Source organism: Trifolium pratense, linkage group LG5 (assembly GCF_020283565.1).
Source record: "Trifolium pratense cultivar HEN17-A07 linkage group LG5, ARS_RC_1.1, whole genome shotgun sequence".
Classification (NCBI taxonomy): Eukaryota; Viridiplantae; Streptophyta; class Magnoliopsida; order Fabales; family Fabaceae; genus Trifolium; species Trifolium pratense.
Genome location: NC_060063.1, coordinates 42,351,670 through 42,481,382, shown reverse-complemented (window position 1 = coordinate 42,481,382; position 129,713 = coordinate 42,351,670). Strand labels below are relative to the sequence as shown.

Genomic DNA, 129,713 nt, shown 5'->3' with positions numbered 1-129,713 from the left:
ACCTATGCTTGGTTAAGGGGGAGCATAATGTTGTACTCTTTTTCCCTTATTGAGGTTTTTATCCCAATTGGTTTTTAGACGGATGAGTGTTGCATCATAATGTTGTATGAAGGCCTTAGACGGATGAGTGCTGCAGCATGTAAAATTGCATGACCCCAAACAGTAATTGGTGGCTTAGTTCTCATTATTAATGGTCTAGCTATATATTGAAGACGTTTTATTAACGACACAGCTAAGTCATTTTGTGTATGCACATGAGGAACAGAGTGTTCAACAGTGATTCCAATTGACATGCAATAATTATTGAATGATTCTGATGTAAATTCACCAGCATTTTCAAGTCTAATTTTCTTTATAGTATAATCAGGAAATTGTGCCCTTAATTTAATTATTTGTGCAAGAAATTTTGCAAATGTCATATCACAACTTGACAATAAACAAACATACGACCATCTACTAGATGCATCAATTAATACCATAAAATATCTGAATGGTCCAGACGGTGGATGGATAGGTCCACATATATCACCTTGAATTCCTTTCAAGAACTGCAGGTTCCAAGAGAAGAGACTTCACATGGTCAATCCTCTTTTGTAAACTTTAAACCTTTCAAAGGATGACCATGAGTACTTTCAATTATTTTTTGCATAATTGTTGAACCAGGGTGACCTAAACGGTCATGCCATAAAATCATAGTTTTTGGGTCTTCTTTTACTACCAAATTACATTCAATTTTATGTATATATATGTATAATGTAACCCCGAAGGCAATTTTGGTAGCTTTTCTAAGGTTTTCTTCTTTCCAGACACCTTAGTAGTAATATTAATATATTTCATATTGCCTTCAGTTACATTTTCAGTGTCATACCCTTGACGATATATGTCATTAAAACTCAACAAATTTCTCTTTGATTTAGGAGAATATAAAACATCATTAATGACAAATTTTGTTCCATTTGGTAACATGAACATAGCATTACCTGTCCCTTCTATTAAATCAGCAAGTCATGAGATAGTATTTATCACACCTTTAGTAGAATTTAAGTCAGTGAAATATTTCTTACTTTTGAGGATCGTGTTGGTAGTTCCACTATCCGGGATGCAAATGTCTTTGACATGTTCCTTGTCTGACCTTCTTAAAATAAAATCAAGATTAAAGATAGGAAAACAATAAATCAATATAATACATCCAACATTATTATTCAATAATCAAATATTACACAATGCACACCACACAAGTCATACATATTATTAAGTAATTCAAGCACACCACACAAGTCACACATATTATTAAGTAATTCGAGCATACCACACATTATTCAAATACTTATTTAATTAGTTACTTAATTCATATTCATTTCATTTTCTTCTTCAATAAAATCAGCAGTCTCAAGGTAGATAGTATCATTATTGGGTTCAACTTCATTAATATTTAGGAGGCCTATAATTATTCACATATCCTCGTCCACGACCTCGACCACGAAAGTGGTTTCGACCGTGATTTCTGCCTCGACCATCAAAATGAGCTTTACCCCCTCGTCCTTTATGACGATTATGGCCACCACGCCCATGATTAAAATGTTGTTGCATTTATTTCGGGGTATGCTATTGTTCCTGTGGGACGTGTCTGGTGGTTTTTTATCATGAGCTCATTGTTTTGTTCTGCCACCAAAAGAGTTGGGACCAAATCAGAGTACTCAGTAAATCCCCTCATTCTATATTGTTGTTGCAACAATACTTAGGATGGATGGAAAGTTGAAAATGTTTTTTCCAATTTCTGTTCTTCAGTTATAACCACGCCGCAAAATTCTAATTGTGCAATAATTTGGAGCATGGCAGAGTTATATGCAACAACACTTTTATAATCTTGGAACCTTAATTTGTTCCACTGATCCATTAATGAGGGTAACATGACTTTCCTTTGATGTCCAAATCTTGCCTTAAGTTTGTCCCATAGTATTTTGGGATCCTTGGCATTTGAATATTCTGTTTGTAATCCATCATCAAGGTGGTGTTTAATTATCCGATTTACTTTCGATTTTTCCATTGCTAATTCCTGTGAGTCAGCTGTTTGCATCCCTGCATTATCTCCTTCTAGAATTTTATCGAGCCCCTCACATGCAAGGTACTCAGTTAAGTTGTTGTTCCATGTTATGTAATTTTCTCCGGTTATGTTTAGAATTTTGAAATGATGCTTAACGTTTGACATGTTTATATCTAAAATACAAAAGAACACAATCAATATTTAATGTATAAACTATGACAAAAAGAAAAAATTATTTTATTCAATAGCTATGATTACAAAAACCATGATTCTATCAGCTAATAAATCAGGCTAATACCAGTAATGGTAAAACAACAAATATTGTTACTACTATAAAAGGTTCTCCTAATTCTTCAGATTTGGTGATCCAGAAAATGAAAAACATAAAGACAAGTAGAGTAATAAGCATAAGAAAAAATTTAAACATTTTGGAAATGTGAATAAAAGTTTGAGAATGGTATAAAGACTTATGAGTGAAGGTGAAGTATTTATAGTGTGAATTTTATGAAGTGTCCGTTACGTTACCGTTTGTTGCCGTTGGGAGATAGTGGAAAAATGTAAGCTTTTACTGTTCATGGCCGTTATGTGACCGTTATGTGGCCGTTAGGAGATATGAGAAAAGTGTTAAATTTTATTGTTTGTTACCGTTGGGAATGAGTAAAAATATTCTAAGTGTGTTAAAAATCATCTAGCTCTTAAGATGCACAAATGGAGTGAACAATATATAAAGTTAATGAACATATATGATAATAACATATTAATATTTAAATAATATCAAATTTCAAAATCTTAATTATAAATCTTTCGTGAAATAATATTATTGACTGAGATTTTAATCTTCCATTAAGAATTAAAGTTAACAATATTATAGATGGGGATTTTATTCTTCCATTTAATATGAAGATTAGCATTATAGATGGGGTTTTTGGATACCTCCATTAAGTATAAAAGTTAGTCATACATATGGAGTTTTAATCCTCCATTAAGTATGAAAGTTAGTAATATAGACGGGGTTTTGAATACCTCCATTAAGTATAAAAGTTAGTCATGCATATGGGGTTTTTAATCCTCCATTAAGTATGTAAGTTAGTAATATAGATGAGGTTTTGAACACGTCCATTAAGTATAAAAGTTAGTCATACATATGGGGTTTTTAATCCTCCATTAAGTATGTAAGTTAGTAATATAGATGGGGTTTTGAATACCTCCGTTAAGTATAAAAGTTAGTCATACATATGAGGTTTTTAATCCTCCATTAAGTATGAAAATTAGTAATATATAGATGGGGTTTTGAACACCTCCATGAAAATTAGTATTATTAATCAAAAATTATCTTTTGTGATATTATGGGGATTTTAGACCTCCACACAAAATTTAAATACGTTTTCTATAATAAGTGAGTAAAGTAGTGATAATAATGATAATAGCCACTCTAGTTATAAATCACTTGACAAATTGCCAGTTTTCTATAACCGGGGCAAATAATAATTATAATTATCATAAGATTAAAGTAATAAGGATAGATGATATATACCTAGTGGTGGTAAATCACTTCTGATAGAAACGATCATGCTGATAACGTGTTGAGAAAATCAAATATTTAAGTATTCTTTAAGGACTAATATAATGATATAAATTACTAATGTAGTTATAATACTATAAATATATATTATACTAATTATGAGAATGAAGAGAATGAAGAAGTTTGTATGAGATTACTTATTGCTCTCAAAGTGTGTCTTTTACATGATCCAAAGGGTGGTATTTATACTATTAAAGCCATGAATAAAATAACTTAGATTTACTATTGTAAGTTGACATTTACATTGATAATTTTACATTACTATTTTAAGTTGACATTTTAGATAGATATTTCAACATTAATAGTAACCAATGTCTTTCATGATAATTTTGTTGATTTTCCAATTTATTATAACATATAATATGTTGTGGTTGTGGAATTCTGAGTATGAAAAATCACAAGATGCTTGTCACAAAATGCAAAACAGCTTTCTCCACCCCACATTTTTAAAAAACCTCAGAGTGTATTATCAGAGAGGACAAAAATATGTTCAGAAAATATACACATCCACCACACAAAAATTGTGTTTTTTCTTTGACATATGCATCCGAAGTGGCTTTTTATGGCGATGTTTCATATTTTAAAGTGAATTGCTCATTTTAGAAAATCATGTCGCGGATAGCATGATCACAGCTGTAGGAAATTAGCTAGCTTCCATAAGTTGAAAATGATATTTGCCTTGTTACAAGTTGGTGGTAATGTACCTTTCCACCAAATTTACACTACAACACTTAATTAATGACCTCATTATGTAATTATGCATAACATAATAATTGCAAAGTGACCATCAATCTTGAATTCATCACCTATGAATATAATGAATTCTGTTTTCTGCAAAGTATTTTCATGTGAATATGAAAACCCTTGTTAGATGTGCATTGGAAATGGAATAACTTCAAATATATTTTTCATTTATGAATCTTAAATAGATACATTATTATTACAAAACATGGTAAAAATTAATTGCCCTAAAAGAAGAGGAAAATTCTTGAATTTTATCTGCAACAACCTATACTACTTCATTGTGTTCTTATTGCTTTGATCCAATCAAGTTCAAGTCTGAAATCACCTGGTCCGGATTTAGCACCTGGAACACCACCCTCCGCATTGACAGAAAGAGACATGCCAAGAACACGGGATGGATTCATTTCAATTTCTTCATCTATAACATTCCCTCTCCAAGTAGGTAGATATCGAGCTAGAGGAATCTGGTCAATCGATGAAATTACTAAGCACACGTCCCTTATGCCAAAGATTAAAATTTACAATAGAATAGCATGCAACTAAATGTTCAAGTATCACTACTAGAGTGTTTAATATGGGCCAATGATACCCCAATGCTTCACCTTTGTGTTCATAGAAAACCAACAAGGCACAAAACCAAGCTACAATTATTCTATCATATCTTTATGTTCTCTACTAAGTTTCAAATAGTAAAGATGGGTGCCCAGCAAGACACGGTTTACTTGCTAACAAATTGTCAAGTTGATTCTTTAATGAGTAGAAACAATGGCAGATGATGATAAACTGACTGACATAAGCAGTTCCATATATAAGCAATACAGAAATTCCCATCGGACATCGGTTCATATCCATTCTTGACCATTAGTTTACTAAATGGAAAAGTGAAGTTTAAAAAAATGTAGCATAACATGCAAAAACGACGATTTGGTACTATGTTTGCATAGCAAATTTTCAGCATTCTAGTTTAATACCATACCACACCACCAGCAAACCACCAGAGGGCATTCACAAAACTCAAGTTAAGTTCACAATTCATCACACGATTCACAATTCATCACACGAAAAAGTATAACAAGTTCAAAATCAATGGGCAAATTGACAAATCACAATGTTCAATATTACTAACGAGTGAAGCATGACTGGACTAGGTTCCTCTCATTGGGGCTGAATTTAGCTTAGTAGAGCTAGGTTCCAACTCATCGGAGTTGGGTTCATTTGCATTGTTGTCCTTTTGTTTTAATTGCAAACTTGCAACGATGTTGTTCTTCATGTTTTCTGGTTCATGTGACTTTGTTTAATTTGGGACTATGATGTTGAGAGTTGAGACACAATAGAACATCGTTGTTAGGATATAGAACAAAGGTAGATTAGAGTAGTTAAAGTAGTTATGAGATATTAGAGAAGTGGATTGGTTATTGGTTTAGTTAGAGTCTTGTTCATGGAAGGTGACATCTCGAGAGATAGAATTTATGAGATAGTGGATGATAACATTTGTAACCCTTTTGGGTGGAAGAATACCCTAGAAAGACACATTTTAAGGCTCTAGGAAGCATTTGTATAAATAGGGGAATACAATGTTAGAAAGGGGTATCTTATGAATAAAGTATTCTCTATTGTGAAGAGGGAAACCCTTGGAGGAGAGATTCTCTCCTATTCTATCATATTTCTTAAATAAAGTGTTCTTTCTATTGGAATGTTAAATGCGTCTATGTAGTCGAGTGTTATAACTATAAGATTAATGTTTTGTGCACTATGAAGCCGTATCATTCAATTGTTGCATTTGTGCATTTTAAAAATCACTATCATTTTAGGCATGTAAAGTACCCACTAAATTGTAGACCTGTTCAATCGCCCTCAAACTCCTGATTCTATGTGAGTCTATCTAGGTTTACATGCAAACAATTTGTAAGTGAGTTAACCTGATTTAGGACCCATTTGGATTTAGCTTATTTTTGAGCTTATGAAAATAGCTTATGCAAACAAATAAACTTTTATGTTAATTTATAAGTTTTCACTAACAAAAATTGTATCTTTATAAGTTGTTTTCTCATAAACTACCTTGAAAAACTTATTTATTTGTATAAGCTGTTTCACATAAGGTCAAAAATAAGTCAATCCAAACGGGCCCTTAACCAAATACGTTAAACTTTTGAGAGAGTTGGTTCATAACAAGCGTGTATTAATGCTAAACAAGACACTATTTCTAGTCACTAGAGCATTTGTAAAACATTGCAGTGGTAGGGAAAGTCTTCGAAAGAAAAGTGGATTGAAAGTTACAAGAGCAACGTGCATGGGCTTTCAATGCACCTTATTGAGTCCTTATTCCCAAAGTAAAACCACGTCAAGTAAGATAGCCTATATCTATGGCAGGAAAAAACACTCACAGGTAGCAGATAATTATACTTCCTACAAAATAGCAGGTTATCACAACTCAAACAGAATGCCTAGTCGGACATATCAATCATTAGATTGTAAGCAGTGAGACAGAAATGGGACTTACCTTTGCAATGTACCAGTTATCTTTGGGGACATAAATAAAGGATTGCCATGAGTTATCCTCCATTTGTCCAGGTGAATTAACCCAATTCTCGGTATAGATCTGCACCATTATCAAATTACTACCAAAGTACCAATAAATGAAACTTATGACCATCTAATTGCCTGTGATAACATTTTGGCATTGGAGAAGGAAAGCACACTCACAGTAGATATATAACTTCTGCCATCTCCTTTAAGTTTCATAGCAATAGTATCATATGAATCCAAGTCAATGAAGCCATCAAACTACAAAAACACAGAATTGCGGAAAGGCAACTTAACTTAGGCCTTGTTTGGATATATCATATATAGACTCTGTTTGAATAAACAACTTAATTAAGCACTTATCATATAAATGTTTAGGCATAAGTTATTTCTACAACAAAAGATAAGATAAAGTCAAACTATAACCAAAAGTTATTTTCATAAGTTCCCCCAAACGTTCTTATAAGTGCTTATGCCACTGAATAAACTCAAATAAGTCAATCCATACAGGCTCATACTGCTTAACTAAATAAGCGCTTATGTATAAACTATTCTATGATAAAAGATAATATGGAAATAAGCTGAAAATAGTTATTTTCATAAACTATCAGAGTTTATGGAAATAAGCTGAAAATAGTTTACGAATATGTCATAAGTTATTTCCATTAACTCTTTGAAATAGTCTCAAAGTGTTAATGTCAAAAGATAAGCTCAAATAAGTCAATCCAAACAGACCCAACATAAAAACGAGAATCACGCATCGATCACACAATTCAATCCAATCTGGACTACCAATCAATGTTACCATTGAACAAAACACCAACCTTTTTAGAGCGCATTCCACAAAAACCACCTCTACTAATATTCCATTTAGCACCTTGAGTAACCTCAAGAGAAAGATTCCCAGAGAAAATTCCAGTACTTGCACCATTTTCAGATTCAGGTATCTGCAGAGATGCAGATGATAAACCTGAATAACAAAAAAAAAATAAAAAAATTGATTAAAAACCCTAAAATTAAATTAACCAAAGTTACAAACTTTATTAACACAAAATAATTTGGTAGTAATTAGGAAGAAATAATAATGTACCTCCAAATTCAGAATCAGAATATAAATGCCATTTCTTTATTTCTTGCTTGGAATTGAAGTTGAATATATATTTTTCAGGTGGTGGCATCAAATCATCAAAACTACCAGATAAAGCTTTTGAAACCAATGCATAAAGTTAGAGAAAGATCAAATAATGAATCAAATTGTTCAAAGCATGAATATTGGAAAATGAATACCTTTCTTAGTAGCATCCATTGATGATTGGAACAGTCTCCTTAATCTCGACATATTTCTCTTTCTCTCTCTACACACTCCTCTCTCTCTCTCTCTCTCTCTCTCTCTAAACCGAGCTTCCTCTCACCGCCACCAGAGCAGGCGGTGACAGCTTCAGCCATCAACCATGTCTGTAAATGGGCTTTCTTCTTATGGGCTTCATATTTGCTTGGCCCAAATTTATAATTATCCATTGAATTTTGATAATTATACCCCCATTTTAACAAAAAGAAGAAAAGAGAAGAAAAAAAAGGTAGAAGAAGACATTTAAGGGTCCGTTTGGTTCGGGGGTTTTGGAGGGGAGGGGAGGGGAGGTGAAGTGATATTTTTAATTTTTTATGTTTGGTTCAATTTTTTAGGAGGGGAGGTGAGGGGAGGGGAGGGATTCAAAACACATTTTAGACCACTTTTTGCTTCCCCCAAATTGGGGGGATTTGGAGGGGAGGGGAGGGGAGGCATTAAATGTTATTACAATTTTAATTATGTTGACATAATTATCCTTATATTTATTTTTAAATACCAAAATCATCCTTACTTGCATTTTTAATGTTGCTAACTTGCTATTTTTTTGTGTAAAAAAAAAAACTTGCTACTTTTTTATTATAAAAAGAGAACTTGCTATTTGTTTAGGTTATATACAATTTTATCATATAATTGTTTTGCCTACGTTTATATTTTGTTGCATGTGATTAATTTGTTTTATATAACTTTTTGCCTTTGCCTATTACGTTAAAGGTATATATATAATTTTTTTTATAAGATTAAATTTTAAATTTTTGTGTGCAGTTTAATTTTTATAAATTATTTATTAGATTCAATCAACCATCAAGATAAAAAAAATTAACATCAACAAATAATTACATTTGTGGAGTTTCGAGTCTATTGAGTTCTTATATTTAAATATTTATAAAGTGAATAATTTTAAAATTATGAGACTCTTATAAATTATAAGGATAAAAAAGTAATTTAATTATATCATCCCTCCCATCCCCTCGTGAAGCAAACATATTTTCAATTAAAATCTCTCTCCTCCCCCTCCCCTTCCCTCTTTTGAACGAAACACATCTGCAATTAAATTTTTTTCCCTCCCCTCCCCTCCCCTCTATAAAAATCCCTCCCTCCTCTTCTACTCTTTTGAACCAAACAGACCCTAAGAGAATCTGACACCTTAAGCTCTGTTTGATGAAATTAAGATGTAAGCTTAGCTAAAAAGTTAGCTTATAGTTAATAGCTAATGTAAAAAGTTGGAGGTGTAATATAGTGGTGCACACATTTTGACTCTATTTAGTAAAAAATAGCACATAACGGATAAATTAGTTTATAGCAGATGAACTTATAGTGAATAGTTTATAAGTTATCTTTTAACTTATGGCGAATAAACTAGCTGATTGAATTTATAGTGTTTGGTAAAATTAGAGGTTGAACTACTTTATAAATATGAAATGACAAAAAATATATGTTTAATTAATATTTAATTTTTTTTAAGTAAGATGACAAAGTAAAATTGGAAGGAAAAAAAAAACTATAAGCTACTTGAAATAGCGTTTGAAAAATAAGCTATAAACTAGTAAAATAAGCTATAAATTCTTTTTTAAAAACGTTTATCAAACATATCTTTTTTGGTCATATCAACTTATAAGTTATAAACTATAAACTTAAAATCTGACCTTACCAACTAAGCTTAAAAATATATTGTATTACGAAGAAAAATGAATTTACCAAAACTTTCCTCTCAAATTCTTCTATTTTTTTCCTTTGGAATTCACCCGTCCTTCAAACTCGCAAACAAAGCCTAAGGAGAAATATATCCATTTGTGCTCCTAAATTAATTTTTTTTATTTCCAATTATACATCTCCATTAAAAAAAAATTACAGACCAAGACTAATCTTTTCTTTCATGTGAATCAGATATCTTCTGTACACAACTTGAGCGACTAATCTTTTATTAATTAGAATATAATTTTTAGAAATCTTAATAAAGTAATAGTTAGGCATTTGTTCTTGTTGTTCTCTTCACTGCTTATACACATGTAGCCGTAGGAGATTCCAGAATTAAATATTCCTATATTTATTTTCTAATGATGACAAAATTCCAGTCTTTTGCCAACTAGATAAGATTATATGCTCAATTAGCATATGAACAAATAGTAATAATAGGATAAACAACATAAGTAATTTTGTGTGTGAATATGAATATAATAGAAAACAGAAGCATTTGATTATACTACGGTATGTAAAATAAGTAATATTAGATCGAAAAAGTTCTAAAGTTAATTCAATGAGTTTGCCAAGTAAAATATTAATCTAATATAATTTTCTTAAATAAACTTCTATATTTTTTTTTTTGGTGAGTAATAAACTTCTATATTTTAAATAAGTAAAAAATATATATACTTATTATCATTTGTTCACTTTGACTTGACTTAATTATATAATATCATACTAATCGTTAGTTGGTTCAGTCGTGATTGACGCTGAATTTAGTAGGGAGGATCATAATTCAATACAGTGTAACTACGATCGATGGAAGACTAAAATCACTTTATGCTAGAACATTCCCCAAAACCAAATGGTAGTGTAAACAAAAAAAATGGGAACTCATTCAATTTTGTTGTTATATTTGTGATTTTTTTTTCTTCTAATTTTCCCACATAAAAATATATATACAAGATTTTATTTTTGTTGGCATGAGTAAATTTTTTTCTCGTTGAACAAAAAAATTTAAGTGAGTTGAGTTTCGAAGACTCAATAAATTAGGACAGACCTTAGCTAGTACTGCTAACAAAATATTTACAGATCATTCACTTAAAAGTACTGCTCACAAAGTATTTACAGATCATTCACTTAAAGTTTCACACCGACAACAACAATTTTTTTTTTTTTTTTTTTTTTTATAATTACAACAACGAAATTTTAACACAAACACTGTTGCAAATAAAAATTAATTGGAAAGTCTTCATAAAATCCTAAATTAATTGATTTTTTGTTTACAAAGATCATTTACAAATTTAACCAAGCTGTAAATGGATAATTTAATATAAAATAAATCGTGCATGGCTAAGCCAACATTGTTGTTACGGCATCCAACTTTGTCTAGGGCAATTGTACAAGGAACAAACACATCATTATCAATTTCATCGTCGCAGTGAAAACAAATTTTCTTTCACAAATCAACATTAATTTAAGGGACATGAACATGGAATATTTCAAGTACATCATCAAGTACCTCAAGGACTACTATTTAAGAAACAATTGTCTCAAAGAATCTATATAAATCATTCAATAGAAAATAAACTAAGGGTATATCTTTTGCAATGGGAGCTAGAGAAAGCAAATTAAGGAAATGGATTAGTGGTGGAAATGGTCACTACAAACGTATACAAGGTCCTATGTTGTTGGCACCAAAAGGTTATGTTCCAATATGTGTTGGAACAAATGAAGACACTTGTAGGAGATTTATGGTTCACACAAGAGCACTTGGTGATGCATTTTTTTGTGAATTGTTGGGTAAGTCTGAGGAGGTATATGGGTTTAGTAATGAAGGGGTTTTGAGGATTCCATTTGAACCACGAGATTTTGAGGAGTGGTTTATTGGAAGGTCCAACACAAAGATTAAAATTAAGAAGAGAATGGTAATACCAACTTGATTATTAGAGATAGCATATAATTTTTATATGCCTACAACTTTTGTTATAAATCGAAGTTAACCACTCTTTTTTCATTTTGCATTGTTCTGAATCTTTTCAGTTCATCGAAAAATATTTTTTAGTAGTGTAAATTTTATCGGAAGATATTTCTAAGTAGTATATTTTTTTCCTATGTGAACAATACAACGGGAGAAGGGCATCCACCTTAATTGAACATGTTTCTAGGTTGATGGGCTTGCAGCTTGTGGATATAAATTTTTTGGTGTATATATGATATAATATAATTTTTTTTTTTTCAATAGTACTTTGATGGAGGTTTGCACATTACTGAAGTTGCATTCTATTTAATAGCAAAAACACTATTACTAATGAAAAATTAGAGACCCATATGGGTCTGGTATCAAATACAAAAGGTGAAAAAAAGAAAAGAGGGTATTTCTCCTATCCACACCCTCTTTCCATGATTTATGGCATACAATGGGCTAAATGATTAACAACGGCCCAACATTCTTCCAACATAGAAGTTAGATAAACAGTCATTTTGGTCCCTGAAAGTGGCACTCGCTGTCATAATAGTCCACGAATCATCAAAAAACAATTTAAGATCCCTGAAAGTGACTTCCGTTAGTCAGAATAGTCTCTGACGTTAGTTTATGTCAAAGAACCGTTCGGTAGTACTGATGTGGCCGTTTGGTTGACTTTGTTGACCAATGCGTGTCATTTATTTTTAAAAATTGATGCCACGTAGGCAGGGACCAAATTGAAGGTAAAAAAAAAATTCAAAAAAGAAAATGACACGTATTATGGCATTTCTTTAAAAAAAAAATCAAAAAAGAAATGCCACTTCTTTTGTTTTTTTTTTACCTTCAATTTGGTCTCTGCCTACGTGGCATCAATTTTTAAAAAGAAATGACACGTATTAGTCAACAAAGTCAACCAAACGGCCACATCAACACTATCAAAGGTTCTTTGACAGAAACTAACGTCAGGGACTATTCTGACTAACAGAAGTTACTTTCAGGGATCTTAAATTGTTTTTTGATGATTCGGAGACTATTATGACAGCGAGTGCCACTTTCAGGGACCAAAGTGATTGTTTACTCAAGTTAGATAGTTGCTTCTCGTTCCCTTAAAATGATCAATTTTTTTCATGTCCCTTTGTTTATCGGGAGATATTTTTTAGTAGTGGAAATTTTATCGATATATTTTTCGATAGTATTTTTTCTAGTTAAACAACACAATGGAGGTGAAGAGCAACCATCAAGAAGTGATTGAAAAGGGCCCAACATTCTTCCAACATAGAAATAACTGATTTTCATGCATCATTTATTTAAATATATATATATATATATATATATATATATATATATATATATAGAGTCAGGATCCGTTGACACCAACTAGTTTGACACCAAATGTTACACCTCTCAATAACGTTTTAACCGATATAAATTTTATAAAATCCACCGTTGGATTGAAAGTTTACATCATATAGATCATTTGTGTAAAATTTCAGACAAATCCAAAATCATTTGATATGCTATTGAGACACATAAAGATTAACGGCATTTAAAAAAATACAAAAACCGTTAATTTTGATGTATCTCAATAACATATCAAATGATTTTTGATTTATTTGAAATTTTACACAAATGATCTATATGATGTAAACTTTCAATCCAACGGTGGATTTTATAAAATTTATATCGGTTAAAACGTTATTGAGAGGTGTAACATTTGGTGTCAAACTAGTTGGTGTCAACGGATCCTGACTCATATATATATATATATATATATATATATATATATATATATATATATATATATATATATAAGATAATTAATACACATGAATAAAAGACGAAGTACGTTGCGCCGCTAACCCTTTTCGAATTACAAAACAAAACCATTCATTTTAAATATAACATTGTTATGCATGACTACTTAAGATGTGAAAAGTGTCAAACATAATTTTTAAAAAATAACATAGACAATTTTTCAATATGCTCATTAATTTAAATTTGTCTAATTTGTTTTAGTATTGTTCTAAGGTATTGTCTGATTTAATGCATGCTCTTCCAATAATTTGTCTTTAGTTAAAAAGTATCATAAATGAGTCAAGTAGTTTAAGTATTTATAAATTGCTCTTAATTCAATTTTTAAACAATATTGGAAGACTTTTCTAGTATACCATTACAACAAAGATTAAGTTAAAGAATTATACCATTAAATAAAATAAAGTAAAAGCAATGAAATTAAAATAACTAGAGATGTATAATTAAGATTCTTTCTTGGGTCCTACGGCCATATGAAATTGATGTTCATGCACTAGAATATACAAATATTGTTAGCTAGTAGACAATAAGCATTTCTTATAGATAGCTAATGAAGAGATAAGGCCTCACATATTGTTAGTAATAATGGAAAAAAGTGGAAGAAAAATAAGAAAGCGATAGACACTGTATATTCTCCAATGTTTTTTTTGTTTCTATCTATGTAGAAAGAAACAGCTGGCTAACAACTAGTTGAACCCTTCCAACATCTTCTTCTATGTTATGTAGTGATATAAATTATCGAAAATGTTTGATACACATATAAGTTGCGCACCTATGTCCTGAGAGTTTAATTCTGTTGATAGAAATATCACATTATAGTGCAGTAGCTGGAGTTCGAACCTCAGACACTTCACTTATTCAAGTTTAAGAAATTAAGTTGGATTTTCTAACCACTAGGCTACTGACAATAAAAAAAAGGGCACGCCTATATCTTTAGAGATCTAAAATAATTTTTATTGAGATGTTTTAAATTTTTTCCTCAAATATTAATAAAACAAAAGTTTCTAAAAGATGAAATAAATAATTAAATTGTTGAATCCAAGATTTGAACTCCTGTCCCAGAAAATATGAAGCATAATGAGGTTAGTAAAGTTTGACAAGTATTATAAAGTGATTTTTTTTTTTATTTTAAAAATATTAACTATGGAAGTTTCAAAATAACTTTTCTATATTGATTTCTTTAACTAATACTTCGATGATTCTATTTAACATTTTTCATATTATTTTGTATATTATATTATATACAAACAAAAGATTACGTATGGTCTTCTGATCCCACTTCCTATCAACTCATACACAACTAGCTAGTAAGCTCAAATCTGACTCGTTAAATTTATCAACTCAACCTTTCCTGTCGATGATGTGGGCTCAAAATTCTTAGATCATGCTAACCATAGAGAGAGAGATGTAATTGAAGTTATGTATGTAAAAATTCTTAGATCATGCACAAATTTCCTAGGTTTTAGCTAAATTTATTTCTACAACTATCTCCATAGAGAGAGATGTAATTGAATTTATGTATGTAAAAAATAAAAATGATATATAAACTTTTTTCCAAAACCTCATTTTTATTTATATATTTTACTATATCATCCCTACAAAATTTTCACAGTTTGAGTCTACCAAACATTTTATACACACAAAAGAGTTATATTTCAAATGTCTGTTGAGTTCCACATTGAATAAAACAGTGAGTGTTAAACAATTTATAAGTGAGAGGATCCATAAACATAATGTATTAAGGTTTCGGGTTAAGATGTGATGTCCAACTCACTTGTGTACTTGTTCAAGATTCAATGTGATGATCCCTAACAAGAAGTCAGAATCAAACACTTGACTATCCGTTAAGGGTTCAAACTTTTTATACTTAAACTCATTTTAAAACATTTTGGTATTATGGTTTGGATTCTGGTCCATGCATATTACAATGTAGGGCCGATCTCCTGTTTTTAGAGATAACATGCAAATGTTTAAAATAGCCTCTTAGTGAAAAAAAAAAAAGAATTTTCTAGAAATTTTTTCATCTTAGTAATAATAAAAAAACAGAATGGGATTGTGTGGTATCGTCTCTATCATGTTTGATGTTTCCTTATTTTTTTAGTCACTTTTCCTTCTTTTTTTACAGTAAGTTTTGTTTCCTAAATCCTTTCCATCTTTTCTTTACCTTCTTTTTTAATTCAGAGATTGGACCTTTGCATTTTGCCGTAACATATTATGTTTTGTACCCTTCCCAATTTATTGATACTACTATATTCTTCTGTAAAAAAAAATTGAGGCCCTCATTTTTTGGAAATCTATTATCATAACTTATGTTGCACATGTATCTGAGTCAGATCTTAATATATAATGTTTCTATCGACTAAATTATTCTTACGCGGATGGAGGAAGATGTATAAAACAGTGGGTGATGCCCCTGGTATATATATGGAAATAAGAGATACTGTGTACTAGGTTGGTTTACAGTTGTGAAGTGATTTAAGTTCAATGAATTCGTGAATATTGCATTTACAGGCTATATATATTGAATATCATCATCGATTGCAAAGTACTAGTGGGGTTCCATACTTAATTTGGTCTCCATTGAAAAGTACTAGGTGATTAAGGGACAAATTTATTGACTCGTGCAGTGGAATCAGTCCTGGTCTAGCTGATCCGTTTAATCCGATGACTCAACCCAATCCGTATATTAATTAATTATTAGAATCTGTTTAAGTGAAGATTCAAAAATGTTTAACGGTGTAACTTGTTGCCTGTCTTTCTTTCATTCATGTATAATTATCTTGGAAATAACTTAAAAAAAAATTAAAAAAAAATAAAAATTAAGGCTGGCAAAGCGTGATCGGATAAAAATTAAAACTGTAAATAAGAAAATTTAAAAGATAGAATTAAAAAAACATTTACGCTAAAACTTGGTGCGACATATCATTAGACTAAGAACAATCACACAAGTGATTTTTAATACCACATCTTCACTAAGATTTTAAACATTAGATTTATGAGTCCTCTCATTTGTTCAGCATCAACTCTTATAATCAATGTGAAACATAATTCACACTTAATTATCTTGATTAACTCAACAATATTAATTATGGACAAAAACTTCGAAGTTTTAACAAATGCTAAACAATGACCCCGTTGCTCTAGTTAGCATACTAATAAAGAAATTTTATCGTAAAACTTGAGCATTCAATAACTTATGTTGGGTCATCACGAGGGTGCAGCCAGTAGGATCATCCACATTGGGCTTAAAAAACAATTTCACGGGTGAGTTGGACACCACACATTAACCCAAAACATTAAGATATTAGGTTTATGAGTCATCTCACTTATAAAGTATTCAACCTCCACTTTTCTAAGCAATGTGAGACTTAACTACATATACTCACACTTACCAAAACACCTTAAACATTTAAAAAGTTGTCTTTTTAACACGAACTTTATCTTTAAATTCATTTTTTTGGTATACTTAACTAGTGTCCGAGGACATTGTTTAGTGTCACCTTAGCTATCATATTTTTACTTTTGCTTGCGTGCATTCTCCTCGTTTGTTGCTAATCCCATGTTCATATTCATAAGAATATATAGAAGAATATAGTATTGAATTTTGAAGTACAATTGAACAACACAATTCCAGACTCCAAGCAATTATATAATATCAATTAATGGTTGAGCTAAGCAATAATTATCGGCAATGTATATGCAATGGAAACCTTGGGAGGATGGCATATGTGAACAGAAAAATAAAATACAGTTATTTGATTCATTCTCCATCTTGCTCTTCTTAGCGGAATTAAAATACATTTTTACTAATTCTTCGGGACACTGTTTAACATTTTCTTTAATATAAATATTTTTTAAGTTACTATACAGCAGCAACAATATTCCCTCAAGTGGCAGAAACCATGTAATGGTTGATTCAAGTGTAACGTCGATGTCGGGTTTCATAAAGAGATGAATAAATCAAGCACAGGTTGGTGTTTCCGCAATGCTAGGGGTCATTTTGTGATGGTGGAGACTACATTGTTATATGGGAATTGCTCTATTGTGGAAGGTGAATCCTTAGCCTTATTTCAAGCTATGAAAGCATTGACACAAAGTGGTATATCCAATGTTATCTTTGAGACGGATTTTAAAAGTGTGGTGGATGCAATTACTCATTTTCGTGGTGGTAGTTCCGAGTTTAGTTCTCTTATTAGCCATATTACTAATATCTTGTCTTGTAATCCAAACTTTACGGTTAAGTTTATTAAGCGACAAGCGAATATGATAGCCCATATACTTGCTAGGACGGCCGTTTCTTGGCCTCGTCGCTATACCTTTGAGTCATTACTGCTTTGTATTACTACATTATTGAATAATGAAATGATATAAACTTTTGGTTGTCAAAAAAAAAAAGTTAGATTAGACTTAGGCTCCAATTAAAAAAGATCTTAGACTTATAAAATTGTTTTATAAATTGAGAATTTTTTCCAGTTATTAAGATAGTTTTAGGTTATAGGACTCTTAAAACTCCCTTTACGTCCATCGCTATTGAACTTGTTACATAGATAGATATAAATGGTGATTGAGTGACCCAAATGAGAAATTTTGATACTATTTCATAATTTTGAATTGGATTATATTGTAATTTACTACCATGGTCCCAATATTGGTCTACCATGGTCCACATGTTATCAAACCTTGCCATTGTGTCATTGTGTGTACATAAAGCTAACACTGGTTTTGTGCTTGTAGAAATTAATAATCCAAAGAGTAAACATTACAATAATTTGTCAAAAATAAATGCAATTTGTTTTAAGTGCCATAATTACATTATTGACATGAATTATCCTATAATTAAGTGCCATAATTACAATATTGACATAAATTAATTAACATAAACATCAATCAGACTCACCATTACGCAATTAACAACCATAGAAGCAACTAACTAATTATCCTCTCTTTGCCCACAAGCAACCAACACTTAATCATAAGATCTTCACTATAATTCCCTCAACAATCTCGAGCATTGCATGTTTAAATTTTTCATCTCAAATTATACGCTAATCAGATTCAACTATAATTCTCGTGAATACTGTATTGTTTCATATCGCGAATATTTTTTCTCGATAACAACATGACACTTCATATTTGTAATGTAGCGGACTCTATTCTTTATATCCATCCACACATGTAATGACTTTCGTGATGAATCCATGATACTTCAAATCGCGACAAATAACAACACTCTTTATCATATGAAATAAAAAATGGGTGCATCTAAAGTTGCGGTTAGTGTAGGTTATGGTGGTCTAATAAAAAATGCTTTTAGGTAATTTTTTGATATGTGGTTTATCTAATTTTTTTAGAAGTTTTAGTGTTTATGTTGCGGAAATTATGAGGAGTTTTGGAAGGTTTAAAATTGGCTTGTGTCCGTGGATTTGTGAAAGTGGAGCTTTGTGGATTCAAAAAGTGGTCAAGACACTTGAAGACAAGTTTTTGATCAAGAATTTTTTACGTATATTGGAGCTAGATTGTAAGATTCAAATATGTCAAAACGGACCCTAAATATTGTTCGAATCTAATTTTTTTCGCTAGATTATAAATAAACTACATCTTATACTTTTTTTTAAATTTTTTTAAATAAAGAGTTTATTGACGAAACTAACACATACTAATTATAAGAGTGATATTACATATTCGAATATGCAATTCAGTATATCAAATATCCCACAATCTTTATAAATTTTTTCAAAAGAAATTAACCATTGTTTTTAAAGGAAAATGATCTTTGGACACTCATACACCTAATTTACATCTTGAGAGAAAAATTGGTAATGTGATAGGAAGAATAAAAAAAGAAAGAAAACGAGATGATAAAAATGTGTTGAGGGGTTAAAGAGGTTAAAATATATGTCAAATGCATTCATGAGATCGTTAAGTTTAACGTTTATAATAGATTAATTCTTTTAATTTTTAATTACCAAATTACGCAGTTATCTTTTTAATATTCTTTTATTACAAAAATAATTATGTTGTCGTTATTTTATCGTGCTACGCTGATGATTATTTAGATCATAGATGCATTTAGCCTAAAATATAAGAACTATAAAAAAAAAAAAACATAGAACATTTAGTCAAAAAATTAAAACTCATAGCACATAATTCATGTTTAACACAAACAATGTTGACTACAATAATATAATATAATATCATATATAGCAATCCTCTTAAATACATTTAATCAATCTCAAATGACCAATTCACCCTTAATTTTTTCTTTTCTTTTCTTTTCTTAATCACCATAAGAAAACAAAACAATTGAAGTCAGTTACTTACTACTACAGCTAACTAATTTTGTCAGCAAAACATCATAATGAATTCCATAACTTGAATGATCAATCAATGAAATCAACATGCACAATTGTAGAACTCAACCAACTCATCCATTGACCCCAATTGTGCAGTTTCACTTTCAGCACTTTCAAGCATCCACAACAAATGTTCAAACAAAACAACCTCACAAGTAACAACAACAACACCATCATCACAACCACCACTACCACCACTACCACTACAACAAGACTTGTCCACTAGCTCCTGAAAAACAGGATGTTGAATAACTTCAGAGTTTACAAGGTAACGCCGACGCGATTTTCCAACATAAACAGCATGAAGGTCATGTTCTTGTTCCTGGTTCTTGCAGGTGGCAGAGACAGAGCTGTTGTTGCGACTGAGTTTGGTTAATGATGGCCATCTTTTAATAGCTGATTTTAGTTTTGTTAATTTTCCAAGTTTGGCCATTTTGGAAAAGTGTTTGATGAAATGTCTGAATGAAAATATGAAAGTGTTTGATGAAATGTCTGAATGAAAAAAAAAGGAAGAGAAAGTGAATGGTGAGAGGAGTGATGAGGAGATGGGGTGAGAAGGTTTGGTTATAAAGAGAGGGATTGTTGAAGGGAGTGATGAAGATGTGAAGGGTAGGGACTAAACATGTGCATGGCCCACTGTTTAGGACACAGCTAAGAATGTGATATTTGATAGAGAAATGGAAAACCAGTTGCTATTTTGTTGGCGTCTTGTGGGGGGTTTTTGGGATTGAGAAGGGTTTTCTTGTGTTTTTACATGTCTGCCCTCTTGTTTTATGGATCATGTTTGGTTTGATGAATTTAGGGATTGTCTACATTCACGTAATCAATATATTGACGCAATCGGCCCAAATACGTAGCTTGATTGACGACTTAAGAGACATTGAAGAAGTTTTAGATAGAGATTCTAGATTCGAATTACTAACATTTTCTTATAATAAAAACAGACACGTACGATCAATTTTAATAAGGTGATTCGAATTTTGAATTCGTTCATCGAATAATATTTAAAAATACATGTGCGTAATTTTTAAAGATTTTATTCGTCTAGATGACCAAATCGACTACACGAATATATCGTTGACTACCAGAACTTCGATTTTTTTTTTATCGATCTTGTGTTTTCTAGTCATCAACCCACTCTAGAGTGTAAAGTAAACGAAAATAATTACTATTAAATAAATTCATACCCACTTTTCAAATTTTTTTATATATGTATGTACAATAATAACTGGTCATAAATGTGTCGAAATATATCATTATATTTTATCACCCAACAGCTTGATTGTCTTAGAAGAGCCATATTCTTTCTATCTATTGAGAAAATCATGAGACATATGCCTTCTAGATATGCATGTTTTTAATTTAATGTAAAAATTGCAAAAAAATTATAATAATTTTATAGTTGAATATAAAAGGATGAGGATATAGTTTATATATAAAATTATAGGTTGGGTGGACCTGATTTTTACTTTGATTCCTGCTCTTTAAAGTCTTAGGACAATAATTAAGATTAACAACATACATAAGGTTCTTTATATATTATTATTATATAAATAATTAAATAATTAAACATAAAAGATAAAATTAAAATGGGTCCGATTAGGTACTGGATTAGAAATGATTTAGGTATATATGTTGGTTTTGTTGTATTTATTTGTTAAAAGCATGACAATATGGCATCATGAAACATCAAAAGATTAAGGTGTTGGTTGGTAAGAAATCCAGCAAGGTTTGATGATTTATGTGGGCTCTTTGTGAGCCTTTGGCAAATTAATTTACGTTACAAACTACAAAGCAATTGGTGCCCACACTTTGTTCTCTTCTTGTATATGCTTTTTTTCTGGTACCGAGTGTGGGACTAAGATTAAGGAGACCCATCTCTTGCAATACAACCAACTCCAATTATGCTCTTTGTCAATTTGTCCTAAATTCATTTTGAAGGAGAATTTAATAATTTCTTTTTGGATGCTACGAGTATTAATTTATGGGGTTTGTAGGTTGAAGAAAGTGAGAAAAGTTCTTTAATTGTGGTGTTGGCATGGTAGAAGATCAATAATTGGAGAATAGGTTTTCACATTTCTGAATTTTAATTTTGGTCCCTAGGCAAATTTTTTTTTGTCCCTGTAATTTGAGCAAATTTTTGATTTCGTCCTCGATATATGCCAAATCAGCACCCCTGAACAAGTGACAGTGATCCAGTCAGCAGATTCTGATCATGTCATCATTTTTGTGTGACATGACCAGATTCTGGTCATGCTATGTTAGCGGCGCTGTTTGTTGCTCGTCTACCTTTTGTTCATGTGTAATTATTATATATATATATATATATATATATATATATATATATATATATATATATATATATATATATATATATATATATATAAAGGAAAGGAATTTGAAATTATAGGGGGAAAAAAGCAGAAGGATTTTTTTTAGGATTAAAACTCAAATTCCTAGAGTCACCCATTTGAGAGATATACCAAACACTGTAAAAATAGAATGACCTGTATTGCTAACTCGATGTGATCTAACCTGTTGATCAGAAAGGTTGAGGCCGGTCCGTTGAGCAAGCTTTCACACCGAAGGGGGGGTTTGTACCTGCAGGTGCTCTGATGCCTAAGTCAGCAAGAGAACAAGAGATACAAAAGAAGAGAGAGAAAGTAGAGTGAATAATGATTCAGAATACCTGGCTCTCCTGTCTAGGAGAGCTTATATAGTGCCCCCAGCGCTGGGCCAAAGGTTGGTCTATTGGGCCGGGATAACCGGCCCAATAGACTCAACTGCCAAGATAGTCCCTGTATCGTAGGGGAAGGCCGTTATTTGCCTCTATCTTGGTTGGAGCCGTTCCGCTATTCGCGGGTAAGGGATAGGCTCAATGACAGGTGTGGTTGGATAAAGGAGCTCGTGCTAAACGTGCTGCTTAGCTGTTAAGCTAAGGTGGAATGGATCAACATGCATGGATAGATGAGCACGTGTTTAACGTGCTGCTTACCCATTATGTCGAGCAGGGCACGTCATTGGCTGACGTGTCAGGGAAGTCTCCCCTTATTGGGCTGTGCCCCAAATGTCGGGCATAAGTGATTAGGCCAGCTCTTGGCCCAGTCCAGAACAGGAGCCCCCCAAGTCGTTGCTCCTAGTCATAGGAGTAATGACTTAAGGTCCATGCCCGTATGTCGAGGGGTTGATTCCCCGTCATTCCTAGGAGGAGTTCATGATTCATTGACTATGATTGTTGCTCGTTTGTGCGAGGAGCGCGTTCGTATGTTGCTCGTAAATTCCTCGGTGGCATGACGAGGAGGATTTTCCAAGGAGGAGGTTTCCCTTTGCTCGTACTGAGTGCCACGATGTTCGTGGAGGAACTTACGGGGAAGGGTTTTGCCTTCGAGAGTTATTGGCCTTTTAGTTCCTCGACGGGTTGTCGAGGAAGTGTTGTGTTAAGTGCATCTTGTCGATGCTGCCTGTTTTTACGGGCACGTTCACTTATGTTTGTTTGGCTTGCCCGTAATTCGCGCTTGCCCGCAAAGTCGGGGAGATAATTACGTTGGTGATAACGATGAGTCCCTCGAGAGACGCGTGGTCTGTTCGATGGGATGTGAAAAGACAGACGTTTCGTCTGATCTTGACGCGTGTGTGTGCTACTGAAAAGGCGCAATAATGACATTGGAACATGCGTCCATTGCTTCGGTTTACGAGGAGGCGTATGAGCCGTTGGATCTATCGCGTCTTTTCATATTTGGTCAGATTGAATCTTAGTCATTTGATGATTTTTGATCATAACCGTTGGATTTTATCAACGGTGATGGGATGCTAAGGCGCGTTGGTTCACGATAGAGGTGCAGGATCCTGAAGGGGCTATAAATAGAGAAGAGAAGATTCATTTGGAACTTTTCTCTTCTCCTTTCCTTCGCTGTTGCTGCCACTGCTTTTCTCAATTGAAGGTTCAGGAAACTCCAAGTTATCAAGTTAAGGCTTTTGCGTTCCTTTCCTTCACTTAAAGCTTCAATCTTTGCTTGATTTAAGGTAATTTCTTCAATTGTCTTTGCTTTGAAATACGTTTGTGTTTGTACTAGATTTTTACCCATTTATGGGTTTTGAGTTTATGTTTCCCATTTCCATCAAGTGTTTAGTGTTTGGTAGTGGTAGTTTCACTATTAAACATCACTTTTATGCTATGATTGTGGATGTTTTATCGTTTTAGCCATTATTGTATTGTTGCCAATTTCTGGAAAAATGAAGAACACCAAATGGGTCTTGAAGGATTTCTGGGAAATGGTCAAGGGTGCGATGAAGATGATGGATCTTCTGGGTTTTGCGATGAACATTCATAGATTTCTAGACATCTACGCGTTTTGTGTCGGGGAGGAGAATGTTGCTTCTTCTCCCCGTTATAACTATCATTTTGTCGGGGAGGCATTGAGTAGTTATTTCTCCCCTTTAATTGTAGCAGAAGATAAGTTAATAAAACTTTGTGTCAGGGACCTTCACCCCGTTTTCGCCTTCGCGAATCTTTTAAGTGTCTTTTGCGAATTGTATGTATGTCGGGGATCTTTTCCCCGTTATTTCGCTGGGAAATTTGGTAGATAAATGAGTTTGTAGAAACTCTATGTCGGGGAGCGTCTCCCCGTTACTTCCTTGAGAAATGTGTAGATAAATGAGTTTGTGAAAATTCTGTGTCGGGGACCTTTTCCCCATTTTTAATTTCAGATTATACGCAAACTGAAGTTTGCTTCTAAGCGTCGAGCATTGTTTTGAGCTTCTGTCGGGGACCTTCTCCCCGTTTTTAGGCTCTGTTAAATGGTTCTCCTCGTCTCCTCTGTTTTTGTCTTTGTTTTGCCATTTTGATAAGGGCTTTTGGTCGGGGACAGCGTCCTCGCCCTATTTCACGCCCTTTCACTTGAATTGCGGTGAAAGGGTGGATTTGATATGACTGTCGAATTCACTTTATTTTCGCTGCTTTTCAGGTATTCAAAATGTCAGACACAGAGGAGGCTACGGGGAGCCAAGCGGCGTCAAAACATAAGTTGGTCGACACAATTACAGATCCAGAGCTGGCCTGGGTTGCGCCCGAGCCTCGGGGCATTGCTTCGACGATTACTGCCAACGATCCGCGGCTTTATACAGTGGTCGAGAACAACGGCGCTGGGCCGGTCAATTGGGAGGTTCATGTGCCTGCTGAAGGGGAGCGGATATGCTCGTCGTATACCGAGGGCGGGTTTACTATGTATGAGTTGGCTTTCAGAGAGCTGGGGTATAGGTTGCCGTTCAACGACTTCGAGGCTGAAGTATTTGGTCGGCTGAAGGTGGCCCCTTCGCAGCTTCATCCAAATGCCATGGCGTTCATCCGAGCATATCAGGTCCTCTGTAGGTACGTGGAGGTGGAGGCCACCGTTCCTCTTTTCTTTCACGTTTTTAAGATTCAGAGACAGAGGGTCGGGGACCAACAGGGCTGGGTTTCTCTGAAACATGCGTCGAGCAAAATTTTAAAAATGTTTGTTGAATCTGCTCGGGGATTCAAGGAAAGATACTACGTTATAAAGCCGGTGACGGAGTTTGCCCTGAATTCTCATTACATGGATAAGGCGGTGATCCTCGAGGATGGGTCTCCTCAGTTGGACGCTCAAGGGGAACCGGTGACTGAATGGTCCCTTCGTTTCCCGCTGGCGTGGACGTCAGAGCATTTTCAGATGGGCACGGAGGAGTATTTAAGTGCTGCTGTGGATCTGACCCCGGAGGAACGGGCAGGGTTTTTGAAAATGAAAACTTTTGTGAAGGGATTTAAGCCCTGCACGTTCACTACTGCTACGGGTAAGGTGGCCCTTGATAAATATGGCAAGCCTAGGGTGGAAGCCCGGTTTGTGAATACCAAGGCTTTGCTTGCGTGTAAGAGTGTCGAGGAAGAGAAACTTTTGCTGGGTATTTAGTTTTCGTTATTTTCCTTTGCCCGTATTTGGACTTGTTTTTTGTTTTGACAATGTTTTGATAAAATTTGTCTCTCCTCGTTATGCTAACCAGAAAATTTTGTTGCAGATAATATGGCTGACCTTGCATCCGAGCTTTTTAAGTTAGCTGTCGAGCACAAGGGTGATAAGCCGAAGAGGAAGACTAAGAGGGTTAAGGTTGGGTCGAGCAACACAATGATTCCGGAGGAAACTTTGTCCAGGAGTCCGAGCCAATCTTCCCCGGTCGTAAGCTCTAAGGTGGCCCCAGGGAGTCGAACTAAGAGGCAGAGGGACGAGGCCATGGCCACCATTGTGGATTTGTCGGAGGGGGACGGTGGTTTTGTCCTCCCCGCTTGCTTGAGCAACAGGAGTTTTTTTGATAACCACCCCCTCCAGGTGCCTGTGTCGGAGAGGAATCATGTTTTGGGCACTTCTGTAGCTGCCCGGCAAGAGCATCTGACCCAAGATATCGCTGCTGTCATCCGGCTGGCGGAGACGGCTTTGGTCTTAAATGAGGGTGGCCCGACTTATGAGGCAGAGAAATTGGCTGCCCGGAATAGGAAGCTGGAAGCTGAAATCGCCGAGCTGGAAAATGACCTGCTCGACCTCAAGAGCAAACAGGAGAATTATTTCAAGCACATGGAGGAAGCTCGTCTTATCGCTGAGCAGCTGGATAAGACGAATAAGGTCCTTGAAGACCTGAAAGTCAGCAGTGCCGAGGAGAAGAGTAAGATGTTGGAAGAGATAGCCGTCTTGAAGGCAAATTCAGCTCCTCTTGAGGATGAAACCGAGGACACCCTTAAGTTTGTTACTCGAGGAGACCTTGTGAAGGAGATCAGGAGGCTTGGGGGTCAAATGCTGGCGAGCATGGTTTTTGGTTGGAAGAATGCTGTAGCCCAATTGAAACTTGTGAACTCCGAACGTGGTCTGATCACCGAGGGGATTCACAAGCTTAAAAGGGTTGAGAAGGGCCAGATCGTAATTCCGGAGAAGTACAAGCAGATGGCTTTGGCAGAGGAGGAGGATGAGGAAGAGGAGAATGATGATGATGACGGGGAGGAGGATGCTGAGGCGGAGGCTGTCGAGGGGGAGAAAAATCCTGATGGGGATAAGGAAGGCCACGATGAAAGCCATTAGCCCTCCTCGACGAATTATTTGGGCCTGCGCGCCATGAACTTGTAGTTTATTTGTCTTTTATTTCATAACAAATTTTTGGGGGCCTGCGTGCCCGGTTTTTGTAATATCCGAACAAGTGGGTTTTTATGCCCGGTATTTTTATGATAGTGCCCATTTATTTGATCCTGCTCGTTTATTTCATTCTCCTCATGTGTATGTTTGAATTATTGCTTTTTGTTTTTGCTAAGTTATGCCTGTTCGAAATGTGTTATGCATGTCTTTATGCTTGCTCGTTTTTAACTTAACAAATTTTTGGTTTTGGTGTTTGAGTACTTGCTCGACATTATTGTATGCCTGCTCGACAAAACCATTTTCTTTATTTTCGTCGAGGAGGTCGTCCTCGGATTTAACTTAGACGGTTTAGGGAACTGTCTAAGCGCCTAGAGTTGTTTCTGAGGCTAATACGAACGCCGACACGTTGTTGTGCCCGCCCCCGTGGCTTGAACTTCCCATCGCGAGCTGGGCGTTAAGCCTTGGCACGAAGGCGAGGAGCTTGTCTCAAAGGTCATCCTCGTCGGGGAGACGCTCTGCCCTTCCTGAGCCAGAGTATCTCCTTTTCAATTATTGGATCGAGCACATGTGCCCGCGTGCTTTCCGTTGTCGAGGTGTCGGTCTCGTTGCTAGAGGATCCGAGCAGCCTTTTAGGAGTGTTTTTTATTTTGGCAATAACTTAGCTATAATATTTGAAATTCTGGCACACTAGTGTTAAGATGTTGTACTCAACGCTTCACCACTATAATACACTTTTAATGTGTGAATCAATGATCCAACATCCAATAGCGCATGCACAAGGAATAATAAAACAAACTGAAAGAAAATTAACACAGTAATTTGTTAACCCAGTTCAGTATAAGCCTACTCTGGGGGATACCAATCCAGGAGTGAATCCACTTCCCGTTTAAGACTTCTCACCTAATCACCACCCGTGCTCTATTCTACCTAAGACACACCTAGGTATGAGAACCTCCGCTCACCTCCTCTTGACCACAGCCACTGTGATCGTACAATTCTAGATTCAAAAAGTGAAGACACACTTCATAACACACTCACACCACTTCCGTGCTTAAAAGCTTTGGAATGGTATACACACACTATCTCCTTGCTTAGAAGCTCCAGAGATATTACAATGCACAGACACACAGTTCCTAGTCTAGTGGAAAATCAACACAAGACTTAGAACACAATGGACACAATACTAAAACCTAAACTCATGCTTTGAAGGACTCAAATCTGGTTTCAGTTGCTTGAACAATGGTGTCAACATTCTTTAAATAACCTTCACTAGCTCAGGCTAGGTCTTTAATTAGGCTTCAATAGCACAGCATGATTAATGGTTCCTTCAAGGAATAATCTTCAATTAAAATGTTTTGTTTCCTTAACTTGAAGATCTGATTAGCAAGCAAAACTTGATCACGAGATCCATTAATAATTATGCGTGACAACGCTCCTTATCACAAACGAACATTTATTATGGATTCCATATTTAGAACTTAGGCGCGAGATCTCAACATACACAGGCCCGGCCTACTGGATGTGGTATCCAATGTTGAAGCATTGTACCCAACATCTTGCTTATACTGGATGGTGGAAGCATGTAGTTCCACATCAAGAAGGATCACATGTTTTAGCAAAATGAGGCCAACCATACAACGCCAACAATCTCCCCCTTTGGCAATTTTTTGGCTAAAACATCTTAGGATTATTTCAACCGCTCTAAAGGGATACACAAGCTACCTTTTCTTCAACTCAACGTAAGCACACAGTCATGAAGAAAAGTAGAACAATTTAACATGCTTGTTTTAATAACCCCTCATATAAAAATAGCATATTTAATATGTATCAATTTAGACCTTCAGAGGCATGCAACAGCGGAAGGATAAGCATACGTAGCCTCACAGGAATTTGCCAATAGAGAGTATAAGCTTCTCATAAAAGAAACACTGGGGAAAAATAAATTTCCTCAAAGTTGAGAAAAATAAATTCTCAGGAACAGATGATGCTTCAACATGCAGTAGCACATTGTGTGCTAAAAAATAAATATTGCTCCCCCTCAAAGGTAGAAACAAACGAGTACCAAGTTCATCTTTCTCCCCCTTAATTCATGCATAGGATTATTCAGATGATCCAGCATCTGGTGGCACATCAAGGCCTCAGCAACCTATTATGGCATACAATAACTACTCCCCCTTTTTAGCCACAAAATAGACAAAATGGGAACTGCATAAAATAGTATCCAAGAGCAGTGCAGATAGTAGCAGAACAGACAGTGCAGACAAAATATTACAAACCATGCACACTAGGTGCTAAATTCAGGGCTCAGCCCACAGACATGCAAAACAAAAAAATCCAAGTAAAGAAACATCAGAGTTAAACAGAAGCATTTGGGGAGGAATCACTTTCTTCTCCTGCAGCATCTGAGTCAGCTTCTTCTTCACCACTAGAACCATCATCATCTGCATCAGCTGCTTGAGCTGCAGCCTCTTCAACCCTGAGAGCATGTATCATCCTTTCAAACTGCAACTTCTTTTCATCTAGCTCCTTACAGTTTGCTTCCAGCATAGCAATCATCTCCTTCCTTGTCATAGGAGTGTCAGCAGCAGCATTTGATGGTCCAACAATATCTGGAGCATGCTGTTTACTGTACAGCTTCTGATGAATGGCCAGAGGAGTTGCCCTTTTCTTAGCAGACTCATCCTCATGCCTTATATTCGGATGTTGGGACAAGATGATGTCACAGATCAAAGTTGGAAATGCAATGGGTTGCTTGGTGACAGAGGTCTTAGCATGCTGCACAACTTGATTGAAAATATATAGACCAGCATTAAACTTAGTACCAGTACCAATCATATAAATGAGCTTACCCAGATTTGTTGCAATGTCAGATGCATGTGTTGTAGGAACCCAGTTGACAGATGCAATACGATTCAGAATTGCATACTTTTGAGTTAACTTGACAGCTGGTACCTTCTCCTTCTTGGGCCAGGTTTTCACCTTTTCAGCTGTGATAGTTTTGCAGACCACATTGTCAGATACATCTATGTCAGGATGAGGATCATCAGCATTACCCAGCACCTTGTTGATCACACTTGGAGAAAATGTCACACATTTTCCTCGAACATATACCTTCTGAAATTCTTTGTCCAAGGGATTGTCACAACCTATAGGGATGTTGACAACAAACTCCCTAACCAGCTTCTCATAGCAGGAGCCTAAGCCCCACACAGTTTTGATCAATCCAGCATCATTGATCAAACTCACAATCTCTTCACATTCCAGAATATCTTTGCCTAGTTCCCTTTCCAGAGCCAATCTTCTTTTGCAAATGATTCCCCATCGTTGATGTTGGGTTTTTGTATATTGGCTACATTTTGCAAAAACATATTTTAGCCAAGTGTTGAGACAAGTGTGCTGACCCCAAGTGTTGTGACAAATGTTGTGACACTTTGGAACAACACCTGACTCTGTTCTGCGCGCGCCAGCTGGATGTTATTATTTTCTACTCAATCTTTTGAAGATCTGTTTGAAGAATTGTTTCAAGGTTTCTTACAGAGGAAGGCGCACGTGTTTAATGTGTTTCATGAGGCAGCCAAACCCTAGTTTTATTTTCCAAAGGAATTATATTTTTGGAAAATATATTTTTACGGTTTCAAAAATATAACTATTGTTTTCAAAAATATATCACTGCTGCCGCAATTCTAGAAGCCCTAATTTTGTCTTGAAGCCCAAGTCGTTCTACTACTATAAATACGAAGGCAAGCATATGGTTTCAAGCATCTAAAATCGTGTTCTTACAAAGCGTGTGTTTTAGGGATTTTAGAGTGTTAATTGTGAGCCTTTCTTGTGTCTTATTGATGCAAGCTTAGGACCTGAGTGTTATTGAGTTGTAAGTGTGAACTTCTCCTAAGCTTTGAAGTACGGAGATTGTTCTATTGTGTTGTGTGGTTTACTCGCAAGCTTTTAAGCAAGAGTGAATCCTAGTTTCTTAGGAGTGTGTCTCCACCTGTTGTGTTTTGTGGAATTGAATAGCAGCGCTGTCTGTGTTGCTAAGGTGGGAATTGGGACGGGGTCTCATATCTAGGAGTTCCTAGGTAGAAGGGTCATTGGGTAGTGATTAAGTGAGAAGTTGTAAACGGGTGAGTTTAACTTCGAAGTAATACTGCTGATAGTGGACTTCATTCCTGGATTGGTATCCCCCAGAGTAGGCTTTAGGCTGAACTGGGTTAACAACTCTTGTGTGTTATTTACTTTACTGTTTGTATTGTTTTATGTTATTTGCTCTGTTTATAGACAAGTGTTGGCGCACCAGTAACAACATCTGTCTACAACAGACAAGTGTTGCTACACCTTGAGCAACACCTGTCCACTGTGTGCCAGGAATTTCAATTGGTATCAGAGCAGGCACCCTGTTCTGAATTTTAGGGTGAGCTCCAGGGAAATCGTTTCTGGCAAGGATGGACAAAGAAGGAGGTTTTGTTACCAGACCACCTCTTCTGGTTGGTGCTTCAAACTATGACTATTGGAAGTCCCGCATGATGGCCTTTCTAAAACAAATTGATAGCAAGACATGGAAGGCAGTGCTGAGAGGGTGGACTCCACCTGTGAAGATGGACAAAGATGGTAAACCAACTTTTGAGTTGAAATCTGCTGAAGAATGGTCCAAAGAAGAGGATGAGCTTGCTCTTGCAAACTCAAAAGCATTATATGCACTATATAATGGTGTTGACAAACACATATTCAGACTCATCAAAAAGTGTGTCTCTGCTAAGGAAGCTTGGACAATTCTTGAGACTGTTCATGAAGGTACCTCTAAAGTGAAGTTGTCAAAGCTACAACTCCTAACAACTAAGTTTGAGAATCTAAGAATGAATGATGATGAAACCATTCAGGATTTTCACATGACCATACTTGATTTTGACAATCAATTTGATGCCTTGGGTGAAAAGATACCTGAAGAAAAGCTGGTAAGAAAAATGCTTAGGTCTTTACCTAAGAAGTTTGACATGAAAGTCACAGCTATAGAAGAAGCAAAGGATATCACAGATATGAAGCTAGATGAACTAGTTGGTTCACTACAAACCTATGAGGTAGCTACAAATGAAAAGATGGATAAGAAAAACAAGAGCATTGCCTTTGTCTCGAATGCTGAGGAAGAAGATCAACAGAGTGACACGGAGTCTGAGAATAGCATCTCTGATGCAATGGTTCTTCTAAGAAAACAATTTAATAAGGTGCTAAAAATAATGGACAAACGTCCAAAGACAAGTGCAGCTGACATTGGTCGCAACACTTACAGGAATTTCAAAAAACCCGTAACAGATGAGAAATCAGCTCCAAATAAAGGTGTTCAATGCCATGAATGTGAAGGGTATGGACACATTAGAACTGAATGTGCAACCTTCTTGAAGAAACAGAAAAAGGGGTTAACTGTTTCATGGTCAGATGAGGATTCTGAAGGAGAAACTGATACTGCAAAGTCTATTCATGCACTGACAGGTGTATGCACATCTGACACTGAATCATGTGATGAAGAGTTGACCTTTGATGAACTTGCTGAATCATACAAGGAGTTGTGTCTAAGGAGTGAAGAAGTCTGCAGAATCTCAGAAAAACAAAAGGAGACAATCTCAAAGTTGCAAACTGAGAGAATTGTCAATCTAACAAAAATCTCTGAGATTGGTGTTAAGTATGAAGAAGGGTTGAAAACAATTGAGGAGCAGAAGGCAATCATGGCCAATCTGGAAACAGATAAGCTTGAGCAACTAGCAGTAATATCTAAGCTGAATGAAGAGGTAACTGAATTGAACTCTCATCTTGAGAATCTAAAGAAGCATGTTGTTATGTTATTTAAAGGAACTGACCTAGATGAAATCCTAGAAAAACTACCTACCCCTAGTAGAGCCAAAACAGGCATTGGGTATGAGTATAAAAGCGTTAATAGAATTAAAGATTACAACAAAGATGGAAAATATATGCCTGAGATAAGTAACCAACCCTCTCCAACAATGTATGGAAAAATGTCACCACACTTGTCCACCGGACATCATACTACACACAGACAAGTGTTACCACATATGGCTCCACATCGTCAAAGAAGGCAGAATCCTAGATTTATACCAAGGCATAAAAGCAAATATCGTTCATGGAAATGTCATCACTGTGGAAGAAAGGGGCACATAAGACCTTACTGCTATAAGTTATATGGGTATCCAAATGAAACTATTCAAGAGAAACTTGATCCATCCATAACTAATGCAAAGAAGGAGTGGAAACAAAAGGTTGATGTAACCAACACCAAGGGTTGTGCAGCTGAAAGTTGTGAGAAAAGCTTGATTGCTCACACTTCTCTTAGAGCCTCATCAAAAGAAGATTGGTACTTTGATAGTGGTTGTTCTAAACATATGACCGGTGTTGAAAAATATTTGATGGATATAAAATCCTATGCAACAAGTTTTGTAACATTCGGAGATGGAGCTAAAGGAGAAATTAAAGGTATAGGAAGGCTGATTGACAATGGTCTACCTAAACTTGAAAATGTTCTTATTGTAAAAGGGCTAACTGCTAATCTAATTAGTATACGCCAACTATGTGATCAAGGCATGCAAGTCAACTTTACAAAAAATGAATGTCTTGTTACCAATGATGAAGGTGACATCCTGATGAAGGGTGTTAGATCGAAGGATAATTGTTACTTGTGGGTTCCTCTAGAAGAAGCTAATGTATCTACATGTCTCTTAACAAAAGAAGATGAGGTTAAGTTGTGGCACCAAAAACTAGGACATCTTAACCTGAAGAGTATGAAAAGAGCTATATCTGAGGAAGCTATCAGAGGCTTACCAAACTTACAAATACAGGAAGACAACATCTGTGGCGAATGTCAGATTGGCAAGCAAACCAAAGTGTCGCACCAAAAGTTGCAACACTTGTCCACTTCTAGAGTTCTTGAGCTACTACACATGGACTTGATGGGTCCTATGCAAGTTGAAAGCCTTGGAGGTAAGAAATATGCTTTTGTTGTTGTTGATGATTTCTCTAGATACACTTGGGTTAACTTCATTAGGCAAAAATCTGAAACCTTTGATGAATTCAAAGATCTTTGCTTACAACTTCAAAAAGAAAACGACTGTGGTATTTTAAGAATTAGAAGTGACCATGGAAAGGAGTTTGAAAACTCTAAATTTGCTGAGTTTTGTGCTGCTGAAGGAATAGCTCATGAATTCTCTTCACCTATTACACCTCAACAAAATGGTGTGGTTGAAAGAAAGAACAGAACTTTACAAGAATCTGTTAGGGTTATGTTACATGCCAAAAACCTTCCTTATAAATTTTGGGCTGAAGCTATGAATACGTCATGTTACATCCATAATAGAGTAACATTAAGAACATGTACTGCAACAACACTGTGTGAACTATGGAAGAACAGAAAGCCTACTGTAAAATATTTCCATGTGTTCAGATCAAAATGTTACATCTTGGCCGATAGAGAACCTAGGAGGAAATTGGATCCCAAAAGTGATGAGGGAATATTTCTAGGTTATTCAACCAACAACAGAGCCTATAGAGTTTTCAATTCTAGAACGAAAACCATGATGGAATCAATCAATGTCGTAATTGATGATACTGATTTGACAAGTATAGATTCAGCTGAAGAGACAGATGTAGTCACACCTGTCCCAACACCAGATGATGATCAAGCTGAATATGATTCTATTCAAGACTTTGAGCCTAATACAGAGAATTTGAGACCAAACAAAGGTCCATCAATCAGAGTTCAGAAGAACCACTCAAAGGAAATCTCTATTAGAAATCCTGACCAAGGAGTTACCATAAGAATATCTACATATGTAATTCTCAAGAATTTGAAAGAAGAAGCTCAATCTGGAAAGTTAAGGGGCAAGCTAAGTATTTGCCTATTTAAAGAATTGTAGCAGTTACTGCATGTAACGCGTGCAACCGCCTCTTTTCCCTCTCTCCATTGTATGGTGCACGCTAATCAAGGGAAATGTGATATGAATTCTTCCTCTAAAGTTAATGTTAATGTTGGTACTTCTGGTAAAGTCATGATTGACTATGTGATTGATTGGTTCAAGAAAATCGTTCTTGAGACGAATGTTGTGCAAGATGTTGACACATCTTTGGCCCGAGAGAATAAACAAGGTGAAACTGTTCCTGAAATCCCCGAACATGTGATTGTTCCTGGAAATGAAAATGGTCAGGTGATGACTGATAATAAAGAAGAAGTGTCTGACGAACACACTGATGTTAATTCCCCATCTAATGAGAAAAGTTGTTTGAACTTGAAGAAGTTCATATTGGTTGAATGGTCCCTAGAAGTGGAGGATGGACTATTCATGGCCGGGCGTGTAATAGATCTGTCCATTATTATTCAGGCGTGTAGCTTTGGTGATGATTTGTTGTATGGTTTGATTTATTTTCAAACCTATATTAACCTGTTGGACCTAGAATGTGGAGTGTGTGCAAAGGTCATTATGTTGTGCCTGAAGTTTGGTGATGAGTTTTCTAGTTCGAATTCCGCTGCATATATATCTGATGGAAAACTCATGGTGGTTTTGGGTGCTGAGTATGCAAAACTATGTTGTTCTTTGAAGCTGTATCCCTTGGTGAGGTGATACTCGATGAGAGATCCAACTAACTTGTTAGAGATGCCAAAGATACTTGAGGGTGATCTCAAGTCCACTCATAAAGGCACTCATATATGAAGTTTGTTGAAGAGAGATCTGAATGAACTTATGAGCAATTTATTTTTGCTTCTAATCCTAAAAGTCAACCTCCAGTGGCTTTGATAAAGGATCTCTTTGTGTATTCCTTGAGAAGGAGACTGATGTCCTCCCAAATGTTGGAACATCTGACCAGCAGATTATGCAGTTATTAAGGGGGAGTCCTTAATCTGAAGCTGGAAGACCTTGAAGACATGTCAGACTTAATGTCTTGACATCTTTATATTGAGAATTTATTTTTCTCAATATGAATGGTGGTATTTCTCTGAAATGGGATGAAGGTTGTTTACTCTAACTTGATATCATCAAGTCTATGAGAGCATGGAACTCTTGTTCTGCTGTAGTAAAAAGCACTTCAAGGGATTATGAACATTGGAGCTGTTTCAACTTATGTTCAATGGTTAATTGTTATCTGTACTTTGGAGCGTCATCCAAATCACCTAGGATGAGCATTTTAGTTGGGAGCAAATGATTATTGTTCTTTGTTATTGAAAGCTGATCAACTACTGATGGTTGATTCTCTTGTGTCCCCCTGCTATTGTTAATTATGAGTTACTAAAACCACAAGTGAGTTACTGCTGATTCACTCGTGGAACTCATCCCTAAGACGGATGTTGTGTCAGATGTTGATGCATCTATGACACTGGAGACAAATGTTGTACCATGTGTAGGTACATCTGCTCAGCCAATGGTTGGTACTCTCACTAGGAAGCAGATGAAAATTCTTATGTTCTGAATGTGTTTCTGATATTGTGTGCTCATATATGTGATATTCAGAGGTGATTACTACTAGTATATGTGACTATTTCAGACCTGTTTCTGAAACTTCTGGTTTGAAGTTCTTATATGATTGTTGAAGATGGATTTGGTATATGCCTCTTGAAGTTGAAACTGGTTAATCTTCATCTGTGTGTGTGTAACTCTGAGCTAGATGTCCTGGAAATTATGTCACCTGACAGGAAGAAATATGACATGTAAGTGTTCCTTCTTAGATGATGTCTCTTTCATGATGTGCAAACAAGGGGGAAATGTTTAATGTGGTGGATATGATATGGTTCCTCCACTACTGATTTATATATGATGAGGTATGTATTCCATTGTGTTATCTTCGGTTGTAGTAGTTCTGTGCACAAAGTAGTTGATGTGCTGAAGATAATATAGGTTTATGCCTTATGACTTATAATCTTCATGCTATATTGCTGGAGTTTGGTTCCGGTATTGTGGATAACAGCTTGCATGTTCTCTTTCCACTACTTTTGTTCTCCACATCTTTTGTGGGCTAGGCCCTAAATTTCTAGCACCTGTGTGTGCTCTATGGTCTGTAATAACTGCACACTGATATTCTCTATGCTCTGGTACACTATAATTTCCTATTCATAATGTTTGTCTAAATTGTGGCTAAAAAGGGGGAGTAGTGTGTGTGTGTGACAAGTGTGTGAACAGATGTTCCCACATCTGGTGACTGTTTTTGTGCTAGTGTTTGTATGCTCGTATTGAGGGGGAGTGTGAGTAATATGCATGTACTGAGGGGGAGTAGTGAATATTCTTTCTCTATCTGATGTGTGTATGCATGAATTCAGGGGGAGTGTGAGTGATATTATCTCTTGATCGCCTGAATATGTTTGATGACAAATGTTGTGCCAAGTGTTATGGCACCTGACTATTGAGTCCACTATCTCTTATGACTGAGAATTTATTTTTCTCAGATGTTTTTGGGAATTTATTTTTCCCTGTTGTTCTTATGATGAATGGATGCGCGTTAAACTATTAGGAGTTTATTTCTCCTACTTCTTAGCATCTACTATGGGAGTTTATTTCTCCCCTGTGTTGTTCCATGAGGCTAGTTGTGTTTTTATTCCGCTGTTGCATTGCCTCTGATACTACGTAACTCTCTTGGAAGTAGTTTTACTAGGTGTTACTTTCTTTCCTAGTTGTGTGATCATGTTGACTTGAAGGAAAGGTAATACTGTATCTCTCTATATACTGGTCTAATATTGTTTTAGCCAAAATTTGCCAAAGGGGGAGATTGTTGGGTTTTTGTATATTGGCTACATTTTGCAAAAACATATTTTAGCCAAGTGTTGAGACAAGTGTGCTGACCCCAAGTGTTGTGACAAATGTTGTGACACTTTGGAACAACACCTGACTCTGTTCTGCGCGCGCCAGCTGGATGTTATTATTTTCTACTCAATCTTTTGAAGATCTGTTTGAAGAATTGTTTCAAGGTTTCTTACAGAGGAAGGCGCACGTGTTTAATGTGTTTCATGAGGCAGCCAAACCCTAGTTTTATTTTCCAAAGGAATTATATTTTTGGAAAATATATTTTTACGGTTTCAAAAATATAACTATTGTTTTCAAAAATATATCACTGCTGCCGCAATTCTAGAAGCCCTAATTTTGTCTTGAAGCCCAAGTCGTTCTACTACTATAAATACGAAGGCAAGCATATGGTTTCAAGCATCTAAAATCGTGTTCTTACAAAGCGTGTGTTTTAGGGATTTTAGAGTGTTAATTGTGAGCCTTTCTTGTGTCTTATTGATGCAAGCTTAGGACCTGAGTGTTATTGAGTTGTAAGTGTGAACTTCTCCTAAGCTTTGAAGTACGGAGATTGTTCTATTGTGTTGTGTGGTTTACTCGCAAGCTTTTAAGCAAGAGTGAATCCTAGTTTCTTAGGAGTGTGTCTCCACCTGTTGTGTTTTGTGGAATTGAATAGCAGCGCTGTCTGTGTTGCTAAGGTGGGAATTGGGACGGGGTCTCATATCTAGGAGTTCCTAGGTAGAAGGGTCATTGGGTAGTGATTAAGTGAGAAGTTGTAAACGGGTGAGTTTAACTTCGAAGTAATACTGCTGATAGTGGACTTCATTCCTGGATTGGTATCCCCCAGAGTAGGCTTTAGGCTGAACTGGGTTAACAACTCTTGTGTGTTATTTACTTTACTGTTTGTATTGTTTTATGTTATTTGCTCTGTTTATAGACAAGTGTTGGCGCACCAGTAACAACATCTGTCTACAACAGACAAGTGTTGCTACACCTTGAGCAACACCTGTCCACTGTGTGCCAGGAATTTCAGTTGAGCATAAGATGGAAGATGAAATGAAACATTGTCACAAGGGAAGTCTTCAATGTCAGGAGCAACAGATTGAGGCATGGCCTTCTTAGCAGACATAGCCTTCTTAGCAGGAGGCTTGATGCTTGAGTCATCCTTTTCAGCTTCAAAATCAGAGTCACTTGATGGTGCACTCTTCCTTTTCAGCACACCCTTTTTCTTTTCAGGAGGAGGTATAGGCTTGCTCCATCCTTTCTTAGGACCATATTTGACAGGCTTCAGAGTAGTGTCCTTTGTTTTCTTGGTAACAACAGGGGTAGTGGCAACAGCAGGTGCAGGTGTAGTAGTCCTGCTTCTCAGTCTTCTCCCATTTCCTTTCTGAGTAGGTGGAGGTTGCAGATCTTCTTCAGAGGGGACTTCATCAACATCCACTATGTCTTGTTTTTCATTGGTGGTTTTCTCAGAGTCCTCACCGTCTTCATTCTCTGGCTCAGAATCAGCCACATCTTCAGGGGTACTTTCTTTGTTTACTTCCTCTTCAGTGGAAGCTTCAGTATTAGATCCGCTGCCAAACGACCTAGTGGCAGTGTTAGCATGTGGGCTAGATCCTCCTTTGGATGCTTCAACATCCTTCTCAGCATCAGTTGGTATAGCGGATGGCTCAACACCGGTTGGAGCATCGGTTACAACAGCCTTTTCTTGGGATTTTTCAGTAACATCAGTTATGACATTCGTGGGAACTGCCATATTCTCAGGAACACTAGGATTATTGCTCACAACAACATTCTCAGCAGTATTTTGGGTTTTTCCTAGGGTTTCAACAGATCTAGGGTTTTCCTTTGCAGAAGGGGTTTCTTGATTCACCTTTTCAGACACAGGCTTAACACTTTCTTCATGAACTTTATTAGACGATTCAACATTCGCATTTTTGCCGGAGGCAACATCATGCGATTCCACATTCGCAGTTTCAGAAGGATCTTTATTCAAGTATAGATCAGACATGCTCAAACCCCTTTTTACGGGAGATTGGGGTTTCTTCTTCTTAGACTTAACAGTATCAGACTTAATAGAAATTAAGGGAGACGATTCACTTACTTTCTTAGTGGATTTTGCAGATTTCTTCTTCTTCGAACTAGTAGCAGGGATACTTGATATGGGCGTCGCATTGACCACAACAGTTGATCCTTCCTTCTTAGATTTTGATCTTGTTTTCACAGTATCAGCAAGTTTGTTTTTGATCTGAGCGGAACCGGAAGATTGAGACATTTTCTCAAAGAAATTGTTGAAGTTTTTGAAGTTTTTGATGATTTGAGATGATGGTTTGTGTTTGCAGATCGCAGCAAGGAGTTCAGAGGAAGTTGAAGGTTTTGGAAAGGAATAATGATGATATGAGAGTTGATAGTGTGTAATTGAGCAGTTATGGAAAGTTATTTTTGTCTTTCCTTGATTTACGTGCGCCAATAGTTGAAATTTGGAAAAAAAAAACGGTTGCGCGCACATAATGCCTTAACTGCTATAATTCCTCATATAGGCAAATTCCTAATTTGCCCCTAAGCCTTTCAAATTGATGAGCATCTAATGCTTTAGTAAAGATATCCGCTACCTGTTCTTCAGTTGCAACATGCTCCAACTTCACAATATTTTCCTCTACTAAATCCCTGATGAAGTGATGACGAATGTCAATATGCTTTGTTCTACTGTGCTGTATAGGATTTTTTGAAATATTTATGGCGCTTAAATTGTCACAGTACAATGTTAGAGCATCCTGTTCAACATTGTATTCCTTAAGCATCTGCTTCATCCACAATAATTGAGAGCAACTACTCCCAGCTGCAATGTACTCAGCCTCTGCAGTGGATAGAGAAACACAGTTTTGTTTCTTGCTAAACCATGAGATAAGATTCTCTCCTAGATAAAAACATCCACCAGAGGTGCTTTTTCTGTCATCAGCACATCCAGCCCAATCTGCATCACAATATCCCATCAACCTAGCATTGTTGGTGTGGGAATACATTATTCCATAATCAGAAGTTGCATTGACATACTTCAAAATTCTTTTTACTTGTGTAAGATGGCTCATCTTTGGCTCAGCTTGGTACCTTGCACATACACCAACAGCAAAAGTGATGTCAGGTCTGCTTGCTGTGAGGTATAGTAGGCTCCCTATCATGCTTCTGTACAGACTTTGGTCTACATCTACACCTTTCTCATCCTTGGTTAATTTTAGATGTGTGGCAGCAGGTGTTCTTTTGTGTGCAGCATTTTCCATGCCAAATTTCTTTATGATATTTTTAGCATACTTGCTTTGAGACACAAATATTGTGTCTTCCATCTGTTTCACCTGTAATCCAAGAAAATAGGTTAATTCTCCTACCAAGCTCATCTCAAATTCAGACTGCATCTGTTTCACAAAGTGTTGGACCATCGGTTCCGCCATTCCTCCAAAGACTATGTCATCAACATATATCTGTGCTATCAACAAGTTTTCATTCATTTCTTTGACAAATAAGGTCTTGTCATTTCCACCTTTCTTGTATCCTTGGTTAATCAGGAATTCAGTTAGCCTTTCGTACCAGGCCCTTGGTGCTTGTTTCAAGCCATACAGAGCCTTTTTCAGTTTGTAGACATGATCTGGATGATTTGGATCTGTGAAACCTTTGGGCTGTTCAACAAATACTTCTTCATGTAGATACCCATTTAAAAAGGCGCTCTTGACATCCATTTGGTAGAGTTTGAGTTTGAGGATGCAAGCTACACCAAGAAGCAGCCTTATCGATTCTAGTCTTGCTACGGGGGCAAAGGTCTCATCAAAATCAATTCCTTCCACTTGAGTGTAGCTTTGAGCTACCAGTCTTGCCTTATTCCTTGTTACTGTGCCCTTCTCATCAGATTTATTCTTGTATATCCATTTAGTTCCTATGACATTTACTCCATGTGGTCTTGGAACAAGATCCCAGACTTCATTTCTCTTGAATTGATTCAATTCCTCTTGCATAGCTTCAATCCAGAACTCATCAGTAAGAGCCTCTTTTATGTTTTTAGGCTCAAATTTTGATACAAAACAAGTGTTTGAGATAGCATCAATCTTTCTTCTGGTAGCAATGCCCTGGTCTGGATCACCTATGATTAGATCTTTAGGGTGATTCTTCTGTGTCCTAATAGATGGTGCTTTTGCTGGGGCAGGTACAGAGTCTTGATCAGATTCATCACCTTTTAATTCAGATTTTTCACTTTGTGTCATCTCATCAGAGTTGTCAGGAGATGGTTCAACATCTGTTTCCACATCCGGTGATTGAGTGGATGGTGCATCATCAATCACAACATTGATCGTTTCCATAATGACTTTGGTTTTTGTGTTATAGACCCTGTAGGCTCTGCTATTCAAGGAATATCCCAGAAATATACCTTCTTCACTTTTAGGATCAAGTTTTCGTCTGGGTTCTCTGTCAGCAAGAATGTAGCATTTACTCCCGAAAATGTGGAAGTGTTTCACAGTTGGCTTTCTTCCCTTCCATAATTCATACAAGGTTGCAGATGTTCCCTTTTTGAGTGTTACACGGTTGTGTATGTAGCAGGCTGTACTCATAGCCTCTGCCCAGAACTGATATGGAAGACCCTTGGCATGAAGCATTACCCTAGCAGACTCTTGAATGGTTCTATTCTTTCTCTCTACTACACCATTTTGTTGTGGTGTTATGGGAGCAGAGAATTCATGTTGGATACCTTCTGCTGCACAGAAATCATAGAATTTGCTATTCTCAAATTCCTTTCCATGATCACTTCTGACCCTAATGATGACAGACTCCTTTTCTCTTTGAAGTTGTACACATAAGTTTCTAAATGTTTCAAAACTATCTGATTTTTCTCTAAGGAAGTCTATCCATGTAAATCTAGAGAAATCATCCACCATAACAAAAGCATACCTTTTTCCTCCAAGACTTTCAGTCTGCATAGGTCCCATCAAATCCATATGTAGCAATTCAAGTGTTCTGGTAGTAGATTGATGTTGAAGCCTTGGGTGCGCCACCTTGGTTTGTTTGCCTATCTGACATTCTCCACATATTGTTCCTTCGTCTATCTTTAGCTTGGGTAATCCTCTGATTGCTTCTTCAGCTATGGCCTTTTTCATTCCTCTCAGGTGTAGATGACCCAACTTTTGATGCCAGAGTTTGACTTCCTCATTTTTGCTTATGAGACAAGTAGACAAATAATTTCCTTCTTCAGACACCCACAAGTAACAATTGTCTTTGGACCTTACTCCCTTCATTATCAGTCTTCCTTCTCCATCTGTAACAAGACATTCTGATTGTGTGAAGTTCACCTTCATGCCTTGGTCACATAGTTGACTGATGCTAATCAAATTGGCTGTAAGTCCTTTTACTAACAGAACATTGTCTAAGTTTGGTAACCCATTATCAATTAGGTTCCCAATTCCTTTTATTTCTCCCTTAGCTCCATCTCCAAATGTTACAAAGCTTGTGGCATAGGACCTTAGGTTGGCTAGATACCCTTCCACTCCAGTCATGTGTCTAGAGCAACCACTGTCAAAATACCAATCTTGTCTAGATGATGCCCGTAGTGATGTATGAGCTATCAGGCTTACACCATCTTCCTTCTTCTTCCACTCTTTCTTGACATTCACGTTCTCAGATTTGGATTCAAGTGGCCGTGAATTCTGTGGATAGCCGTACAGTTTGTAGCAATAAGGTCTAATGTGCCCTTTCCTACCACAATAATGACACCTCCAATTCCTTCTTTTAGTCCTAGATCTTGACCTGTTGTATCGATGGTGAGGCGGATGTTGAGGCATCGAGTTAGTCTGAACATGCTGCTTGGGTTTTAACCATGTGTCAGTTCCTTGATGTGTGGGAGGATGAGGAGGTAGTAACCCACCACTAACAGGAAAAGTTTTATCAATGGGGGTAGTGATTGTAGCTTTGTTGTAACCCATTTCTTGATCCACTATCTCATAATCAAAGCCAATAGGTTTCTTACCTGCACTTTGTTTTAACAGCATGGCTTGAAACTTTTCTTCTCCTGATGCAAAGACTCTAACTTGTTTTCTAGCATGCTCCAAGTCTTCATTCAATTTTTCAATCTCTTTGTTGAGAGTCTTAATTATATCCAGACATTCATTCTTCTCGGCCTGTAGTTGACAATTCGCCTTCTTTTGTTTTTCCAACGCTTTGCAAAATTCATTGCTCCTGATGAATAAGTCCTTATAGGTAGCCAGAAGTTCTTCATATGATGTTTCATCGCATGATTCAACATCAGATTCATAGACACCTGTCAATGCATTGACAAGTTTAGCAGATTCACCTTCATCTTCTTCTGAATCATCCTCATCTGACCAAGTAACAGCAAGACTCTTCTTCTTCTTCAGAAAAGTAGGGCATTCAGATTTGATATGACCAAAACCTTCGCACTCATGACACTGAACTCCTCTAGATGAAGTACTTTTGTCATCACTTCTGGTCTTCCTTTGACTAGATACAGGTTTGTTGAAGTCAGATTTGATGCTTGGACCATTGAACTTATTGTTGAAGTCAGATTTGGTACTTGGACCATTGAATTTATTTCTTTTATCCATCCTCTTCATGATACGGTTGAACTGTCTTCCAAGTAACACCATGGCTTCAGATAAACTTTCATCACTCTCCATATCTATCTCATCATCTTCTGCAGTGTTAGAAGTAAAAGCCAAACTTTTGTTTTTCTTCTCTTTTCTTTGATTTATGCTCATCTCATAGGTTTGAAGTGAGCCTATTAGTTCATCCACTTGAATGTTGGCCAGATCCTGAGATTCTTCTATTGCTGTTACTTTCATGTCAAACCTCTTAGGTAGAGATCTGAGAATTTTACTCACCAGCTTTTCATCTGATATGGGTTCTCCCAAGGCATCAAATGAATTTGCAAATTCTAAAATATTCATGTGAAAGTCATGAATAGTCTCTTCTTCCTTCATACTCAGATTTTCAAAGTTTGTGCGAAGCATCTGAAGTTTGGACAGCTTTACCTTGTTGGTTCCTTCATGTGCTTTCCTGAGTATTTCCCACGCCTGTTTGGCCACAGTGCATCGTTTAACAAGTCTGAACATGTTGATGTCCACCCCATTGAATATGGCATTCAAGGCTTTTGAATTTCCCAGAGCTAAGTCATCCTCGTCTTTAGAATAGTCTTTATTTGGCTTGATTTCACCTGTTACCTTTCCATCCTTATCAATGACCATTGGGGGTTCCCATCCATTTTCTACAGCTTTCCATGTTCTGCTGTCAATGGATTTAAGAAACACCATCATCTTAGCTTTCCAGTAGTCATAGTTCTCAGGCCCAGTTAGCAGTGGTGGTTTAGAAACCGTTCCTCCTTCCTTGTCCATCTCACCAGAAATTTCCGTCCCTGAAGCTCACCCTGAGTTTCGAGCAGGGTGCCTGCTCTGATACCAATTGAAATTCTGGCACACTAGTGTTAAGATGTTGTACTCAACGCTTCACCACTATAATACACTTTTAATGCGTGAATCAATGATCCAACATCCAATAGCGCATGCACAAGGAATAATAAAACAAACTGAAAGAAAATTAACACAGTAATTTGTTAACCCAGTTCAGCATAAGCCTACTCTGGGGGATACCAATCCAGGAGTGAATCCACTATGATAGTATTAGTTTGAAGCCCTCAATAAACTTCCCGTTTAAGACTTCTCACCTAATCACCACCCGTGCTCTATTCTACCTAAGACACACCTAGGTATGAGAACCTCCGCTCACCTCCTCTTGACCACAGCCACTGTGATCGTACAATTCTAGATTCAAAAAGTGAAGACACACTTCATAACACACTCACACCACTTCCGTGCTTAAAAGCTTTGGAATGGTATACACACACTATCTCCTTGCTTAGAAGCTCCAGAGATATTACAATGCACAGACACACAGTTCCTAGTCTAGTGGAAAATCAACACAAGACTTAGAACACAATGGACACAATACTAAAACCTAAACTCATGCTTTGAAGGACTCAAATCTGGTTTCAGTTGCTTGAACAATGGTGTCAACATTCTTTAAATAACCTTCACTAGCTCAGGCTAGGTCTTTAATTAGGCTTCAATAGCACAGCATGATTAATGGTTCCTTCAAGGAATAATCTTCAATTAAAATGTTTTGTTTCCTTAACTTGAAGATCTGATTAGCAAGCAAAACTTGATCACGAGATCCATTAATAATTATGCGTGACAACGCTCCTTATCACAAACGAACATTTATTATGGATTCCATATTTAGAACTTAGGCGCGAGATCTCAACATACACAGGCCCGGCCTACTGGATGTGGTATCCAATGTTGAAGCATTGTACCCAACATCTTGCTTATACTGGATGGTGGAAGCATGTAGTTCCACATCAAGAAGGATCACATGTTTTAGCAAAATGAGGCCAACCATACAACGCCAACAATATTGTTTTAATTTTTGGGCGTTCCAAGGTCGAGGAAGTTTCTTTCCTCGAAGATCCTCGAGATAATATGCGCCATTTTCTGTTTTGTCAATGACGCGATATGGTCCTTCCCAGTTGGCCGCCAGTTTACCATCCTGGGAGTCCTTAGCATTTCGTCTTAAGACGAGGCTGCCCACTTCAAATTCTCTTTTGATGACTATGACGTCATGTCGAGCAGCTATTTTTTGTTTAAGGGTGGCTTCCCGAAGGGATGCCCCCGTACGGATCTCTTCGACGAGATCAAGCTCTTCACGGAGAGCTTCGTCGTTCATTTCTTCTTCGAGCGGTTGCTCGGTTCGGCGAGATGGCTCGCCCACTTCCACGGGGATGACTGCTTCTGTTCCGTATACCATTCGAAATGGAGTCTCCCCGGTCGTGGAGTGTGGTGTTGTGCGATAGGCCCAAAGGACGCTTTCGAGCTCCTCGACCTATTTCTTTTTATTTTGGTCCAATCTTCGTCGTAGGCCGCGCAGGATTACTCTGTTGGCGGCCTCGGCTTGCCCGTTAGTTTGGGGATGTTCCACGGAAGTGAAATGTTGCTTGGTCCCCAGGGCAGCGAGGAAGTCTTGGAATCCTTTGTCCGTGAATTGTGTCCCGTTGTCCGTGACGACGGCTTGTGGTATCCCAAATCGGCAGAGTACGTCGCGTTTGAAGAAACGGAGTATCCTGAATGACGTTATGTCGGAGAGGGGTTCAGCCTCTACCCATTTGGTGAAATAGTCCACGGCGACTATTAAGAATTTGTTTTGATGGAGTCCCTTTGTGAAGGGGCCAAGTATGTCCATGCCCCACCAAGCGAAGGGCCATGGTGACGACAAAGATTTGAGTTCGTGGGGGGGGGGGGCTAGGTGCATGTCCCCGTGTCGTTGACATTTGTCGCATTTTTTCACATGGTCCTTAGCGTCTTGCTGCATGGTGGGCCAGTAATATCCTGCTCGGAGGGCTTTCCTGGCCAGCGATCTTCCTCCCAGGTGCTGGGCGTTGATCCCCTCGTGTACCTCGCGCAAGATGTAGTCGACTGTTTCCTCGTCGACGCATTTTAGGAGTGGGATTGAGAACCCTCGTCTGTATAACTTTCCGTCGAGGATGACATATGCGCATGCTCGACGTCTAATTATTGCAGCTTCTTTCTGATCGTCGGGGAGGGTTCCGTTTGCGAGGAAGTTATAAACGGGGGTCATCCAGCAGTTTTTGTCGCCAATGACATTTATGTCGAGGACGTTGGTCGTCTTCTCGATGCTTGGTCGAGGGAGTATTTCTTGAATGACGGATTTGTTTCCGCCTTTCTTTTTTGTGCTCGCCAGTTTAGACAGGATGTCTGCCCGTTTGTTATGCTCGCGTGGAACGTGTTGCACTTCCACGGACTCGAACTTAGTGATTTTTTCCTTCACTAATGCTAAATACTCGGAGAGGTTATCATTTTTGGCTTGATATTCTCCTAATACTTGTGAGGCAACAAGTTGTGAATCTGTGTAGATTTTAATTTCTTTTGCCTCCATGTCTTCGGCCAACCGTAGTCCTGCTAGGAAGGCTTCGTATTCTGCTTGGTTGTTTGAGGTCGGGAAGGATAAAGCTAGGGATACTTCGATGATGATCCCGTTCTCGTTTTCCAGGATAATTCCTGCTCCTGCTCCCGTGGCGCTCGATGCCCCGTCGACGAATATTGTCCATTTGTCTGCCTCGCTTGTCGTGGAGGATGGACCCGTCATTTCGGCCACAAAGTCTGCTAGGACTTGTGATTTTAGCGCTTTCCTGCTTTCGTAACGAATGTCGAATTCGGAAAGCTCGAGGGACCATTTGAGCATCCTGCCCGCCATATCTGGCCGACCAAGCAACGACTTGACGGGCTGGTCGGTTCGGACTACGATTGTGTGTGCTAGGAAGTAGTGACGTAGTCTTCTTGCTGCGTTAATCAAGGCGAGGGCCACCTTCTCGATTTGTGTATATCTGAGTTCGGGCCCCTGGAGAGCCTTGCTCGTAAAATACACCGGTTTTTGTCCTTCCGTTGTTTCACGGACAAGAGCTGCGCTGACGGCCTCAGACGCGACGGAGAGGTAAATGTATAACACTTCCTCGACATCCGGTCGTGAGAGGACTGGGGGTTCAGACATGGCCTTCTTTAGATGTTGGAGGGCCTGCTCGCACTCGTCCGTCCATTCGAACACAACTTCTTTCCTTAGTAATTTGAAGAGAGACAATGCGTGTTGAGCAGATTTTGCTACGAAGCGAGATAATGATGTTAGCATTCCGTTCAGGGTTTGAATGGATTTCTTGTTGCTCGGAGTTGGGAGCTCCGTAAAGGCACGACATTTGTCGGGGTTGGCTTCGATTCCTCGTTCTGTTAGATAAAATCCGAGGAACTTTCCTGCCCGTACCCCGAAGGTGCATTTTTCTGGGTTGAAGCGCATGTTATGTCTTCTGGCTTGCTCGAAGACCTTACGTAGATGGGTGGTATGGTCGATTTCCTCGTGGGATTTTACGATCATGTCGTCCATGTAGACTTCGAGCATGTCGCCTATTTCTCCCCGGAATACCCTGTTCATCATCCGCTGGTATGTAGCACCAGCATTTTTTAGACCGAAGGGCATTACGTTGTAGTAATAGTTGCCCGACTCGGTCATGAAAGCTGTTTTTTCCCTGTCGGCCACGGCCATTGGGATTTGATTGTATCCTGAATATGCATCCATAAAAGACAATAATTTAAATCCAGAAGAATTATCGACTAGTTTATCAATGCAAGGTAAAGGATAAGAATCTTTAGGGCAAGCCCTATTGAGATCGGTATAGTCAACACACATTCTCCATTTTCCATTAGATTTTTTCACAAGTACAACGTTAGACAACCAGGTGGTGTATCTGGCTTCAGAAATAAAATTTGCCTCTAGGAGGTCTTTTACAGCTTTTTCAGCAGCCTCCGCTTTTTCGGGAGACTGCCTACGCCTACGTTGCACTACGGCACTAGCAAGTGGGTCGACAGTAAGTTGATGACAAGCGATGTTTGGATCCAGCCCGGGCATGTCGGCAGCGTGCCATGCGAATAAGTCAGCATTTTCTCTAAGGCAGGCTTTCAGCTGTTTCCTTGCCAAGTCGGGGAGCCCTGTTCCAATCTTGACTCCTTTGGCTGGGTCCCCGCCGAACTGGACTATCTCGAAGTCTCCATCTGGAATGGGGCGGTAATTCTCTTTGCTCGCCTCGTGGTCCTCCTTCTCCTCTTTGCTCAGCTTTTTCTCCTCCTTATGTTCTTTTTTGGAGGTGCGGCTGTCAAGATCAACAGAGCTCACATTTGGTCCGGGCAGACTTAGTGGTGCTTCTGGGGAAGGCTTTGGTGGTGTTTCCGAGGAAGGCTTCGGCTTCTTCGGTTCAGGAGCTTTGCCAATGAAATTGTTGCCTTTGGACGCTGCGTCGAAGCACCTCCTCGCGGCTTCAATGTCCCCGTGTAAAGTAGCAACCTGCCCCTTATGAGTGTAATACTTCATCTTCAGGTGGGCAGTGGAGGGGACAGCAATCAGGTCTGCTATGGCCGTCCTGCCGATGATGCACTGGTAGAGGCAGGGGCAGTCTACGACCAAAAATTTGACCCTGATCGACTTGGCAGTTTCCTCGGAGCCAAAAGTGACTATGAGGTCGACATAGCCCCAAGGCTTAATGGTTGCCCCGTTGAATCCTGTGAGATCTGAGCCCAAGTACGGGGTGAGGTGTGTCTCGTCCAGCTGTAAGGTCCTGAACAAACTGGCGTACATAATGTCGCATGAGCTCCCCGGATCGATGAGGACCCGACGAACGTCCATGTTGGCAATGTCTGCCCGGACGAGGAGGGGAATTTGGAAATTGGCTGACCCACCGGGCAGCTCTTCGAGATAAAAGGCTAAAGGCATTGATCGCCCCTTCGCCTTGTCCAGTGTTGCGTTCATGTTCGAGGACGTGTTGATGAGCTCCTCGAATTTTCTTTTTATTGATCCGACGGTGTGCTTGTCCATACGACCACCGGATATGACGAATGAGTCTGTAAAATATTCCCACGTGCTAAGCGTGGGACCAGTATAGATGTCCCCGAAACCGCTGGGGATAACAAAATCTTCTGGCCGGGATACGCTCATAGCTATCTGCTTGGCGTTGTTCTGCCCGGCTGGTTGTGGAAGTACCTCCTCGACCGCGCGAGTCTCCGCGGTCTCTGGTCGAGGATCATTGTTTCTTTTGACGAACTCCCTCAGTTGTCCGCTCCTTATCATTATTTCAATAGCATCCTTCAGCTGGATGCAGTCGTCGGTTCTATGACCATAACTCTTGTGGTATCTGCAATACCTATTCTTGTCTTGGCCAGGCTTCAGAGGGGTTGGCTTTGGTTGCTTCACACCTGCTCTGTTGAACTCGGAGATGTGAACTTCAGCGAATATTTCTCCCCGAGTTTTGACGAGGGGGGTGTAGGTGTTGAATGCGCTTGGATGGCCACGGGGCTCTCGTCTTTCGCCCCTCCTTCTGTCTCTGCCCCTCTCGCCACCCCTATCGCCGCCTCTGTCGTTTCCCCTGTCGCCGCCCCTATCATCGCTTCTATGGAAGGACTCGCGGGCAGGGTGGCTGCTTCCAGGTCGGGCAAGGCGGGCGACATCAGCTGCCTGGACTTCCTCGTACTCAATGTACTTTTGAGCTTTTAGGAGGAGGTCGTCCCAGGTGGGTGGTTTTTCTATGCCAACAACTTTGGCAAAATCGCTGCCCGGGCGAAGGCCTCTCTGCAGCAAGTACTTCTTCATGTCGTCGGTCGTCTCGACCTGCACGGCCTCTTTATTGAACCTCTCGACGAAATTTCGGAGAGTTTCCTCCTCGGCCTGATATATGGCTTCCAAGGCATGCACAATTTTTGGGTGCTTGCGGGAAGCTGTAAAGTGTCTACAGAACTGGTCTGTAAGATCCCTCCATGAGTGGATAGATTGAGGGGGCAGGCTTTGGTACCATGCCATCGCTCCCTTCCTCAGTGTGGTCGGGAAAAGTCTGCACCTAATGGCACCGCTAATATTCCTGAAATCCAGGTTAGCGTTGACATTGGCTATGTGATCATCAGGGTCGGTCAAACCATCGTACGTGGGGAGCGTAGGAGGTCTCTCGAAGCCCTTTGGGATATGCTTCCTCAAGATGTTTTTGGATAGGGGGCATCGGGGATCGCCCTCGTCACTCCCGTTGGGAGAATAGTCCTCGGAAGACCGTGGAGAATAATCGCCGGGCATGGGCGTTGGACTGCGAGATTTGCGAGGACGGTAGCTGCCCGACGGGCCCTGCTTGGACATCAGCGCCAACCCTTGAGGTGAATGGCGGCGCGGAGCTTCGTGTTTCCCTTTCTTGCCCGGGGAGAGCCTACCCTCGCGATGTGGAGGAGTACGATCCCTCTTCCGAGGAGTAACTTCGACCCTCTCTAGGTCGGGGCGTCGATGTTTGACGACCGCCGGACGGGGAGGGGAAGGAGTAGCCTGATGTCTCCGCGGGGGAGAGTTGGTCCTTCTGCGGCGCCGGCTCCTTTCCAGCGCGGCGATTCTTTCACTTTGCTCGTCTAATCGACGACCTTGAGCCTGCATGGCTTCCGTTGTTTGTTTCAGAGCAGTGATCAAGGCCGTGATCTCAGAATTGGCCAAGGTGGCGGGCTGTCCAGCGTTGTTTGCCGGAGTTTCTTGCTTCAACTGCGGGCGTTTGCCCATTCGACGATCGGTTAGGACCTCGACGTCTTCTTCATCGGACGAGATCGAGGTTTCCCGTCCGTCGCGGGAATCGGTTTCTGGACCGCGTGCTACGGTGGTATCTTCCCGCACCGGTGACAGAACGGTGTTATGTTGCGGCGGCGGAGAGGGTGGAACGTTGAGCACGTTCTCGTCGCCGGTATTGGTGTTGAGTTGCTGTGATGAACTAGCCATAATGAAGTTGTTTGTTGAAACGGAATCAGTTTTGATCTTTAGAGTCTTGATTGAAGACAAAAGAAGGGGAAGAACTCAGTCCCCACAGACGGCGCCACTGATCTAACCTGTTGATCAGAAAGGTTGAGGCCGGTCCGTTGAGCAAGCTTTCACACCGAAGGGGGGGTTTGTACCTGCAGGTGCTCCGATGCCTAAGTCAGCAAGAGAACAAGAGATACAAAAGAAGAGAGAGAAAGTAGAGTGAATAATGATTCAGAATACCTGGCTCTCCTGTCTAGGAGAGCTTATATAGTGCCCCCAGCGCTGGGCCAAAGGTTGGTCTATTGGGCCGGGATAACCGGCCCAATAGACTCAACTGCCAAGATAGTCCCTGTATCGTATGGGAAGGCCGTTATTTGCCTCTATCTTGGTTGGAGCCGTTCCGCTATTCGCGGGTAAGGGATAGGCTCAATGACAGGTGTGGTTGGATAAAGGAGCACGTGCTAAACGTGCTGCTTAGCTGTTAAGCTAAGGTGGAATGGATCAACATGCATGGATAGATGAGCACGTGTTTAACGTGCTGCTTACCCATTATGTCGAGCAGGGCACGTCATTGGCTGACGTGTCGGGGAAGTCTCCCCTTATTGGGCTGTGCCCCAAATGTCGGGCATAAGTGATTGGGCCAGCTCTTGGCCCAGTCCAGAACACGATGATTATTTCATACTTCAATAATGTGTTCAAACAATCTAACACTAGTGCAAAACATACATTGGTAATATGTTTAACCGATTATAAAGTGGTCTTTTTGTCGAGTAGCTTAGTGGCTAGAAAGTCGAGTTGGGATCCTCTCTATTTTCTATTGTTTTCATTTCTTCCATTACCAAAGTTTTTAAATATTTTTGAGTGTATAAATGATATTTGGACCCATTTAATGTCACACTTTTACGTTTATATTCCCAAAACTATATAATAATGGAGGAAATGGAAATAATTGGAAATTGAGAGGATCCTAACTCTAGAAAGTCCACCTTAAATGTGAATAAGTGAAGTGTCCCGGGTTCGAACCCGAACTCCTGCATATATAGTACGATGTCCCTATCAACTGAACTAAACTTTCAGGCTCACATAAAGTGGTTTTTCTACCTACGTGAAAAGTGTCTCTATATTTCAATATTCGAATACTTAAATGATGAATAAATGATATTTGGACTCATTTAATGTCACACTTTTACGTTTATATTCCCAAAACTATATAATAATGGAGGAAATGGAAATAATTGGAAATTGAGAGGATCCTAACTCTAGAAAGTCCACCTTAAATGTGAATAAGTGAAGTGTCTCGGGTTCGAACCCGAACTCCTGCATATATAGTACGATGTCCCTATCAACTGAACTAAACTTTCAGGCTCACATAAAGTGGTTTTTCTACCTACGTGAAAAGTGTTTCTTGTGCCTTGATTGTTGGTTAATAAACTGTTTGGTATTCAAAAAAATAAAAAATATTTAGGTACACTCACATAACTAAAAAAATTTAAAGATAAAACTAATTGAATGATGTGACTAATTTATTTTTCTTTTAAATTCATTTCATCTATAAGTGTGTGTCCAAATATTTTCATTTAGGTTTGTGCCTATCTAAGTGTTTCTCTCAAATCAAATCAATTGTTGAACCAATGTGAAAAGTTAATTTTGACCAATGTGTGAAAAGTTAATTTTGACCAATGTAAAAAACCTTTTAATGAGAGTCAATACAATAGTTATAACTTATACGTCCGAGATCATACTCTAGAATGTTTATTGGGAGTCAATAGTTTTAAGGTAGTTATTATAGTGAATAGTGATAGGTATAACTTTTGAATGTCCATAAAAGAAAGAAAATTATTAACTAGTGCCTATGGAGTATTAGTTAGAGAATCCAAATATAGTAAAATTATTTTGAAATTCGTGTAGTTAATATTTTTAAAATATAAAAATTAATATTTTTAATATAAAATTTACCTTTTTTTATTTTCTTAATTAAGATTAGTTAGCATGACCCTAAGAAAAATTACCATAGCTACATAGCATGACGTCTCTCTCGTCCAATTTGCACGATCTTGCATTTTTTCATTAAATTGGCTTCATAGTTACTACTTGGTCATACTACTTAGTTTATCCGTTTCCAAATTAAAAGAACAATAGATTAAACTAAATGTTCTGTAATAATTGTTAGTTGGTCTGATTGTGATTGATATTGGACTTGGTAGGAAAAATTACGGTTTGATCTCACGCAACTACGATCAAGAGGGTGCTTAAACTAATTGTTGCCAAAAATACTCTTTAATTGCAAGAGTTACACGTATTAAACCAACTGTCAACTTGTTAACTAATTACCTCAAAGAAAAAGAAAGATAAGCAGCTAGTTGGATTGATTTGGAGTACTACCACCTCGAGAGAGATTTTCTGATTTACTGATTTTTATTAAAAAAAAATGTTGGACAAACTAAACCAATCGTTTCATCAATAAAAGAGAAAAATTAAGTTGAAAAGCATGTCGTGCTTTTCCTAATGGATAGTACAATTGATCAAATACTTAATAACGTGTCTATAATAATTAATGATAATGGTTTCGTATCAACTAGAACATTTCAAAAAAAGAAAGAGTATGAAGAATAGTGCATACCATATACAGGTAATATATATATATATATAACATCAATTAAACACTAGCATATGCAAAGTTTGTGAAGGGGAAACATAAATTTAGATATGTATTATATATGAGTCATGTGTGAGTCTATATTTGTGGTCCAAAAACACTAAAAAACAAGATCCTGAGTCACATAAACAAAATTCATTCATGTATATATGGTTCACATTCAAATTCAAATATATATATATATACTATAGTTGCATTGCATGCCAGCCAGTGGTCCAGTAGTAGTAGTATAGTTCTTCCTATTTCCGCTGACTAAGCTGATTCTAACTGTTGCAATCAAACATACATCACGTTCAAGCCTAGCCATTCTTTCCACGTTTTATTTTGGACTGATGTTATTTATTTTCTTGCAGTAACGTTGTTTTGTTTGGTACTAAAGAACTTATTACGGACATTTAGTACTATCAAAAGTGAAAAATATATAGTAACTCAAGGTTTAAATAGGAAAATGTTTTTTTATTTTATTTTATTTTATTTTATTTTTAATTTATAGTAACTTTTCACTCCGCCACTTACATGCATTTGCTTATATTCATTTGTACAACTTAATTTTCAATATAAAGTTTTCACAAAAGACAACAATATTAACCTATTTTCTTTTGTGGTAAATATGATTATTTTTGTGAGTAAGTGGCACAGCTTGTTATTCATTTATCTTTCATTCAAATATATATATTTTTTAATTAATTCAAGTATATTGATACATAATTTAAAATAATTTAGTTGGTAAAAATATTGTAATGTAAACTGTAAAGGTAAGGCCAGTTCTTAATTTTTGGAGGCTCGTGTCAAATAATAAAAATAGACACATAATAAAAAAAAAATCAACAAATTTAAAATTATAAATAATATTATGAATTTAATGTTCTCCATTTATTCACCTTAAGAAGTAAAATTCTTATTGTTGAACTGCATTTAAAAAAATTTATTGTATTGTTTGATAAGCATGATCAATTGTAATTAAAATTGTCATGCTTATCTATTATGTACAATATAGGTTCCTTGTTAAGCTAGATTCAGATTTTTTTTTTTAGCACAATCTTCCTTTTTGTTGCTCATTGGCTTATCTGATTTCTATTTGTTGTGACTTGTGGTTTGAGTCATAGTTCAAAAGTTCCAAAAATCATGATTTTTAATGTGATTTGCCACAAACCATAAACTAGTTTTGCAAGCCAACATGTTAGACACATAAACTTCTATGTTGGTGTTTCCACCAAACAACCTCCTTTCTCATTATGTGTTACATGGACAAAGTCACTCTCATACACGCCAATGATGGCTTCTTAGAGATGGTCCCAAATTTTTGACAGAATATTTCTTAGCTAATCATGTGCTTAAGAAAATTGAGATGTGTATCCCAAGACAAGATTAATCTTAGGGGTTTGGAGTTGGACCATCATGCATTAAATTTTAGGATCAAATCATATATCATGTGGATTGAAATTATTTAGTGCAGATAATGTTTGTTACACAAGTTGTCAATTTTCAACCATTTTTAGAATAGAACATTTTAAACCACTTAATTAAACACTTGATAGTTTGTTTTCTTTGTACTTAGTGTATGTGTGAATTCAATTCAACAATAACAAAAAATGCACATTCTTGTACTTTCTAGTTTTTTTTTGTTTTTGTCTTTTTATCAAATAGTCTGATGGCTAGAAATTTCACTGTTAAGGTGAATAAGTAGGGTATTCGACGTTCAAACCCCGACCCTTATATATATAATGTGATGTGTCTGCCAATTACACAGTTATTAATGATCTTGTACACCAAAATAGTCTCTCGCTATTGAGACTAAAAGTAGTATAAAAACAACACTCAAATTCTTCATTCTAACAAGACGTATTTTATAAAAGACAAAATCGTGAAAACTCATACGGACAATACCTAAAAAATACAATAACATGGACTTCAGTTATAAACAATTAAGTTTAAGGATTAACATAAGTGAAAATAAAAGGGTAATAAATTATGCAAATTATAGTTATAAGACCAATTTCACTTATTATTATGCCATTAGTGAGAGAATAAAAACAAATAATCTTTGTTGATCACATCTAGATTTTCTAGTTATAAGCCATGTGCCATGAAAAATGATATATTAAAGCATTCAACTTATATTGACTAGGGTTTATTATAAGGGAGTACTAAATAGCTAAGCTTATTATATTAAACAGAGAATATATGCTGTTTGAGAATTAATTAGTAGACATAATATCAAACACTTACTGGGATAATGATTCTGATATTGTATTTTAGAGGCAAATCTTCTTCATGTGATTATGGCCATATAGTCAACAACTAACATGCATGATGCATCTTGGTGTTTTTACATTTTTTATTTGCTTTCTTTTGTTGATCTTTGTATGTGTATTTTAATGTAAAACGTTTATTGCATTCTTTTTCAGTTTGTTTTTTGTCCTATCTATCACATAAATTAAACTACAGATTTAACTCCAAGATTTCCTATATATAAGAAGAGCCATAATTTAATTTTCCAAATGATTTTTTTATAGAGGACTCAATTATTAAAATTTTAGATGAAAAAAAGAAAGAAACATTTTGTCTATAAGTTTTATCTCAATTGACAATGCCAATATTGCCAAGTTAGGCATCTTCACCCGAGTTCAAATCCGATACTTCATCACAGTTGCATGTATGAGTTCAATAGTGATTTTCACTTTATTAAATGAAAAGAAAACTTTTAATTGTACCAAAAAGAAAAAACTTTTAAAATGTATACAGCCAAAATTTTACCAATAATAAGAAATTAAAATGATTTATACTTTTTTTTTTGTAGTCTAGTGATTAAACTCATATTATAATTGTGAAAAAGTGGAGAATTCGAAATTCAAACTCCTATCTTTTCAATAATATTTTTAGTAACAACCGAGATACACTTACGGGAACATGATTAAGCCAATAAGTTAACCACTTCTATTAAATAAGTTGTAAAAAAGCTATTTCAAATAGATTCTTTGATGTTCTTTCACTTAATTTGGTTTCATGTTGTCCTGCTAAGTTACCTATTATGTCATCTATTTATGAATGTTAAGAAATAAGAACTTAAAGATGATAATATATGTTCAACGATGACTGAAAATGTATTGTGGTATTGGTCAAGTAGTCGGTGACTATAAATTCATCATTTGAAGTAAATAAGTGGAGGATCTCAGATTTGAATTCAGACATTTATATATATATATATATATATATAATGTGATATTTTTATCAACTGAGATAGACAACTAATATTCAACAAACCAAATAAGTTACTACCAAATTCCAGGATAGGAATTCAGATCCATATGTCATAAAAATAAAAATGATGCATTTACAAATTTAGCTCAAATGTATTTGTTGAATCGAGATCAAACAATTTAAATTTGTTGTATAGACTTGAATTTTGAGTTTGACTTTTCTAACTTGGTAATAATAATTTTAAAATCTTACAAATCATAATTTATTTTCCCATCAATATTTGATCTCATAGGTTATGGAACATATCAAGAACGTTTCTCTATGGTAAGCTTCAAGCCATGTGCCATTGATAAAATAGTCATCATTCTGTACTTCACTGGATGACCAGGCACCAAATTGAATTTGTAAAATCTGCACAAAATTGCTAACACCATTCTCATTTGAAGATATGCAGAATCCTTACCAAGACATATCCTTGGCCCTGCCTGTGTAATCAAAATCAAAATTAAAATAAATTGCAGAGAAGCTACTCAAAACATTTTATCATTTCAACCAATTTTTAGGTATTTTATTATATCCTTAATTTTTTTTTAAATTTATAACATTCTAAAAGTGATTATTTCATTTAGAAAAAAAAAAAAAACTAACGAGGGATCAGTATCCGGCCCACTAGACCGCATAATCTGGTTCGGGATCAGTTCTGGCATCAAGGGATTCCAACCTCTTCCCAATCGCAGTTGCGGGATCGAATCGTGGTCCTCCTTACCAAGTCCAACGTCAATTACCACTGGACCAACTAACGACAATTGGTTTAACAGGTGAGCTTTTAAAAAAAACTACTCAAAACAACTTCTCATTTAAAACAGTTTTAAAAATTTTTCATATTCTTATTTTTGGTTAAATTTTGCTTATATTCCATTGAAGAGGAGTCTAATATTGTTATAAATTAAGAAAATATAGGTTAAATTGTTTACCTGAAAAGCTGTGAATTTGAATGGAGATTCATTTTTAAGGACACCATCTTTGAACCATCTTTCAGGTATAAATGAAGCAGCATTGGGCCCCCAATTATACTCCATCCTTCCCATTGAATATGGAACATAAGTTACCATACCCCCTGCTTTAATTTTTGTACCATCCGGTAACACATCATCTTCCATCACACCCTTAGGATCCTACAATCAATAATTGATATTAATTTGCACAATAACATCATTACTCATTAATTAATAAGTATATTAAAAGCAATATCTTAAGATCAATGTGTTTTGAAAATTTGTTTTATGTTTTCATTTGATGTTTTTAATTTAATTACAAAACTACCATGTTCAATATGTTCTATTTTGCAAATAAAATATATGTACCGAATTAGTTGTTGAGTTTTAAGTGTGAGTAGTTAAATCATGGCGGAAAACTTTTTTTGTCGGAATAATTATTGGCCTGGCTTTACTTACCTCCCGGTTAAACTCTAGATTACCGGGACCCCTTCCTCTGGGAACCAGAGGGTTAACGCCAGGATCCACTCCCACTCCCCCACTAAGCCGAACCACGGCTCCATACCATTTGTTGGGGAGTCTGGGGAAGCTCGGGAGAAACATCTGGTTAATTTTTATATGTTTTTAAAATTAGAATTAATGTAAGAGATGCATACCTGAGGAACTGCTGGATACAATCTTAAGGTCTCAGTTATGACTGCATGCAAATAATGAAGTCTCTCTAATGAATCTTTATTCAATAGCTTTGAAAATTGTACTACTCTTTGATTGAACAATTCAAGGTCATCATTGTCATCACATTGAGGCAATGTAACATTTTCTTCTTTTGCTTGATTTTCCTCAAAAGTTTTGAGCTCTAAGTAAAGTTTTTCAGCAACATTAGAATGTGTCATCACCATATATATAGCCCATGATAGAGTTGTTGCAGTTGTGTCTCTTCCAGCAATCACAAAGTTCAAAACAACATCTCTTAAACTTTTGTCACTTGCATTGTCTTCTCCCAATTCTATGAATCTTGATAATATATCATTTTTTATCTGTTTTCAATAAGATATGAGTTATATGTTAATATGTATGTAAGCTTAGATTTTGTACACCAAAAATAGGTGACATTGTTACCATGATATTTATATGAATAAACTAGCATTTCAGTACTTGAAATGATAAGGGTCGAGGAATTTAGCCCTCCAAAAGTCCGATAAATTTGATAACCAGTTTTAAGGACTAAAATATTGATTTATCGCATATTTAAAGGTTTGATTTACTGCGCCTTACAATTTTTAATTACATAGTTTCTATGATATTTATATGAATAAATCAACATTTTAGTTTTTGAAATTGTAAGAGTCGAGCAGTTTAATCTCTCAAATTTAGCAAATTAGTATCTTAAAATGCTGATAATTCGATAACCAGTTACAAGGACTAAAATGCTGGTTTAGTCAAACTTGAGGGTCTTATTTCACCCACCCTTACAATTATTGTTTCAATGATATTTATACGAGTAAATCAACATTTCGTTCCTGAAAATTGTAAAAGTCGAGCAATTTAGTCTTTCGAACTTACAAAATAGCAAATTAGTGCCTTAAAATGATGATATTTTGATAACCAATTTTAAAGACTAACACACTGATTTATTGAGGGACTAATTTGACCGATCCTTACAATTTCTGGTTACATAATTTCTATGATATTTATATATATTACCTGATTTTGTTGGCCATTCTTTTTAGCATCCTCAATCTCTGCCTTTCTTGTTCTAATAACTGAGTAAGTAAAATCATCAATGATTTTGATGCTCTTGTCAAGTTGTGCTTCTGAGCCAAGATTTAAAATTTTCTTAATTTTCCATAAAGGATCAATGAAACGAAGTGTTACAATAATATTAGCAGTATCAAAAGCTTTAGCAAAAGAATTGTTTGGTGAGTTAGGATTTAAAGTTCCAATTTCCACTCCAAAACCAACTTTGCATATAGAGTCTAAAGTCATTCTCATCAATAACTCCTACAAATAATAATCACATTTGAACCATCAATAAAATTTTAAAATTTCAATAAAAAATAATAATATAAGCATATGATAAAAAAATGTTTGTATTTTGTAGCACCTGCATGTCTATTTGTTGGTTGAGATAAGATGCTTGATTGAGAATGGATGAGAGTTTTAAAGCATACTCTTTGAAAACTTTTGTGCTGAAATCTCTCAAATTTCTTGATGCAAATTCTAAGCTAGCTGTTTTCCTTTGTTTCTTCCAAAGCTCTCCATCAACATTAAATATTCCATGTCCAAGTAAAACTTCCATATATGAATGATACACTTCACCCTACATTCACAAATATTTCCATCAAAAACATTAATATGATGCAAATAAAAAAGAAAATGATCATTTTTTTTTTTGTATTAATCCTCTGGATTTTAAGGAAGGTCAAGAGTTTGGCCGCAAGATAAGTAAAATCTGACTAAGAATTGCTCCCACCAAAAATCGAACTTATGTTCTCCCGAACAATTTATCTTAGGGATAACTCATTAACCATGTCTTGGATAAAATGATCAATGTTTTGATAGTACATTAATGTAAATTTAACGAGGAAATCAAGTTTAGACGCAAAATTAATCGAGAATAGCTAAACATGTCAAAATCAGTAGACTTTAACTCTAGATACAAAATCAATTTTAATCAAGAACAGGTAAACATGTCAAAATAAGTAATGGATTCATTACCTTTGGATAATTATTGAAGTTGGTCTTAAGTACATGTTCCACATTAATAGGATCAGCAATGTAAGTATAAGTTGTGAATGGCATAGGGACCACAACAGTTTTGGACATGGAAAAATATTGAACAAGCCAATCATGCATTCTATCATAGTTCATCAATTGTTCAATGGCAGCTCCAAGAAAGGGCCATGTTTTGGGACCTTTTTTGTTCCTTTGACTCCATCTATGTATGAATATCCATGAAACAACCATGCATATCAATATCACTAACCCTCCCATGTTGCATCTATTCCTAAAGGGAGAAATTATTGTGAGGTTGATGTCCTATATATATCTTGTATCATTTTTATGACATGTAAAAATGACCTCTATGGTGATATTTTATTTTAATGTGTCACAGAAGATGAATGATTAAGTGATTAGTTGATGATCATTTTTATATTAATCAAGGGAAGCCTTAGGTGGTTAAATTGTAGGTTGCAATGTGGTAACAACTTGGTCATAATCTTCTAGTGTATGTTATAGATTTGTAAAATATAGAAAAAACTTCATTTGTTTTGTGCCCACCTAAATTCCCTAGAATCACACACACACACACACACACATATATATATATATATATATATATATATATATTAAAACTATGGATTACTAGTTTGATTCTTTAGACAAGAGGCACCACCACTTCAAATTGTTTTTTTTTTTAATTAAAATTTTAAAAAATATTCATTCATTTAAATTAGTAGAGTACATTAGATTCACATACAAATTTAATACTGCTAAAAACAAAAATGACGAATTTATGAACAAACTCACAACATCCAAGTTAATAGTTATATAAACTCACAGTATTCAAGTTAATACAAGAGTGATGACAGTGTAAATTTCAATTCCTTGAATAAGAAAAAGGGAAATCTAAAAAAATCAATTCTTAAATATAAAACTCATATTTTTCTATATTTTTATATTTTATTTTATGTGTAACATTAAAGTGCATGACAAATTGCTATCTGAGTGTGACACGTATATAATCATAAAAACTAGAACCTTTGTGTTTGATTCCACAATAATCCAGAAAAACAACATCAGCATCCAAATTTTGACATAGATGTTTCCAGAACATTATAGGGAAATCACTCTCGAACTTTCTCTTCACTCACTCACCTCACTTTTTATATATATCCAAAACATAAAAGCTTCTTACCAAACAAACACCTCTAAGCATCAATCAATCATCACAAATTACCCAAAAAAAATCTACTTTTGAAGATGAGTTTGTTTGACATGGATTTGAGTGGTGTAGTAAACAATTTGTTCAACCATGTTCATGAAACTTCTTCTAGGAATCATGAGAATCATGAAAGTAGAAGAGCTTCTAATATCCCAGTTGACATTTTGGATACTCCTAAGGAGTACATGTTTTTCATGGATGTTCCTGGCCTCTCCAAGTCCGAAATTCAGGTACTTAGTGCATGTTTGAAATCACAGTGTGTTTGTCTATGATTGAGTTCATAGACAAAATTACGGTGTCACAGAGTGACGCGGTAAATTTTTTGAAGCTCTAAAGTATAATTTTTGTCAAAATGACAATCAGTGTGTTTGTCTATGATTGAGTTCATAGACAAAATTACGGTGTCACAGTAAATTTACTGTGACGCGGTAAATTTTTTGAAGCTCTAAAGTATAATTTTTGTCAAAATGACAATTTACGTGGTTACAATGTGATTCTGTCAAATTCATAGTTAATTCAAACCTATACTTTGATTGGAGTGTTGTGCTAATTTTATGTTAACTTGTATGTGTCTGCATTGCATTGCAGGTGACAGTTGAAGATGAGAACACACTTGTGATAAAGAGCAATGGAAAAAGGAAACGACAAGATGGTGAAGATGAAGGATGCAAGTACCTTAGGCTGGAGAGAAGAGCACCTCAGAAATTGTTGAGGAAGTTCCGTTTACCGGAGAATGCTAATGTGTCAGCAATCACAGCTAAATGTGAGAATGGTGTTCTGACTGTGGCTGTAGAGAAGCATACTCCACCTCCAAAATCAAAAACAGTTGAAGTTGCAATTGCCTAAGGGGTTATTGATTGTAGTATATATTGGCTGCTAGGTTTTGTAGTTTTCTGTTTTGCCTTTTCTGCTTGTTTAGTAGCCTACACAAGTGCTTTTGGTTTGAAGTTTTCTCTCCCGACCCCCCTCATTTCTTTTATACCCCCTGAATTTCCGTTTTTACCCTTGGGGGTACTGCGGTTTATAAAAACCGAAGTCTTTTGACATCTTGAAACATTTCGGTAACTGCGAACCGAACGTGGTGTTGACATCGTTCGGTATCCACGAACCGAATGTAGTGTTGCGTCGGTGGATATTAACCGAAGGATAGATTCGGTTGATATTAACCGAAGTTGTCTTACATATGAACAATTTCAGTAAGTTCGTTTTATTTTGAAAAACAAACCACAAAACTCCTCTCTTCCTTTCTTCTACACATTTGCGGCCAACTTCAACATCCAACTTCAAATCACATTTCATCAAGTAAGTTTCTTTCCTTTATTTGTCATTCTATGCATTCCTCATCACCATGACATTTCAAATTCATTTTTTGTTCTTCCCTATAAAAATTCCAAAATTTCAATATCTGATTATTGAGTTAAATTGTTGATTATGTTGTTTGAATCGTTGATTATTGGTTAGTTGTTAGATTGGTTACATACTAGCATGAATGAATGTTGCTAATTGAGTTAAATGTGAATATGAAGCTAATTGAGTTATAGTGTACTCTAAGTGTTTGTCAAAATGTACGAGTGAATATGAATGCATGTTTCCATTTGAATTATGTTTCCATTGTTGCAAGAATCATGTGTTCGATTGAATTATAAGTATGAATTTATCATAGATTAATTGTTTGTATTGACTGTGAATTTATTTATCTATGTATAGATATGGAAGAAAATCTACCTAGGGGTAGGCATGGAAAGGCAATCAATGCACATGCTTCCGCTCGTAGAGAGCTTGCTGCAAATCATCCGTCCAAACGAGGTCGTCGCAAAGGACCAACTCCGGGGCAAGGTACACATGATGCCGAGGCGGGTGGGTCGCATACACGTGGACGGACACGTCTAGGACAATCATTGGTGGTGCAAGATGAATTTGATGCCGACCAATTTTTAAATGCGTGTTTTGATTATGATGATCTTGGATCACCACAAGTCTCACCACAAGTCTCACCGCAACACTCACCGCAAGATGAACCGCAAGACCCACCGCAACAACCACCTCGACAACAACGGCGCAAACCAGTACGCCGAAAACCACCAAAGTGTTCACGTAATGATGATGAAGTAGGTTTTGGAGGAGGACCGACGGATTTGTCCTTGTTAACGGAGTACGATAAGCATATGGCTATTCCGATATGGTATGCAGACCCAAATGACAAAGAGGTAAACCAATTTAAAATACGACGATTATTTTATTAAAAATGTTGTGATTACGTTAGCTCGATAATTTTTTGTGCTATTTGAATTTTTCAGATTTTAGCGGTAAATTTATGTTGCATCGCCAGCGGAAAAAAAGTTATTAATATACAAAAACCGTCCCGCCGCACGGACAGATGGTTTTGGGATGTGGTTGAAGCATCGGGTTTGGAGCCGCTTACCCGGACTAATTTTAGCGTGCTTGACTACGGGCTCCTCTGGGCATTTGTTGAAAGATGACATACGGAGACGAGTTCATTCCACATTCCATTGGGTGAGCTGGCCATCACATTGGACGATGTCCAGTGTCTGTTGCATATTCCGATCGAGGGAAAGTTTCTGAACCATGGCAAAATGTCAAGGGATGAAGCGGATGACATGGTTAATTCATTTCTAGGAGTTGATCGGAATGTTGTTATGGGTCATTTTGCCAAAATGAACGGGCTCCATCTGAAGCATTCTGACGTGGAGGATATCTATAGTGTTAACCACGGATTAGCTGATAAAGCTGTTGCTGAAGGTAAGTCGGCGCATGAGATTAAGCTGTATAGGGACAGGTCCATACGGGCTTTCTTGCTATTTTTGGTCTGTTGTACCATATTTAGCAACAAAAGCAGTTACTACGTGGACGTAGTATACCTGCAGTATTTTCAGGATTTGTCGGCTGTCCGTGAATGGAATTGGGGTGCTGCTGCTCTGGTTCATTTGCAACATTATCTGGATGATGCGTGTTTGGTGACAGTGAATCAGATGGCTGGGTACATGTCTTTGCTTCAGGTAACATAAACGTGCGCTTACGAAAATTATTCAACATGTATGATACGTAATGTCCGTCAATATAATGAAACTTGTTTGTCATGCTTTCAGGGCTGGATAATTTCTCATTTTCCGGGACTTAGCGTGTGGGCGCAGGATCCTATCTATTCTGAGGGCATGCCTCGAAATGCAAAGTTTGTTCCCGGAGCTGGACATAGGGAACCAAGTAGCTATAGAAACAGTTTGGATAATATTCAGACGTACGACTGCGTATTCAGTCCATATGATGATCACCGACACGTCCGCCCTTTGATAAATTCATGCTGGTTTTCTGGATGGTTGAGATGTGGTAATTTGAAAGCAAAGCATTTGCCTGAACGCGTGCTTAGACAATTTAAACATGTCCAAGGCATTCCTAGAAAACCGGATTTGTCTGCGACTCCGGGGATGAGCCTATGTGAGATTGATCGTGTTTTTATGGAGGAGTTGGATTTGAGGATGATTGCTGAAGAGATGAGGGGTCAGGCTGTGGTTAGCGCATGGGACCATGAACCTGGATACATGACATGGTTTTACAAAGTGTCGCATCCAGTTATGCGACCCGTACAAGCTCCGGCGTCACCACCAAGGCCACCTAACTTAGAGGTGTTGATAGAGGCCGCGGAAGCAAGGAATGACCCTAACATGCTTCAGGTATGCCGTGGTGTTAGGGATGAGGTGGAGAGGTCACTTCGCGAAGGTGAGGCGGTGGAAGGAACTCCTGTTCATGGTACTTTGCGGAGGATTTTGAATTTGCTTAACCCTGTTTTGACGTGTCGGCGACTTAAGCGGGGTAGAGGGAGACGGTACAACACTCGAGAGTAGGCTTAGCTAATATTGTAACTCAGTTGTTGTTTAATGTAATTTTATTATTTGAATTTGTCGAATTTGGATGTAGTCTGATTCAAACAATTTGGTGTATTTGACTACGTTTAATTACCCGTTACCTTTTTTAAATTTCCGTTAACGTGATGTGTCTAATACTCAGCTATGTTATGATAGTTTATGATGTTACATAAACGTGCAAGACCCAAAAAAAAAAAAAAAAATTATGCAATTCATTTCGGTATCCAGTTACCGATATCTGGGTAGATTTCGGTATATGGTAACCGAATATACATTTCGGTAGATTTATGCCGAAACGACCTAATTCCAGTGAACCAAAGAAAATTTCGGTATCCAGGTACCGATATATGGGTAACTTTCGGTACCTGATAACCGAATATACATTTCGGTAAATTTATGCCGAATAGATCATATTCCAGTGAACGAAACAAAATTTCGGTATCCACGTACCGATATCTGGGTAAATTTCGGTACCTGGTAACCGAAATAACTTTCGGTATATTTCTGCCGAATACGTCCTGTCCAGTGAACCAATGAAAATTCCGGGGACTATTTACCGAAATCTGGGTGCGATTCGGTACAAAACTGCCGAAAACGCTATAGTTCGGTTCGCATGTACCGAAATTAACTAATATATTAGTAAAAACTTTAAACGTTCACCATTTGCGCCAAAACGGTTTGCAACAGAGGCTAGGGCGATTTTGGAGGTTTCAATCGCAAATTTAAGGTTTCACCAGTAGAACGACAATTTCTCTCTTCTAAACATTCAATTTCTCCCTGATAATCACCAAGCTCATCTCTACAAGTAAGTTTTCAAACTCAACTCTCTCATTTTCTTGCTTTTTTTTTATTTTTTTATTTTGATTTGTTAATGCTCGTGATTATTGTTTTGATTCCACTAAATTTGGGGTTGTATTTTAATTTAGGGTATATGATTGGACTTGTATAAGGTAATTTATTTTAGGGCATATGAATTGGATTTGTATTCTTGTTTATGTGCACCAAGTGTTTGACAAAATGCTTGTATGAGTATTGATTTATGTATAAAAATTGTTTGAATGAGTAACCGATGAATATTGATTTCGTAGATACTTATGGTGACTGTTTTCTTGTAGGAATCATGACGGACGACAAAGTTGGCCGAACAAGACGTGGCGGTGCAAGCAAAGCACATAGCTCTGCACGTAGACAGGCTGCGGTCAATGTAGATAAAATTCCAAGTCGAGCTAAAGGGAAAGCAGTTTCAACCACGATGGATGAGCCTCGACCGGAGGATGCAGAATCGCAAGAGGAGAATGAAGACGTGGAAGAAAATATTTCTGAAGAAGGGGAAGAGGAAGGGGAGGAAGGAGTGGATGAGGAAGCGGAGGAAGCGGATGAAGAGGGGGATGATGATGGGGAAGAAGAAGTTGATGAGGAAGCGGAAGAGGAAATGGAGGAGGAAGAGGAGGCTGAACAACCACCACCAGAACCTAAAAAACCACGGAAAAAGGTTACGCGAGTAACACAAGGAAGGAACCCACCACGAGTAAAACCACCACCAGTTACATGTTATGATGGTGGTCCGTCTGACTTGTCTTTGTTGCCGGGATTTGGAAAACATGTTGCTGTACCGTTGTGGAAAGGAGAGGTAAGTTACGATTCATATAACACTATTTATTTTCGATGTCGATTGTTATGAAGTGTAATGAAGTGTAATGTTTTGCAGCTCCAATCCCGGTATTTGAGGGTAATGAACAACGGGAAAAAAATCAACAATTTCAAGATATGTCCGAAAGAGTACTCGTGGTTTTGGAATGTCGTTAATGCGTCCGGACTCGAAACTCTGCGGCGGACAAATTACAATCACACCGATTGGGGTCTGTTGACGGCATTTGCAGAGCGATGGCATCCTGAGACCGGAACTTTCCATCTTCCTATTGGTGAGATGACTATAACCTTGGACGACGTGTCCTCATTGCTTCATATTCCGATTACCGGAAAAATGCTCGACCACAACGGAACGTCATGTACAAAGGAAGATGGTGAAGAGATGTGCGTAGAGTATCTGAACTTCCCTATTAGTAAGTGCAAGAAAGAGTTTCAAAAAATGAAAGGAGCACATATAGGGTTTAAGGCGTTGAAGGATTTGTATCTCGATAATTTGAAGGATGCCTTAAAAGCTGAAAGGTTAAAGAAGCCTGCTGAAGATGTGGAATTCCTCAGGGAATGCACCATTAGATGCTATTTGCTCTACTTGATCGGTGCAACCATTTTCACCAACAAAAGTATGCAGTACGTGGACGTCATTTTTCTTACCTACTTGCGAGACCTCAGTTTAGTTAACACGTGGAATTGGGGTGCTTCTGGGCTGGCATATCTGTACAACTACTTGGATGCTGCAAGCCGCCCGAGATGTGGAAATCATGGTGGTTATAACTGTCTATTTCAGGTATACATACAAACTCAAAATGCGTTTTGCCTTTTAACTGAATGTCGGTTGTTATAATTAAATATTTTGCTTACCCATATCATGTGTTTTCAATAGGCCTGGATTATGGCGCATTTCAAAACTTTTGGTGGACGTTTTGTTGATGAGAGATACACCCACGACAATCCCTATGCGGCAAGATTTTTGCCTTTAAAAGGACCAAAATTTCCAGGGCAGCATAGGTCCGCATTGGATACAATGCGCATGGATGAAGTGGTGTTTTGCCCATATGAGGAGCACCGGCAAACCAGACCCTTTCAAGATATCAGTTGGTACACTGGTTGGATTATGTGTGGAAGTGCTATTATCAATCCACACTTGCCAGAACGTGTCCTCCGACAATTTGGACATGTCCAGTCTATCCCTAGGCACCCTGATGTATCTGCAAAGGCTGGTATGAATCGGTTTACGATTGCTGATGCATTTGCTTCCTACCTGACTGCCAACTATGTGACAGAGGAGATGCGAGGACCAAAAGTTGTGCGTGCATTTGATACCGTACCCGGATACATTCCATGGTTATACCGTGTTTCTCATCCGAAGATATTGCCACCGGTTGAAGCGGATCCACCAACACATGCTAACCTTGAGGAGGACAACGTGAGTGGTGAATGCGACGTGTCTGAAGTGACTAAGAAGGTTCGAGCGGATTTGAGGAAAGCGCTCGATGGTCAACTCAATTTGGCCGATGCTTTGGTGGTTATTGAAAAAGCCTACACTGATTTGGAGCCTGTAGATGCATATTTGGTGCGACGGAAGAGGAAAAGAGACTCGGGTGAAGGAACAAAGAAGAGGAAGAAGAAGAAGAAGACAACAACGGAAGATGCCGGAACAAGCAGCTTGTAGTTTTTTATTTTTTGTTTTCGCTATGTTTTATTTTTTTTTAAATCCTGCCGTGTACAATGGAACAACTTGTCCGTATAATTTCGTTTTGCTTGGGATGTATGAACATGGATTTATATTGAATGCGGTTTCTATTTAATTTGTTTTTTTATTGGATTTGGATTGGAATGTATGAATTTCATTTGAAATACGATTATATCCGAACAGGTGATTTCGCGTGGATATGATCCCACGGGTGATACATAGTTTAAAGTCATTTGTTGGGAAAAGATATATTTCGGTAAAACTTTGCCGAAACATACTAAAACAGTGAGCCAGAGAAAAATTCGGGAGGATATTACCGAAATCTGGGTAATATTCGGTTTTCAGTTACCGAAATTACTAGTTCGGTAAAGTTTTGCCGAAATTACCTATTTCCAGTGACCGAGTCAAAATTCCGGTACCTAAATACCGAAATCTGGGAAAAATTTGGTATGCTTTTACCGAAATAGTATTAATTATAACTTCAAGAAAATGAAACACACTTAGGCAAACTAAAAATCACAACAAAGATGAAAAGGAAAACACACTTAGGCAAATTAAAAAACAAAACGATAACAACACGGTCGCATCACTTAGTTTGCCTATTTGGGTCTTCCGGCCCAACAAGACAAGCAAGGATGGCTTCAACTGATCTTGTCAGTGTCGCATCTAGCTCGATAGGTCCCGTGGAGGAGTACTGCTCGAAGATTGAAAACATAGTTTCAACATCATCGTTGTTTTCAACAGCCATACGAGTGAAAGCAACGCGTCCGTCAGAACCAATTGATGGCTTTCGATACAGGAGATTTGATACCGTTCTATTGTCGTTCGGGTTGTTGACGGTGCGATTCAGTTGGTACAGCTGCTGTTTCAGACCTTCGAACGTTTCACCGTCATTGATTCGAAACAAATGCGGTTTTCCATCGCCGAAGTAAACTGCCGCAAGAGTAGATCTCATTCGTTGTGTGAGTGAGACATCCATTTTCCCGTTATTTTTTTTCTGTCGAGTGTTGAATTCAACAAAACACGTGAATTTAAAGATGGGTTTGGTGCACATTATGGCGGTAGGTGAGCGTTAATGAGGTGGATTGGTAGTTAGCGGAGTTAGGTGGGCTTAAATGCGGTAGGTGGGTGTTGATTCGTTTGGCGAGCGTTTAGAAAATTTAGATGGAGCATAAAAAACGTGCAACATAAAAGCATTCATTAATTAAAAGGTCAACATCAACATAACTGAAAAATCAGCGATAACGTAAACGAAAAAGCAACAACAACATAACTGAGAATTCAACAACATGAGTAACCAAATTTCAGTTTGTAACTACTAAGGTAGCATACAAACGTGGATACTTCGGATCAACTTCTACCCCATTGAACATGTCGTTCACATCGTCATCATTTTTCAACTCCTTCCACTCGTATTTTCGCGGTTGCTCATCATATCCACCGACATTATCACTGGCCAGGTCGATTGTCGATTCGTAATACGCAATTTTTTCTATTTTGATTTGTCTGCCGTATTTGAAGCGATACATGACTTCGATCTGGCGTTTAAGAGCTTGAATAGTCGTCAAATTGTTCGACAGGTCAACGCAGAACAACTCGTCGTTACCGCGAAACTTAACTGAAAATGCATGAGATGTCGCCCTATTGTTATTAACAGACCGATTTGAAGCACTCATTTTGCGAAATTGTTCAAACGTGTTTTTCACAACTATACACATACGGCGGTTTTATACTACATTCAATCTAATTACGGCCACATAATTTCGTCGGTGTAATTTTAACCACAACTAAATGTCGGTGTAATCTTGACCACAAAAAAAAAAATAAAAAATAAAAATTGTCGATCCAATCTCGACCACAAAAAGTGTCGGTGTAATCTCAAATATAAATTATTTGACGGGTTCGTATCGATTAAGTTATTTATATGATTTTTAACAAGTTTTCAGGCATATGCTTACATCTTTTCTACCCCCCAGTTTTCTTTTATACCCCCAGTAAACAGTTGTAAATTTAAACACATTTCGGTTCGCATTCCCCGAAGTTTATGAGTTCGGTTAATATTCACCGAAGTTTACTGTCATACCCCCTTATTTCGGTACCAATCTACCGAAAATTTCAGTGGGTCACTGGAATTTGTACGGTTCGGCAGATGTTTACCGACATTTTAGTTCGGTAACTATTTGCCGGAAGAACAACATACTTCGGTACCAATCTACCGAAAATTTCGTTTGTTCACTGTAAATAGGCGGGTTCGGCAGATATTTACCGAAATCTGGGTATATTCCGGTACCTAGTTACCGAAATATATTTTCATGACAACCAATGATATTGTAACTCACGACCTTCCATGGAATGACATCCACGCGAAATCCATTGTTAATGCTGTTCATCCAGACACATTCATATTGGAAAAATTATTCATACAATTACACAACATCAAAATTACTTCAACCAATATCATTATATTGACACAAACAATTACACAACACCAAATCACTTCAATATATTTCATTACAAAATGGATGTCATTACATCTCGATTCATATCATTACAAAATGGATGTTCTTTACATCAAAATATATAACAACGTAAAATACATTAAAATAGGCCAAATGATCAGTCAATCACCAATGGAGTTTCTCTACTGCCTGCACCAACTATTTGGATGGGGACAACGTTCTCGGTGCTCATCATCTCCTCGAACCTATGTTGCGCAGCTATGAATGAATCTTCCCAACCCAAACTTTGTTTAGCACAATATTGCTTCCACGACTTGTTTGATTTGGGTATCGGACACCCAACTTTAAGCTTTACCAAAACATAGTGATCCGGTAACGCGCCAAGGCAAATAACCCTTGAAGACGGGTTTGGTGACGGAATGGAACGCAATGGGAAAAAAGTTTCACAAGGGCCGTTTTGAAGTATGGAGAGCTGAACAACTACTCTATCCAATATGGTGGCCACGATATGTCCCATATCCGGCAACGTGAACCATTTATCCATCGGTGCAACACTATTCCTAATACTAGTACGTTGTCTCGTCCTCGGGGGTGGGAGTAGTGCATCACAGATATATTGGTAACGCTCCTCGCAACCAAATATAGCAACATACATATCCTTATTCAATCGCAACTCCCTGCTCATGTTGCACCGTATCAGTTCAAAATCATCTTCGTTGCCTCTCTGAGCCAATGCAACGGCACGGTAACCACAATAGCCGTCGCCGTCCACGTTGATGATATCTTCAATGAAGGGATGCATGAATTTTGGCATGTGGTTAATTCCAAAAATTTGAGATGATGAGGTTAGTGGCAATGGGTTGGACACAGTGAGCGGAGCTTCAGACACCGTAGGCATAGGGTTTGATGCGGTAGGTTGTGATGATGATGGCCTTGAGTGGGATGGAATTGACGGAGACGGCTTTGACGATTGCGACGCTTGTGTCTCCGTGAAATATTCTTCAACATGCTCCCATCGAGACTTATCTCTGCTGGTGGATCTTGTTCCACGGACCACCTTTTTCTTTTTAGCCCCTTTTGATTTTACATTTGTGTTCGGAGGCTCCACATCGGTGGTTGTAGGATACGCAATCTTGCGGAGTTGATCTCGGATCTCATTTTTCATGCTTACATCAGCTGTTCTCAATCGTTCCTAAAACAAACAAAAAAAAAAATATGCCATTAAAAATTAAAAACCAACGCATAATGATCGTAAAATCGTAAAATAAGTGTATTATGCCTTTAATAAACACGCACCTGAATTGCTTGCCACTCTGCCGTGCACGCATAATCGTCCTCGACGTCACCACCAACTTCTTCATCTTGGAAACAAATTATCTTCCAATGTTTGTAAACCTCATCGAGTCTAATAGGCCTATTGTGGTGCAGTTTCTTGGCAATCAAACACGCACATGGCAGCCCGTAGTTAGTCCTCATCAGACAACCACACTTCATGCTATCCATACCAGTAAACTCGACTCTTTTTGATTCAGTGTGGATGTATCTCATTGCACGTCTAGAGATTTTAAACATCAAAGTCGAGTAAAGTGTTTTCTTCCGGTATGTGTGTCCATACACAGACATGTTCTGGCCAAATTCAGTTTGCACTTGGGTGAATTGATTGCCTAACATTCTGTGGATCGATTCCCAACCCTTCACCAAATCACCGAGACCGTCGGTCAAGTAACTTTTCAAAACACCGTGTGCGCTTTCGGCTCTATTTGTCGTATGGTTGCCCATGTGCATATGCTTGTCCACCCATGCACTCACGAGCTTCTCTTTGTCGGTGTCCAAAATTGTCTCTTCAACGTATCGAACAAATTTTGGCCACCTCTCACATAACTTCCTAAAAGCCATAACATTTTCAGTATACTCGGCCTCAGTAGACGAATCTAACACATCCTCGAACTGCGGATGGTATGGTGATGCAACCTTGTGCTTGACTCCGTAATGCTCAAGTGCTTTAGCTAGTTGAGAATTACAAAAGTGCGAACCTCCATCACTAATGAGCACACGAGGAGTTCCAAAACGAGTGAAAATGTTTTTCTTTAAAAATTTGATCACCGTTTTGCCGTCGGCCTTTGGTGATGCAACTGCTTCCACCCATTTCGACACATAATCTACCGCCACCAAGATGTATTCATATGAAAATGACGAAGGAAATGGCCCGACAAAATCAATGCCCCAACAATCAAAAACTTCTACTTCAACAATGTTTTGCAAAGGCATTTCATTACGCCTAGAGATTCCACCGGTCTTTTGACAATTGTCACATCTTTGAGAATATTCATGAGCATCTTTGAACAGAGTTGGCCAATAGAATCCCGATTGTAGGACTTTGGCCGCAGTTCGCTCTCCATTGTAATGACCACCATATGGCGAGCTGTGACAATGCCATAAGATGCTTGTGGCCTCCTCTCTAGTTACACACCTTCTCAACAAGTTGTCAGCTCCAATTTTGAACAAGTAAGGATCATCCCAAACAAACTGATTTGCTTCACGGAGAAATCTCTTTTTCTGGTGCTAATTGAAATCTTCCGGAATTAATCCAGATACTTTGTAATTGGCCATGTCAGCAAACCACGGCCTTTCCTGCACCATAAGTAACTTCTCATCTGGGAATTCCTCAAGAACCTCACGTTCATGCTCGGTCACCTCATTGTTCACCAACCTGGACAAATGATCAGCTACCAAGTTCTCTGTTCCTTTTTTATCTTTAATCTCAAGATCAAACTCTTGTAGCAAGAGCATCCATCTAATGAGCCTTTGTTTGGAATCAGACTTTGTAATCGGGTATTTGATAGCTGCATGGTCAGTATAAACAACAATTTTGGAACCAATCAAGTAAGAACGAAATTTCTCAAGTGCGTACACTATTGCAAGCAATTCTTTTTCTGTAGTAGCATAATTAATTTGTGCATCATTTAAAACTTTGCTTGCATAATGTATGGCATGAAAAAATTTGTTCTTTCTTTGTCCAAGAACTGCACCAACCGCATAATCACTCGCATCACACATTAATTCAAAGTCAAGTGACCAATCGGGCGCTGTGATTATGGGTGCAGTTGTCAATTTTTCTTTCAAATCATTAAAAGCGAGTAAACAAGCATTGTCAAAGTTAAATGGCTTATCTTTGTTAAGCAGATTGCTCAACGGTTTGGCGATTTTTGAGAAATCTTTAATGAATCGCCTGTAGAATCCTGCATGACCAAGAAAGCTTCTGATTCCTTTGACATTTACCGGTGGTGGAAGCTTTTCAATGACTTCTACCTTTGCTTTGTCAACTTCAATGCCCTTGGAAGAGATTTTGTGACCAAGAACTATGCCTTCAGTCACCATGAAATGACACTTCTCCCAATTCAAAACCAAATTAGTTTCAACACACCGCTTCAGTACGGTGTCCAAGTTTTTCAGACAAAGTTCAAATGATGGGCCAAACACCGAGAAGTCGTCCATGAACACTTCAATGCATTTTTCAATCAAGTCAGAAAAGATAGCTTGCATACACCGTTGAAATGTTGCTGGAGCATTACATAAACCAAAAGGCATTCTTCTATATGCAAAGACACCAAAAGGACAAGTGAATGCTGTCTTTTCATGGTCTTCGGGATTGACTGTGATCTGATTATACCCCGAATAACCATCTAAAAAGCAATAAAACTCTTGACCGGACAATCTTTCTAGCATTTGGTCCATAAATGGCAATGGAAAGTGGTCTTTTCTGGTGGCTTTGTTAAGTCTCCGATAATCGATACACATCCTCCAGCCCGTAACCGTTCTTGACGGAATCAACTCATTCTTGTCATTTGTGATTACCGTCATGCCTCCTTTCTTTGGAACTACCTGGACTGGACTCACCCAAGCACTGTCTGAAATCGGATAGATCATACCGGCTTCAAGTAGCTTCACTACTTCCTTTCTCACTACTTCTTTCATAGTTGGATTCAAACGACGTTGAGGTTGCGCCACAGGCTTGTAATTCTCCTCCATCATGATACTATGCATACAATATGACGGGCTGATACCTTTCAAGTCAGATAACACCCATCCAATTGCCTTTTTGTTCTCTTTCAGAATTTGAATCAAACTATTTTCCTCATGAATTGACAAAGAATTGCTGATTATGACCGGTTTGTTGTTACCTTCTTCAAGAAACACATACTTCAAGTGTGAAGGTAATGTTTTTAATTCAAGTTTCACTTCAACCGGCTTGTATTCATCCTTCAACTCTTCTATCTTTGCTTCAAGAGGAGACACCTCTTTCAAAGCATCAAGTTCTTTCAAACACTCTTTAATTTCTCGCTCTTCATCAGAATCAATGTCATTGAGTGCATTTGTCAAAACTTGTTCAAGCGGTGATGGTTTCATCAATTGTTTTTGCACATCCAAGATTGCTTCTTCAGTAGCATCCATTTTAAAACACACTCCCTTGTCTTTTGAATGCTTCATGGCTTCCCATAAATTGAAACTAACTTCTTCATCTTGGACTCTAACTTTCATCACCCCATCATCAATGTCAATCATCATGCGTGCCGTTTTCATAAAAGGCCTTCCAAGAATCAACGGAACATCATCATCCTCTTCAATATCCATCACCACAAAGTCTATAGGAAACATGAATTTGTCAACTTTGACAAGAACATCTTCAGCCATTCCTGAAGGACGTGTGATGGATTTGTCGGCTAGTTGCAATGTCATTCTCGTACATGTGATATCAAGACCACCAATCCTTTCAATAACAGACAATGGAATAAGATTTATGCTTGAACCCAAATCAATAAGAGCCTTTCCAACATTGACATTCCCTATAGTGACGGGCAATGTAACTCTTCCCGGATCTTTCTCTTTTGTCGGTAAGGTTCTCTGAATGATAGCACTACAACTCGCATCTAACTGAATAACCTCATCATCGCTGTACTTTCTTTTCTTGGTTAAGATCTCTTTCATGAATTTGGCATATGTAGGCATCTGCTCTAAGGCTTCCGAAAATGGAATGTTGATCTGCAATCTTTTGAAAATATCTAGAAACCTCGCATACTGCCTTTCTTTGTCTTTCTTTGATTGAGCATGTGGATATGGCAAGTGTTGAACAGGAGGACTCTTCTGAATGCTTTTCTCTTCTCTTGCCTTCTGATTCTTTTTCTTCCTCTCATTACTCACTTCTCCCTCAAGCTCTTCTTCTTCTTCATTTTTCTCATATTTTTCATTTTTTTGACTTTTTTCATTTTTTTGATTTTTTTCAACTAAGTCTCCCTCTTTATTTTTCTCTTCTGCCTCATTCTCACTTTCTTCGACTTCTCCCTCTTGCTTTTCTCTAGCTTCAACAACTGCGTCTTCAGTCTTCAGGTTGTCACCAATGCCTTTACCAATCTCTTTTCCGCTCCTGGTTGTAATGGACTTGCATTGTTCTTTTGGATTGGTTTATGTGTTGGCGGCGAAAGATCCTCCTTGATTGGTATTGTTGGCCACTTGTTTAGCTATTTGACCAATTTGAGTTTCAAGATTTCTCAACACCGCATCATTGCCTCTTTGGTAAACTTGAGTTTCTTGCTGGAATTGTTGCTGCTGCTGTTGGAACTGTTGTTGTTGCTGTTGGTACTGTTGTAATTGTTTTTGCTGCATTTCCATGAATTTATGCAAAGTTACTTCCAAATCAGAGTTTTGGTTTTGTTGAGTAGGTAACTGGTTATAACTTTCATATTGCTTTTGTCTATTCGATGATCCAGCATCCTGTCTCCAACCTTGACCATAGTTTGAATTATTTCCTCTTTGATAGCCAGTGTTGTTTTGATACTGACCTTGTCTTGGTTGGTTTCCCATAAAGTTCACTTCCTCATTTTCTGGCGGACAATGACCTGTTGGATGGTCTCCGGTACACAGCTCACAGTAGGCTACTTGCTTAGCTTTACCAGACCCTTCGTGGAGAGTAATCAATTTTGACATTTGTTGTGAAAGTTCTTCCACAGTGTTGGTAAGAAGCTTATTCTGAGCTAAAACAGCATCTGAAGTATCAAGTTCAAGAATCCCAGCTTTTCTTTGTGATGGATTCTTGTTGCGCTCACTTTGACGGTCACTAAGTGCCATCTTCTCTATGATTGCTGTAGCATCTGCAGCATTTAAAGACAATAATGAACCACCGGCTGTAGCATCTAATAAAAGCTTTGATTGTTGAAGAAGTCCGTTGCGAAAGATATGAATTTGAGTGAGCTCATCAAAGCCATGATTAGGACACTTCCGTAACATAGACTTGTATCTGTCCCAAGCTTCACAAAGAGTTTCATTTGAACCTTGGGCAAACACCGCAATTGTTGTCTTTGCTTCCATGAACTTGTGATGCGGGAAGAATCTGTCGAGAAACTTTTCTTCCAACGTGTTCCAATTTGTCATGACCTGAGCAGGTAAGTCAAGGTACCAGTCTTTTGCCGTACCAATTAAAGAGTGTGGAAACATTCTCATGAACACCGATTCTTCCTCCGCTTCAGAAGCACCAAGTGAACCAGCAATTTCATAAAACTTCACAAGATGATTGTATGGATCTTCGTGCGATAAACCTGCAAAAGGGTTAGCATATAATAGCTGGAGAAGTCCAGTTTTCATCTCAGTTTGTCTGGCTGCCCTTTGTGGCCTTGCAAGATGAGCAAGCCGTCTTGGACTGTTGTGGCATGGCCTAACACCCCCACCACCATTTTGAGGTTCTTCTTCAGCCATGATGTCTTCGATTATAGGAGAAATTGAAGAAATAGAAACAGAAGTTCCTTCTAGCAGCTGCTTTTGTTTGGCTCGTTGTTTCCTTTTCTTTCTCTGACTATTATTTCTTCTAGCAGTTCTCTCGATTTCGGGATCAAAGAGTAAGTTTTCTGCAGAAGTCTTTCCTCGCATAAACAGGATTCAACAATCTAACCAGACAAGTTAGCATGCACGATGGATAACAAGTAGTAAAATAAAACTAAAAGTACAAAATTGCTTAAAACGATAGAAATTGTAGCTATGCTATTAATATCAAACGCCAGTCCCCGGCAACGGCGCCATTTGATGAGGTATCAAAAGTAAGTATTTTGGTTATATCGTATCCGCAGGGACTAGTGCGATATCAAAAGCCGTTCAACAATCACCATGATTTTAAGTAAGAGTTTCAGAGATTTTGTAATGAAAACTTGCTTGTGAACATAAAATTGCGATTAAAAGATGATTTTAATATCAGAGAAATGAAATTGCCGGGATTAGAATTCAAATATCTATTCATATGCATTTCCTTGACCTGTTATACATATTTGAGTTACCAACCAATTTTATCACGTATTGCTCTTCGTACATTTCCGTTCCCAGATAACGACGAGAAACTATTACATCGATCAATCCCCGATCCCTCGGGTGATTAATTGATACAATATCTTTTAAACACCAATACTTTAAGTGATTATTAAATCTAAATCTATTCCTAGAGTTTAGATTCAATAGATATTATCCTAATTCATTGATTCAAAACATATATCCCTATACTATTTCAAATCCAAAGAATAAAACATTAAAAGCAAGGATAATATCAAGATTGATTGAATCACCAAAACATGTATAACACAAGATCAAGATAAATACATATTCATAGACTATTTTACATCTAATCCCAACAATAAGAGAGTTTAGTTACCCATAGATATAGTAACTTTACAAAGATGAAAGAAATTGAGATGAACAAACATCATGAGTTGATTCCTCAACAAAGATGAGCAAATCCACCTTCAAGTTGCTTAAACCTAGCTCCTAAGATGTTTTTCTCTGTTTTTTTAGAAGTATTACAAGCTACATCATCCATTTTTCTACTCTTGGTGTCCTTTTATAGTGAACTAGATTTTTAAGTTGGCCCAGCCAGCTATAGCTGGCTCAGCCAGCTACCTTACTTCAAAGCTGGGTTTGCTAACACGTGTCCTCTGAGTCACCTCCAGCTCTTCTGGCTTTCTCTGGCTGGAGCCAAACTCACTGTCAATTCAACAGGACTTGTAGCTTTATCTGGCTTAAGCCAGAAACTCTCTGCCAATTCAATAGGATTTTTGGCTTTCTCTGGCTTAAGCCAGAAACTCTCTGCCAATTGAACAAAATTTCTGGCTTTCTCTGGCTTTCTCTAGCCCAGCGAACATCTTCAAGATCAAACATTCATTCTACATCAAAAATTCAACTTTAATTACAAAAACTTGTCAAAATGATTGGGATTTAAGATATACTAACATAATTTAGATCAAAACATATATGTACAATTCTTGGGGACTTATATACACAAATCTTGCAAAACAAGTTAATAATTGCCTTAATTCATAATATAATTCAACTACTTTTTTGCACTTATCATTGATGTCGGCAACCTTAAAGTATACAACCATGAATCCAACAACGATGAATGACCTGTAAAATAGTGAGACAATACCTGAGGCGTGCTGATCGCACTGTCCTTAAGGATTTATCCGCCTCATAAGTGCAAATCCCCCAGGATTCAACAGGTCCTTCCCGGATATGAATGACAGAACGGTAATGTAATCCAGGAAGATAACTCAATTGTATGTGAAGAGGAAGAACTTTTTAAGAGTGTTGCTCTAATCACTTATATTTTACTCATATCTCATTCTCCTTATTTTTCCTCTCACGTACCATCATATCATCTATCCTTTTACATAATATACTCATGTTCTAATTAATAGTACCAAGCATAACTTCCAATCCTAGTAATTAGGATTAAAAACCAAGTAAATAGGAATTAAAACAAAAATGTGTACCATGTTATGACTTGGTCAAAAATTAATTAATTTAATCATTATACAATAATTAACTTTAAAATAAATTATTCTATTAAATATCCAACAAACAAAACACATGATAACAAAATTCATGTCTGTTATAATTTAGATTTTAGAATTAGAATAAATACCTAAAATCTTACAACCAAAACTAACTATCTTAGTGTGTACAATTGTTCTCATACCAATGGTGACTCGATAACTTTGAGAAATTCCTACTCATATCTTGCTCTAGCATCACAAGCTAAACATAGAAATCTATAGCAAGATATCTACTCACACAATGTTAAGGAAGGCCAATGGCACCAGGTCACCACTTTAATCAATAAATCATCAATAGAGTGTATGATTTGTGTTCAAAATAAAAAACAGCTTGCATTCAAACTTTTTTTTTTTTTGACCAAAGCTTGCATTCAAACTTGAAACAGGGAATTCTTTGAATGCATTTCCACCCCATATCTAACCAAATGCAACATGTCTTACTTCCTACATTATCTTTCTAGTGTATAACAATAAAAACTTACAAAGGCAAGTATTGCATTGCCTTCTACATTATCTTTCCAGTGTCAATCCTCGTTAACTATGCTTGCTAACAGCTTCCCTTCAGATCTTATAAACAGATAAATATTCCACACTTTAGCTATACTTGCATTATGTAATCTTCTTAACCAATAGAAACTGAAAATAAGTTCAGAACGAGATAATGTATACTTTACATATTTTGAATTAAGAATGAGATTTTACTTATTATCATTGATTTCCCCTTATTAATATGTACCTTTTTCAACTTTAGTTTCATATGCATTTATGAAGAGAAGGTTCAAGTTCAACATGAGGCCTATCTTTCAATCCAAATGCTAGCAAGAATGCAGCATGTGGTGCAAAAAACCACATGTCACTAACCATATTAACTAATTTTGAGGATGTAGTGTTGCCCAAATATATTTAGTTTCAAAGTTTGTAAAGCACATTCAATCAAACTAACTTATTTCACAAATTTGTTTCTCACTAAACCTAATAAATATCATGCATACACAATTCATTCTAATCATATTTTTATGTGTATATATGTTTTGAACTTAGTACTACCTGCAATCATTAGGGGTCACATTATTGTTTCAAAACTAATGTTTTAAAGACTTAAAGTGTGTGTAAAAAGTAACTGAAATCATTACCTGCTGCTAGTGCTAGTATAACATATGGAAATACAGTACATCATTTAAGTAATAACCCCTCCTTATGACTAAAAGATCAATGTTTCCTACAATAAAAAGGCTTGACAACATCAATTTTCACGCACAAACAGGACTCGACGTGAACATAAAGAGAGAAAGATAACGCTTATATATCTTTCTTGAGTACATATTTTATGTATGTGCTAACTCTATATACATGAAAATTATGCATATGCCTCTTCAAGGAGAATTGTAACTCTAAGTCCTTGATTCTTCAATAATTTTATGATCAAAATAAAAAACTTAAGATTATTTACAGTAACTGACAGAATTTGTCTGCTGAAAGTGCATCACATGGGAATCATGTTAATTCAAAATGTGAACCATATTCTAATTTAATCGTATAAGATATCATGGTAAATATAAAGTAAAGATTAAATTATATCATTATTGATACCTTTGGATTACTCAAATCTTTGAATTTATCTCAAGAGATCAAAATCATTGGATACCCTTCACACAATTTAACTTGAATCTTGAACAAAAAATTGTATCTACCATTTTGAGGTGGTCAAAATTCTTACCACTCAGAACAAATTAATCGTAGTGCAAAAAGAAAAGGTATTCTAAACTGCAAAATGCAAAAGGAATCTTGCCAAATAGCATGGCGATATTCTAAAGAAAAAGGAAAAGGTAGTATGCATAGGATTATTTGTAGCATATATGCTTGATTTCAATATCAGTGTGTTTTCTTTAGAGAAAAAAATATCAATGATTTTAATATACCGATATTTTTTTCTCTCAAAAAAATACCGGCACACTGTGTGGCTTTGAGGTAAAATTTTTTTTAAAAAATTACATGATGTAGAATACCGCCACACTGTGTGGCATTGAGAAAAAAATTAAAATTTAATTCTAGTGAAGTAGAATTCCGCCATGCCCCATGGCGGAAGTAACTTTGAAAGTCAAAACGTTGGCATTTGGGAAAATATTTTTCAAATCATGATATATTAGGAATATTTTTTGGTTACTGACATATTGGGAATTTGTGTGTGAAACATCAATTAGGATCTTCGGCTGCCAATCTGCCTGCAGCTGCTTCTGCTGCATCATTTTGGGCCTCTTGATTAATCCAATGGTCGACCTATATGATAGAAATTAAGATTAAAAATATGGGTATAGTACTGTAGTGTAGCCATCGTCTTTCCTTTCGGTATTACCACCGCCATAATTAATTTCCTTTATTTTATTCTTCTCAAACACCGTTTTAGCCGCATAATATATTTTATTTTATTTTCATTTTAATTTTGTTAAACCTTCACAATTAATTTTCTATACAACTATTGTTAAGAATCCATGGCCTCTTCAACCTCGACTTTGTATCTTCTAATGTTATTGTTGTCAGTAACAGTAAGTGATGTCCTTGGCGACCAAAAATACTTACATACTTAGTTCATATGAAACACAACAACCACAATGCATCATATACTCTTCCATTCTCCATTATGTACTCTTCCATTCTCCAATCTTCTTCTGATTCACTACTTTATCCCTATACTAAATCTTATAATGGCTTCGCTGTTTCCTTTGCAATGAACAAGCTCAAAAACTGGGTAGTTCTGATTCAACACAATCAATCAATTGAGAATTTTTTTTGAAGCACAATCAACAAAGAAATTAAACGCATTATTAATGTCATATACAACAACAATACATCACTTCTCTGATATTAAGCTTCAACAACAACAAATTTGTTATTGAGTTGAAGGCAATTTGCGTTTTTGATGTATGACAGTACGATTCGGATCTGATCGTTAGGCTAAGCGGTGGGTATATATAACACAGATTTTTTTTTTTACAGTGGTATAACAATAAATAATAGCTTGTATTCTGTTTGGCTTGACAGTGTACCAGTTTAATTAGATGCGGCAGGATTAATATGTATTAATAGGAAACCTGATGCTAGATTAAATCAAGGGCCAGGATCCAGCAGCAGGCACCGCAGCAGAGATCGTCGCTGCTGAGGATCCAGATCGGTGAAACATGGCAATTGTGTAAAAATTCCTCATATATCTTAATCTTAACATGAAAACCTAACCCTATATCTTAACATGAAAACTTAGCCGTCTTCTACCATCGATCAATCATGAATAATTTTAGTATGTTACCTCCGGACATCATTCTTACTCACATCCTTCCGCGCCTCGACGGCGAAACCCTAACGGCTTTATCAGCAGTCTCCTCTGAATTCTTTCACATGATCTGCAAAGACAACAACAGCAGACTATGGGTGAACGTTTGCATTTCCACGTGGCCTAGCTTGTTGTCGCATACTTGGGTAGGTTTCCATGGGATGATAATTTCAGACTTCCCCGGTGGCTGCCGTTCCTTCTTCTCCGATGCGTTCCCTTCCCTCCACCATCGTAATAATCCTCCTCCACCTCCACCACCACCAAAATTTCCATCCGTTGCAGATTTTGCGTATGTATTTGATGTTTTTTTACAGGGAGAACGAGAACGAGAACGAGAACTTTTGTGTGCAAATATTGGATCTCAAAGCATAAAGATAGGGACATGTGGAGCCACGAGATCCTTTCGTTTTGTTGACTCTTGTGACTTGTGGAATATTTTGAATTTTATTCCAGTGAAGAAAGATGGGTGTGAGGAATATTTGAAAGAAAAATTGAGGTTTAGTTGTGTGCTTATATCATCTCTATATAGTGAAATATCATCTAGGAGTACTATAAAGCATGCAGGGAGCTTGTTTCGTCCGTGTTGTAAACCTGTTTCAGTTACAACTAACAATGGATCGGTTGTGGCGGTGTACGAGACGCTGTTGCCGATGGCGGGGGTTTGGGAGTATTTTACGGAGATGGTAAAGTGTGAGGTGAAGGTGAAGTGTGAGTGGAAAAATGAAGAAGAAGATAAGTTCTATGTGAGGCGTATTAAGATTAGAATGGAGGACATGGATGGGATTGTTGTGAATGAGAATCAAGCTGCCATTATTCTTATGAATGCTATTGAAAATGGGGAGAGGAGAGGAAGAGGAAGAGGAAATGAATTTCACCTTGGCTGCACGCATGGTAATTTTTATATGTTTAGGTTTTGGTTGATGCATTATAATGTTTGGTTTTTGTGATTCCTTGTTTTTAATTTATTGTTGTTTTGTGGTTTTGAACTTTGTAAAATACTGTCCATAATCCATATTATAACAGGAGGATGATATATCAACACAAATTTGTGGACAAAAATACGACACATTCTCTCTCTTCTCTCACAGCACGCAATTCGAAACATGTAAAAAATATTAAAAAAAGTAAAAAGTGTATAAATGTTGTATATTTGTTTGATATTTGTGTTTGAATAACATTTTTGTTATAACAGAAGCAGAACAGTGATTTCATAATGTAAACCAACAGAACAAGCTAGCAGAGATACCTTAATTTACAAACAAATGTTTAACTCCTTTATTGTATTTACATTCATGCTCAAATTTTAAAATAAGAAGTGCATATATTTCTTGTGTAATATAGAGTGTGTGTTTGTTTGTGGTGTTTTTCTACATCTTTGGTTCTGGTTTTTGGTGCAGTTTATGGGCCTTCACTGTGTGTTGCTGCTAATAAAAGAAAAGTTGAAACTTCTAAAAGGGACCCTCAAGCAATGTTGATTACAAAATTGAGAAGACTGTGGAAGATTTAGAGGTAGGTGGAATCGGATCTTAGCCATCCAATCTATGATCAGCGGCTGAAATTGTTTTGCTTTGTAAAACAGTATTTAAATTTGAATCGTCTAATTTCAAATTAATGGTCAAGATTTACTACAGTGTGAGACTGCGTCAATAATTGACAACAATAAATCTAAATCTGTAATAGACTATGATAAACACTGTTTCGTTGCGGTATTTTATGATATGATGACATATTTTTTGTTACACAAAAGTTACACACAATATAATATTACTTTATACATCTATTTTCATGCTATACTATAGTATGTGTGTAACTTTTGTGTAACAAAAAATGTGTCATCATATCATTACTCTTATTTTTTTAACAATAGATTATAGATATAAAATTTTCATCAATATTTATCGGTGATTAATCTTTGTTTGAGAATTTGTAAGTATACATAGTGAATTTTTCTCTTCCAAACAATTTTTTTCTATACATAAGAGTTATGCATCAAATTTCTTACCACTTGCTTAAATAAGTTCAAAATCCTTACAATCTAGTCTGATTCATTATTTTCTGGCTCTACTCTATTTGTAATAGCAAATTAAAATTTTATCAGTGGATGTGGAATTTCTGGTGTTGTTGAAAGGTAACTAGCTATAGACTTGGGCAGGGGCGGACCCAGACATTGATTACCGATGTGGCTAAATTTTTTAGCCAGTATTAAAAAAAAATCATCGTTATCTTAATAGTTTAGTTAAACAACATATGAAATTATTATTAATACAATATGTGTATCTAAAAAAAACACCAACAAACCAACAATTCAGAAAATTTCTATTTAAAAAAAAGAAATTAACAAACTAACAAACTATATCCATAAAATTACAAAGTTTCTATTCGGAAAAAAGAAAAGACTATAACTTATTGATTATATGTGAAATCATACATATTACTATTGTTTCATACATCACAAGATTCTATCTTGGATCAAAATATATAGAACCCAAACTTTTACCGGCTTATAGTTTATTTTGATAAACTAATTCAATTAACTTATAACTTATTAATATTTATTCCAATTTTACCCATATTTTCTTACTTGAAAAAATTAAACCTATTGTTTTATGTCATTTCATATTTATATGCCACAATAGTTAAAGTTAAAGTTGACTATTATACAATTAAAGTATATAACTCTTTTTTTTGGTTTACAATGAGCTAGGGATCGAACCCAAAACTTATAGCGTACTACCCAAATCTCTTATCACTAGATCAAACCTAGTGGCTTATTAAAGTATATAACTTAAAATAATACACTATGTATGACCAAAAAGTTGAATACTATAAACTAATATTTGCACTAATATTTAAATTAATATGTATCGAGAGACTTACGGTCATTAATAATAAACTCTAAACTAGTATTTGTACGAATATGTATACAGAATAATTTAAAATTATTTATAAAATTATTTTTTAAAAAAAAAAAAAAATATTTGGGCTGGGCTGGTGTGGCTATAGCCACACCAAGCCTCACACAGGTCCGTCCCTGGACTTGGGGCACAAAATTATTAAGAATAAAAAAAAAAACTATAAAATAAAAAGATAGGCAAAATGCATTTTTCGTTCTGTAATGTAGGTGAAATTGGACTCGTTCCGAAAAAAATTCTTATAATTTTCTCCTATAATACTATATTTTTATGCTTTTTAATTATTATTTTTATAGGGACTGAAACAAAAGGTAAAATATACATTATTTTGTGATTCATTCATTTTTTTTCCTGCAACTTTCCACCGGAAGCCTAACTAGGATAGTGAAAAAGTAGAGAATTGAAGGCGTGGTATTGAATGGAGAGGGTGGTTGTTGCGTGACAAGGAGAAGAGCAAAGTCCTGCAAGAGAGAAAAGAGAGGCTAAAATCATGTTGTGGGAGAGACAGAGGAAGCAAAGGCAGGTGAATGAAGAATGTATGCGTTGGTGGTGGGGCTTAAGAGGTAGTCGGCGGCAGTTTACATGGAGGGAGAAATTACAATAATGAGAGATAAGGGACAAATTCTCCAGTGATGGAATTTTTGAAGGAATGATTGTTTGGTTGATGTGTGAAGAGTTGTAAAGGAAAAATTTTAGATTTTGTGATTTGGTTTGGTTTTTTAGTTGGGGAGGTGAGTTTTCTTGAATAGGATAGGCACCCATTCTTGTGAAGCATGCTTGATTTTGTTTTGTTTTCTTTAATGATTTTTTATGATAATCAACACCAGACCTGTTACTTTGTGTGGTGTTTCTGACTTCTGAGACCTTTGATCGCATCAGAATCATTCACTTACCTCAATTATATGCAGAGCCAATTTCATCATTCAACTAACTCACACTCAAGATATAGCAATGTGATATGACATTACATGATAGACAAAATCCTTAAATATTCAGTATTTTAAGAATGTCACGTCTAAACCTTCCATAACAGTAACTAAATCAATGCTCCAAGATCATTAGCCCAACTTTCAAGATACTATAGGAAATTCAATATCTGCTAAATTAGTAGTAGTATCTATAAGTTTGCATATCTAATATGTACATTGTATCAAAGTAGAGCCTATCAACAATTATATGATTCATGATACAATAATAACAATTCAGAATGGTGTTACATTGATATATTGAGCTTAAATTATTTAACACACTTGTTTTATTTGGCAACAACATCCCACTAAGTTAACTGTAACAATTAATGCACATATAAATCTTAATCCATAATAACTAAACACAACAACAACATACACTAGTCTTCACACAAAGACTAATTGGGGAATTTGAATCTAACCTTTACCTAATTATCACTCACTCATTCACTGTCACTATTATTGTTATGGTTGTTGTTGTTCATGTTGTTTTTTTCATTGTTGTTGTGATGATGATTGCTTGTGTTACCAATGCCATTAACATTTTTTCTTCCAAGCTTAAGCTGTGAAATTTCTACCTGTGTTTTCATGAAAAACTGCATTCTCTGCAACTCCAAATCCTTAGCAAACTTCATCCTCTGCTTCTCCATCTCCACCACCTGCTGCAACTTCGATGTCTCCGCTTGTTCATAAGCCTCTCCGAATTTCACAATTGCTTGAGTCAATTCCCTCACAGCACTTCCCCAACCTTTTTTTCTTCCTTCTGTTCCTTTCGCAGCATTTGAATTCATCACCTTCGCTCTCTTCCTCTCCTGACTTTCCAGCGGTGGTAAACTGTCACTTGAGCTTCTCTTTCCGATGAATTATCGGAATCCACAGCCACAACTCGCGGCCGAAGTTGAACCTTCTGGTAATTCAACTGCGGCTGTACTTGTGGCTGTGGTTTTTTATTTTTCTTTTGAGAATTGAACTGATTAGCACCACCACCGGAACGAAGACCGACCGGAATTCCTAACGGAACTTTTTGCGGTGGTAAATTACTGTTACCGGCAGACGTGCTACCGGTGATCTTGGCGGTTGGACCAATCAACTGATCTAATCGGTCATAAAACGGCCATTTACTGGTTATGACGCCACCTCCGGCAGCGATCTTAGCTTTCTCCGATTTATACTTCTTCTTAACAGTATCGATCCGATTTTTGCACTGAATATCGGTTTTCGGCGCTTTCATATAATCTTCTCTTCCGTTAACGATCTCCGCCACCTCTTTCCAATGCTTTTGCTTCAGATTCCCTCTGCTCAATTCCATATACCTCTCTCCCCACGCTTCGATCAAAACCGCCGTTGCGCCTTCGCTCCAACAATCCTCCCTCCCTCCACCGTTGTTTCCTCTTAACTGATTCTGAATCGGAAGCGCTAATGCATAGCTGTTCGTCACCGGATGAGATTCCGGCGCCGGTGCCGCAACCGTCACCGAAATCCTACCAATTGCTCCCGGTGATGAAACCGGAGATCCGCTCAACGGTGATGGATTGGAATGGATCTCGTCGTCGTCGTCCATAATTACTCACCGCCGATTCACCGAGAAAACAAAGGAGAGAGAAAGTGGTTAGAGAGAGAAAGAGAGAGAAGTTAGGGTTTTAATTTATTTAACATATTTATTATTAATTTTTTGGCCGGCGAGAATGAATATACCGACGCCTTTTCGTGGTTTGTTACGATTATTTTTGTTTTTGTATTTTAAAATTTATGAAATTGGTAACGTTTTTTGACGGAAGAGGGTGAGTTGACGGTGACCGACGACACGTGGGAGAAGATAGAAGAAGGAGTGTTGACGTGGAAGAATTTGATTGGTTTGGTATGAAAACTCCGTCACCGGCTCAGTTGGTATCGCCGTGTTACTTCACTTTGCCTGGTTTGTTTTCACGATAAACTCTACGTTAGTTACGTTTCTATTTCCGAATTACGTACCCATTAAAACAGTTATCCGTCATATTCCCAATTTACCCTCATTAATGTAACACACGCTTTTGCGTCAAAAAAATAATTTTAACACACACTCTTAATTCTTATTTAAATAAATTTCAATATTTATGTACCAAAAAATAAATTTCAATATTTTTCTGTAGAGAGGAAAAAATTATTTGATACCAGTACCCGTGAAGCTTTAGACCTATTCAGTACGATGAAATTGGTGAAAAATCTTTATTTTAGTAGTGTGGTGTTTGAACTTGACTTCAAACACATGGTGAATAATTTTAACAGTAACTAGATAGATGAATTTGTGTTCGGAGATATTATAGAAGATTGTAAACATGTTTTTTACTCTTATTTTACAAACTCTCATGTTGAGTTTATTAGGAGATAAATTAATGAAGTTGCTCACAATTTGGCAAGAGCGGTCTCATCTCTAGCTAGTTTTAGTTTTCGTATTCATACTGATATCTCTACATATATCCAAGATTTGTTTATTAATGAAATGCCATAAGCTTTTTATGTCAAAATAAAAAATAAAAAATAAAAAAACATTTGGTATATGGTACTGGTATTTAGGTATTGTTTGACCTACATTTTTTTCTTTTTTTTTTTAGAAGTAAGAAGTTAGGCCAAACAACAAATTTTTAAAAGTTTTAGTAGGAAAAAAAGCAGCTTTTATATTTTTTTAAAAAATTACTATATAATATATTATCAAATATATCTTTTAACCCTATTATAATAATAACAAAAACAACTTTTAACATTTTTTTTAAAAAGGTAAAATTTACCAAACAACTTTAATTTTAGTTTAAGGTTATTATTTCTAACTTTATGATTAAAATAGCTTGTACACCTAGAAAAAGCTGGACCAAATGATATTATCTCCAATTTCTTTTATGTTGATTGAATATTTAATGTATTTAGTTCATAGTCAATGAGATTGTAGAGCTGATACTAATATTACGGATTGATGCATTTTGATTAAAAGATCTACATTAGTTACTCCCCCGTCTCTTTTTATAAGAGCTGAGATTATTCATTTATCTTGTTTTGATCGTATTTTTTTTAATAATATATAGATGTAAATATTAGATATCCGATCTTGTTTAATTTGTTTTAATGAGTATTTTCAAAATATTAAGTTTTTATAATTTTTACTAATAGAAAATTAAAGATATTAGTGATTAAAATTGTGCATTGGCGTACATACAATAGTCAAACTAGGTCTTATATTTAGGGACGGAAGGAGTATTTAATAAATCTAAAAGTTAACTTTTTTTTATATAAAAATGAGCAGATATGTATTTAATATTTCCTCCGTACTATAATATATGTTATTTTGTTATTTTTACGCATATTAAGAAATGTAATTAATTTCCGTCAAAAAAAGAAATAAATGTAATTAATGTTGTATGAAAAAGAGAAATTATTAGTTGATTTAAAACATTATCCTTTATTTATTGTATGAAAAAAATAAATTGAAAAATTGAAAGAAAAAAGAGTAATAAATAATTAAGGGTATATAGGAAAAATAACATTAAATACTTTATTTTTAATGTAAATTGACTTATAATTTAATACAATTTTTTTCCCAAAACGACTAATAATTCAGTACCGAGGAGAAAGTATACATGTATTGAGATTCAGGTGGATTTTAGGGTGAGAGCTCTATTAAGTCCCTCACCCATGTACCAGTCAAATCCACCGTTAGATTTAATTAGGCTACATTGTCTAATAATTCATGACAATACTGCATCCATTTTCTTTCTCTCTCTCTTGGGCGATCTCAGTCTATCCTTCCTACAGTATTTCCCCAACCTCCTTCCAACCTTATTAAACATATTGCAGGATACTTTCTTCTTCTTTAGAGTAAATCCGAAGATGATTTTCTAAAAATCAAAAAATTATAACAAAAAAAATAAACAAATTAATTTCAAACCATGCTTCTTTTCAGAACCGCCGAAATGATGATCATTTGAGAATGAATGAAACTAACATTTCACATAAACACAACCCAGAAAAATTGATAGCAAAAAAGTAAAGACATCAACCACACACACCTAGAATTAAAATTGGTAGAACAATAATGGATGATATTATGCTTTAAAAAGACCATTACAGTTTTATCAAAAACATAAACTGCAAATTGAATCACTTTGAAAGCAATTGCAGCAACAAGTTGGTCATGTAGAGGCACTAACTTCCAATTTCACATTGTCGATTATTATCACGATACAGATTATGTGCAGGTGGTGGAGAGATAGAGTGCAGGTTTAGAGAAAGTGAGATTGGCCCCGTGAGGGGAGAGATTGGAACTAGTGTGTGTGGTCATGAATTATAAGATCATGTATGCTTATTAAATCTAACGGTAGATTTGGATGGTACACCGGTAAGGGACTTGATAGAGCCCTTACCCTAGAAGCCACCTGAGATTCAAATCCTAAAATATTTGGTGGTGTTATTGGTAATGTCCATAAATTCGAGCTAAATTGAAGAAGCATCCGTAATTAATCATAGCGTGTGAGTTTAGTGTCATTTTGTCTATGGACAATAAATGTAGATCATTTGATGTCAGAACTGACCCCCGAACCAGATTAAAGTGGTGAAAAAAATGTAAATAACCATTGGTAATAATTAATCATAGTAGTTATTGTTTGTTAAATTGATTATAGTTTATTTTTAGGGTCTTGCAAACGAGTATCTCAGATTTGTACCAAAAAAACGAGTATCTCATATTATTCTTTAAACATTTCATTTAATTTCTAATGTGTTGACTATATGCATTCCCATAAAAATTATACTCCCTTTGGTCCCAATTATAAGAGAAGATAAACTTTTTAGATACATTGAATGTTTGATGTATCTAGACTATAATATAGACTAAATACATCAAATTTTCAATGTATCTACAAAGTTAATTTTTTCTTATAATTAGGACCGGGGGAGTATAAAAAACCTACTATTTAAACTTTTAAAAGTATCCCAGAAGCACCGGTTAGGCGGTTAGTATTTGCCTTATTTTTATGGGAGGAGGGTAATATGGGAAAATGGATTGTAGGTTGAAGAGAGATGCGTAGAGGAACCGGTGATTTTTGCGTTGTTTTGGTTGTACATGTTTGGTAGCGTGAAGTTAAGTTTATTTATCGTGTTTAGTAAATTGTGGGCATGTCCAACCAAAGTATGGGGCAGTATGGTGTTTGTATTCCAGTTTCTCTCACGTCTCCATCTCAAAGGGCATTGATTCATTCATAGAAATGGATAGACACGTACTCCCCTCCCGGCTTCATAGAAATGGATAAAATAAATGTATTTTGTCAATAATTTGGACTAGATATAGGCCCCGTTTGTTTCAGATTTTTTTTCAAAAAAATCTATTTTTTTTAAAAGAAAAATCATTTTTCTTCTTTTACTTGTGTTTGTTTCAGATTTTTTCAAAAATCATATTAGTAAAAAAATCATTTTTTCTTCAAAATGAAAAGCTATTTTCAATAGCTTTCTTCAAAATCTATTTTTTTTTTTAAATCATTTTCTAAAAAAAATAGATTTTTATGATCGTAAACAAACGGAAAATAGCTTTAGATTTTCTTTAAGAAAATCTATTTTTTGAAAATGATTTTTTTCAAAATAAATCATTTTTTTAAAATCTCAAACAAACAGATCCATATTATTTTTCTAATGAATCTAAAAAGATAACTTTTAAAAGAGGTCGGAGGAAGTATGATTTTGGCTAACATGCACAAGTGAATCATATGGTGCATGATGCACAAGTGAATCATATGGTGCATGATGCACAAGTTAATGATTTTATTATAACGAATACGAATTTTACAAAAATTTACCGTTGGATTGAAAGTTTATATTATATAGATCATCCATACAAAAAAAATTAAAAATCATTTGATATGTTATCGAGACTTATAAAGATTAACGGTGTTTAATAAAAATTCATAAACCGTTAATTTTGACAGGTATCAATAACATATCAAATGATTTTCAATTTTTTCAAAAAAAATTATGGTTCATCTATATGATATAAACTTTCAATCCAACGATGAATTTTGTAAAATTCGTATTCGTTAATTATACTGTTTTCAGCAACTTGTGCATGATACACAACACCATTATGGTGTCACCATAGACTTTGCCCATATGTATAAGCAAAAATCAGTTTTTTAGATTCATTCAAAAAGAGATATATTTTGTTTATAATTCGGATTAGATACATTATTTTTTTAATGAATCTAAAAAGGTAACTTTTGCTTATATATGAGGCCGGACGAAATATATGAATTCATACATCATACAATCATTATTTTTGGTGGTACCTAAGATTATTTTTGGTGGTACCTAAGAGCACCATTATCGATATGGATGTGGGTGCTCTAATTTGAATCTTGATCTTAGTTATAAGGAGGACCCTGAAAACATGTTTGTATAGTTTGTGTTCTTTGTTCAGTTCACTCTATTGAATATATTGAAAACAAGAACACACATTGGTAAACCACATGTTTCAAGGACAATAATTGGTGTTTCAAGGACAATAATTGGTGTTGGTGATGGTGAATCTGCAGCAGCAAAGAATGATTCGAACAAAATTGAGGAAGTTGTTAAATGGGATAATTGGTAGCCAAAGGAGGGTTTGAGTGATGGTGAGAAATAGATATACATAAAAATCTACTATCACAAGTTCCACAGAAAACATGTCATTGTGTGCGTATGAGATAAATACAACAAGGCAAAGGAAAATACAAAAAAAGATATGAAAATGGAGATGCGGGGTATCGAACCCCCGTACCTCTCGCATCCCCTTCATGATATTTTCATGTTTAGTGAAATATATAACGGTGTCATTTAATTGAACATGTAGTTATAGCTCCAATCAAACCAATTCTTGGATAAGAACAATAAAAACTGGCCAAATTAATCAAGAATCCATCTGCTTATAAAAAAAAATAAAAAAATGAAGAATCCATCTACAGTTGTAACTCACAAATATGTTTGATCCATCAGTGGTTCACACCATTTGTTTTGCGAAGTTTTCTCTCCCGACCCCCCTCATTTCTTTTATACCCCCTGAATTTCCGTTTTTATCCTTGGGGGGTACTGCGGTTTATAAAAACCGAAGTCTTTTGACATCTTGAAACATTTCGGTAACTGCGAACCGAACGTGGTGTTGACATCGTTCGGTATCCACGAACCGAATGTAGTGTTGCGTCGGTGGATATTAACCGAAGGATAGATTCGGTTGATATTAACCGAAGTTGTCTTACATATGAACAATTTCAGTAAGTTCGTTTTATTTTGAAAAACAAACCACAAAACTCCTCTCTTCCTTTCTTCTACACATTTGCGGCCAACTTCAACATCCAACTTCAAATCACATTTCATCAAGTAAGTTTCTTTCCTTTATTTGTCATTCTATGCATTCCTCATCACCATGACATTTCAAATTCATTTTTTGTTCTTCCCTATAAAAATTCCAAAATTTCAATATCTGATTATTGAGTTAAATTGTTGATTATGTTGTTTGAATCGTTGATTATTGGTTAGTTGTTAGATTGGTTACATACTAGCATGAATGAATGTTGCTAATTGAGTTAAATGTGAATATGAAGCTAATTGAGTTATAGTGTACTCTAAGTGTTTGTCAAAATGTACGAGTGAATATGAATGCATGTTTCCATTTGAATTATGTTTCCATTGTTGCAAGAATCATGTGTTCGATTGAATTATAAGTATGAATTTATCATAGATTAATTGTTTGTATTGACTGTGAATTTATTTATCTATGTATAGATATGGAAGAAAATCTACCTAGGGGTAGGCATGGAAAGGCAATCAATGCACATGCTTCCGCTCGTAGAGAGCTTGCTGCAAATCATCCGTCCAAACGAGGTCGTCGCAAAGGACCAACTCCGGGGCAAGGTACACATGATGCCGAGGCGGGTGGGTCGCATACACGTGGACGGACACGTCTAGGACAATCATTGGTGGTGCAAGATGAATTTGATGCCGACCAATTTTTAAATGCGTGTTTTGATTATGATGATCTTGGATCACCACAAGTCTCACCACAAGTCTCACCGCAACACTCACCGCAAGATGAACCGCAAGACCCACCGCAACAACCACCTCGACAACAACGGCGCAAACCAGTACGCCGAAAACCACCAAAGTGTTCACGTAATGATGATGAAGTAGGTTTAGGAGGAGGACCGACGGATTTGTCCTTGTTAACGGAGTACGATAAGCATATGGCTATTCCGATATGGTATGCAGACCCAAATGACAAAGAGGTAAACCAATTTAAAATACGACGATTATTTTATTAAAAATGTTGTGATTACGTTAGCTCGATAATTTTTTGTGCTATTTGAATTTTTCAGATTTTAGCGGTAAATTTACGTTGCATCGCCAGCGGAAAAAAAGTTATTAATATACAAAAACCGTCCCGCCGCACGGACAGATGGTTTTGGGATGTGGTTGAAGCATCGGGTTTGGAGCCGCTTACCCGGACTAATTTTAGCGTGCTTGACTACGGGCTCCTCTGGGCATTTGTTGAAAGATGGCATACGGAGACGAGTTCATTCCACATTCCATTGGGTGAGCTGGCCATCACATTGGACGATGTCCAGTGTCTGTTGCATATTCCGATCGAGGGAAAGTTTCTGAACCATGGCAAAATGTCAAGGGATGAAGCGGCTGACATGGTTAATTCATTTCTAGGAGTTGATCGGAATGTTGTTATGGGTCATTTTGCCAAAATGAACGGGCTCCATCTGAAGCATTCTGACGTGGAGGATATCTATAGTGTTAACCACGGATTAGCTGATAAAGCTGTTGCTGAAGGTAAGTCGGCGCATGAGATTAAGCTGTATAGGGACAGGTCCATACGGGCTTTCTTGCTATTTTTGGTCTGTTGTACCATATTTAGCAACAAAAGCAGTTACTACGTGGACGTAGTATACCTGCAGTATTTTCAGGATTTGTCGGCTGTCCGTGAATGGAATTGGGGTGCTGCTGCTCTGGTTCATTTGCAACATTATCTGGATGATGCGTGTTTGGTGACAGTGAATCAGATGGCTGGGTACATGTCTTTGCTTCAGGTAACATAAACGTGCGCTTACGAAAATTATTCAACATGTATGATACGTAATGTCCGTCAATATAATGAAACTTGTTTGTCATGCTTTCAGGGCTGGATAATTTCTCATTTTCCGGGACTTAGCGTGTGGGCGCAGGATCCTATCTATTCTGAGGGCATGCCTCGAAATGCAAAGTTTGTTCCCGGAGCTGGACATAGGGAACCAAGTAGCTATAGAAACAGTTTGGATAATATTCAGACGTACGACTGCGTATTCAGTCCATATGATGATCACCGACACGTCCGCCCTTTGATAAATTCATGCTGGTTTTCTGGATGGTTGAGATGTGGTAATTTGAAAGCAAAGCATTTGCCTGAACGCGTGCTTAGACAATTTAAACATGTCCAAGGCATTCCTAGAAAACCGGATTTGTCTGCGACTCCGGGGATGAGCCTATGTGAGATTGATCGTGTTTTTATGGAGGAGTTGGATTTGAGGATGATTGCTGAAGAGATGAGGGGTCAGGCTGTGGTTAGCGCATGGGACCATGAACCTGGATACATGACATGGTTTTACAAAGTGTCGCATCCAGTTATGCGACCCGTACAAGCTCCGGCGTCACCACCAAGGCCACCTAACTTAGAGGTGTTGATAGAGGCCGCGGAAGCAAGGAATGACCCTAACATGCTTCAGGTATGCCGTGGTGTTAGGGATGAGGTGGAGAGGTCACTTCGCGAAGGTGAGGCGGTGGAAGGAACTCCTGTTCATGGTACTTTGCGGAGGATTTTGAATTTGCTTAACCCTGTTTTGACGTGTCGGCGACTTAAGCGGGGTAGAGGGAGACGGTACAACACTCGAGAGTAGGCTTAGCTAATATTGTAACTCAGTTGTTGTTTAATGTAATTTTATTATTTGAATTTGTCGAATTTGGATGTAGTCTGATTCAAACAATTTGGTGTATTTGACTACGTTTAATTACCCGTTACCTTTTTTAAATTTCCGTTAACGTGATGTGTCTAATACTCAGCTATGTTATGATAGTTTATGATGTTACATAAACGTGCAAGACCCAAAAAAAAAAAAATAAAATATGCAATTCATTTCGGTATCCAGTTACCGATATCTGGGTAGATTTCGGTATATGGTAACCGAATATACATTTCGGTAGATTTATGCCGAAACGACCTAATTCCAGTGAACCAAAGAAAATTTCGGTATCCAGGTACCGATATATGGGTAACTTTCGGTACCTGATAACCGAATATACATTTCGGTAAATTTATGCCGAATAGATCATATTCCAGTGAACGAAACAAAATTTCGGTATCCACGTACCGATATCTGGGTAAATTTCGGTACCTGGTAACCGAAATAACTTTCGGTATATTTCTGCCGAATACGTCCTGTCCAGTGAACCAATGAAAATTCCGGGGACTATTTACCGAAATCTGGGTGCGATTCGGTACAAAACTGCCGAAAACGCTATAGTTCGGTTCGCATGTACCGAAATTAACTAATATATTAGTAAAAACTTTAAACGTTCACCATTTGCGCCAAAACGGTTTGCAACAGAGGCTAGGGCGATTTTGGAGGTTTCAATCGCAAATTTAAGGTTTCACCAGTAGAACGACAATTTCTCTCTTCTAAACATTCAATTTCTCCCTGATAATCACCAAGCTCATCTCTACAAGTAAGTTTTCAAACTCAACTCTCTCATTTTCTTGCTTTTTTTTTTTATTTTTTTATTTTGATTTGTTAATGCTCGTGATTATTGTTTTGATTCCACTAAATTTGGGGTTGTATTTTAATTTAGGGTATATGATTGGACTTGTATAGGGTAATTTATTTTAGGGCATATGAATTGGATTTGTATTCTTGTTTATGTGCACCAAGTGTTTGACAAAATGCTTGTATGAGTATTGATTTATGTATAAAAATTGTTTGAATGAGTAACCGATGAATATTGATTTCGTAGATACTTATGGTGACTGTTTTCTTGTAGGAATCATGACGGACGACAAAGTTGGCCGAACAAGACGTGGCGGTGCAAGCAAAGCACATAGCTCTGCACGTAGACAGGCTGCGGTCAATGTAGATAAAATTCCAAGTCGAGCTAAAGGGAAAGCAGTTTCAACCACGATGGATGAGCCTCGACCGGAGGATGCAGAATCGCAAGAGGAGAATGAAGACGTGGAAGAAAATATTTCTGAAGAAGGGGAAGAGGAAGGGGAGGAAGGGGAGGAAGGAGTGGATGAGGAAGCGGAGGAAGCGGATGAAGAGGGGGATGATGATGGGGAAGAAGAAGTTGATGAGGAAGCGGAAGAGGAAATGGAGGAGGAAGAGGAGGCTGAACAACCACCACCAGAACCTAAAAAACCACGGAAAAAGGTTACGCGAGTAACACAAGGAAGGAACCCACCACGAGTAAAACCACCACCAGTTACATGTTATGATGGTGGTCCGTCTGACTTGTCTTTGTTGCCGGGATTTGGAAAACATGTTGCTGTACCGTTGTGGAAAGGAGAGGTAAGTTACGATTCATATAACACTATTTATTTTCGATGTCGATTGTTATGAAGTGTAATGAAGTGTAATGTTTTGCAGCTCCAATCCCGGTATTTGAGGGTAATGAACAACGGGAAAAAAATCAACAATTTCAAGATATGTCCGAAAGAGTACTCGTGGTTTTGGAATGTCGTTAATGCGTCCGGACTCGAAACTCTGCGGCGGACAAATTACAATCACACCGATTGGGGTCTGTTGACGGCATTTGCAGAGCGATGGCATCCTGAGACCGGAACTTTCCATCTTCCTATTGGTGAGATGACTATAACCTTGGACGACGTGTCCTCATTGCTTCATATTCCGATTACCGGAAAAATGCTCGACCACAACGGAACGTCATGTACAAAGGAAGATGGTGAAGAGATGTGCGTAGAGTATCTGAACTTCCCTATTAGTAAGTGCAAGAAAGAGTTTCAAAAAATGAAAGGAGCACATATAGGGTTTAAGGCGTTGAAGGATTTGTATCTCGATAATTTGAAGGATGCCTTGAAAGCTGAAAGGTTAAAGAAGTCTGCTGAAGATGTGGAATTCCTCAGGGAATGCACCATTAGATGCTATTTGCTCTACTTGATCGGTGCAACCATTTTCACCAACAAAAGTATGCAGTACGTGGACGTCATTTTTCTTACCTACTTGCGAGACCTCAGTTTAGTTAACACGTGGAATTGGGGTGCTTCTGGGCTGGCATATCTGTACAACTACTTGGATGCTGCAAGCCGCCCGAGATGTGGAAATCATGGTGGTTATAACTGTCTATTTCAGGTATACATACAAACTCAAAATGCGTTTTGCCTTTTAACTGAATGTCGGTTGTTATAATTAAATATTTTGCTTACCCATATCATGTGTTTTCAATAGGCCTGGATTATGGCGCATTTCAAAACTTTTGGTGGACGTTTTGTTGATGAGAGATACACCCACGACAATCCCTATGCGGCAAGATTTTTGCCTTTAAAAGGACCAAAATTTCCAGGGCAGCATAGGTCCGCATTGGATACAATGCGCATGGATGAAGTGGTGTTTTGCCCATATGAGGAGCACCGGCAAACCAGACCCTTTCAAGATATCAGTTGGTACACTGGTTGGATTATGTGTCGAAGTGCTATTATCAATCCACACTTGCCAGAACGTGTCCTCCGACAATTTGGACATGTCCAGTCTATCCCTAGGCACCCTGATGTATCTGCAAAGGCTGGTATGAATCGGTTTACGATTGCTGATGCATTTGCTTCCTACCTGACTGCCAACTATGTGACAGAGGAGATGCGAGGACCAAAAGTTGTGCGTGCATTTGATACCGTACCCGGATACATTCCATGGTTATACCGTGTTTCTCATCCGAAGATATTGCCACCGGTTGAAGTGGATCCACCAACACATGCTAACCTTGAGGAGGACAACGTGAGTGGTGAATGCGACGTGTCTGAAGTGACTAAGAAGGTTCGAGCGGATTTGAGGAAAGCGCTCGATGGTCAACTCAATTTGGCCGATGCTTTGGTGGTTATTGAAAAAGCCTACACTGATTTGGAGCCTGTAGATGCATATTTGGTGCGACGGAAGAGGAAAAGAGACTCGGGTGAAGGAACAAAGAAGAGGAAGAAGAAGAAGAAGACAACAACGGAAGATGCCGGAACAAGCAGCTTGTAGTTTTTTATTTTTTGTTTTCGCTATGTTTTATTTTTTTTTAAATCCTGCCGTGTACAATGGAACAACTTGTCCGTATAATTTCGTTTTGCTTGGGATGTATGAACATGGATTTATATTGAATGCGGTTTCTATTTAATTTGTTTTTTTATTGGATTTGGATTGGAATGTATGAATTTCATTTGAAATACGATTATATCCGAACAGGTGATTTCGCGTGGATATGATCCCACGGGTGATACATAGTTTAAAGTCATTTGTTGGGAAAAGATATATTTCGGTAAAACTTTGCCGAAACATACTAAAACAGTGAGCCAGAGAAAAATTCGGGAGGATATTACCGAAATCTGGGTAATATTCGGTTTTCAGTTACCGAAATTACTAGTTTGGTAAAGTTTTGCCGAAATTACCTATTTCCAGTGACCGAGTCAAAATTCCGGTACCTAAATACCGAAATCTGGGAAAAATTTGGTATGCTTTTACCGAAATAGTATTAATTATAACTTCAAGAAAATGAAACACACTTAGGCAAACTAAAAATCACAACAAAGATGAAAAGGAAAACACACTTAGGCAAATTAAAAAACAAAACGATAACAACACGGTCGCATCACTTAGTTTGCCTATTTGGGTCTTCCGGCCCAACAAGACAAGCAAGGATGGCTTCAACTGATCTTGTCAGTGTCGCATCTAGCTCGATAGGTCCCGTGGAGGAGTACTGCTCGAAGATTGAAAACATAGTTTCAACATCATCGTTGTTTTCAACAGCCATACGAGTGAAAGCAACGCGTCCGTCAGAACCAATTGATGGCTTTCGATACAGGAGATTTGATACCGTTCTATTGTCGTTCGGGTTGTTGACGGTGCGATTCAGTTGGTACAGCTGCTGTTTCAGACCTTCGAACGTTTCACCGTCATTGATTCGAAACAAATGCGGTTTTCCATCGCCGAAGTAAACTGCCGCAAGAGTAGATCTCATTCGTTGTGTGAGTGAGACATCCATTTTCCCGTTATTTTTTTTCTGTCGAGTGTTGAATTCAACAAAACACGTGAATTTAAAGATGGGTTTGGTGCACATTATGGCGGTAGGTGAGCGTTAATGAGGTGGATTGGTAGTTAGCGGAGTTAGGTGGGCTTAAATGCGGTAGGTGGGTGTTGATTCGTTTGGCGAGCGTTTAGAAAATTTAGATGGAGCATAAAAAACGTGCAACATAAAAGCATTCATTAATTAAAAGGTCAACATCAACATAACTGAAAAATCAGCGATAACGTAAACGAAAATGCAACGACAACATAACTGAGAATTCAACAACATGAGTAACCAAATTTCAGTTTGTAACTACTAAGGTAGCATACAAACGTGGATACTTCGGATCAACTTCTACCCCATTGAACATGTCGTTCACATCGTCATCATTTTTCAATCCTTCCACTCGTATTTTCGCGGTTGCTCATCATATCCACCGACATTATCACTGGCCAGGTCGATTGTCGATTCGTAATACGCAATTTTTTCTATTTTGATTTGTCTGCCGTATTTGAAGCGATACATGACTTCGATCTGGCGTTTAAGAGCTTGAATAGTCGTCAAATTGTTCGACAGGTCAACGCAGAACAACTCGTCGTTACCGCGAAACTTAACTGAAAATGCATGAGATGTCGCCCTATTGTTATTAACAGACCGATTTGAAGCACTCATTTTGCGAAATTGTTCAAACGTGTTTTTCACAACTATACACATACGGCGGTTTTATACTACATTCAATCTAATTACGGCCACATAATTTCGTCGGTGTAATTTTAACCACAACTAAATGTCGGTGTAATCTTGACCACAAAAAAAAAAAAATAAAAAAATAAAAATTTTCGATCCAATCTCGACCACAAAAAGTGTCGGTGTAATCTCAAATATAAATTATTTGACGGGTTCGTATCGATTAAGTTATTTATATGATTTTTAACAAGTTTTCAGGCATATGCTTACATCTTTTCTACCCCCCAGTTTTCTTTTATACCCCCAGTAAACAGTTGTAAATTTAAACACATTTCGGTTCGCATTCCCCGAAGTTTATGAGTTCGGTTAATATTCACCGAAGTTTACTGTCATACCCCCTTATTTCGGTACCAATCTACCGAAAATTTCAGTGGGTCACTGGAATTTGTACGGTTCGGCAGATGTTTACCGACATTTTAGTTCGGTAACTATTTGCCGGAAGAACAACATACTTCGGTACCAATCTACCGAAAATTTCGTTTGTTCACTGTAAATAGGCGGGTTCGGCAGATATTTACCGAAATCTGGGTATATTCCGGTACCTAGTTACCGAAATATATTTTCATGACAACCAATGATATTGTAACTCACGACCTTCCATGGAATGACATCCACGCGAAATCCATTGTTAATGCTGTTCATCCAGACACATTCATATTGGAAAAATTATTCATACAATTACACAACATCAAAATTACTTCAACCAATATCATTATATTGACACAAACAATTACACAACACCAAATCACTTCAATATATTTCATTACAAAATGGATGTCATTACATCTCGATTCATATCATTACAAAATGGATGTTCTTTACATCAAAATATATAACAACGTAAAATACATTAAAATAGGCCAAATGATCAGTCAATCACCAATGGAGTTTCTCTACTGCCTGCACCAACTATTTGGATGGGGACAACGTTCTCGGTGCTCATCATCTCCTCGAACCTATGTTGCGCAGCTATGAATGAATCTTCCCAACCCAAACTTTGTTTAGCACAATATTGCTTCCACGACTTGTTTGATTTGGGTATCGGACACCCAACTTTAAGCATTACCAAAACATAGTGATCCGGTAACGCGCCAAGGCAAATAACCCTTGAAGACGGGTTTGGTGACGGAATGGAACGCAATGGGAAAAAAGTTTCACAAGGGCCGTTTTGAAGTATGGAGAGCTGAACAACTACTCTATCCAATATGGTGGCCACGATATGTCCCAAATCCGGCAACGTGAACCATTTATCCATCGGTGCAACACTATTCCTAATACTAGTACGTTGTCTCGTCCTCGGGGGTGGGAGTAGTGCATCACAGATATATTGGTAACGCTCCTCGCAACCAAATATAGCAACATACATATCCTTATTCAATCGCAACTCCCTGCTCATGTTGCACCGTATCAGTTCAAAATCATCTTCGTTGCCTCTCTGAGCCAATGCAACGGCACGGTAACCACAATAGCCGTCGCCGTCCACGTTGATGATATCTTCAATGAAGGGATGCATGAATTTTGGCATGTGGTTAATTCCAAAAATTTGAGATGATGAGGTTAGTGGCAATGGGTTGGACACAGTGAGCGGAGCTTCAGACACCGTAGGCATAGGGTTTGATGCGGTAGGTTGTGATGATGATGGCCTTGAGTGGGATGGAATTGACGGAGACGGCTTTGACGATTGCGACGCTTGTGTCTCCGTGAAATATTCTTCAACATGCTCCCATCGAGACTTATCTCTGCTGGTGGATCTTGTTCCACGGACCACCTTTTTCTTTTTAGCCCCTTTTGATTTTACATTTGTGTTCGGAGGCTCCACATCGGTGGTTGTAGGATACGCAATCTTGCGGAGTTGATCTCGGATCTCATTTTTCATGCTTACATCAGCTGTCCTCAATCGTTCCTAAAACAAACAAAAAAAAAAATATGCCATTAAAAATTAAAAACCAACGCATAATGATCGTAAAATCGTAAAATAAGTGTATTATGCCTTTAATAAACACGCACCTGAATTGCTTGCCACTCTGCCGTGCACGCATAATCGTCCTCGACGTCACCACCAACTTCTTCATCTCTGAAACAAATTATCTTCCAATGTTTGTAAACCTCATCGAGTCTAATAGGCCTATTGTGGTGCAGTTTCTTGGCAATCAAACACGCACATGGCAGCCCGTAGTTAGTCCTCATCAGACAACCACACTTCATGCTATCCATACCAGTAAACTCGACTCTTTTTGATTCAGTGTGGATGTATCTCATTGCACGTCTAGAGATTTTAAACATCAAAGTCGAGTAAAGTGTTTTCTTCCGGTATGTGTGTCCATACACAGACATGTTCTGGCCAAATTCAGTTTGCACTTGGGTGAATTGATTGCCTAACATTCTGTGGATCGATTCCCAACCCTTCACCAAATCACCGAGACTGTCGGTCAAGTAACTTTTCAAAACACCGTGTGCGCTTTCGGCTCTATTTGTCGTATGGTTGCCCATGTGCATATGCTTGTCCACCCATGCACTCACGAGCTTCTCTTTGTCGGTGTCCAAAATTGTCTCTTCAACGTATCGAACAAATTTTGGCCACCTCTCACATAACTTCCTAAAAGCCATAACATTTTCAGTATACTCGGCCTCAGTAGACGAATCTAACACATCCTCGAACGCCAAACAGACTCTTTCCCTCATGTCCGCCGCCTTGACCTTTTCCCCATCCCTCACCTTGACCAGCTCGACTGCCTTGGTCCTCACATTCTTCTTAACATGGAACCGACAAACCAACGCCGCCGCTTCTGGAAACACAGCCGGAATAGCATTCATCAAAGCTAAATCTCGATCCGTCAAGATAACCTTCGGCAAATTTGTCTCACGCCTTAACAAACAACGTAGTTGTTGCAGAGCCCATATAAAGTTGTCTTCCTTTTCGTTACTGAGCCAGGCAAAAGCAACGTTGAATGTCTTCTCGGTCGAAGTGAATCCGACTATCTCAAACAGCGGCATTTTGTACTTGCTGGTTTTGTATGTGGAGTCCATCATCAGCACAGTATGAAAAGAGTTGAATAAAGTTATGGACCTCGGATGTGCAAAGAATATATCTTGAAGATGTTCTACTCCATTTTCAACAACCGTCCGATACTTGTAGTAGTACTTGTTATCATCAAGCTTCTTGCATAAGTGTTGCATCTCAGTCATGGACGCCCTCATTTTAACTCTGTACCTATGACGAGCGTTGTACACTTGCTTTGCAGAGGTCTTGTTTTCCGGATCTCTCTCCTTTAAAGTGGACAATATGTTTTTTGGAGCCACCGCATTCCTTGTCATCTCGTCCATAAAATCCTTCTCTTGTGGTTTCAAACGCCCCGCCACGAGATGCCCTTCAAGCCCTTTGTCCAACTCGTGGTTATGCATACCGTTGACAACAGTCAAACGCCATAGTTTTGTTGCCTTGTTGTAATACCCACGGAGTCGGAAAGGACATTCGCATTTTCTTGTTCCGGAGGTATCGGATTTCAACTTCTTCTTGGCTGGAACATACTTCCCACTACGTTCACACTCTAACACCAATTGAGCCTTTCTCTTCTCGCCCGAATCGGATCGCCTAACTATAATTGCGAACCTTAAACTTTGCGACACGCTTCGAGCCCATTTGATCAACTCATCTCTGTCGTTCTCTTCCCTATCAGTCGCAAAATGAGACGATGTGTCAATTTCTATCGGCTGCGGCACATTAGGAGGACTTCTTGGTTGACCAGCTGGAACAATGCCCGTTGCAAAAAGGCCAATCAATCAAATGAAAAAACACTCAATCAACCAACCACACATAATATTTACAATCCTATTACAGCATACGCAAATGAAAAAACAATCAATCAACCACACATAATATTTACAATCCTATTACAACACTAATTAAACACATAGGACACTATGAAGTCAATATGAAGCCAAAATAAAGCCAAGTCAATATGAAGTACAGTTTATAAGTCAATATAAAGTCAAGTCAAGCCAAGCCTAAGCCTAACGCAGAGGATCAACATTTCGGTTCGTATAAACCGAAGGTCACATAACCAGACTTCGGTTTATATTCCCCGAAGGATTACTGTCAGAAACCTTGCGAGAACAGAGTCTATGATAGCAAGAAAAAACGAATTTAAATCGGTGGTTACCTGAGTTTTGTGCTTTGGTGCGTGTTGAATCCATTAGATGATGCTTCAATCTCGATTTCAAGCCTCAAATGCGTCAAAAGTTGATCTTCTTTCCGTAAGCTTTTCAAATTCTCGTTTTGTGAATAATAAGAACTGACAGCAGAGTATTTATATATAGAAACACTTCGGTTAACATTAACCGAAGTAATTCAGCGAGTGGTTTATATAAACCGAAGTCCATGGCCTGCGGTTCGTAAAAACCGAAGTCTCTTGGCAAAATTTTTTTATACCGCAAAGGGCAAAATGGGATTTTCGGGGGGTATAAAAGAAATGGGGGGGGGGGTCGGGAGAGAAAACTTCTTTTGGTTTTGGTTTTGTGGATGGTTAGGTTGAGATTGAAGTGTTCAATCAATGTTTCTAGTTATTGTGTAATCAAGTTCCCTATAAATGGAAGATCTAGTGTTTCACAAAGTGACAAATATTACTAAAATTCACAGATATAATAATATCAACTAAAACTCTCATATAACTGCAAGATTCTGAGTAAAAATGTGTTCAGTCCAACAATATCGACCATTTGGAACTTGTCTGACTAAACAATGGAATTTTAGTTTATAGTTTAATAAATAAACAAATATATGGACAATCTTCTCAAGGAACATTTTCTTAAAAGAGGAAAAGTTAAATGGCAAAAAAGCACTATAACAATGGATGATCAACACTAATAACCACACATGAAAGGTGTTGGCTTGGGTCCTTGGAGTATGCTTCTCTCAAGGTCTCAGGTTTGATTTCCTCTTGTATCAATTTCGGTGGACTAAGTCCATATAAAGAAGAAAAAAAGACTCGGCTTTAAATGGGGTCCCCGCAAGTGGGCGGTGGGATTAGTTCCCTTGGATTAGTCGGTAACCACACATGAAATATTCTTAAGAATCTCAATCTTATCCAAGTATAAAATTTGATTCACAGTACTCAAAGATATGCAGAGAGAATATTTTGTATAAATAATACATAAATCTGACTATCAAAAATGTGCATGGCCATAACAGATTAACTGCCACATGCAAAACTTGTTAAAAAAAATACTTCAAATCATACAGTTACATGGAGATGCTTCTTCATTGAGCAAACTTCTTTTTCCTTTTCTTGGATTTGTTTTTATCCTTGGAAGGTTTTTTCTCAGTAGAATCATCTTCCATCTTTTTTCTTTTGGATTTGTTTTTATCCTTAGAAGGTTTTTTCTCAGTTAGATCATCATCTTCTAGCATATGCTCAAACTCTTCATAACTTGCAAATGGAGAAGCACCCTTTTTGCCACCAGTTTTACGTTTTATTTTTCTTTTGTCAACTTGATCCTCCTCCTCCTCCTCATCATCAGTGGCATCATCAACATCACCTATCTCAATATCATTATCATCATCACTGCCATCATCAGCAAATGGAGTATCATCAGCATCATCCAATTCTATATCTGAGGGTATATCTATATCTATGTCTGCATCGCTAACATCATCACCAATCAAGTCATCATCATCCTCATTGGCTACTTTATCCAAATCATCATAATCAAAATCACCATCTGGTCCTAATGAGGGATCAGCAGAATCCAAGAGATCCTCAATCTCTTCATTATCACTTTCATCTTCACCATCAATATCATCACCAAAATAATCATCAACATCATCTTCATCAGTTGGTTTCTTCTTCTTTTTCTTTGGTTTTGAAGATGAACTCTTCTTGTTTGTATAGAATTTATGGAAGACTAGATCCTCTGGTGGTACATCTGCTTCAGCTAGTGCAAGAATCTCTGGCCCAATCAAGAGGTTGTTAACATCCAGCTGCAAATTGGAAAGAAAAACAAATGTTAACCAGTTATACCAGAAGGTTGGAGAAAGGTGCATTAAGCCGGTGTTGTTAAGTAGCAGCTATAGCCGTGCTATGGCGAAGCGTGCTGAACACATTGGTATTGTTCTGCAATACACTATTTTAATACAAAATGCTAGCAAATATCGGCCGCTGATAGTATTATATAAACTGAATAAATCTTGCTGAAAAGGTAAAAATGTAACATTGTAGTTTACCTGCTTGACAGGTTCAATCTGAGAACCACCATGCCAAGCGCTTTGTTTTGGTTTTTTCTCCATGAATTTGTCTAAGAAAGCTGTTAAAGAGAGGTCGTTTAACGGGTTTCCATTATAGACGATGTTGGCTCCAGAAAGAAGAGTTCTTGCCATGGTGGCAACAGAAGGGTGTGCATGTGAAGCAAGCACCAGTAACTCCCACCAACTTACACGGTCTGCATTGCTGTTGAATAGATAAAGTATGTTATTTATGATCTAGAAATATAATTAGAAGGTGCTAGCTATGAAGAAAATGAATACAAGAGAAGTCCTATGAACAACTTCATTGAGTGGTTAAGAAGAGAGGTAATAAGCCAATTTGATTAATCAATTAAAAGTAAGCTTCATATAACTAGTTTCTGTATGCTAAGAGTTTGTGGAAATAAGCATAAAATTATAGATTGAGCATAAGTGTCTTGTCTTGTGCAGTTTATATAAGCCCCTGATGCTTTGAACAAACAATTTCTAAATAATTTTATTTTATCATATCTCAAATGTACTAACATAAAAAAAAGTTCAAGCAAATTACCAATAAGACGGCTCTCGGTGACGTGGATCATAACCTCCAGGCAACAAAGGCTTCTTGATAGATTCCTGCGATTTCTGACCTTCATTATCAGTTTCAGAATTTGATTTTTTTGATTTTTTATGATTCTTTTTACTCTTTGCAAGTGAAAAATCTTCATCCTCCAAGGCATCATCGAAATCATCATCATCTTCAGAAGATGCTGGTTGATCATCATCATCATCATCATTATCATCATCATCTTCTTCAGAAGATGCTGGTTGATCAACATCATCATCTTCACCGTCAGAAGAATCTTTGTCAGAATTGGCAACCTCACCATTCTGAGCTGGTACAATATCATCACTTGGTTTATCGGACACAGTTGCAGGTTCCTTATCTGATACGGTTACAGGTTCCTTATCAGTTTCTTCTATAACATCTTCAAAGTGTTCAAGTTCGTCATCGAGAGACTCGTTCTGCAACGCCATGTTCCTATATGACAAGCGAAGATGATGAGAAAATGATTAATTTTTACTACGTGTTTGATTCTGCGGTGAGAAAATTTGATTTTGACACTATTGATTTTGTAAAATTGACTGACAAAAATTGAGTTGAATGCAAAGTGATACATGTATGGAACATTCAAGATTAAAAATTAATTGTAGAGGCAAAAGCTTCAAATTCTAACTTCAAGGTAGAATCAATTCTAGAGACAAAATTGTCTCTAATTGAGAACAACCAAACATGTCAAAATCAATTCTACCCCCTGTAGAAGCACAAACACTCCTCAGATTAGGTGTGTCCCGTCCGACACCGACACTTACGATTACACTGAATTATGTCATTTTCTCAAATTATTATCGGTGTCGACATGTCAGTGTCGTGTTTGGTGTCTGTGTCCGTGCTTCATACTAGAATCAATTTTGCCTCCTCCAAAAGTGGAACAGAACATACACGTAATAATAATGACAATGAGATAGTACAAACAGTGACCAGCTTTACTTACCATAAAGGTGGTCTGGCTTTAAAGAGTTCAGAAAGAAGGAAAAGGCATGCACAGGCATATTGTGGTGGCTGCTGGAGTGCAATCTGAATGAATAAAAATCATTGTGTTAGAATAAGTGCAATCTTATCAAATCTTAAAAAAGGAAAAAGATAGAGAAAGTGGAATTTAATAATCACCTGTAGTAGACGTTTAGAAAATGCAGCTACTCGCTTTAAATTAACATCCCTTTTCATTGCTCTTAGAATAAGTGCAATAAACATTTCTGCCTGATAACAAACTAGTTAGAAAAAATCTATAGGGTGAATGAAGAACAGTAAAATCAAGCATTTCGGGTCTGGAAGGTAAAATGTAAACATTTTTCTTGCCTTGGATGTATACATGGCAGCTGGAAGAAGGAGTTTGGAGTACAAAGCACGGTAAAATCGATCACTGGCTATCTGATTCTTGGATGAAATTTTATCAAGAAGCATCAGTGCTTGAACTCCGACATTAAAATTTTTTGAATGAACCTGCAAGGTTACAGTTTTTGTCAAGATGCTTAAGAACCAAAACCAGGCAATTGTATATAATCAGGCCATATTCATTTGGTAAATACCGCATGTAGGGTTTCAGTTTAGTACTTACCAATTGGAAAAGTACTGGTGTTTGAACTTCAATAATGTCATCGGCTTCATTACTTGAGACAAAAGGAAATGCTCTATTCACTCCCTGTGAAAATACCAAATGATTATGCAATTCAAATCAAAGGTTGTGGAAAATCCAGACAATGACTGAATGTGAAATGTTCAAAATTTCACAATCGTTAATATATATATTCAAGAAAAAATTTAATATTACTAATGTATACTTACCGTTAAGAGAACTGATAGAAGCCTGGAGTCCATTTCCGCGTGTGAATCTGAATGCCCATCTGAATTTTTCTCTTTAGGATTTTCTTTTCTGTGTTTATCGAACTTCTCATTGCTGCTTGGGCCAGTTATCAAAACCTGAGGATTTCTAAATTGTTAATGTTTATCCTATTTTCTTACTTATGTAGATGATTGAAGATTCATGTGTTATCGACTTATCGTGATATTTCAGTTAGAGATTAGCTGGAGGAGGAAGGACATTAGGGAAAAATGATACCTTAAACAGTCCAAAATATACATCAATGAGGCGTTTCGCCACTTTCGGGCCATCTCCTTTATTGGTGAGACGGATTTGACTCAAGAAGTTAACCTGAAAATACATAAAAGGGAATGAAATTCTTCGGTCAAGCCATGTCTAAGTGGATAAGAATAGATCTATGTTTAAGTTCAAAACTCATTAACAAGTGACACTTCTGCAACTACAGAAAAGTGATTTCAAACAGATGTACTCTTGCTATTAGAACTCTTCAATGTGAATAATTCTTACAGAGAGAGGTAGCAATATAAAAAAATCTAATCTGAAATGTATTTCATTTTAAGTATAAGTATTCAGTATTATTGTAATTACAACACAATTATTATACTCCCTCCGTTTTCTTAAAAGTGTCCAAGTTCTATCATATTTAGCGTTTCTAATGAACCGTCCAATTTGTGTTTTAAGGATACGATTTGTCAATTACCCTTTGTCAATTATTGTTATCTTTTTCAATATAATTTTTTATATATATTTGAAAAACTAAAGTTTTTTTTTTTAAAAAAAAAAAAAGAAAGTTTGCTCCTTTTTTTCTACGATAAGAAAATTTGTTGCTTCCTTGTTATTGTTATATTCAGATTTAAACAGAATTTGTTACCTATAATAATGGTTCATTGAAGGTTTAAATAAGATGAGTACTAGGTGCAAAAAAATAGGAATTTATTGGTGAATTAAGATGAGGGTATAATAGGAAGATAGGGTGCAAAAATCCACTTTCTTAATTTGGTGTTATCATTCTAACTGGACACTTTTAAGAAAACGGAGGGAGTAGTATAATAATCAGATACTCAAATACTTGCAACACAGAATATTTGTATTTAACAAAGCCAACATATGAAGATGCAAATAACAATATAAAAAGTATATGTTACAAGATCTAGTATTGACGGTGTGTGATTATGAGTGTGTTATAACTTATAAGACACAATAATGTTCAAAATTATAGAAACATAGCAGGATATACATAAAATCAAAATGTGTGATAGTGTGACAAATCTGTTACATCTGAAGAAAAACTTTGCATTCAATAACATAAGTAACATGGTAAGAATAGAACAGTATGACATACCGCATGGTACTGTGAACGCGGTGATAAATGAGGCCGAAAGAGAAAAGTATCCACCTCATTAACAACCACAGCCTGCATAAAAAGAAGAATAGAAAACACATGTAAATTGAGAAGGAAAATATTGGTATCTAAAACAAAACAGGACATAAATAGTAGACTGAATGTCAACATATGTATCATCACCAAATAACATAAAACCTATAAAAGAAAATAGTCAATATCTTTTAAAGGGAAGGAAAACAAAAGATAAGTCATCGATACTTCCAAAATACTAAATTGAAAAGGTTAAGTCAATAAAGCGTCGTCAATTGCAGATCACAGAAAATAGCGGTTTGTTCAAATTCCGCTAAGCTACAGTGTTATTGCACTGCTATTTGACAACGCTTTGTACTAAATAGCATATTGCAAAGCAATAACAATTTGCTCGCTATGCTATAGCAGCAATTGGACAACACTGAATAATAGAGTTTGACAAATATACATATACCTTCATATTTGGGTGTTGAGACAAAAGGTTGGTCAAGTGATAGTCAGCATTAGATGCTGCCTTATTATCTGGATCCCCGAGCTGAAGAAGAAAAAAATAAGTGTTTAGTTACAGTTTGTTGGAGTTCTGAGAAGCTCGCTCTAACCACCTCCTATAACACTGCCAAATGAAATATCAAATATGTTGCCTACAAATAAGCCATAGCTTAGTGTTAACTCACTTTATTAACAAGTGCAGTAAGTAGTTTGCGCTCTTGCTCCGACTTCCTACTCAGTAGCACAAATATGGTCTGCAAGCAACAAAAAATCACACCCGACCGATATCTATTAGCTTAATCTTAAATTTGCTTAATATTCTGAGATCATGTTACACTAAATATTAAAACATGTCTCCACACCTGACATAAATTACAAAAATAAAAACTACAAAATGCAAGGGAGGAAAACCAGATGTTTTTTCCTGTTAGTCACTGTAACAGGTTGATTTTATACAAAAAATTTAAGCTGAGACAAAATATTTTGTTACTTAATAAACGGTGATCAAAGAAACTAACCTTTAATGACTTGTTTTTCAAAGCAGGTAGCATGTCACGGGATGCTTCTTCAAGTGCAACAATAAATCGTTCATATCTGAGGCAACAGAAGATAGTAAATGAATCACTAAAAAATCACTAAAAAGTGCTTGGATAGACAGAAAACTTAACGTTTTTGAAAACTGGCAATGTTATGATTATCTGTCAGCTACTAGAGGCTAAATGATTGCAAATCCTAGTTAAAACCAATTATTCTTATAATAATGGTGGAACAAATAATTAATTGTATAGAAATCATCTAAAGAAAAGGAAACAAAAAATGCACTAGCATTTAGAAACTCGAATGTGCTTATGAAACCTTAAACCATGTAAAATCAGAGAATTTGATTTATGATAGTGAAGAAAGTTTTGTCACACATACCTCTGCTTCAAACATTCCTCCCAATACCAGAAAAGTAGAAGGGAGTTGCCATCTTTATTTTCAGGAATGTGATTTAGCGGCCTTTGCATCAGGGTCTTCAATTTACGATCTGGTAATAAGCTATAAGCAAGACAGGGGGAAAAAATGTAATAGATCAGTGTACTGATGATTTATGTGATTCAATGCTGTACAAATTATACATATTTCCATCACTTACAAAGCTATCACGTAGATTTTATCTCATTTTTCTTAGAGAATCATTTTGAAAAACTTATATATATGATTACTAAGGTTTAATTATATCAGAGTTTTTCATAATAGGGAGGGCGTGAGAGATGGAGAGACAACGGGAAATGCAAACCTTGCAATAAATAATTCTTGAAGTGCTTCAAAACCTGACAAGGCATGGCGCTTTCCAACCTTGGAAGTCACCATTCCTAGAGTAAACCATAAAATCCATCAGAGGCTCAAGTCTAGAGCACATAAGGGAAGGACTAGTGATAAATCCAAAGTATAAACACACAGTGGCAAGGCAATCTCAACACAAAAAATAAATAAATATTGGAGCAAAGAAAAAGCATCACAATTGAAAAAAAAAATGCACAAACAAAATAACACAGAGTCAAAAAATTGGTGCAAATGAAACTTCTAGCAAGTGCAAAGCAGGAATACATATCTCATAAACCTCAAATTTAAATAATATATGCAGGTTTGCTACTAGGAAAAGAAACAATTTTTCTTTTAGAACATTTAGATAGAATAGATAGAAGTCTGGCAATGGTATGTCACATTCAAATTAAATGGCTACTACAGGATTCAAAACAAAGGGGTAGTAGAATTTACAAGGCATGGTATGACTGTAAGAAAATATATGTATAAAGACAAGACAATCAAATGACTAAAAACTCAAAAAGGAGGAATGATCAATTAATAAAAAAGGAAAAAACACAACGAAGGCATTACAAGAATCATTCACTTCGACCAATAAAAATTTATCAGAATCAAGTTCAATGCATATAGTGTATATAGGTCTCTCTTTGATTTCGACAAGTAAAAGGATTGCAGGCAACCCAAAATACAAGCTCCCTAAAAAAAAACTCTTGAGCATAATTAAGCTTACAGCTGACAGGAAAAACAACTAATCAAAATTCAAATATCTACACATGTTCTCTATGCAACCTTCTTGTGATGATTATTATCCTTCAATAGATACTAGAGTTTACATTGCTATAAACAAGTTCCAAAAAGAGAAGAAATGTAAATACAACTAATCAAAACTTGAAATATCTACAAAATCTATGCACCATTCTTACAATGCTTATCCTACAACACATATCTATCAAGCATTGACACTGACGCGGACACCTCAACACCGGTAAACATTGGAAAAAATGAATTAATCAAACAGAATCATATGGGGCGATGTCGTGTTGACACCAACACGTGTGGATACCGGACACACCTTCTGTCAGAATACATACTACATTTTTTACATTTGTATAAACAACTTCAAGAAAGAAAACCAATGTAAATGCAAGCATAATACCTCAAACTAGCATACACAACAAGCAAAAAACAACAAAAAACAAAAATAAAATAAAATTATGAGAATAGAATTTACCCAAAAGAGCATCAAGAGACCTCAAATTTGCAACAGGATTATCACCAACCAAAACCGAAAAAGCAGACACTTTATCAGCAGCAGTACCAGACCTCTGAGTAGAAATCAACATCTTAATATCACCACTTTTTCCTCTAGTTGATTCATAATCCTGAGCTAATTGTGCCATCAATCTCTCACCCAATTCCCTCTTTTTCTCCACAAACCTCTTCCACTCATCCAAATTCTTCATCTCCACCTTCTTCCCTTCCCCAATCACCTTCCCTTCAAGCTCAGCAGCATCCTCAAACCACACACCTAAAGCATTTGCCTTAATCAAAGGAAGCTTTGGAAGATTCTTAAACTTGTTATACCCTTTATCCTTATTAGCATCATTCAATGACAATACAGGAGGTTTGGGTTTTGGTTCGGGTTTTGAGTTGGGTTTTGGTTTTGGCTCAGGTTTTGATTTGGGTTTTTCATGGGGTTCATTGTTTTTGCTAAAAGTTTTGTTTTTTGGCTTCTGGGTATTCTGGGATGTGGTTTTTTCAGGTGTTTTCTTTGGTTTGGTTTTGCGAAAATCGACATCGTTGAAACCTGAATTGGGTTGGGAAGTGGATAAACCAAGAGAAGAAGCGAAAGAAGCTACCTCGGATTGGAGGAGGTTGATGTCTTCTACGTTTTTTGAGGGTTTGTCGGAATTGGATTTTGCCATTGTTACAGGTTGAAGGAAGGAAGAGAAAGGGAGAAAGTTTGAGGTTGAAGTAGAAACAAAACCAGTAGGGTTTAAGAATTTGGGCCTTGTTAGTTAGGCCCAGCCCATTAATAGCCCAAAAGAATTTAACACTAAAGTCAAACACTCTAGATCATGCCACGTGTCCCCTTCTTTTATTGTCTCAATCAACCATATAGCCATCAATTAAAAACTAGTAACATACCCATGCTGTCGCACGGGGGTCGCACGTTTCGCGCGTTAGATTTTGTTTGGGTTGTTGGGTTGAGGGTGCATTTGATCGTAGTGTGTGGATCATAGTTATCAACCAAATTCAATGTTACAAGTTGAATTATCTTGTGTAGGAATTGGGATTTTAAATTTCAAATCACTGTTTTTGTTTTAAAAATTTGATCAGCGGATAACTTGTCCCGTGTATGTGCAACGTGTTTGTTTCCTTGAAATCACTGTTTTTGTTTTATAAATTTTATTTAGCGACAAACATTGCACTTAAAATAGTTTGGACTAATCAATTAGCTATCCGCATCTTCATGTGTTTTGATCAGTGCATAGCTTATCTCGTGTTTATTTCGTTGAAATCACTATTTTTATTTTATAAATATTACTTAGCGACAAACATTGCACTTAAAATAGTTTGGACTGATCAATTTGTTATGTGCATCTTCATGTGTTTTGATCAGCGCATAGCTTAAGCTTATCCCATGTTTGTTTCTCTAAATCATTATTTTTATTTTATTAATTTTTTTTTTATGAAGCTAAATTAGTCCACCTAAATTGGCACTAGAGAAAATTTATTTTATTAATTTTACTTGATGACAACCAATGCACTTGAAATAGTTTGGACTGATCAATTAGCTATCCGTATCTTCACGTGTTTTGATCAACGGGTAATTTGTCCAGTGTAAGTGCAACGTGTTTGTTTTGTTGAAATCACTATTTCTATTTTATAAATTTTAGTTAGTGACAAACATTGCAATAGTTATTTTAAAACTTTTATGAGTGATAAAATTGTTATCTCCCCATAAATTATAAATGTTTATCAATAATATTTTTAAAACATTATTATTTAAAATTCTTTTGCATTTGCATGTAACAAATAATTTTTTTTTTCTTTCTAATGTTTTGTTTTCTGAATAATTATTCTTTGGTTGTAAATTAGAAAGGAAAAAAATAGTAAGAAAATATATTTGGGCCTAATGGCCCAATTCATTAATAAAACCCTAACATCATTTCACTTTCCTTATTCTTCTCCCGTAGTAGTTCCATACAATAATTGATTTGGACAGACTTTCACTAAAATGATAATTAATCTCTCTCTATAACTCCAAATTTAGTGGAGTTTGATTCTGGGAAAACTAACTCGATTGCGGTCATATCGGTACTAGTTTGGTGAATTATGAATCCAAATGGAATTTTGTGCGAAGTTTTGAAGTTGTTACTCGAAAGCAGATTTTGTGCAGAACTTTGGGGAACATATCTTCACTAAAACGGTAATTAATCTCTCTTTGTAACTCCAAATTTAGTGAGGTTTGATTTTGTGAAAAGATAACTCGATTACGGTCATTTCGGTACACATTTGGTGAATTATTGATCCAAATCGAGTTGTGTGCGATGCTTTGAATTTGTGACTCAAAAGCAGAATTTTAGAGGAGGCAAAATCCAAAAAATTATAAAACAGGGAGGGTAAAAGTCTGCATTTTAAAACAGGGGGGGAAAATTCCGATTTAATCAAAATAGGGGGTAAAACTGCATTTAAGCCAAAAAAGAAATCAATAGTTTTTTTTTTCTTTTCAAGATTTGTGTATTTTTTTAGTGGCGGATAGAAAAATAAATACGGGTCCGCATATATTTTCAAATCAATTAATTAACCACCATTCTACACGATTTTGTTTAATAATCTGACTCTTTTAGTTCATCTTTTTAATACTAATAATTTCATGTACATAAAAAAAATCTTTTTTTTTTAATGATAAAACTATAATAATTCTAATAGCTAAGAATCCCATTTTATTTTTTTATTATCGTAAGAAAATTGACCAACTTAATTGTCATATGAAAACTTTCCTATTTGATCGATGATAATTGATTCCACAATATGAATGTTTATTACCTTGAGGACATAATTTTAATCACAATTGGTTTACATGCCATAGTAATTGAGAGACTTTATTTACATCAAGTGTTCCGGGTTCGATAGACACATTTCTTTTTTCTTTTTTTTTAATAATAAAGGTATTAAAAAAGTTCCCTCCAAAACTGCATATGCAAATTAGGGTTAACCTAGTTGCATATTATAACTTAGTTGCATATATAAGAAGGATGAGTTAAATAAACAACTTATTTGGTTCTTCGTTAGTTCACAATTGATGAGGTGTGTTTCTCCGAAGAGGAAACACATGGCTTGCAAAAGTGTGGAAAACATGGGTCCCCTCAAAAGTGGCAGTTTTCTCTTAACAACTTCTTCATGATAAGTTGTTGACTCATCATAATCTCGGACAAAATGGTATAACTTCGGAAGTCGGAGCTTCTACGTGTGTAGTCAACTGATCACTTATTCGTTACTTATAACCATATCACACTTGTATGATAGACCGGTATGCTAGCCTCATAGATGAGTAAATTGGGTACCCACTCACTCACATATGTACATCCGTATATATGTTGTCTGATTTTGAACATAACAATCATACATATTATATTCGAAAATAGATCGACTATTTGTCGGCCCACCCACAATATTTTTTCCGGTTCCGCGACTGTACATATATACTCTCTAAAATACACTAAAAATATTTATATATGCAAGCATGAATGTAAACTGATCGTACCTGGTGATCAGAAAGGTTGATGGTCGGTCCGTTGAGCAAGCTTCCACACCGAAGGGGGGGTTTGTACCTGCAGGTGCTCCGATGCCTAAGTCAGCAAAGAGAACGAGAGATACAAAGAAGAGAGAGAAAGAAAGTGTAGAATGGTTTAGAATACCTGGCTCTCCTGTCTAGGAGAGCTTATATAGTGCCCCCAGCGCTGGGCCAAAGGTTGATCTATTGGGCCGGGATAACCGGCCCAATAGACTCAACTGCCAAGATAGTCCCTGTATCGTAGGGGAAGGCCGTTATTTGCCTCTATCTTGGTTGGAGCCGTTCCGCTATTCGCGGGTAAGGGATAGGCTCGATGACAGGTGTACTTGGATAAAGGAGCACGTGTTAAACGTGCTGCTTAGCTGTTAAGCTAAGGCTGAATGAGTCATCGTGGATGGATAGACGAGCACGTGATTAGCGTGGAGCTAATCCGTTATGTCGAGCAGGACACGTCATTGACTGACGTGTCGGGGAAGTCTCCCCATTTGGGCCATGCCCCAAATGTCGGGCATAAGTGATTGGGCCAGCTCTTGGCCCAGTCCAGAACAGGAGCCCCCCAAGTCGTTGCTCCTAGCTATAGGAGTAATGACTTAAGGTTCATGCCCGTGTGTCGAGGAGCTGTTTTCCTCGCCAATCCTAGGAGGATTTCATAATTCATTGATTATGTTTGTTGCTCGTTTGCGCGAGCAGAGTTTATATGTTGTTCGTAAATTCCTCAGCGGCACGACGAGGAGGATTTTACAAAAGGGGAAATTTCTCTTTGCTCGTAACGCGTGCCACGATGTTCGTGGTGGAAATTACGGGGAGAGGATTTTACCCTTTGCAATTATTGGCTTTTTAGTTCCTCGACAAATTGTCGAGGAAGTATTGTGTGAATAGCATCTTGTTAATGCTGCTTGTTTTAGCGGGCACGTTTATTTGTGACGTTTGTTTGACTTGCCCGTAATTCGCGCTTGTCCGCAAAGTCGGGGAGATAATTGCGTTGGTGATAACGATGAAGATGCCTTCGTAGACGCGTGGTCTGTTCGATGGGACTTGAAGAGACAGACGTTTCGTCTGATGTTGCCACGTGTGTGGGCTAGTGAAAGGGCGTAATAATTGCCTTGGGAGTATGCGTTAGTAGCCTCGTTTTACGAGGAGGCTTGTGAGCCGTTGGATTCATCACGTCTTTTCGTTTTCCATCAGATCACATCAGGGCCCTTTGATGCATTTTAATCTTGACCGTAGGATTTGATCAACGGATGTGACGTGACTGGCGCGTTGTTTCGCGATGCAGGGTGCAAGGAGATCACAGTCTATAAATAGGAAAGAGGAGAATCATTTGGAACTTTTCTCTTCTCCCTCCCATCGTTGCTGCTACTGCTGCCTTTGATTTCAAAGTTTCATTTTTACCAAGTTCTTCTTCATTCAAAGGCTCGAATCTTCGTTCAAACAGGTAATGTGTTTTACTCCATTTCGATTTCTCATGCCTTTAAACCTGCATCTTTGTTTTGAGTGCTTTCATTTATGCTTGGATTTGTGTGTTTTTACCCATTTTGCCTTTGAGTTTCGAGTGTTGTTTTACTCCGATTTCGAACTTTTTGGAGTTTTGGTATGAATCTATGGGTTCTGCGAAGAGCACCATGGGTATTCCCTGCACTTCATTTGATCTTTTCTGGAAAAGGGGATGAACACGAAGAATATGCATGAGCGTCCATGCATTTCTGGGAAAAACATGAAGAACATTCATGGATTTCTGGGAATTTGCGAAGAACATGATGAATATCGCTTTAATTTCTGGAATTCTATGTTTTTTGTCGGGGAGAGAATGCTGTTTCTTCTCCCCGTGTATTGTAGCAAAAAAAAGCTAGGTTAGCTGCACCTTTAGTCGGGGAACTTCTCCCCGTTTTCGCTTTCGCGAACATTTTAAGTGTTTTTGTGGCTTGTATGAGAATGTCGGGGATCTTCTCCCCGTTTTTTCTTGGAGAATTTCGTAAAGAAATGAGTTTCTAGAGAACTCTTTGTCGGGGACCTTGTCCCCGTTTCACCCTTAGGGGGGATTGAAGACTTTGTGTCGGGGAGCTTCTCCCCGTTATTCTCTTGAGAACTTTGTAGATAAATGAGTTTGTAAAAACTCTATGTCGGGGGGATCTTCTCCCCGTTTTTAATTTCTAAGTGTCGAGCCATGTCCTGTGTCGGGGACCTTCTCCCCATTTTTAGGCTTTGTTAAACAGTTCCCCCGTCTTCTCTGTTTTTGCCTGTTTTGCCATTTTGATAAGGGCTTTTGGTCGGGGACAGCGTCCTCGCCCTATTTCACGCCCTTTCACTTGAATTGCGGTGAAAGGGTGGATTTGATAACTGTCGAATTCACTATCTTTTCGCTGCTTTTCAGGTACTCAAAATGTCCGACGTGGAGGAAGTAACGGGGAGCCAAGCCACGTCGAAACACAAGCTGGTCGACACTATTACTGACCCAGAGCTGGCTTGGGTTGCGCCCGAGCCCCGGGGGATTGCTTCGACGATTACCGCGCAGGATCCGCGGCTTTTTACTGTCGTCGAGGAGGCTGGTTCGGAGAACTGGGAGGTTCATATCCCCGCCGAAGGGGAGCGGGTTTGTTCGTCGTACGCAGGATGTAGTTTTACTATGTACGAGATGGCGTTCAAAGAGCTGGGATTTCGGCTGCCCTTCAACGATCTCGAAGCTGGAATTTTTGGCCGGCTAAGAGTGGCTCCTTCCCAGCTTCACCCGAATTCATTGGCATTCATCCGGGCATACCAGATCCTATGTCGGTATCTGGAGGTAGAGGCTACCGTTGCCTTATTTTTCTATATCTTTCAAATCCAACGTCAGAGAGTCGGGGATCGGCAGGGTTGGATTTCTTTAAAGCATCAGTCGAGCAAGATTTTTAGGATGTTCGTTGAGTCTGCTCGGGGCTTCAAGGAGAGATATTATGTGGTGAGGGCATTGACGGAGTTTGCTGAAGATTCCCTCCACATGGAGAAGCCTGTATACAACGAGGACGGGACTCCTCAGTTGGACGAGGAGGGGGGACAGGTAACGGAGTGGGTTCTCCGGTTTCCATTGTCGTGGTCGTCAGAGCATTTTGATTTGCGGACCGACGAGTATCTAACTGCTGCCGAGGATCTTACCCCGGCCGAAATGGCGGGCTTTCAAAAGCTCCAAACATATGTGGATGGCTTTAAGCCTTGCAAGGTCATGACCAGCTTAGGGGAGGTTGCATTGGACAAGCATGGTAAACCGAGGATCGAGCCTCGTTTTGTTAATACCAAACTGTTGTTGTCGTGCAAGACTGTTTTAGCCGAGGACACTCTGCTGGGTATCCGTTTTTCTGCCTGCCCGTCTTTTACTTGTAATAAATTTGAATATTTTTATGTTTGATTTCTCCCCGTGATTCTGACCACGTTTTTAACTTTGCAGGTAGGATGGCAGATCTTGCTAGTGAGCTTGTCAGGATAGCTGCTGAACAGAAGGGAGAGAAGGCTAGGAAAAAGGCGAGGAGGGCCAAGCCAACTATTTTGATGGGCGATCAGGGTGCTTCGGGGAGCGTCTCCCAATCTTCCCCGGTAGGCAGTTCAGCTGGGACTCCGGGTGGTCGTTCGAAGAGGCAGCGGGAGGAGCAGATGACGCCCATCGTCGACTTGTCAGAGGGGGACGGTGGCTTCGTTCTCCCCGCATGTTTGAGCGACCAGAAATACTTCGACAAGAATCCCCTCCAGGTGCCCGCTTCAGAGAAGGCTTTTATACTGGGCGCTTCTGCATCTGCCCGACAGAAGCAGCTCAACGAGGATGTTGCTGCTGTCATCCGTCTGGCGGAGACAGCCTTGGTGCTGAATGAAGGGGGACCAACTCATGAGGTGGAGAAGTTGGCTGCTCGGAATGCCAAGCTGGAGGGAAAAATTGTGCTGATGGAGGGTGAGCTGATCGATCTGAGGGGGAAGCAGGAGAATTATGGCCAGCTGCTGAAAGATGTCAGGGAGAGCCGGGATGAACTGGAACTTGTGAAGAAAAATCTTGAGGGAGTGGAGGCCCGGAGTGCCGAGGAGAAAAGGCAGTTGGAAGGGGTGATAGCTGACCTACAATCCAAGCTGGCTCCTGCTGCCGATGAGGGTGCTGAGATTTCCAAGATGGTAAGTCGGGCTGACCTAGTCAAGGAGATCAAGAGGCAGCGTGGTCTGATGTTGGCGAGCATGATCCATGGATGGAAGAATGCGATCGCCCAACTTAGGGTTGTGAATGCCGAGCGTGACTTGATCACTGAAGGTATTCACAAACTCAAACGGGTTGAGAACGGGCAGATCATCATTCCCGAAGAGTACAGGGAAATGGAGCTTGAGGAGGAGAAGCTGGATGAGGAGGCGGTTGATGATGAGGACGAGGAGGATGAGGAAGTCGAGGAGGAGGTTGTCGGGGAGGAGAGGGCACCGGAGGGCAACCCAGAGGGTCATGATGAAAGCTCCTGATCCTCCCCGGTTTTTTATTTGGGCCTGCGTGCCAATGACTTGTAGTTTATTTCCTTTTATGACAATTTATTTTTGGGGGGCCTGCGTGCCCGGCTATGTAATATTTGACAAATGGGTTTTTATGCCCAGTAATTTATAACATTGATGCTCGTTCTTTAATCCTGCTCGTCTATTTTATTCTCCTCGTGAATATGTTTAAATTATTTTTGCTTTTGTTTTGCTAAGTTATGCCTGCGTGGAATGTGCATGTCTTTTATGCTTGCTCGTTTTTAACTTAACAAATTTTTGGTTTTGATATTCGTATTTTTGCTCGACATTGTTGTATGCCTGCTCGACAAAACCGTTTTTATATTTGTGAGTTTTTTGTTGCGAGCGCGTTTCGTCGAGGAGGTCGTCCTCGGATTTAACTTAGAAAGTTTAGGGAACTAACTAAGCGCCTAGAGTTGTTTTCTGAGGCTAATACGGACGCCGACACGTTGTTGTGCCCGCCCCCGCGGCTTGAACTTCCCATCGCGAGCTGGGCGTTAAGCCTTGGCACGAAGACGAGGAGCTTGTCTCAAAGGTCATCCTCGTCGGGGAGACGCTCTGCCCTTCCTGAGCCAGAGTATCTCCTTTTCAATTGTTTGGATCGAGCACGTGTGCCCGCGTGCTTTCCGTTGTCGAGGTGTCGGGCTCGTTGCTTGAGGATCCGAGCAGCCTTTTAGGAGTGTTTTTTATTTTGGCAATAACTTAGCTATAATATTGTTTTAATTTTTGGGCGTTCCAAGGTCGAGGAAGTTTCTTTCCTCGAAGATCCTCGAGATAATACGCGCCATTTTCTGTTTTGTCGATGACGCGATATGGTCCTTCCCAGTTGGCCGCCAATTTACCATCCTGGGAGTCCTTAGCATTTCGTCTTAAGACGAGGCTGCCTACTTCAAAGTCTCTTTTAATGACTTTGGTATCGTGTCGGGCAGCTATTTTTTGTTTAAGGGTGGCTTCTCGAAGAGATGCCCCCGTGCGAATTTCCTCGACGAGATCTAGCTCTTCGCGAAGAGCTTCGTCGTTCATTTCTTCTTCGAGCGGTTGCTCGGTTCGGCGAGATGGCTCGCCCACCTCCACGGGGATGACTGCTTCTGTTCCATATACCATTCTAAATGGAGTCTCCCCGGTTGTGGAGTGTGGTGTTGTGCGATAGGCCCAAAGGACGCTTTCGAGCTCCTCGACCCATTTCTTTTTATTTTGGTCCAATCTTCGTCTTAGGCCGCGCAGGATTACTCTGTTGGCGGCCTCGGCTTGCCCGTTAGTTTGGGGATGTTCCACGGAAGTGAAATGTTGCTTAGTCCCCAGGGCAGCGAGGAAGTCTTGGAAACCTTTGTCCGTGAATTGTGTCCCGTTGTCCGTGACGACGGCCTGTGGTATCCCAAATCGGCAGAGTACGTCGCGTTTGAAGAAACGGAGTATCCTGAACGACGTTATGTCGGAGAGGGGTTCAGCCTCTACCCACTTGGTGAAATAGTCCACGGCGACTATCAGAAATTTATTTTGATGGAGTCCCTTTGTGAAGGGGCCAAGTATGTCCATGCCCCACCAAGCGAAGGGCCATGGTGACGACAAAGATTTGAGTTCGTGGGGAGGAGCTAGGTGCATGTCCCCATGTCGTTGACATTTGTCGCATTTCTTCACATGGTCCTTTGCGTCTTGCTGCATGGTGGGCCAGTAGTATCCTGCTCGAAGAGCTTTCCTGGCCAGCGATCTTCCTCCCAGATGCTGGGCGTTGATTCCCTCGTGTACCTCGCGCAAGATATAGTCGACCGTTTCCTCGTCGACACATTTAAGGAGTGGGATTGAGAATCCTCTTCTATATAACTTTCCGTCGAGGACGACATATGCGCATGCTCGACGTCTAATTATTGCTGCCTCTTTCTGATCGTCAGGGAGGGTTCCATTCGCGAGGAAGTTGTACACGGGGGTCATCCAGCAATTTTGGTCGCCAATGACATTTATGTCGAGGACGTTGCTCGCCTTCTCGATGCTTGGTCGGGGGAGTACTTCCTGAATGACGGATTTGTTTCCGCCTTTCTTTTTTGTGCTCGCCAGTTTGGACAGGATATCTGCCCGTTTGTTGTGCTCGCGTGGAACGTGTTGCACCTCCACGGATTCGAACTTAGTGATTTTTTCCTTCACTAATGCTAGATATTCAGAGAGATTATCATTTTTGGCTTGATATTCTCCCAATACTTGTGAGGCAACAAGTTGTGAATCTGTGAAAATTTTTACTTCTTTTGCCTCCATGTCCTCGGCCAACCGTAGCCCTGCTAGGAAGGCTTCGTATTCTGCTTGGTTATTTGATGTCGGGAAGGATAGTGCTAGGGAAACTTCGATGATGATCCCATTTTCGTTTTCCAGGATAATTCCTGCTCCTGCTCCCGTGGAGCTTGACGCTCCGTCGACGAATATTGTCCATTTGTCTGCCTCGCTTGTCGAGGAGGCTGGACTCGTCATTTCGGCCACAAAGTCTGCTAGGACTTGTGATTTTAGCGCTTTCCTGCTTTCGTAACGAATGTCGAATTCGGAAAGCTCGAGGGACCATTTAAGCATCCTGCCCGCCATGTCTGGTCGACCAAGCAATGATTTGATGGGTTGGTCGGTTCGTACTATGATTGTGTGTGCTAGGAAGTAGTGACGTAGTCTTCTTGCTGCGTTGATCAAGGCGAGGGCCACCTTTTCGATTTGTGTATATCTGAGTTCGGGCCCCTGTAGAGCCTTGCTCGTGAAGTATACTGGTTTTTGTCCTTCCGTTGTTTCACGGACAAGGGCTGCGCTGACGGCCTCGGATGCGACGGAGAGGTAGATGTATAACACTTCCTCGACATCCGGGCGCGAGAGGACTGGGGGTTCGGACAGGGCCTTCTTAAGATGTTGGAGGGCCTGCTCGCACTCGTCCGTCCATTCGAACACAGCTTCTTTCCTTAGTAATTTGAAAAGCGGTAATGCGTGTTGAGCAGATTTTGCTACGAAGCGAGACAATGAGGTCAGCATTCCGTTCAAGGTTTGTATGGATTTTTTGTTGCTCGGAGTTGGGAGCTCCGTAAAGGCACGACATTTGTCGGGGTTGGCTTCGATTCCTCGTTCTGTTAGGTAGAATCCGAGGAACTTTCCTGCTCGTACCCCGAAGGTGCACTTTTCTGGGTTGAATCGCATGTTGTGTTTTCTGGCCTGCTCGAAGACCTTACGTAGGTGGGCGGTATGGTCGATTTCCTCGTGGGATTTTACGATCATGTCGTCCATGTAGACTTCGAGCATGTCGCCTATTTCTGCCCGGAATACTTTGTTCATCATCCGTTGGTATGTAGCACCAGCGTTTTTTAGACCGAAGGGCATTACGTTGTAGTAATAGTTGCCCGACTCGGTCATGAAAGCTGTTTTTCCCCTGTCGGCCACAGCCATTGGGATTTGGTTGTATCCTGAATATGCATCCATAAAAGACAATAATTTAAAGCCAGAAGAATTATCGACTAATTTATCAATGCAAGGTAAAGGATAGGAATCTTTAGGGCAAGCCCTATTGAGATCGGTATAGTCAACACACATGCGCCATTTTCCATTAGATTTTTTAACTAGTACAACGTTTGACAACCAGGTAGTGTATCTGGCTTCAGAAATAAACTTTGCCTCTAGGAGGTCTTTTACAGCTTTTTCAGCAGCCTCCGCTTTTTCGGGAGACTGCCTACGCCTACGTTGCACTACGGCACTAGCAAGTGGGTCGACAGTAAGTTGATGACAAGCGATATTTGGATCCAGCCCGGGCATGTCGGCAGCGTGCCATGCGAACAAATCAGCATTTTCTCTAAGGCAAGCTTTCAGCTGCTTCCTCGCCAATTCGGGGAGCCCTGTCCCAATCTTGACTCCTTTTTCTGGATCCTCGCCAAACTGGACTATCTCGAAGTCTCCATCTGGAATGGGGCGATAATGCTCTTTGCTCGCCTCGTCGTCCTCCTTCTCCTCCTTCCTCAGCTTTTTCTCCTCCTTGTGCTCTTTCTTGGAGGTGCGGCTGTCGAGGTCAACAGAGCTCACATTTGGGGCGGGCAGACTTGATGATGCTTCCGGGGAAGGTTTTGGTGGTGCTTCCGAGGAAGGCTTTTGCTTCTTTGGGTCAGGAGCCTTGCCAATGAAATTGTTGCCTTTGGACGCTGCGTCAAAGCATCTTCTTGCAGCTTCAATGTCCCCGTGTAGAGTAGCAACCTGCCCCTTATGAGTATAGTACTTCATCTTCAGGTGGGCAGTAGAAGGGACAGCAACCAGGTCTGCTATGGCCGTCCTGCCGATGATGCACTGGTAGAGGCAAGGGCAGTCCACGACCAAGAATTTCACCCTGATCGACTTAGCAGTCTCTTCGGAGCCAAAGGTGACGATCAGGTCGACATAACCCCAAGGCCTAGTAGTTGCTCCATTGAATCCTGTGAGGTCTGAGCCCATGTATGGGGTGAGGTGTGTCTCGTCCAGCTGTAATGTTCTGAATAAACTGGCGTACATGATGTCGCATGAGCTCCCCGGATCTATGAGCACCCGGCGAACGTCCATGTTGGCCATATCTGCCCGGACAAGGAGAGGAATCTGATAATTGGCCGTCCCACCGGGCAGCTCTTCGAGATAGAAAGCTAAAGGCATTGATCGCCCTTTCGCC

At 37.6% G+C, this 129,713-nt stretch overlaps 19 protein-coding genes and 1 pseudogene across 19 annotated transcripts; 9 read left to right on the top strand and 11 right to left on the bottom strand.

The window, feature by feature from the left end:
* Positions 1-1,738: 1,738 nt before the first annotated feature.
* LOC123886717 lies at positions 1,739-2,209 on the bottom strand. The gene has a single exon (XM_045936009.1). It carries the CDS (start codon positions 2,207-2,209, stop codon positions 1,739-1,741), a length of 471 nt encoding a protein of 156 aa, XP_045791965.1.
* A 2,295-nt stretch (positions 2,210-4,504) lies between these two features.
* LOC123887525 (probable complex I intermediate-associated protein 30) lies at positions 4,505-8,325 on the bottom strand. The gene is made up of 6 exons (XM_045936851.1): positions 8,181-8,325; positions 7,984-8,097; positions 7,718-7,863; positions 7,074-7,154; positions 6,871-6,969; positions 4,505-4,834 (listed from the first exon to the last, which is right to left on the bottom strand). The coding sequence occupies exons 1-6, from the start codon at positions 8,230-8,232 to the stop codon at positions 4,646-4,648; spliced, it is 681 nt and encodes a 226-aa protein (XP_045792807.1). The 5' UTR covers positions 8,233-8,325; the 3' UTR covers positions 4,505-4,645.
* Positions 8,326-11,531: 3,206 nt separating this feature from the next.
* On the top strand, positions 11,532-11,864 carry LOC123886716 (auxin-responsive protein SAUR40-like). Its single transcript, XM_045936008.1, has one exon. The coding sequence runs from the start codon at positions 11,532-11,534 to the stop codon at positions 11,862-11,864; it is 333 nt and encodes a 110-aa protein (XP_045791964.1).
* Positions 11,865-17,650: 5,786 nt separating this feature from the next.
* On the top strand, positions 17,651-18,070 carry LOC123886715. Its single transcript, XM_045936006.1, has one exon. It carries the CDS (start codon positions 17,651-17,653, stop codon positions 18,068-18,070), a length of 420 nt encoding a protein of 139 aa, XP_045791962.1.
* A 1,901-nt stretch (positions 18,071-19,971) lies between these two features.
* Positions 19,972-20,673, bottom strand: LOC123884979 (auxin-responsive protein SAUR78-like). The gene is made up of 2 exons (XM_045934220.1): positions 20,543-20,673; positions 19,972-20,508 (listed from the first exon to the last, which is right to left on the bottom strand). Exon 2 carries the CDS (start codon positions 20,483-20,485, stop codon positions 20,093-20,095), a length of 393 nt encoding a protein of 130 aa, XP_045790176.1. The 5' UTR covers positions 20,486-20,508; positions 20,543-20,673; the 3' UTR covers positions 19,972-20,092.
* Positions 20,674-58,311: 37,638 nt separating this feature from the next.
* On the bottom strand, positions 58,312-62,246 carry LOC123885362 (cytochrome P450 704B1-like). Its single transcript, XM_045934637.1, has 6 exons — positions 61,931-62,246; positions 61,317-61,532; positions 60,917-61,213; positions 59,869-60,249; positions 59,192-59,392; positions 58,312-58,702 (listed from the first exon to the last, which is right to left on the bottom strand). The coding sequence occupies exons 1-6, from the start codon at positions 62,204-62,206 to the stop codon at positions 58,523-58,525; spliced, it is 1,551 nt and encodes a 516-aa protein (XP_045790593.1). The 5' UTR covers positions 62,207-62,246; the 3' UTR covers positions 58,312-58,522.
* Positions 62,247-63,118: 872 nt separating this feature from the next.
* LOC123887049 (17.4 kDa class III heat shock protein-like) lies at positions 63,119-64,088 on the top strand. Its single transcript, XM_045936322.1, has 2 exons — positions 63,119-63,388; positions 63,747-64,088. Exons 1-2 carry the CDS (start codon positions 63,197-63,199, stop codon positions 64,002-64,004), a joined length of 450 nt encoding a protein of 149 aa, XP_045792278.1. The 5' UTR covers positions 63,119-63,196; the 3' UTR covers positions 64,005-64,088.
* A 107-nt stretch (positions 64,089-64,195) lies between these two features.
* LOC123887048 lies at positions 64,196-68,409 on the top strand. The gene is made up of 3 exons (XM_045936321.1): positions 64,196-64,460; positions 64,866-65,365; positions 68,155-68,409. The coding sequence occupies exons 2-3, from the start codon at positions 64,868-64,870 to the stop codon at positions 68,161-68,163; spliced, it is 507 nt and encodes a 168-aa protein (XP_045792277.1). The 5' UTR covers positions 64,196-64,460; positions 64,866-64,867; the 3' UTR covers positions 68,164-68,409.
* LOC123887047 (protein MAIN-LIKE 1-like) lies at positions 65,785-67,222 on the top strand. The gene is made up of 2 exons (XM_045936320.1): positions 65,785-66,175; positions 66,266-67,222. The coding sequence occupies exons 1-2, from the start codon at positions 65,816-65,818 to the stop codon at positions 67,016-67,018; spliced, it is 1,113 nt and encodes a 370-aa protein (XP_045792276.1). The 5' UTR covers positions 65,785-65,815; the 3' UTR covers positions 67,019-67,222.
* LOC123886714 (protein MAINTENANCE OF MERISTEMS-like) lies at positions 68,292-70,618 on the top strand. Its single transcript, XM_045936005.1, has 3 exons — positions 68,292-68,669; positions 68,748-69,470; positions 69,567-70,618. The coding sequence occupies exons 1-3, from the start codon at positions 68,292-68,294 to the stop codon at positions 70,353-70,355; spliced, it is 1,890 nt and encodes a 629-aa protein (XP_045791961.1). The 3' UTR covers positions 70,356-70,618.
* Positions 70,619-70,962: 344 nt separating this feature from the next.
* Positions 70,963-71,355, bottom strand: LOC123886713. The gene has a single exon (XM_045936004.1). It carries the CDS (start codon positions 71,353-71,355, stop codon positions 70,963-70,965), a length of 393 nt encoding a protein of 130 aa, XP_045791960.1.
* A 1,637-nt stretch (positions 71,356-72,992) lies between these two features.
* On the bottom strand, positions 72,993-75,103 carry LOC123886711. Its single transcript, XM_045936003.1, has 2 exons — positions 74,132-75,103; positions 72,993-74,027 (listed from the first exon to the last, which is right to left on the bottom strand). Exons 1-2 carry the CDS (start codon positions 75,101-75,103, stop codon positions 72,993-72,995), a joined length of 2,007 nt encoding a protein of 668 aa, XP_045791959.1.
* Positions 75,104-78,295: 3,192 nt separating this feature from the next.
* On the bottom strand, positions 78,296-79,753 carry LOC123886710 (probable serine/threonine-protein kinase drkD). Its single transcript, XM_045936002.1, has one exon. It carries the CDS (start codon positions 79,751-79,753, stop codon positions 78,296-78,298), a length of 1,458 nt encoding a protein of 485 aa, XP_045791958.1.
* Positions 79,754-84,457: 4,704 nt separating this feature from the next.
* Positions 84,458-86,651, top strand: LOC123885740 (probable F-box protein At2g36090). Its single transcript, XM_045935052.1, has 3 exons — positions 84,458-84,661; positions 84,742-85,918; positions 86,425-86,651. The coding sequence occupies exons 2-3, from the start codon at positions 84,982-84,984 to the stop codon at positions 86,532-86,534; spliced, it is 1,047 nt and encodes a 348-aa protein (XP_045791008.1). The 5' UTR covers positions 84,458-84,661; positions 84,742-84,981; the 3' UTR covers positions 86,535-86,651.
* A 2,699-nt stretch (positions 86,652-89,350) lies between these two features.
* Positions 89,351-90,848, bottom strand: LOC123887082 (annotated as a pseudogene).
* Positions 90,849-97,096: 6,248 nt separating this feature from the next.
* On the top strand, positions 97,097-99,033 carry LOC123887510 (protein MAIN-LIKE 1-like). The gene is made up of 3 exons (XM_045936834.1): positions 97,097-97,180; positions 97,271-97,990; positions 98,081-99,033. Exons 1-3 carry the CDS (start codon positions 97,139-97,141, stop codon positions 98,831-98,833), a joined length of 1,515 nt encoding a protein of 504 aa, XP_045792790.1. The 5' UTR covers positions 97,097-97,138; the 3' UTR covers positions 98,834-99,033.
* Positions 99,034-99,976: 943 nt separating this feature from the next.
* LOC123886709 (protein MAIN-LIKE 1-like) lies at positions 99,977-102,181 on the top strand. Its single transcript, XM_045936001.1, has 3 exons — positions 99,977-100,495; positions 100,574-101,296; positions 101,393-102,181. The coding sequence occupies exons 1-3, from the start codon at positions 99,977-99,979 to the stop codon at positions 102,179-102,181; spliced, it is 2,031 nt and encodes a 676-aa protein (XP_045791957.1).
* A 607-nt stretch (positions 102,182-102,788) lies between these two features.
* LOC123886708 lies at positions 102,789-103,181 on the bottom strand. Its single transcript, XM_045935999.1, has one exon. It carries the CDS (start codon positions 103,179-103,181, stop codon positions 102,789-102,791), a length of 393 nt encoding a protein of 130 aa, XP_045791955.1.
* A 1,639-nt stretch (positions 103,182-104,820) lies between these two features.
* On the bottom strand, positions 104,821-108,146 carry LOC123886707 (PKS-NRPS hybrid synthetase cheA-like). The gene is made up of 3 exons (XM_045935998.1): positions 108,113-108,146; positions 105,960-107,698; positions 104,821-105,855 (listed from the first exon to the last, which is right to left on the bottom strand). Exons 1-3 carry the CDS (start codon positions 108,144-108,146, stop codon positions 104,821-104,823), a joined length of 2,808 nt encoding a protein of 935 aa, XP_045791954.1.
* Positions 108,147-109,014: 868 nt separating this feature from the next.
* LOC123884786 (CCAAT/enhancer-binding protein zeta-like) lies at positions 109,015-118,000 on the bottom strand. The gene is made up of 16 exons (XM_045934003.1): positions 117,017-118,000; positions 115,757-115,832; positions 115,396-115,515; positions 114,996-115,071; positions 114,663-114,731; positions 114,443-114,523; positions 113,956-114,027; positions 112,851-112,943; positions 112,577-112,711; positions 112,350-112,433; positions 112,091-112,234; positions 111,902-111,991; positions 111,726-111,808; positions 110,741-111,211; positions 110,173-110,395; positions 109,015-109,929 (listed from the first exon to the last, which is right to left on the bottom strand). The coding sequence occupies exons 1-16, from the start codon at positions 117,708-117,710 to the stop codon at positions 109,210-109,212; spliced, it is 3,231 nt and encodes a 1,076-aa protein (XP_045789959.1). The 5' UTR covers positions 117,711-118,000; the 3' UTR covers positions 109,015-109,209.
* Between the last annotated feature and the right edge of the window lie 11,713 nt (positions 118,001-129,713).

What these genes read in the sequence shown, in the direction of transcription:
- LOC123887047 (XM_045936320.1), top strand. Translation starts at nt 65,816, where the DNA reads ATGGGTCATTTTGCCAAAATGAACGGGCTCCATCTGAAGCATTCTGAC. An exon ending in GGTACATGTCTTTGCTTCAG is followed by an intron (nt 66,176 to 66,265) that starts GTAACATAAACG and finishes TCATGCTTTCAG; the next exon opens with GGCTGGATAATTTCTCATTT.
- LOC123886713 (XM_045936004.1), bottom strand. Translation starts at nt 71,355, where the DNA reads ATGGATGTCTCACTCACACAACGAATGAGATCTACTCTTGCGGCAGTT.
- LOC123884979 (XM_045934220.1), bottom strand. Translation starts at nt 20,485, where the DNA reads ATGGCCAAACTTGGAAAATTAACAAAACTAAAATCAGCTATTAAAAGA.
- LOC123887510 (XM_045936834.1), top strand. Translation starts at nt 97,139, where the DNA reads ATGGCTATTCCGATATGGTATGCAGACCCAAATGACAAAGAG. An exon ending in CAGACCCAAATGACAAAGAG is followed by an intron (nt 97,181 to 97,270) that starts GTAAACCAATTT and finishes TGAATTTTTCAG; the next exon opens with ATTTTAGCGGTAAATTTACG. An exon ending in GGTACATGTCTTTGCTTCAG is followed by an intron (nt 97,991 to 98,080) that starts GTAACATAAACG and finishes TCATGCTTTCAG; the next exon opens with GGCTGGATAATTTCTCATTT.
- LOC123886710 (XM_045936002.1), bottom strand. Translation starts at nt 79,753, where the DNA reads ATGCGAGGAAAGACTTCTGCAGAAAACTTACTCTTTGATCCCGAAATC.
- LOC123886711 (XM_045936003.1), bottom strand. Translation starts at nt 75,103, where the DNA reads ATGCCTTTGCAAAACATTGTTGAAGTAGAAGTTTTTGATTGTTGGGGC. An exon ending in CAGAGTGGCAAGCAATTCAG is followed by an intron (nt 74,028 to 74,131) that starts GTGCGTGTTTAT and finishes TGTTTGTTTTAG; the next exon opens with GAACGATTGAGAACAGCTGA.
- LOC123884786 (XM_045934003.1), bottom strand. Translation starts at nt 117,710, where the DNA reads ATGGCAAAATCCAATTCCGACAAACCCTCAAAAAACGTAGAAGACATC. An exon ending in GAGGAATGTTTGAAGCAGAG is followed by an intron (nt 115,072 to 115,395) that starts GTATGTGTGACA and finishes CTGTTGCCTCAG; the next exon opens with ATATGAACGATTTATTGTTG. An exon ending in CGCGTTCACAGTACCATGCG is followed by an intron (nt 112,944 to 113,955) that starts GTATGTCATACT and finishes ATGTATTTTCAG; the next exon opens with GTTAACTTCTTGAGTCAAAT.
- LOC123885740 (XM_045935052.1), top strand. Translation starts at nt 84,982, where the DNA reads ATGAATAATTTTAGTATGTTACCTCCGGACATCATTCTTACTCACATC. An exon ending in TCACCTTGGCTGCACGCATG is followed by an intron (nt 85,919 to 86,424) that starts GTAATTTTTATA and finishes TTTTTGGTGCAG; the next exon opens with TTTATGGGCCTTCACTGTGT.
- LOC123886717 (XM_045936009.1), bottom strand. Translation starts at nt 2,209, where the DNA reads ATGTCAAACGTTAAGCATCATTTCAAAATTCTAAACATAACCGGAGAA.
- LOC123887525 (XM_045936851.1), bottom strand. Translation starts at nt 8,232, where the DNA reads ATGTCGAGATTAAGGAGACTGTTCCAATCATCAATGGATGCTACTAAG. An exon ending in AATGGATGCTACTAAGAAAG is followed by an intron (nt 8,098 to 8,180) that starts GTATTCATTTTC and finishes TGGTTTCAAAAG; the next exon opens with CTTTATCTGGTAGTTTTGAT. An exon ending in GCAGAAGTTATATATCTACT is followed by an intron (nt 6,970 to 7,073) that starts GTGAGTGTGCTT and finishes ATAATGGTGCAG; the next exon opens with ATCTATACCGAGAATTGGGT.
- LOC123886715 (XM_045936006.1), top strand. Translation starts at nt 17,651, where the DNA reads ATGAATAAATCAAGCACAGGTTGGTGTTTCCGCAATGCTAGGGGTCAT.
- LOC123887048 (XM_045936321.1), top strand. Translation starts at nt 64,868, where the DNA reads ATGGAAGAAAATCTACCTAGGGGTAGGCATGGAAAGGCAATCAATGCA.
- LOC123886716 (XM_045936008.1), top strand. Translation starts at nt 11,532, where the DNA reads ATGGGAGCTAGAGAAAGCAAATTAAGGAAATGGATTAGTGGTGGAAAT.
- LOC123886709 (XM_045936001.1), top strand. Translation starts at nt 99,977, where the DNA reads ATGACGGACGACAAAGTTGGCCGAACAAGACGTGGCGGTGCAAGCAAA. An exon ending in TACCGTTGTGGAAAGGAGAG is followed by an intron (nt 100,496 to 100,573) that starts GTAAGTTACGAT and finishes AATGTTTTGCAG; the next exon opens with CTCCAATCCCGGTATTTGAG. An exon ending in GTTATAACTGTCTATTTCAG is followed by an intron (nt 101,297 to 101,392) that starts GTATACATACAA and finishes TGTTTTCAATAG; the next exon opens with GCCTGGATTATGGCGCATTT.
- LOC123887049 (XM_045936322.1), top strand. Translation starts at nt 63,197, where the DNA reads ATGAGTTTGTTTGACATGGATTTGAGTGGTGTAGTAAACAATTTGTTC. An exon ending in TCTCCAAGTCCGAAATTCAG is followed by an intron (nt 63,389 to 63,746) that starts GTACTTAGTGCA and finishes ATTGCATTGCAG; the next exon opens with GTGACAGTTGAAGATGAGAA.
- LOC123886707 (XM_045935998.1), bottom strand. Translation starts at nt 108,146, where the DNA reads ATGGATTCAACACGCACCAAAGCACAAAACTCAG. An exon ending in CACCAAAGCACAAAACTCAG is followed by an intron (nt 107,699 to 108,112) that starts GTAACCACCGAT and finishes GCATTGTTCCAG; the next exon opens with CTGGTCAACCAAGAAGTCCT. An exon ending in CAGAGTGGCAAGCAATTCAG is followed by an intron (nt 105,856 to 105,959) that starts GTGCGTGTTTAT and finishes TGTTTGTTTTAG; the next exon opens with GAACGATTGAGGACAGCTGA.
- LOC123885362 (XM_045934637.1), bottom strand. Translation starts at nt 62,206, where the DNA reads ATGGGAGGGTTAGTGATATTGATATGCATGGTTGTTTCATGGATATTC. An exon ending in AGAATGGCCAACAAAATCAG is followed by an intron (nt 60,250 to 60,916) that starts GTAATATATATA and finishes TATTGAAAACAG; the next exon opens with ATAAAAAATGATATATTATC. An exon ending in TCAAATTCACAGCTTTTCAG is followed by an intron (nt 58,703 to 59,191) that starts GTAAACAATTTA and finishes TTGATTACACAG; the next exon opens with GCAGGGCCAAGGATATGTCT.
- LOC123886714 (XM_045936005.1), top strand. Translation starts at nt 68,292, where the DNA reads ATGGATGAGCCTCGACCGGAGGATGCAGAATCGCAAGAGGAGAATGAA. An exon ending in TACCGTTGTGGAAAGGAGAG is followed by an intron (nt 68,670 to 68,747) that starts GTAAGTTACGAT and finishes AATGTTTTGCAG; the next exon opens with CTCCAATCCCGGTATTTGAG. An exon ending in GTTATAACTGTCTATTTCAG is followed by an intron (nt 69,471 to 69,566) that starts GTATACATACAA and finishes TGTTTTCAATAG; the next exon opens with GCCTGGATTATGGCGCATTT.
- LOC123886708 (XM_045935999.1), bottom strand. Translation starts at nt 103,181, where the DNA reads ATGGATGTCTCACTCACACAACGAATGAGATCTACTCTTGCGGCAGTT.